The sequence below is a fragment of the Thunnus albacares genome, chromosome 14, assembly GCF_914725855.1.
Source record: "Thunnus albacares chromosome 14, fThuAlb1.1, whole genome shotgun sequence".
NCBI lineage: Eukaryota > Metazoa > Chordata > Actinopteri > Scombriformes > Scombridae > Thunnus > Thunnus albacares.
Window position 1 is genome coordinate 24,477,968 of NC_058119.1, and position 117,228 is coordinate 24,595,195.

At 38.7% G+C, this 117,228-nt stretch overlaps 1 protein-coding gene across 1 annotated transcript; it reads right to left on the bottom strand.

The window, feature by feature from the left end:
- Positions 1-18,974: 18,974 nt before the first annotated feature.
- Positions 18,975-91,132, bottom strand: LOC122997365 (contactin-associated protein-like 4). The gene is made up of 24 exons (XM_044373451.1): positions 90,968-91,132; positions 72,110-72,260; positions 66,080-66,273; positions 61,858-62,005; positions 58,493-58,696; positions 51,068-51,243; positions 50,820-50,966; positions 49,010-49,277; positions 48,056-48,205; positions 47,700-47,871; positions 43,888-43,994; positions 42,327-42,446; positions 41,908-42,108; positions 40,956-41,118; positions 40,405-40,532; positions 40,068-40,238; positions 37,681-37,899; positions 35,106-35,345; positions 30,940-31,161; positions 27,018-27,151; positions 26,239-26,326; positions 23,874-24,089; positions 21,849-21,920; positions 18,975-19,846 (listed from the first exon to the last, which is right to left on the bottom strand). The coding sequence occupies exons 1-24, from the start codon at positions 91,130-91,132 to the stop codon at positions 19,650-19,652; spliced, it is 4,053 nt and encodes a 1,350-aa protein (XP_044229386.1). The 3' UTR covers positions 18,975-19,649.
- Positions 91,133-117,228: the final 26,096 nt, after the last annotated feature.

Genomic DNA, 117,228 nt, shown 5'->3' on the forward strand with positions numbered 1-117,228 from the left:
CGTTTGAAAGGAAATCTGCAAAATGATGAGTTATATCTTATTAATCCATCTCAAAATTTTATTCCATGTATGTTTAGTTTAGCTCATTTACTGTATTAGTTTGTTTCGGGCAGCTTGAGAGACGGCTCATTGGCAAACTTAAAACTTTAAAATAAACCAACATGTTTCCTGTTATTTTATCAACTGTCCTTACTAATAGCTCCAGAGACTGTAAACTGCTCTGTAGTTAACTCCAAATAGTTTATAGATGAGCTTCACACAGAGAGGAAGCAATCTGTTTCCCCAGAGCCTCCAAAACACCACATTACTCCGAACTAATCAGCCGCTCACTTACTAATATCCCCACAGGAGGAACAGCTCACAACTGAGTAATGGAATGAAAAGGATGCTGCTGTGTTAACTTTGTGATGTCTTCTGAAAACGACACAATGGAAACTGATAGAAAATCACAATCTGTCAAAAGACAAAGAAGAATCAATTATTCCCATTAATTAATTACTGCAATAACGTAATAATGCTGATATAGATGTTTATAGCAACACAGAGAAGAAATGCAATCACTCTTTTCTCAAGTTTGGGGAGGAAGGAGCGAGAAAACCAACAGAAACCTGCACATCATTTTCAGCTTCTGCAGGTTTAGGCTGAGTTTTTAGAGCAAGATAGAAATCAGAATGAGAAGCTGAGATATAACTATTATCTAAAAGGTAGCACAATATAAAAAGGTAGATGGGTTTCGCACTGAGATGGAAAAACAAAACCGGGCTGAGTTGCAATGACCTCATAATAAATAAAGTGAGTGGGAGGATGAAGGCTGCGGTTTTATCTGAACCTTGTGACACAACCAGCGTCCATTCTTCTCCTTTTGGCAGTGAAATCACTTTTTCCTCCTCTCCAACAGGAACAGCGCATCAACATGATAACATACTGACAAGATCCGACCCATATAGTGCCAGGAATTCATAATGGAGAGAAGGTTAAGAAATGTTCATGGTGGAAAAAATAGCAGCTAAACTTCTGAGGACCTCTGTGAACCTCAAGGATTATGTACTGAAAGCTTGTTTGAGTACACAAATGCATATAGAAATGTACTTTTGTTGTCCACCTAGTATTGTAAACCGCAATACTAGGTGGATATATTGAACATGACCGGGCTTTAATTATAGTACCAACCCACCACAGTGATTATAATTACATTCTTTCATTATCTGCCAGACAGCAGTAGTTGCAGCAAGCAGATGGTTTACAGTGGAAATGCAAAGGTGTGTCTCATTTTCTTCATCTTCCTTAATGTTGTCTTCAACAATCTCCACAATGCTGATGGAGAATGGGAACACAAGCAGCCCTAGTGGACAAATGGCTCCTTAAAAGATTTTTCTTATTGTCAAATCTCATGTGCAGAGACAAACCAACAATGAACTGATCCTACTTACAAGTATAGTGTGTGATGTATCTTATTCCTCTGTGCTGTAGACCTCCGTTGTTGTCCAAAAACTATTAAAAACACATCACCGTGCCACTCTGTTGCACTGGGTGACATGTTCCTTCACTGTGAAGAGTTTAGGCGCGTTAGTTTGTTTAGAAACGGCTCCAAAAAAAAAATAACAGTGATCATGTTTTCAGTCTCCAGAGAGTAGTTCTGTGTAAGGCAGACGCCACTGAGCATGTGCAGCTGCTTCCATAGCTTCATGTGATCTACGTTGGTGGTGTACGGCACCAAGGAATAAGATATATCAGGCTTTGGATAGACACAAAATACTTGTGAGTAGATCAATTTATTGTTGGTTTGGCTCTGCACATGAGAGTTGTTGACAATAAGGAAATATAGAAAATTGCCAGACTTATCCTTTAACACACCGCTATAAATCCACCTTTAGAAGTGACGAAGGCTACGGTGCATAGGCGTTACAAATGGGAGGAAAACAGAGGAAAGGATCAACAGTGTTTGTCTCTATCTGTCTTGTGTGTGGAATACTCACTGTGTGATGCCTAAAGAATCAAATCAGGGACACCAGATGAAAATTTGCCTTCTTGGATAACTATATAGAGAGTTGCGGATGACTTCATGAGCTGTCAGACTAAAATTTCTCACATGGCATATCGTTTTATTGTTCACACACCCACCACAGCTGTTTCCAGACATGCAGGTAAATATCTATACCTAAATACCTGAAATAGATACGCACCTACACAGTTTTACTATTCAGTGCAGTTTACCATGGTAATTAAAAAGGTAATTAAAACGGGAGGATTAGAGCAACCAGCCATGCAAACTGTAAGAAATCTAGTATTTATATCAGTCTCTTTTTATTGCCAAGCACCAATGCAAATTGATATGCACACCTGTATCCATTTTTAGAGCTTGATGTAAGGAGGACGGGAGAGAAGAGGGAAGGAGAGAAAAGAGGAAAAATGGTGTTAAACTGTTTTTTCAGATGGGATGAAACAAGATATCCTTCAATAATCTGTGAGAGAGATATCGTTTGATCCCAGGAAGGAAAAAAGTTTCACAAACACACACACACAACTGTAAAAAAAAAGAAAAGAAATCAAAACAAAATGACAACAGCTGTGGAAAATTAGGAGCTTGTCCAAACTCGAGTGAGTGTGTACCCACCTATGATTGTTGTGTGTGTGTGTGTGCGCGTCTGTATGTGTGCGTGGATCCGAGCTTGTGTTTCCATCAGGGATTCATAATGTGGTTGATCCCCGTTCTCTCAGAGGGAAGTGAGACGTGTGGAAAGGATAAGAGATGTGAGGAAGCAATGCAGCCAGCTGAGCCGACGCTCAAACACCGCCCGTCCTCAGCTGCCAAATCTATTGATCAATCCAATGTATCCGTTCTGAGAGTTGGATCCGAGTCACGCAGGCTTTACACCATCTCTAACAGCAGAAGATCCCTCTGAGGATGTCTTGTGTTGTCCACTCCCTGCATGTTAAAACAACTAATTGGAACTTACTGGAAGTTTTGTAGGAATTATCAGACATATCAGCTGTGACGTCTCAGCCATATTTCCTCTGGGTTATTAAAACTCCAATTTAAAGTTGTCAACTTAATTGCTATTGACTGAAGGAGATAACAATGCTCATTTCTGCTCATATCTGCTTTCATTTGTTGGTAATTGCAGCATTCTGTATGGACGGTGCTCTGCTCAAAAATACTTGGCTGGTTCATGTCAGGCGTCTCTGGTTCATTTGCAGTCAGAGCAGCAAATTAACAGTCTCTGCTCCTGCAGCTGGAGCAGGCATGCACTGAGGAAAATGGAAAGAGCCGATTTGATCTCCCCACTAATTGTGAATGCAGCTTTTAATATTTGAGATGCTGACATTGAGATAGTTATCCCAAAACAAAAGTCCTTATAATACCATATGCTTTGTGGTTGTCCTTTCCCAGCCTCTGTGGCCATGTGCTTCCTCTCAGCAAAGCGCCACTTCACACTCAGTCACTTCACATATTAATACTCAGGAGACGCTGAGCGTAAAGCCGTTCTAAATGCCTGGTCACACCAGAAAGTGGCAGTAGCAGAATTCATCCACTCATCCTTGAACATCCTTCTCGGTTGTGGTTACTTCCATTTGTGACAAAGCAGATACGAAGAGGAAGGCTTTGTTGGCGTTGGTTCTCTGTTCCCTCAAAGGTCAGCACTGTCTGTATGGTTACAATTGCTCAACAGCAAGAATTTGTCAGAATGGCTCACAAGTTCCCAAAGGTTGAGGTGAATGTGAAAGCGTCACATGAAACAAGTCCACCGGTTGTGGTGATTCCATTTAAAGGGGACACACATGGTGCTTTGTGTGATTTTCTGTAATTTTTATACCATTATGATGTCGGATGTCTACGTTAAACATGGTCAAAGTTCCCTGTAAGTCAAAAGCCAGGGCTTCAGCCTGCTCCGAACGCTTTGTTTGCAATGTTACCTTTACTTCCTCCTGGTGAAGATGTCAGATTGTTTGAGCATGCCCACAAATGGCAGTCCATTCTGTAACTTTTGTTTGCTGCCAGAAGTCTGCAAAGACGCAGCTTCAGGAAACTAGCCAATCAGAACACAGTGGGCTCATCAGGGAGGGGGCCTTAAACAACTTCAGACAGAGGCTATAACTGAGGGGCTGCATTAAGAGCCAGTATAAGATAAGCAAGGAATTTTTTAAACTGTAAATCATGCAAAGATATTCCAGTAGAGCCCCAGAATATAAATATAGACCTGGAAATGTGCATGATACACCCCCTCTAAATTGACTAAATTATGTGTTATAAATTCTGTACACGCAACATCTATTGAATATCTGTCTGCCCTGGAAGCAGCATCCTTCCTCTGTTCCTCTTTCTGAGGTTTCTTCCATCTTTTTTTGTAACAGGGTAGACCTGTATCGGCCTGATTTTGAGTGCAGCGATCAACACTATTATTGTTTGAGCACCTAGTGTGTGTCCTGTGGGTGTGATCTCTTCGTGTGGTGTGGGGTGAATTGCATGGTGATGGGCTGATGGTATAGAGGAGTCAGTCAGTTTGATTGTCTCCTCTTATGTGCAGGTTCAGACTTTAATATTTGTATTTGATGTAATTTTGTGTTTTTCCTTGTGCAAGTATAAAATCCGAGTATTTATGTGGGTTGGTCTCTGTATTCTATTGTGTGCAGAGCTTTGGTAGAAATGATGATGTTTGTAAATTACCGAGTCAGTTTGCTCGTTTCCTTTTGTGTGCAGTATGGGGGGGTGTCTCTGCTGCTGCTGGTTTTCTCTACAGTAAACGGCTGCTGGGTCGATGTCTGGAGAGCTGCATGGTGCAGAGCAGCAGCTGGTTAACAGAGCCACCAGAAAATACAGTGCAACATTGATGCAGCGACCGACCAACAACAGCACAGCGGTCCTCGGTGTGATAGTTTTGGCTTTCACTCAGGGAAGAGAAGTTGAGCACACCCAGACACAGACGTCCTATTTCCCCCCCTATCTAACTGACTCTTAGCTCCCTCGGCTTTGGCTTTGTTTTAGCTTTTATTTATTTATTTATTTTTAAACTGCACGGTCTGTCTTTTGCCCATTTCTTTCTGCATGAGTTGGTCAATTCTGAACTGGGTGTTTTTCTGTTTTTCCTTGTTCAAATTAAGGGTTTAATGATAGAGGATGTGTTACATCTGCTCCTGCGACATCACCTGCCACGCCCTTTACTTCCCATCCCGTGTCTCCCTAACCTGTTGCCACTCTCCCAGATGCTCTCTCCGTCTCTCTCTCTCCCTGTGTATGTGATTGTTTGAGTGGAGACCGGTGTGCCGGAGTCAGAGCAGAGCCCCACCAGCTGCTAATACTCAGTCCTGCCAGATTGTAGCTTCTGCTCAATGTACTCTTCAAGCCATTTTTGCCTGCGTTTATCTAATTATCCTGTTGTGCCTGTTTTTCCCCTAGCCTGATGCCGTTTCTCCTCTCCCCTGCTGCTCTGAGTCCGGTCTCTGTCTCCTGCCCCTTGTCTCGTCAAGCCCTGCTTCCCTGCCCTGGACCCTGCTCTATTTAGCTTCCTCGGGTCCTGCTTTGAACCTGTTTACCTTTGCCCCCAGCTTCCCAGCCACCAGCCCAAGCCTCAGCCTCTGGTTCCCAGCAATCAGCCTGAGCTCCCCCTAGTCTGCAACCCATCTTCAGCCCTGCTTTTTAATAAGATTAAAGCCTTATTCACCATATCCCTGTCTCCTTGCTCTGCCCCACGTAACAGGATGTTGTGTTGCTGTACAGACTGTAAAGCCCCCCGAGACAGATTTGTGATATTGGTCTATGCAAATAAAGTTGACTGGTGCAGCCATAATGCATTTCTCTGGTGTTGATCCATATGTTCAATGTTCCAAACCATCTTTTCTTTGTCGAGCTCTGGAGCACAAAACAGGTGGCATTTCAGTTCTAGTGTGGAAAAACGATCCCATCTTTCACAAAGGAACAAGCTACACACCTTTCAGAGCCACCTTTCAAACTTACAGGGATGAGTGTTTGAAAGTCAAAATAGTTTTTCAGTGGTGTATTTAATTTGGGAGAAATCCACTTACCTTGCACATAATAGGTTGATTTATACCATTATTTAACAGGTCAATTATTTCCTCCTCGAACATTTCTTGACTGCTCCAGGCCTTAATATGTATGAGTCTCAGAAAAATAATTACAGTACCAGCAGTCATCATATAAATGAACATCAGGGTGGCGGAGCTGAGCTGTCACGCAGAGACCGGGGGGGGAGACAAAGTTCGGGGGTTCTGGCTGGTGAGGCTGACAAATCAAAAGTCAGATCGTGACACTTCTGTTTACATTGAGTCAATGGACGGAAGATTACCCATGAGCCTCTGGGATGGGGCTACGGCATGCAGACAGTGTCTGTGGATTTGACAAAGACGGAAGCTCTCAGTCAGCAGCCCCCAGAGAGCAGGAAGCCGCGACGGACTGAATGCTGAGTGGGATTCAGAGACTCAGACACCTCCGGACACTTTAAACACTGATGACTGAACAGCTGCTTGTGTGTCAGTATCACATCACACTGATGACTGCGTGAAGTGTAGTGATTCAGTACTCCTCTTCCTCACCAGGAAAACAGAACCACTGAACTATTCAGACATATTGTATGTTGTGCTGTAGAATAAGAAAAGGAGAAATGATAGTCTGTCAGGAAATTAATCTCATATCATCTTACAGACTTTATGTTCATATTTTTGTATTGTATAGAAATTTGTATTAAAATGAAAAAAAAAGAAATGTTAGGGGAAAAAAACAACATACGACATGCATAAATTAGATGTAGAGAGATGATTTAACATATTTAAGTGGCGCTGGTACTTTCTATTTAAAGGAGTACTCCACTCAAACTTATAAGTGCTTGTCTGGTTTGTTGTTGGGTGAGTAAATAATACAAATAAAGTGATATAAAGAAACATATACCCTTTATTTGTGAGAGTTTGATCAGAAGATTGATGCCACTCTCATGTCTGTGCAAGTATGGAGCTGAAGCTGGGAGGTGATTAGCTTAGCTTAGTGTAAAGACTGAAAGCAGGTGGAAGCAGCTAGCCTGGCTCTTTCTTAATTAAAAAAAATCCACCTGTAAGAACTAATTAACACATTTTATCTAGTTTTTGTATTCAAGCAGAAATGTAAAAGCGACAATTTGTGGTGAATGAATGCATTATAATGGATGATAACACCTGAAAAAAATTGCAGTTCACCTCTGAGCTCAACTGTCTAACAAAGGCAAAAGGAAACTAGAAAGCACTCATTACATCTTGCAGGCGTTAACAGTTGTCTGAGTTTGTTAAAGAAGATTTTGCATCTGCAATCTGTATAAAAACACACATACTAATGATAGACAACACATGTGCCTGATGTTTTATCATTTCAATAAGTCCAATAGTTTATGTGACACTGTTCATAAATGCATCATAGAAATCTTTTAAAAACATTCCTGAATCTGAACCGAAACAAAATCTGCTGAGATCTGTTGTTTCTTGACCTGTAGCTGAACTTTCCAACAAATTTAATTAAAATCTGTTCAGTTCCCAGCTATCGTGCCAACAAACAAATAGACAAACAGAAACAACTGGGAACTGAAAACATTACCTCTTTGGTGGAAGTAATAACTGTTCAGTGTGAAACTGAGAAAATGGCTTTATGGGGATTTTTTGTCTTTCCAGCCAAAAGCAGTGGGTATCTGAAAATGTGTTGACTTGCTCACTGAGCCAACAGAGGTTATTGTTTATCCTTTTTTCCTCCAGAGTCCTAACACACTGATGAACAAACATGACTGAACTAATTTTGGGCTAAAAATGAAACTAATGCTCTTTTTTTTTTTTCTTTCTCCAAAGTAGTGAAATAACCTTTTCATCATGATGGAAAAGTCTGAGATGAATGAGAGTAAACAACCAAATCATGCTCAGATGAACTAACTCAGATCTTGTTGTAGCTGAAGGTGCAATTTTTTTAATTAATTCCCACTAATTAGGATGTCTGTCTAATCTGATTTGGATATACATGATAGTTTTCATTTTCATTTTACTTATTTAGTGGGAAATTGTGTTATTGCTGGATATGAAATGTGTCAATATGGTAGCAAAAAGAGGAAAAGGTATTAATTTATACTGGATTGTATGTATATATGTGCACAATATTTGTCAAGTCATGTAGAGACAATGCTTCCCGTCAAAAGACGCCTTTAAAAACAGCAGAATTCATCTGATGCAGCAGAACTGTAAAATCTTTGCTGAGTGTGACTTTCCTACATCATACCTCTAAGTCTTGTTTTAAAATGAACCTGTTCGCTGATAAATTTGCAGCCTCAGATCTGCAGCACTTTTATGTTCATATCAAGCTGTCTTGATGTTAAGGAAGCCCTGCGGAGCTCTGAGTTATGCTTGGTTAAAGTCATGGAGATTGGATTAAAAAAAAATTAAAAGAAATTAAAAGAAAATCAAGCCGCAGCAAAGTCTGGAAAATATGTGGGATGCTGGTTGTTGGAGTAATTCATTCATTGTACAGTTTTCAGGCTGAACTGTGAATGAATAAAAAAACCCCAAAAAAAGCCTCAAGCAAAAAACAAAGAGTTTTCTTCTCATTGTTCATCCAAAGGGATTTACCTAACTAATGAGGTGGAACGCTTTATTATTTAGATGCGAGGAAATAAAACACAAGCAAGAATCACAGATGAAATGATGCAAATGATGAGGGTCAACACCAAGTGTAACAACCACGGATGAGATGTTTTCACTTTCCAAAACAAGGCGGATGAAATAACGGGTGTGAAATTAATCGAAGCTCTTAACCAGAAGGCAAGTTTACATCTCACATATAGTATTAAATTTCAACACAGTGTAGATGATGCTGAGCTCAGCCAACTTTAACAAAGTAACTTATGTTGAGTGAAACATTACAACAACTTTATGTTCTTGATCTATATGCAGACATATAAAAAGGGGCACAGCACAAACATCTACAAGCCAAACTCAGCCTCTAGTCTTTTCACAATCTGTGTTCTTGCCTATATCTGTGTTCTTGTGGACTCGTGCAACTTCATAAAGTACAGTACACATGACTGGAAGTGTTCTTCCTCCGCCTGTTTTATCAAGGACACTGTGTCAGTCAGCTGACTTGTATGGAGTTGGAGTAGCTCTGAATACATTTCACACCAATTTGTGGCAATGGTACAGATATTAAGGCTAAAAGCTGTTAAAATTTAATCCTAGGAGTGCTATTGTGACTTTAAGTTTTTCCAAAAGTAAAAAAATGCCTATTTGGAAATTTACTCCAATGTTCTCAGAGATGTGAGGACCTGCTGGCCGGTTGAGCTGCAGGCCGCCTCTCTCATGAGATGACTGGACAGTTAATGTCCGTCGTCATTTGAAGGAGAACAGTCTTATCTCTGCAAACCTTTCGGTAATTTACAGCTGGCTCTGGTGTCTCTGCAGCATTTTGTTATATAACACAATTCCTATTGGAAGATACATTTAGATCTCAGAGATGAATATTTGTCACTGCCTGATTAGTTTGTTTGAGCGTAAAGTTAATATATAATCAAATGTGTTGATATGTACATCAATCAATATATTCAAATATATGACCTGGTTCGTTTGGTGACACAGCTCTGCCTAACTTCAACTTCCTCCAGTCAAAAATGTGTTTTTCTTATTGTGACTTCAGTTGGATGTTTGATCTGTGCAGAATGATGAATATGCAGAGTTTGAACCTAGAAAGATGTTTTTATACATTCATTTGCTGAAGGGGCAAATTCCTCTGTGCTCATCTTAAATCTGAATTAAAGAGATGCTTCTACGAGGATGATTTGTGACATCACAGCTAGTTAAGAGCCAATCGAGGGCCAGTATACAATTTACACAAGTGTGATTTGGAAACCTGAAACCTCCAGTGCACTGAAAAATGGACTCTTCAGTAAAGTAGGAGACATCTTATATGCAGTGGCTAAACTTCTGAAATTAAACCTATTTGCATTTTCATATGTTCTGGATTTTTAACATTTTTGTGGAAAAACATATCAGACAGTATTTATTAAGCAGAGGATTTTTATGTCCTAAAATATGTCTGGAAGGAATCTTTAAGCAGAGGTCTAATGCTGCATTCATGTCATATTGGAGTTACCGTAAATATGAGTTTCTGATGTGTAAATAGTGTTTATATGACCCTCCAAGTCATAATTATGACCGGGAAACAGATTTTTCCTGAAAGCTCTGATATATCCGACTTGGCACTTAATGAAGTGTCTGAAAATTAAGCAAACACGGATGCCTCATGTCAGCCAAACTCTGTCTTTTAATGTAATTAAACCCAAATTTAATGGATATAAATGTAATTTTGTGGATGTATAAAGTATATTAAACCCTCAGTGAACAAATTCAGTTATCATACAACCTTCATGAGTTGTCAGATGATGTGAACGCTCGCGAGCACTTCACATGGGAATCTTTCCGATCCATCTTACCTAGTGTGAACTATCAGTAGTAAGAAGTTAATGGATCAGAGCCAGAATGTGCTGACCACTTAGAAAATATATCCTTGACTGTAAAACAATTTTGTGATTATATATGTGAATATTGAGAGGCACTAGGGAAACGCATTAGTGCTGAGTACAGGCAGATGTGTTTACTGCCAAGCAACAACACATTAGATGAAGCAGAGGAGATGAAAGATGAGGGAGGTTGACTGTTGCAGGGAGACCAAAGTTTTCCTTTTAACACACATAGGAAAACTCAGAGGTCATTTTTCCTCCAGGCACTCTGAGGTGTCAATAAAGACTCTTAGAGGTCTTTTCCTTGATTTGCTGAAATCTGTCACTGTCCTGCAGAGTTCAAGGCTCTGGAAAACAGTAATCCATCACTGCCTCTGCTCTCTGGACACTCGGCTCTGACCTTGAGCCATAAACAGCATTACTGATGTATTACAGCAACTGAGACTGAATAATTACACAGAAGAGGAGAGGACCTTTAGCACATGGCCTGCTTGGCTCATGGATGGCTATAAATATGGATAGGGAGGTGTGATTTGATCATGGATACCACTGCAAAACTGATTATATGCTGAGTGGGAACGCGGTGTGGGTGGTGATTGTGATGGAGCTGGAGCTGGTTTCCATGCAGGGCTGTCATTCTGAACCCCCCCCCCCCCCCCATCTGTGTTTAATGAATATGTACATGGCTGCAAATGTGATGTGTAAAACGCACTATGAGCAATGATTATGTGTGACAGAGTAATGGCGGTACAATGCAACGCTGCACAAGATGGTCTATGATCTGTAAATTATGCACAGACTGGGATCTGGGTTTAGTCTTATTTAGTCTTACAGAATTAACATCTAAAAATGTGAAAATCATGTAGTAAGAGGTGAGAAATGGAGGTGATTCAGCACCATGACAGGTTAAGGAGGGGTGTTTGAAACATATAGTTGAATGGCAGAGAAGTGGAGTATGTTGTAAGAGTGGTTCGAAAAAGGTTTTATGTGACTACAGAAACCGTCCTGCAGGAAGACGCAAACTTGTCAGAAGCATCTTTCAGGTGTACATGTGGTGATTATTTGATACTCAAAACAAACTTCTTGGTTATCTTTTGAGTAAAATATTAATATAAACAGAGAAAAAGTGTGAAAAAGAACAATAATTTAACAATGCAGCCTTCTGTCATGGCCATCAGTTTTAATTATTATAACTACAAGTTTGGTATGACAGATGGCTGTAAATGCTATGATACCCATGAGCCTCAGAGCCACCTTTGCTATGGAAAAGAAGCCAGCCAGAGGCGTGCATTGGACCTGCAAACACTTTGTCATGACAGTTGGGAACAAAACACCATGCACGGGTGCTGAATTCATCCAAAACGGACCCAAAATTTGGTGATTGGATGTTCCTTACCAAAAATCCACCATGTGAGTTTGGAGTTGACATCTTAAACTGGATACTTTCTAACATTTGTTCATCTTTTGCACTGATGATTCAACCATGAAAGTTTCATGCTCAAAGCCTTGAGGTGCTGCCAGTCATTGCACTGAATTATCTATGCAGTGTGCAGAAAATGACCCCTGCATGTGTGAAGAATAACCCCTACTTAGCACCTCGCTGTCACATCTTCAGTAAATCCGACCACAGAGTTCAATCTGAACAACGTAAAGAGACGGACATGGTAAGTGAGAAAATCCCCATTCAGATCACATTTGAAAGTCAAGTCCAAGTCAAGTGTAGATACTGAGCAATTTGACTTCATTATACATTATGCAAATTTATATAAATACATTATAAAAGTCAGTTTTTAGAGTAATTCATACTGAGCATGTTTGAAAATCTGGAGCATTTACAGTTGCCTATATAAGCATTCACTCCCTTTGTGAGATTTCATTGAACAAAAGGGCATTAATGTGTGTTTTGACAATATATTTTGTATTTGTGATTAATTTTGATCACTTTGTATATATGTTTGCTCTTCTCTTAGTGTCAAAAAGCCACATAGAATTTACTTTAAGTGAAAACAGAACTAAATTAAGTTTTACAACATGTTGCCACTACAGAACTGATGCAGTCAGTGCAGCTTTTAAACCATAGATTAATTAAATATTATCATTTTCTTGTGTTTTATGATAATGTGATATATGTAGCCAGTCAAATAAAACAGAAGAGAGCAACAATTATTATCAAGTTTCATCTAATAGTCTGAATCTGATTAGTGGCAACTGTGAAAGCTGAACAGATGGCTGAATGGGGCTATTTTTATGGTTCCTCGCTTGATTTTTGGATGACTTTAATTCACTCACCACTGCCTTTGTATTCATTGTTTTTGAAGGTCAGGCTGGTTAGTTACGACACGCTGCTCAGATAATTTAGTCAGAAAAAAAAACACATGAGCTTTTGTTAAGATGGTTTTGTATCCACTTTATGATTTCTTATATCAAAATAGCTCCTTCTCTATTTTTTTGTGATGACAGTTGAATGAGACTCTAATGAAGAAGGTCCACCCTGACAGAGGGGTTTATTTAAGGGATTTGGATCATTAGGTGATGGAAGTCAGGTGTGTCAGCAGGTGAGGCAGGTGAGGGTCATTAGTTGGCTGGTTTGTAAGACTACCTCAGCGAGCTAGGGTTAGGGTTATGGTTAATATAGCTTTTTATTCATTAAACCTCCATGAATTTTAACTACCGACCACCAAATTTACTTCTATGCACAGAGCAAATCCACATTTGATAAATTTGAATAAAACTTATCAGATCATCATCATTACAGTAGAGTAGTAAGCAAGAGTCCTCCAGCTGATACGACCTCTCAAGAAGCATTTCCATGACCTCAGACTAATAACGCTTTTAATAAATACTTAGGAAAATGGTAGAAAAATACTCCAAGAAGAGAGAAATAAAGTGAAACTTATCTTTGTGTGGACACTGATGAGAGACTGTAAATCCAACTTTGTGGATGGAAACAGTAAACACAAAAGAGATGGACTTCATCTAATCTCCAGAGAGTTTGTTATCAAAAGTCGTCCTCTAGAATTGTTATTGTGGCTTTGCAGATTACCCAACATCCCCTGGGTGTGTTCTCCCTCCATCACAGACTTGCTCACGATTATCTCAATTAAGGAGTTTTAAGCAGCTAAGAACCCAGTGTTTTAAGTGAAACTGCATTAATCTCATAAATATTCCCTGCAGACTTGTGGCAGTTTGGAAATGTTTAAACCACTTTGGTTTTTCAGAGAGGCCTTTTTAAATTAACTCTACATAAGTACACTCATTTTAAGATCTGCTTGAAAAACATGTGAGAAAGCCAAGTGAAAAAGGACACAAACTGATGTGAATTAACCTGAAACCAAACCCAGAAAACATCTGTGCAATTGGGTGTTTGAGATTTTCTTGCAGGATTGCTTTTGAGTTGCATGAGTGCTCTCAATGTGGTTGAACTGCACAATGCAGACTGGCGATTTTCTATATTTTTCTTATTGTCAACAAATGTACAGAGCCAAACCAACAATGAACTGATCTATTTACAAGTCTTGTGTGTGTATCTAAAACCTTTATATATCTTAAGTATTAAAAACATGTCAATTGACGTTCTTTGAGAAATTTACAATGTATAATGTGGCAGTGGCATCTGCCTTACACAGAACTACTCTCTGGAGACTGAAAACGTGATCACTCTTATTCGTCTTTGGAGTCGTTTCTAAACAAACAAACGTGCCTAAACTCTTTGTGACGAAGGAACATGTCACCCAGTGCAACTGTGGGGCTCAATGACGTGTTTTTAAAAGTTTTTGGACAACAACAGAGGTCTTACGTAATACTTGTAAGTATCCATAGCCTTTAACTACACTTACAAGAATTTAGAAACTAAATAAAGGAACATAAACCAATCAATCAATAGCAATAATAAAAGTGTTTTTTGGGGCTCATTCATATATGTTACCTACATTTGGGATTTTATTTAATTTGTGGGATGTTGCTGAGAGATGGAAAAAAATAATGATGGTTTTATTAGCTACAGAATCCAACAGCAAAATTATTTTGCTCCTCAGTTATTTGCTAAAGTGCTGAGACCACATAACAGTGCTATTGCTATCATTATTTAATAAGAGTAAACTGTGTGCCAGGTATGATTGGTCCCATTGCTGCTGTGCTGCAAACACCGTATGGAGGAAGTGAGATGAGAGGAAAGAGGAGGAGGGATGGTGGGCTGACTGCCACACTGTGCTCTCTGGCATGTTGTAGGTGGGTACCCATCACAGTGTCGCTCTCTTGCTTTGAATAAAGTTGTAGAAAAAAATAAAGCACTGAGGGATGACAGCTGAAACTGTAGAAACAAGCGACTGTTCCTGTGATGCTGGTGTCCTGTGGTGATTCATGCTACCGCTGTCTCTTTCCCCATCGACAACCGCAGCAAAACAAAATAATAATAATAATAATAAAAAAAAAACAAAACAAAATGTTGCCTTGAGCCAAATTTGACATGGCGGGGTGTTTCGCTTGAGCGGTCCAACCTCTGGCCCGCGTGCTGCTGACCCCTGACGACTGCACTGTCAGTGTGCAAACAGAGGCGGTCCGCATGCTGTCAGCGGGGCTTTTTAACAGCGCTGGCCAGCTGACACCTCGGACAGCAGGATCTTGACTGTGACTTAGCCAGCGGCGGTGTACGGCTGAGAAGTCTTTTAACATCAATAAATGTCACATTCATATTCTGGATGCATTTCCCTGCATGATTATGATGGATGTACAGGCGATGCAGAGCCAGAGGTCTATGCTGTCATTTATATTCAGGTGCTTTTTATGGAGCTGTTTCTGTTTGTGGTCCTGCAGTCCCACGAGATCTCTAATCAGATAGCGGGCGGCTGTTAATTATCCAGGTCGTATAGTGTTTGAAGGAGAACACAAAACCTCTCCTGTCCTTTTCTGTTCATTACCTCTTTATTAAATGCACATATTTTGTTTTTATTTGAAGCTTGACATCTGCGTTGATTAAGCAGAAGGTAAAAGTAAGTAGTGGTTTGGTAGCAGGTTGAGAACAAGTCCACAAACTTTTTAAAGGAGCATTGCTGCCATCTAAGTGCCCTTTTCTAAATCTTTATTTAACCAGGACATGTCTGTGCTTTAACAAGATGTTCCAATGCCCCCCCCCCCCCCCCCCCCCCCCCCCCTTTAGGGCAATGTGACTCCCTGTTTCCCTCTGGTTACATAACTCAAGTGCCACTCTGTTGTGACCTTTGAGTGAGATGAACCCTAAACCCTCAGAACATCACGGTCCTCAAATTTCCATCCAAGTCTGATCTATTCTGGCTCATTCAGGCTTGAACCTGATCCAAAGCCAATATTTTAATGTCAAAATAAACTCTCTCTCTCTCTCTCTCTCTCTCTCTCTCTCTCTCTATCTCTCTCTCTCTCTCTCTCGTACAGACATACAGTAGCTACACAGCCTTACCATCATCAGGCATTATGTAAATTATGAACTGACTTGTTCATCATAAAACAAAACTTTGGTAATATTAATGTAGCTCCTGTCAAGATTCAACCATCACAAACACATGTAGACAAAAACTTTAAATCTCTCCCCACTGATAAAACAAATCCTAAAACAGTCAACAATACAATACAAACAATAAACCAGCGAGCACTGCTAAATCAAACAAAACTAACTGACATCACAGCAAAGCCGTAAGTCGGTATTGTTTTATGAAGCAGTTGTTGATGCCAACAAGCAGGATCACAAAACCTTCACCGAAAGGCACAATCCAGAACAGAAATGCAGAAGATCAAAAGTTCTCTCTCATATTTTACTCTTTATATATCTCATAAATAACCATTAACCTACAAATGGTAACATTAAATGTTTACTAGTAATATTTAGATCATATTTTACCCCAAAAACTAAACATAAACTGACAGTATGCAAAAGAAAATGACCTGAACCTGAACAAAAACCCTTAAGGTGTGGTCAAATCATGTTTCTGTTTTCGAATATTCCCGTCCGACAGTTGAATTCAAGCGTGCGTTTCATCTTTCGGCGTGATTCACAGGTCAGAGTTGACCTTTGTTCAGCCTTGACTGGGCAGATGTGCTCATTCGGCCGATAGAAACACTTCTGCACTTCACCATTTTAGCACATTATCAAACTACCAGACTAACAAACTGTAGCGTCACCGTCTTACACTGTTTACAGTTTGTGATCGCTCTCATCAATATCTATTTATTATTACAAATGTGACATCTCATCCTTCTTCGGGGGCCGAGTGCGAGAACTGTTGGTGTACGGAAATGTCATGTGACTGTATCTTAGACCTCTATGTAGTAGTACTAGTGCCTGTTTTTTCACCACTGCCCCTTAGGGAATCCGTGCGTACTTCTTTTATTGCCTTAAAATTACTGCAATTTCTCAAAATAAATGAAGCTCACATTTTTCATGTCGGCTTTATGATTGTAATCTAATTCTAATAATCTAATTTGTGGCGGCACATTGTCAAAAAATCCAGGTTTTGTTGGAAGAACATAATACTCGTATAATTGTCTTCACTTCTAATAACTGAGATGATGATCATGACTTATGATCTGAATTGTTTTCCCCTCTTGGTGTTGCAGCATGTATATATATATATACATATATAGCACTTTGAGTTTGACTATGAAGTGTGGAACAAATTCCATGTATCATTATTCTTATATATGTGTGTGTGTGTGTGTGTGTGTGTGTGTTAAAGGGGGCGGACAGCAGGCGGTAGGAGGCCTCCATCACATAGCAAAACTGTGTCTGGGTGTTATCGCTCCTGCTTGGAGAGAGGCTCAGTGGGTCTTTGACAAGAATTAGCTTGACATCTCCAGCACCTGAATGCTTCACTAAGCAGCAGGCGGTGAAGTTTATCTCCACTCTGCAGACAGATGCATATTAATAGCCATCAGAAATGTCACAAGGTGAAGAAAAGACCCAACCAACAGCAACTTTTAAAGGGCCAAAACATTCACAGATGTAAATGCGTGTAGTTTCTGCCTCATTTAACAGAGAAATAACTGATTCAGGTTTCTAAGCCTCAATGATGTTGTCTTTTGCAGCTGTTAAAAGGTGTTTATTGATCGAGCTCAGAGTCTCTTGTTCAGTGATTCGGCTCTACTTTGTACTATTTCACAAGACTCGGAGTATATGGTATAATCAATCAAGTTAATAGTCCATTAAAATTGCAAGATTGTTATTCAGCTGACGACAAAGATAAACCCGCCTCAGAAAAAAGCGTTGATGCTTTTATTTTCACTGAACAGAGCTTTTTGTTTGTTACTAAAATATCTGTACAGATTAAAATCTTACAGCAGGTCACTCGCACTCACTGACATCACAATTATTCTCCAGTACTGTAAATGTCATCATGTTGTTTAAGTTCAAAAGCGATTAACTGCCAGAAGAGAAACCAAACCTCTGTCACCCAAAAACGAGAAATTCATTCCTCAAAACAATTTAATGTGACATTCAGTAAACAGTTCACATCGTATAAAGCTGCTTCAAAGTCCTCAGTCTGTGTGTTTGTTAGTTCGAAAGATGACGGTGCTTTATCATAACATACCACCAGACTGATGCTGATGTTATTACAGGTCTTTGCCCTTATTTGTCATTTTAAGTGTTTGATATCTGGGTAAAATCCAGATGTGATTTAATACGCTTTCGTTTACACAGTGCAACAAATATGTATTTAATAATATTATCATGTGATCTAAACATGAGATTGTCATGTGAACATGCTCGGGGTCAGATCGCAAAATCCATGTTTTAATCAGAAATTTTAATATTAATATTGCAATTAATTGATATTTGGGATCATGAGTGTTTCCTTACTGAAGCCAGCTAATGCAGTTTTACAAATAAAACCTAAAACAGCAACAAAACAAAAGCACATAATACTTCATAAGACCACAGGCTCACTGATGGAAATTTCCTGGAAAAATACGTTTTGGATGAATTTTTATGAATGCTTTTAAATCTCTATGAAAAGTGCCTCCGCGGAGACAATTTTGTGCATTTTTCTGGCATCATATTAAACTTTTGCAACAGCAATTTTGACATGAACAACCAAGAGATGTAAAATAATAATAGTTTTTAATTTTTTTCTTTTTTTTTTAAAAAGTGGAAATACATGTATGCAATTTAGAGTTTTTCAGAATCACTATTAAACTTCAGACCTCTGGTTAGCAGAGAGACACAGCAGGTTGATCCACCTCCTCTTGTCTCTTTGTCTGGTTTGTCCCACTGAATAATATTCTATTAATATTTAAATGAGTATAGATGACCGTTTCCCGTCAAGTCCACAGCTCTCCATCAGCTCAATCTGCCTTTCAGACAAGCAACGGTCAGTGTTTACTTTACAAATTTAATGTTTTAGTTGGAATGAGGGTGTGGACACAAAGGCTTGAATTGTTTTGTGGTGTGCAGTAACCGTGTCCTTTTCAGGAAAAAGAAATAAAGAAAATAAATATAAACGGAAAGATAACAGGAAAATAAATATAGAGTAATATAAAGAAAGAGAGGTGAAATGAATAAAATGCAAAGGTGGCTGAGAAAAATGAGAAATGTTCAATGTGAACGGATACATTTTTTGCTTTTCCCACAGTTCACACAGGTGCAAAGAGTCAAAAGGAAAACATAAAAACAAACTGGAAATTGAGCCTATTTGCAGCGTCCCAACAGCTCCTGACATGAATAAAATTGGTTCATTCACTCAAAACAAAACAAAAAAAAAAAAGAAAAAGATTATCCTTGTCGGAAAATGCATTTAAATCATCCCAGACCCTCAGATGTTTTAACTTTCATACCAGCAATTTCATGGAAAATACATTTCAATAGGACAGAGAAATACAGATTGATATAAAGTCATACTTTTAAGATTTACATCATTAGATATTTACAATTGATCCACAGACAGTATTGACGCATTGTAAATTCAACACTTTGTTCTTATGCATCTTTATACAAGTCTTATACAAAAATACAACCACAGAAGCAAAAATCAAACTTAACAAAACAAAAAAAGACAGAAAATGTGTGTATAGTTCTGTTTGTGCCGTCCTGTCTTGTTGAGCCACTGTTGGGTCTCAGTTTGTAGTGTAAAGCACTGAGGCTTGACAAGGCATCTCTGTCTGTGTCCGTCTCCTCGGATCGGAAACTGCCGGGTCAGCAGCGGGTCGAACCTTCGCCTAAATAAAATATTCCTTCTGGTTCTCACTGGGACCATTGCGTGAGTTGGTCTGGCTGCTGAACGGCAGCTCTGGGCTGTCTTCGGGTTTTACTGTTTTTACCTCCTGGCTCTGACACGTCCCTTTCCTCCTGTAGAGGAAGCGGCCCGTTACGGCTAACGCTGACACGGTCACGAAGATCACCACGGCTATCACACCTGCAAATGAGAGAAATGGAAATGTCACTTCAGTTGGATGTTTGAGCTTCGCTGTGCAGAATGATGTATGTAAAGAGTTTGACAATAGAAGAAGTTTTCAAAGAGGGAAAGTTCCTCGAGCAGGATTTGTGACATCACAACTACTTTGGAGCCAATCGAGGGCCGGAATTCAATTTACACAAGCGTGATGTGGAAACTTGAAGCCTCCAGTGCACAAACACTGAGAACGGACTTTTCAGAGAAGTAGGAGACATCTTGTATAATTTTTTAAAAACTTTTTAAATGAAACATATTTGCATATTCAGAGATTCTGGACTTTTCAATGAGGGAGAAGCAGTTGATGCCATTTTTAAGGATTTTTTTGTGGACAAAACATGTCAAACACAATTTATTATTTCAAGCAGAGGATTTTTATATGTTTTAAAATGAGCGGAGGGGATCTTTAAAGAGCAAGTACGGGCCAATAAAACAAATATTACAATGTAGATTTATTACTGTAAAACTAATGACCTCTCTACGGACTTTCCATCTTTTATTGTTTTCCAAATTTGAATCACGGTGGACTCATTATGATTTAAATTGAAAACAAACACAAAGGAGTTAATCGCATAAGTCAGTATTTATCAGATGCACTGTTGGCAGTAATTACAACCTGTCTCGACATTAAAATTTCCCCCCAACTCTTCTTGACAAAAGTCTGTCGAGTGTCATGATGTGGATACTCATGAACCAATGTTGTTTTTAAGCTCTTCCTCCATAGCTTTGGCTTCAGTTTGGGGTCAATTTAATGCTGGAAAACAAGTCCTCTCACACAGATGGCAGTAGGTTTTCCTCCAAGGTTACTTTTTTTTAAAATCTTTTTTAGCTTCACTCATTTTAACCCCGTACTTAAATAAAGTTTCAACCAGAAAGTGCACGGTGTCATAAAGCAAAAGTTTGAAATTCCCATCAGGCAATGTAAAAGTTCAAGACATGTCAAAATGTCATTCAAGGGAACACATCCGTCGGCTGCTGGTGGCTAATAGATGCAGACTGGAAAAACAACAAAATGTGTGTGTGAGTAAAGCCGGATGACTTTTGGCTTTGCATTGCATGTTGAATCTCAGAGCACAATGTCTGCAAAACAAATATTCACCCCATATACAGTGGAGGTCATGTCAACATAATGTATTGTTTGCATGTATTGTGTTAAAATTGGTAACACATTAAAGATGTACATAGTTTGAAAAATCACTGCTTTTGAATTTTAACTTTGATGTTTTAGTTGGACTTGTTTTATAGCTGGACAGATTAGATCTAAAGACAAACATTACAAATGTCTCCTTTAGTAGCTATAGCGTAGAAAATAAAAGTTACATTTAAAAAGCAAGCGGTCAGTGGCCTAACAAGCAGCGAGAAAAGACCGGAGTGCTTTGACTCCATCATTAGTTGTGCAGTCCGCTCATTTTCCACAAGCTCCTCAGGCAATTTCAGCTATTAGAAGGTCTGTGCACCAATGTCAGGAAAAAAAAAACAGTCATTGTACTTGGAAATAAATTCTAATTAGTTGCGGTTTCCTTTGTGTACTCAGACACAGTCATGTTGTTTGAGGGACAACTCAGGGCTTTCATTTCAAACTGTTACACAGCATGCAGATTTCATTAAAAATGACACTACCTATCAACCTATTAGTATTTCAAAACAAAGATTCTTTAAGTGAAGATCTTCACAAAACACAGAAAGCCAAATATTTTGCAGTTGTGTAACATAAATCTTCAGTCGTGAACATCTTTTCATCATCAATTTTCTTTACTGAGGTTTAGACATTGACAGATATCAAAGAAAATAAAATTATCCAAATTTTCAAACAGATCTGGTTGGATCGCAATTTGCAAACTGAGTCTTATCGGAGCCTTTGTACATCACATCATCCTCATCATCCCTGCTTGTTTTGCAAACAGTTTCTGTCTCATGATTGACGAGACTGACGGTGTGACAGTGAAACAAGTTGCGGTTACCGTACCTCCAATTAGAGCTGAGTCACTCCTGATGGCATTGACTAGAGGCTGACCTGTTCCCACTGATCCAGACTGGCCTGCAGCACAGACAGAAGAAACAGACCGTAGAGAGAAAGAGAGAAAATAGAAATGAGGGGAGACAGGAGAGAGAGAAGAGAAGGGGAATCACAGGGGAATACAAGTGTGACGAGAAATGAAGTTGAACAGATGAGGAGAAAAAGTAGAGGAGGGAGAAAGTCATTAGTGCCATGAAAAAAATAGAAATGGAGCTACTGAAGAGAGATGCTCGACAGAGATATATGTCGAGGAGAAACAGGAATCATATATATTAGTATTGTCAGTCGGAGCAGAAAGGTGTATTCTCTGTGTGAGTGACAAGAAAGAAAACTTTCCTCCCAGATCTGAGCTAATTGCCTCAAAGGTCCCATCATAAAGCTTTAGAGGTAGCACCCACACAGAAAGCTGGACAGTATTACTTACAATAGCCTCAATAATATTTATTAATTCCTTGAGAAAGTGGCTGCGTTAGTTGTACACCTTCACCATGGGCGTATAGTGTTTTTGAGGTCAACCACAGATTTTTGAAGGCTGCAGTTTGGGTTTGCTAGTTTCTAGCCACCATCTCACCTATTATATCAGAAACCAAACAAACAACCCCTTCCTTAAGCTGTTCTGCCTCTATGAAGGACTGCATTGATGGCTTTCTGAGCTTTTATCCCATCAAGTACAAATCTGTATATTTTACATCATTGTCAAGCATTCTCCAAAGGATAACATAAGTTTTAGATTGATCTCCTATCATCCAAGGAGCTATTGTTTTCTATGATTTCTGTCCACAGTGAAAATCAATGGGCTGAGACAATGGGCTGAAACTTGCCTGACCTGGGTAATACATCATAGTGGATTCACACAACATCTTTATTTTTTTTGTGTAAGGCACACCGCTGCTTGTTTAAAGGTGCCTTTAGGCTGTGCAACAACAATGATTGTGTAAGGTTATTGCAAGTCACACAGTGCGAGACGCCAATAATAAAAATCATGGTCACAATCTGTGTCGATATAAGTTCGAGGCTGTCACATTGTGCACTGAATGCATGGTGAGCTGTGGCGCTACGATGTAAATACAAGCAGTAGATGAAAGCAATGAAAGCAGAGGCTCATCAGCAGCTTGTCTTCCATCTGTGCTTTCAGTCACAGTTAATTTCACCTCCAGCATCTTGGTTTTTGTGTGGCATGGACGTACAGTATTAAGGTGTCTTTCCCCTAAAATTTATATTAAAAAACTGGACTTATATAACGTCATGCTGGCCAGAGTATTCTGTGTGTATTCTGATTGGTTTGTTTGGATCGTTGCAGCAGTCACATAATGAGAATTCAGTCTTAAATTTCTGTCTCTGTCAGAGTTTGCCTCAGGCTGTCTTTGCTCGCCAAAGCTCCACATTGGTCGTCGGTGGACATGTCTCACGCTCATCTAGGACCACCGTTTTGGAGAGAAAGATTTCTCAGTCAGCCCAAAATTGCACAGGTCGCTTCAGATTTGAGGGTTTGCAAACGAAAAGTGTTGCATTTGCGATGACGCCAATTAAGCTAATGGGCTACACATGCAAAAAAGCCAGTGTGGTCCTTCTAACAATGGATAGTTTTCCATATAACATGCAGTAGAAGACATGTATTTACTCAAAAAAAAGGGAAAAAATTAGGGTGAAGGCTGAGGCTTACAAAAGTACAGCTAAAACTGAAGTCAGCAAGTTTTTTTTCTTCATTTGTTTCATATAGTGGGTCATGAATGAGTGATGATTACTATAATCACCCAGACTGTCTATAGTCACTCTGTCTTGTTTTGATAAGCTTTTTTCACAAAACACATTTGGACGTATCACAGTAAGAAGAGTACAAGTGTAAATAATTAAAACAAAGATGGCTGAATTCTGTTTAGTGTAACAGAGAGTATGCGTAACACCTGTACTTTTCCTACTGTGACGAGTCAAAATGTCATTAACAACAAAGAAACAACAAAAGTTCCCTCTGACCTGATGAGTGGTCTGTGGTTTCTGCTGCGTAGGGATTGGCTGAAGTGGAGCCACAGTCGGACTGAACCAGTGGACCGGTGATGATAACTGGGCTGGTGTCTGAGTGGAGCAGAGCAGCTTTCAGAGGGCTGATGGAGTTAAAGAGGACGGCAGACAGGCAGCCTGTGAAACCTAAAGTGGCAAGCCGAGTCATCTCTGGATCCAACTCACCAGAGTCTGGAGAGAAAGAGAGAAACAGGGCACGGTTTAGTAACAGGCCTTAAAATCTTGGGATTTTCAAGGGATAAACAATCACAGACTTTCCCTGGATATACTATAACATGCATCACATGAAACCCATATTCAAATAGTTAAATCAAAGTGTGCTATAAGGACTAGCATAACTTTGTGTAGTGTGTTTGCAGTGGCAGTGCTACACCTGCGTCAGGAAAGTCTCACAGTCTCTCATCTTATTAACAACCAATTTCTTAGTTTGTCTCTGAAGGCGCCATTCAAAAAGAACTTAACTAGGTCATGACAAAGTAAATTATAGAGCTGCCATGTCTCTGTTACATGTCTAATCTATTTAACAGGCACACCAGGTAGACAAAAAAGAAAAAGTGTTTTGAGGTATTTTGGTAGAATAGTCTTCTATGATAAGAGGTTAAACTGTACAGGATGACTGTGTGGTTAAAACGTATCTAATTAGACCAAATCATCAGTAACTGCTTTTTCTTTCTCCTCCTGTCTTCAAATGTTTTAGGTCAGGGAGAATCAGAGACAAAAACAAAATTGTTCAACGCTGCGATAAATCTCTATGAAAGAATGAGAACACCGTACTGGACTGTTGCAGTCTTCCAGAACAAATAATACTGCAATGTACATGTCATACCCAAGAGGTGCCATGTTATTGGACCAAAGAAAATGCAATAATTATGAGGCGAAACAATCACTGACATTATTGAAACACCTACAATCTCCCAAAAGAACATGCTATGACTTCACACACTGTATACAAACACAGTACAGAAGCAAACAAGAGAGAAAAAAACCTTCTTGTTGTGGTAATAAGGAAACTTTGTTTTCTCTACTTGCATCAAAAGCACTGTTGTTATGTGCTGTATGAAATCCTGCAGTAGCTGCAAAGAAGTTGTGAAATATGGTTTTAAAACCACACAGAGGCCTAAAAGCCTGGCTGTAAGTGAAAGACAGTGTGGACTCGAATACCAGGTAAAAAAGGAGTTGCAACAGGAAGTCTACGGCTGTATTCAGACCACATCAAGTGGTGCGGTGAAAACGCCAGTTCTCTCATTCATTTGAATAGAGGTAGTGTGTTTCGGCTGCGGGCGTTTTGGCCAGCTAACTTTTGGAGAAACGCAACCTGACGTCACTGTGGCTGAAGGCTGCTGTGACCAATCACAGCCGAAGATCTAAACTCTGCTGTGAGGGAGTAAAAAGACGTTACTCTTTGTTTGATAAAGTTAAAAGTAAAGTAAGTGAGAAAGTTAGACTTTGCTGTCGGCTTCCCAACTCATTTTAAAAAAGACGAGAGAGAGAGAGAGAGAGCAGCTGTGGTTGAGCGAGCTGGAGAATGAATAAAGACAGGGAGCGCTGGTAGCGAGAGAGCTGGTGAATCAGATCAATAAAACGCCATTTTCTGATTGTTTCACAGCGGTTAAGTTCTAGAGCACAAATAAACACACCCACACACCTCCGCTCGACCCTGCAGAGGTGGGCCGCACCGCCTGATCTGATCTGAATACGACCATAAAGCTACACTGGCGGGCAGACGAAAGCCAAAATGACAGAATCCTGATGGACAACGGCAATGCTGGTCTGTTACTCACTGCTGTCATTTCAACACTTTGGTCCAGACAAAAGTATATCAACAACTACTGGATGGATTTCCATTACATTACATTTCATACAGATATTCATGGTGATCCCCTAACATTTTCTCTAGTGCCCCCATGATGTTCACATTTGTGGTTTTGAGTAAAATGTCTCAACAACTACTGGATAAATTGCCGTGAAATTTGGTGCACACATTCATGTCCATCTCTGGATGAATTGCAACAACTTTGGTGACGTTATATTTGGTGTCATCATCAGGTTAAAAGTTGTATTTGTGCCCTGACTATGGGTGCAAACTAGCTGTTGAGTTAACCTTAGCTTATTTTTATCGATGCTGTTGAAGTGTATGTGTTATATAAGAGGAGTGTACCACCAATCCAAACCTACAGCTGTTCCAGGGATTCAACCATCATGATGAAAGTTTTGAATACCTCATTGTCTGATGAGGCAAAAACATCTCTGAAATCAGTCTGTCTGAGTGCTCTGCAGCCTGAAAAGGCCTCGTCTGGGTTTTTGTTACTGTCTCACTCACCACTCACTCTGCCAAGAACCAGCGATTTGATGGCATTGAATTCCACATCAGATGTCAGATTGAAGTCTTCTCTGGCGTTCTGGTCAATCTGAAAGAAAATGAAAGATTTCACTTTAAGATTAGTTTTAGAAAAAAAAAAAAAACACCTCAACAGTACAACTGATTCAACAGTCAATTGATTATACGTCCAATGAATGATATTACAACTTGGTGCCAACCAGTCAACACACAGTTTTTAGCACATTAATGCAAGATTATAGGACAATGGATTAAGTTGAGGAAATTCTATCGTACTACCGGGAGCTAGGATGAGAATGAAACATTTCCCCGTATCTAGTTACAGTGCCTTCAGCTCTAAAATTTGATTTTTGAAAGCCATGAAGTCAGACGGAGAGTTTCAACTGTGATTTTGTTACTTGGAAACACAGTTGAAAGTTGTGTATCATCAGGACACGATGTACCACATTATGACAAAGCAAAGATTATGACTTTGAATCAGGTGCCACAATGTTCTACATTATCTTAGAGCCCGCAGAGAACGTCCTGTCTTGTATGTATTAGAGAAAGCACTTTAAGAGCTGTTTCTGAGCTACCAACCACATGTTTGTGTCCATTGTTTGAGTGCAGCTCAGGCTTTATTATCTGTGAGTGTTTCGCTGCAGCCTTCTCATAGTTTCCCCCAGTGATGGCTGACAGAAACTCTGCTGTGAACAACAGGCTGACTCGAGGTTTAGTGCTGACTGTGGAGACGATTGTAGCCTGTTGTGTGTGTGTTTTACCTGCATAGAAACAGCATCTGCTAGTCTGCTGATAGTAACAGTATGTAGCTGTCCGTTGGCGAGGTTTCTCACTTTGCTGCTCAGGATCTCTACATCCTTGCTGCTGTCCAGTCTGTACCTCACCTCCAGCTTGTCTGTACACACACACACACACAAATCAACAAAACAATTCACTAGTATATCCCTTAGTGACTCAAACACACACACAAAAAAGACATCACAAGTAACTTATAAAGCATGTACATTTCTCAAGAGCAACATCTTATTATTTAGGAAAATGTGTCTTGTATTATCTTTGTGTTATGGCCCATACATAAATAAAGAAACAATGTTTTTGTGATCAATAATAAATATATAAACTGGAGTTATACAGACACACAGCAGTGTTTTTAAGAATTATGAACAATATCATTGAGCATTTCTCATTCTTAATTTAAACAAACACTTTCAATATTCAAGAATTCAATTTCTAAAATAATATAATAAACATTTGAGTTTTATTAATTGCTAAAAACCACCCAAACTGTAGGAAAAACTGAACCACTTTGCTAAATCTGTCCTCATCTGTGTCGTCTTGCTTTAATATAAATTTTATTTTAGAGAATATTACTTCAAGAGAGATGTGGACGTTCCAGGGCAACAGCTGCTTAATAATTAACCAAAGAGAATTCAATATTTGGGGAATTAGGGCCAAGTCCTGTCAATAAAAGTATACAGAATCATGTTAATTTATATGATTTTCACATAATTTAAGTTGGATAATTTTATTCCATTCACATGAATAACATTTGATGTCTGCAGGCCAAGTGGATGAGAAGAAGATACAGAGGAAACTAAGGATTTCCTTGAAAGCAGTGCAGTGCAAAAGCACACAGCAGGGGTATATCTGAGTGTTTAACATTTTGACTCTTACTTCATATATGTATATTTTGGATAATAATTGTGAATGTGTATAATCTTGTGATCTGACAAGGAGAGTTTGTGTGGAAAGAGACAAAATTAGAGAAAAAGTTTTTCAAAGTTCTCGATTCCTGAATTATTCACATATTTCAGCTCTAATAATTATTTTAAAACACTTATAATTACCGTTTGTACCACACACGTTACAGGAAAAAAGACAGAGAAAAGTGAGAGGCAGCGTTCACACTATAATGACCTCACAGGAAGTGACTACAGAGCCGACAGACCCAGCTTGTCAGCAAGCTTGTAGGGTTTTTGAAAAGTTGGGGATGGCTGAAATATCAGATTCCCAAATGTCTTTGTTTTTCTGCTGAAAACATTTAGTCATAAGAACAAGAATTTCATCTGATGGGTCAAAAATTTAGCAGAATTATCTCACCAGTTTTCTAGTTTTCTCAGTTTCAGTTTCATGCAGTTTGAGAATCAATTTGGAGAAGTCATTGTAGGTATTATATTCTCTGTCTTCATTTATTGTCAATGTGACTTTATTATCAGGTGACAATGCAAGTTGAAACTATGTGTTTCTTCTTTGTGCGTTCACAGAGGCTCTGAGAGTCAGCTGCTAAAAGCAACCTCTAACCCTCCTTTATCATGCAAGAAACACAGTATTCATGCATATTGTTGCTTTGTTTTTCTGCTGGTTTTGCTTTTCAATAGCGTACAGTAGCTTTTGAATGCAACACTTTTTGGCAGTCAGCTCTTAGGTCTTTGATGTCAGAGGAATACCTCCGTACCTGACGAAGAGCCAATCTGGGCTCGAGACGTACTCTTTTTTAAAATGTAATGAGGAAGAATATTTTTAAGGGAGCGTTTGCAAGTTTTTGAGAGACACAGAGTAAACAACTGGAAAAGAAAGATGTGTGTATTTCTAGAAACAATGATAACCATGATTTATTTAAAGATATCCATGCACATTGTTGTTTTGTTTATCTTCTGGGTTTGATTTTCAATAACGCTGTTTGGCAGTCAGCTCTTAAATCTTTGTTGTCAGAGGAATGCACTAACTCACAGCCGTGTTACGATACAACAACCACGTAACTCTAACAAAAGAAAAAGAGGGACAAAGATCTTCCTGTTCACCATGATTGAGTGGCTAAATCAAGATTCATGTCCCTGGAATTTGACTTTCATACCATCAGTCAGATAAAATGGAAAGCAACATATTTCATACTATAAATCCACAGCCTGTATGTGGCACTCGGCCCCAAGTTCATTGGCTCTTACTGATGTCAATCTTTAAAAATGGGTCATTATTTATACTTTAATTTATAAAAAAATTACAAAAAACTGCTGGACACTGGATGGGATGGTGTATTTGGGATAGAGTCAAATAAACTACAGTGCCCATGTTCATTATAATGAAGGAACATGTCACTCACTGCAGCAGTGTGGCTCACTGATGTGTTTTTAGTGATTTTTGGACAACAATGGAGCTCTATGGCACAGAGGAACAATAAAAATATAAAATATCACCAGACTTATCGTTTTAAATTATGAAAGAAAATACCCAAATAGTTATAAGAACACAATTTGCCTGATTAACACTTTAAGGCGACACTTTAACAGATGAAGGTGCAGTTACACGCTTGCTAACAACACATCAAACAGGCTGCTCACAGTGTTAGCGCCGACTTTTATCACCAAAGAAACCTGTTCCAGAGTTTTAATGAGGTGCTTCAGTTTAAATGCAGCTACCCGCAGACTACCTGATCACCATGGTAACTCTAATGACCTGCTGGCCATCATCTTCCTCCAGTCTGGATTATTAAAGCAGCCTATTTACGGTCTATTTACACCTGTCCTAGGTGGAATATCACACATAATAGGTTTATCAGCTTCTTTTTCCTTTCCAATTGAAATGACACCACTTGCCACTCTTTTGGCTGAACTCAACGACAAGTTGATTAAACACCGCAGTGAACAGCAGGAGAGGAGAACTGGATAAAAGAAAGCAGGATGAAAGAAAAGGAGTTGGAGCAGAAGAAGAGGAGAAGGGTGACAGGGAGACTTGGTTTAGGAGAAGAGAAAGAAGCCTCAAACAGCCACAATGTCTGTGCACATATCAATGCTTTCAGTGTATTGTTGATCAACTGGGACGTAAAGTAGCTGATGCATAATGCAAAAAACTTAAGATGCAGTGAAACGTCCCTTTAACTGCTTTGAAAATGCACTAAAACTGTTTTAAGGTGCTGGATAAGCCTATTTAAATTAGTAATTTGGTATACACATATACATTTTTAACATAAGTTATTATCATACTGAGGAATGAGATGACATCAGTTATTACTTTCTCCTTGTTCTCTTTCATGTTGTCACATTATTATCTTTAAAAAATCTGTCACACGGCTTATGCAATCAGAAATGTCGGTTTATCTCCAATGTGACATCAGTTATTAAACAGTTTTTTTTTTTCCATTAGTGGGATTTTATTACATGTTTTATTTTCATTTCGAGTTGGAGTAATTTCGCTACATTACATTACCAGCAGTAAAGAGGCTTTACATGATCTCTTTCTATAAAACCTCACAACTAAGCAGCACAAACGCAGAGAAAAACAAACTGGGGGTTTTCAAGTTTTCATAAGGGAAAAAAAAATCTGCTTCTTTCATGTTCATTCAGAGCATGTTTCAGATATTAACACATTCATTTATGGGAAATTAAAACCTTAACTGTCACATTTGTATCATATTAGCCATACTGGAACATTCAGGGCCATCCAGTCAAAGCTAAGAGCAAAAATAACAAGTTATAAAAGTTATTGACCTTACGGGGTAAAACAGAGGAAGAAATTAAAGCTTCCTTTATTCAGTGGAGGGACAAAGAAGAAAATAAACCTCATGATGATGCTACATGAGCCAAACCAGGTGCCTAGATACAACAGAGTGAACATCGACAGAGAAAAACACGTATTCCTTCTTAAAGAAATACAATACAGGTGCTATAAGAGGATCTGAGCGCTCACCGTGCTTGTTGAGCAGCAGAGCTAGGTACTCTCTGTAGTAGGAGCCGACGTAGAGGAGCAGAGCTGGACTCAGGCTGGTCCTGAAGCTCAGGGAGATGTTTTCTGCTCTCAGGGTCATGCCAGAGTAGATGGACGGAGGCGGAGCGCTGCTGCTCTTGTTCAGCGTCAGCTCCTTGAAGGTGTAGCTGATGGATGTTCCCGGTTTGAAGCTGGCTGAAACCTCTGCAAGAAGGGAGATAGTGTCAGAGTTTGTTTCTTGAGTTATAGCAGTTGTTTTATTTATAGTTGTATATAATAAGCAGTTTTGTTGTAGATGGGATTTGCATTTTTGAATCTGGCTGAGGTTGACTTGGTTTACACTGTTCTTCTTCGCATTAAAAGTTTTAGTACAAGTATTTTTTTTCAACCATTTTATCTGTATTTTGCTTACACAATAAGCCCCAGTAACTTTTTATCCTGTGCATACTGTACACTCACTTAACATTTCACTTTGCCAAATCAACACTGCTTCCCAGAGACAGCATAACAGTAAGGTTTGCATTTAAATTTTCATATGCCCTCACACTGCATCTAAGTAACAACTAGTCTCACTGGGGGACCTTACAGTAGCAGTTACTCAAATGCTGTATGTAGAGCGCCTCTGCAGCACTGACAGTGCTTAATTAGTGAGCTGGTGAAAACGCACACACACAGAAAACCAGCTGACAGGTGAAAAGAACAATGCAAAATCTGGCTGCTAATTATAACACAGTCATGAGTTGTGACTTCTGTCGCAGATACAGTATACCTGTGGCGCTCCAACAGCCAACACAGCTGGGCTTTTTAATTACTGAATACATATGCAACACATCTCCATAATGAAACGACAGTATAGGTCTAAAATTCAGCAGGAAAGAAACAACCTATAGTTACATTTACGCCATATAGCAGCTGTAGTATTGCACTCCAGAACGACCCATAGGACTGTAATATGCTGCTTTCCAAAACTGTTATAAATCACCGTTAAAAAATAATTATGGTGTGACAACGCTGTGGTGAAGGTCTGGTTAGGTTTAGCCACAAAAACCATTTGGTCAGGGTTAGGGAAAGGTCATGGTTTGGGTTAAAATGATCACTTGAAACTTGGTTTATACTTCCTTAAAGTTATGTAACCTTTGTTGTCACGGCAACACTAAACTAAATGTCCCAATTCGTGGTTGGAAACATGATGCTAGCTTCCCATCACTTCCCTGGGTCATAAGTACTACAGCCACTAGATGGCATAAATGTAACTATAGGTCGTTTTTTGCCAGTCTGAATTTTAGACCTGTACTGTTGTTTTTCTTGTGAAGACGGGCTGTCAGCTGTTACTGTGCTGATGTGATGACTCAATGTTCCTGTGATAACTTAAATAACAAGAACTTGAGGTGTGCAGTCTTAGAAAAAAAACAAAAACGCTTAATGCAATGCATCAGAACACAACAATCTGACAAACTGTCTCCATCAGGATGCCCAGCCAGGCTTACTGCTGCTCCGAGTTTAGTCTTTGCTCAGATGCTGCAGATAAAAATAATTACATTGTATTTTGAAGGAACAAAAGTCTCCACACAGCTCTTTCTTTGCATGTTACTGTAATACAGTTTATAAAAGCCAAAATATTATTTAAAGATGCATGCCCATTTCCAGGTCTATATTTATATTCTGGGGCTCCACCGGAATATCTTTGCATGATTTAAAGTTTTAAAACATTCCTTATTTATCTTAAACTGGCCCTTTATGCAGCTCCTCAGTTCAGTCTCTGTCTGAAACAGTTTTAGCTCCTGTCTCTCCTGATGAGCCCACTCTGTTCTGATTGGCTGCCCCTTTGCAGACTTCTGGCACCTGCGGAGGCTACGTAAACAAACAGTAGTGGTTGGGTTTCACTTCTTTTTCCCATTCGTGAATCGAAATGTAAACATCTCAAATATATCTGTATGAGCCAAAATCCGATCCGAAATGTTGCGAGCGGGCAACATAAACAACCCGTAGAACAACCTTAGCAACAAAGGCTACAGAGCGGCCATCCAATTGTGGGCATGTGCACGGGCAACTTTGCAAACAGAGTGTTGGAACAGGATGAAGTTCTGGCTTTTGACTCGAAGGCAACATTTTTAACTTTGACCATGTTCAACACAGTCATCCAACATTATAACAGTAAATAACTGACAAAATGAAAACACAAAGAGCATGTTATGTCCACTTTAAGACATTTTATCTGTTGTGTTGTTTGTTGCACTAAATAGGCAGTGTACAACCTCTTAAATACTGAGGATTTTAGAAAAACATTAATGCAGTAAATTAACCTTAGTTAGAAAGACACCTTAAGCACACATTAGTATTGTATTTACAAAGGTTTACAGCACAGTGTTAGTAGAGTGTACTATAGTATACAGTACATTAATTGTACAGACATTTTGCAACAACGTGTATTAGAGAGATTTTGCAACATTCAGGCAAAAACCAGAAATGTGGGAGACAAAGGTCAAAACAAGATAAATTATCAGCCAACCATAAACTTCTGCCTCAGGATATACTGTGCATCAAATCTCCCACAGGATCAAGATTATTAGCAGCTGCATATGGGCTATTCAGCTGAATCGGTTTTCCATCCCTAGGACATTCCATGCATAAATATGTATGTAAAGTGTCTGTATAATGCATTATTTTATCCAGCAAAGTGTCCTCCACTTTGTTGTAATTGCAATTTGAAGATACATCATGTAAAACCTTAATAAAAAACTACCTCGAACACTGAAAAAATAGGATTTTAGCCCCACTCTCTAACACTACACTTCACCATGAAATATAATGATTAGAATCCTTCAGAAATCTTTTTATTTTTGTATTTTTGTATTTTTTGTATAATTGGAAATTGATAATTTGTTAGTTAAAATAAACAATTTAGTTGTGTCCCAATTTAGTTGGGAATATACCCCCGGAATATTCCGCAAGTCACATGATCAACAGGAAGTAGCATCAGTTCTGTCTCCTGAAGGCCATGGGAAGACCAAAAGTAAGTTCTCTCACTCTGTTTTCTGTATTTTTGATACAGATTTCATATTGTAAGTATGACTGAGAATGTCAATCTCAATGTTCAGTCCTGTTACCTAAATTATTTCTTAGATGTTATTATGTTTTTGTTTTGTTTTTTTAAAGATAGTTTTGGTAAACCACCAAGTGTTCTCATGTTCTCATGCTATTAGCATTGATGCCATGTTGCTACATTTCATGTATTTGCTAATGCTATGCTGAAAACTCAGTCCTGTTACTCATATGAAGTATTTGTCATTTGGAAACCTTGAGATCGACCATTACAGTGCTGAAAAAAAGATTTTAATTTTCAACTGTTACAACATCCAAATGGCATTGATTCGGCTGAATGGCTCGTATAACAAGGATGTGAGTGTACAGTGGTGGGATATGCACCTGTATGACCGTAGGGCTCCTGTGTATATATAGTACATGTGTGTTTAATTATTCATGTTTGTCTGTGTGACCTCTTCTAATGTGCATGGCCTCTCCTTGTATCTCCAAGTGTGTATTTTTATTTCTAGACCACTTTCAGGTGCTGAACTGTAACATATTCAGGTAACATTTCAATACATGTCAACACTTATTGTTGAGTTGTGTGTTGCTTTTGAATGGGAACTGATTATTTAACCTCTGATACACCTAAAGGAAGCTGTGTTTAGATAAAGTCAGCTTGTTAGTTTTCTAAAGGTATGTAGTCGACTTTATCATACACACCTTGTAAAGTTTAAAATTCAACTATTAACTGTGTCGAGCTGCAGAAAACTACAGCTGGGAATAGAGTTGGCTATTTGGAAGCACTACGTGGAGTTAAAACAAAACAAGTGTGTTTGTATCTAACTGAAGTTACAGCTGCATGTGAACACTGCTTTCTGCTGTCATATCTTTCCTAATTAGCTAACTATGCTAAAAATTGAGTTCTCAAATGTCAATTCACACAGCTTTCTTGTAGAATATAAAAAGCCAACTAAAAACTAAATCTGTTCACAGTAACCTACATTTATAAACTGGAAATTTAAGTAGGCTACTCTATGTCTCTTTTTAGTCTTCTTGTTAGTGATTTACACTCTGTGATGTCTCCACACACTGCTGGGAGACTGGTGACAAAGCCTCCCTACCTCTTTCGCAGAAGGCTCCAGTGTAAGCAGAGGGGCCACAGTCGCAGGAAAAGCTGTTGGATCTCTCCACACAGCGACCCCGGTTCTGGCAGAGGGAGCCGTAGCTGCTGCAGTGGCCTGGACATCCCGCCTGAACTCCGGGGGTGATCTTGGCCCTCTCCTCCAGATCCAGGGTGACACCATTCAGCTGCAGAGCACGAATACAACCCTGAAAGCCCTTCTGTCTGGATGCTGTGCCTCCTGAAGACACACAAAGGAAGCACTTAAAAATGTTCTCTCTATGCCTCTGTGCAGACTACATAGCTGCAACTGATGATTATTTTCACTTTCATATCATCTCTGGATATTTTTTTGATTAAGTGGGTAACCTTTTAGTCTATAAAATGTCAGAAAATAGTTAGAAAGTACCAATCACAGTTTCCCAAAGCCCAGAATGAAATTGATATTTAATCTACATGGTGCATTATATAAAATAAACAAGTTAAAATGTCCGAAAAATGTTGGACCAGAGAATGTTTGGACCAGAGAATGTCTGGCCTACTTGGCTGATAAATGAGATAAGCAATTAATCAATTATCTGAATGTTATTGATTAACTTTCTGTTAATTCATAATCAATAAATTCAACACTATGAATCACTCCTCTTTTCCCCCTTTTTAATTGCAGAGGATCTTGCACAACTTGTGATTTTTTTTTACTATTAATTGACATTTTATGAATGACTGAATGGTTAATTGATTAATTGGTTGATTGATTAATTGAGAAAATAATCATAAAACAATTAAAATAGTTGTTAGTTGCTAGTTTCCTCCAAAATTCTATTGATAAGTTGGTGGAAAAGAGTTTGAAACATTGTGATCTTTGTTAAAATAACACAAATACTAATGTTCTTACATGTGGGTTATAGCAGGTCATTATAGGACCATACAGGGTTTTTGGAAGGTTTATATTCTTTAATGTGTCTTTTTGAAGGTTTACATTCACATGGTATGAAAACCAACGTTACTGTATCCATCACAGTGAACATCAAGTTTACATGATTTTCTATTTCCAAATTCCGTCATTGTTTCAAGCTAATGCAGCGTAAGTATTGATTTATTTGAAAGGCCTGCAGTTCTTCACATCATAACAGTAATATAACTTTAGACATGATGTTCTCAGATAGATTATGCAACCTAAGCAGGTCTGTACATACCGTACAGAGGTGAATGGAAAGCAAATCGCATCATCTCTGTGATCAAATCTGGGATTGACACTGACTGATATTCTGATTTTATTATTAACAGCTAAACTCACTTGGCGCCTCCGGAAACAAAGATTTGTCACCAGGCTCACACTGAATTTTTTAAAATGATGAGGTGATGAAACACAGTGAAACACAAACTAGCAGGTGAAAAATTCAAGGAGTTGACTTTTTATTGGCTGTCTGTCAGCTCGCCCGGCACCATGCTGATTCTTGCTATCTTAAAAGTTGGCGAGCTGTCAATCTCTCTGACAGTCTCCTTGTCCTGCCTGGCTGCCTGAGTGTGACAGGAAAACATTTTTTTTTTTTTTCAGGACAGAATTTAAACTCCAAAAGTTATTGTTTTCCCGACTTCTCGCATTACAACCTCTAACTGCTCAGAGTTCAGCCCTGCAACATTATAATTGTCACAGAGTGCCAAACTGGCAACCTCAAGACTTTTATAATGAGATAAACAGCTTTCCAGGACTGCAGAGTTGATGAGGTTCATATCATGGCCCGGTAGTTTCATCAGGAGCTGTCAGAAAGAGGAATACCATAACTAATGGACTGGGTTCGAACACTGTTTCAAGGTTACTGCAAGGAAACTGACCACTACAAACATCACCACTACATCACATCACATTCACTGCATCATCCTGAGGATATTTCTAACAATTTGTTACAATTTACTCTCAGTCTCTTAAGTGTATATAGAGGTATTGCTTCTATAAACTGGTCTTAACATAGTTGAGGAAGGATTCTTATAGGCTGATTGAAACCGTTTGAAGCTGTCAGTTCCAATGTGGATCAATAAGTAACCACACCAGACACAGACACAGCGTTGCAATATTGTTACTGTACAGCATCAACAAGGATAGGAAGCAGAGCTTTAATCTGCAGTTTTGCTGAAGGGTATAGTTTCTCTGACTATCTGTTTTCCTCAGGAGGAGCAGAAGAGACAAAGATGTAAAGTTGCCAGCCTCCCTCGGGTCAACAAAACATACCGTAGAGTCACTGTGTATTTGATGTGCAACAGAGAGAAGAATATAAAGAGAGTTAAAGAAAGAAAAAGACAAAGAATATTGTAACAATTCAAGAGGTTCAAAGAAACAAACAGCCTCTGATGCCAATGCTTGATAATGACAGATATCACATGGTTCTGACAGAAGGTGGAAATGTGTCCGGAACAGCTGAGACTAACATGTCTTCCAGAGAGAAATCATGACTGTGCAGACAAAGAGATCGCATGATTATTCTATTGTTGTTTTTCCTCGTTGGGGGCTTTAAAAGGCTGCTTTGAATTGCATCTCAAATGTCCAAACCAGCCCTGACACAGCCATGTACACGCACCTATAAATAACTGGCTGTTCAGCTGCAGGTGGATGTGCCCATCAGCGGGAGCCTCCTGTGTGGCAGCAGGGAGCTCGTCAAGACGAAGCGATGCCTCTTTAACATTCCGCTCAGCGCGGATGCGATGCCACCTATTGTCATTCAGCGGGAAGCCAGCCTCCACGTGAACCGCCAGCGGCCCGTTACCCACGTCAAAGGAAAAGAGGACCTCAGTGGAGGCTGCGTCAGGGAATAGAGAAGCAGAGAGTCAAGACTTACTGTGAATATTCAAGAAAGTTGATTTTTACCACCCATTCATCTCACGTCATCATGTCTTCTGTATATTCACTTGTTCCATCTGTAGACAGACCAGGTGTATCAACACACACATACACACATGCTCAGGCATAAATACACATGCACAAGCTCCTGTTCCGTTTCTTGCATGATTCAATTGTTCAAACATTTGTTCTTGTTATACCCTAATTAATGACTTGGTTTATCTGAATTTGCAAAGCACAACATACACTATTTTCCAAACAGAACAAGACAGACATATAAGGAAGAAAAATAAAGACACAAGGGAAAACTGAGTGCAGTGATTTCTAGCTAATTCAAATCACAGACAATATTGCTCTATTTGCATGACAGATAATGTTGCCAACAAGCCATATTTTCCAGTTTTGAACACACTGAGCCGGCGCACATTTCTCATTGATTTACTTGAATATAAAAGGCCCACTTTCTCTTATTGCCCCTTTTATCTTGTTACCCTTTTACCAAGAACCAGGCTCATTTTGAATCCCTTATTCCCAGTAAAGGTAACACCATCTGTGAAGGCAAGAAGATGAAGTTATTTTTGCAGCGGGAGTGCAGACCCAGTTGACACGTTGACACATAAGCTCCACTGGAACTTTGATAAGGAAAAAATATATTCAGACTGAAGTAATGTATCACTAAAGTGATGCAAACACAAACTGTCGCCAAACAGCTCACAAGGATGTCATGCTAAAGAGCAGCTGTTGTTATGACAACCAGCTACAAAGACAAAGAGCTACTTAAGGTGGTTTTACAGCAGCCAGCTACAAGGATGCAAAGCTCTTAGATGTAATGACCAGTGACATTTAGTGTGTATAAATGGGATTAAAACCCCTAAAACTTGACTTCAAATCCAAAGTATTTCTATAGTATATAAGATTATATATTAATGACTAGCGGAGCAACAATCAAAGTAAAAGAAACATCTTAAGATGTTATTTATTAAGAGTTCAACACTCAGCGTGTCCACTACATCAGGACTGTGTGGGTGTAGTTCGATCATATTTGATTGACAGTGACCAAACAACCCGCCAACTGTCATTAAATTCTTATTCAAATATTGCTGAATCCTGATTGACCAGGGAGAAGAAAAATACTGAAAAGAAAAGAAATATCTAATGGGAAACAACCAGAACTGTTCTCATGTTGGTAGAAAACAGTGTTCATGTAGGACATGATCACTCATTCTAAGAAGCTGATTGAGAAAATACGTTTTCAGGGCCTTTAGGCAGGAACCTGACTTTTTCACCTTCACAGCTACATTTCTGCAGGGGTAACTTGATTTCTTTGCAATTTATATTTTTAACCAGGTCTCTGACTGGCTTCTTCCATGTATGCATATCCAAACACAAAGATTTGAGACATGAGAAGCATCACAGTGGCAGGAGTGTGACAGGAAGTCTAAAATTCAGACATACGCCTTGCATGCAGTGAGAAAAACTGTATTTCCTCACTACTTAGCCTGTTCTTCTTCTGTGGTGTCAGTACAAAATTCAAGCTGCAGCTACATATATTATAAACAAACTTCAAATATGCCAGCATTGGATCAAGTGGAGAAATCTGATGATACGCTGCAGCCTTAATCTGATTTCTTGTAGTAATCTGGTTTCTTGTGTGCATGTAAACATAGTTTATCATAAAGAGCTACCTGTATATCTTTTTCTTTCAAGATCAGCTACAATCTTTGACACTTAATCAAGAGGTGTTGTAATAAACGGCGGCTACAACAGCATACATTATGTGAACTGCCATAAAGTGTCACGGTGCGATGATATTTTAACACCAACATGCTACGATGATACAGAGAACTCTAAACTCTGGTGGTTATAAGGGAAATGCATTGCAGCAGGCTGGAGCAATGACACTGCAGTGATTTCCCACTGGAGGAAAAACAAATGGTGGTGTTGCTGGAAAAGTACATTTCTTTCTTTGCGAGGAACTGAGACGGAGTTCCATGAAAGGCTTGTCACCTCCAGCTGAGTTCAATCCAGATGAGACTTCCAACTTTCAGGATGATCCTTCTTGCTTAGGTTGTACTCATAGCTAAGCGCGGTTTGGATTAGACATCTAACCTGAGAGGTTTTACTTACAGCTGAGTTCGATCCGAATAAAGTCTTTGATGCCCAAGTTTTCCAGGAAGACACCGGAGGATGAAGTGGTTTTAAACAGGAAGGAGATGTCTGCGCTCAGCTCTCCATGGAATGTGGGAAAGTGGAGGTATGACGTCTCTGTGTCAAAAAATGCAGCGTTCCAGACGTTTTCTGCAAAATAAATGAGAAACATATTAGTCATAGTCTTGAATACATGAACGTTTTTGCAATTTAGCTGATTGTTTGGTGTGTCAAGTTTGGTGAGTACTGTACCACACACACACATAATTTCAAAAACATATACAAGGTGACATTGAGGGCTCTTGATTAGACTTACTGTCTCCATGGCAACGGAGAGGTCCTACCCTGTAGGCGCTTTCCGAGCCAGGCCTCTGGACATCGCCCAGCACCAGGGACCTGACAGGGAGGGTCTCCTTATGGGTCAGGAGGCCCGAGTCATTAGCCCTGGAAGGTAGTGAAAGGGTGGAGTGGAGGAAGAAGGAGAGCAAGAAGCAGAATTTAAAGAAGAAACCGAAGACTAGAGGGGAAAGAAGACAGACTTTTATAGCAAGCAGCACAAGTAGATAGACAGGAAAGAGGGGGGAAGTTTGATTATCATTATCATCAGTGGCAGGAGATGAAGGAAGAAACAAGAAGGGAAAATCACCATGAGCAATAAAGTGTAAAAGATAAAGAGAAGAGGGATCAATCGTATTTTTAAGTAGATACGCACAAAATTTCCCCCTTTACTTGGCATGTTGACATTAATATCACAATATATTAACCTACCAACAGTACTCGTATACATTAATTTGTGAGACTACTAAGGCTGAATTCTTATTTCGGCATGCTTCATCTTCAGTTTTGATAATAATCAAAGAACAGTACCATTCGGTGCGGTCTGCGTCGCAGTTGCAGCGGTGTTTGGGGTCCACACAGTTCTTCTGCAGGCCGCAGGCACACTGCTGGGTACCTGGAGGAGCCCCACCCCAATAAGTCTGCACCTGTCCTTCACCTGGACCTCCCACCCACCAGCTGAGCAGTGAGCCGTCTACAACACAAACAATACTTGTCTTAGTCACTTGTGATGAATTAACACATGGAGGCTTTCCCCAAAGGTTGTCATAACTGCCAAAACCCAACCTTAACACTTCAAACTCCTGTTTCAAATAAAAAAAAACAAAATATGGGTGCCAGGCAGCACCATGATGTTGGTTGTATGTGGTGTGACAGAATATAAGCAAGCCTTAGACTGAATTCAAATGTCCAGACTTCACTTCAGTTGCAGATTCATGGACTTCACAGGAGCATTCCTGGGAATTCTGCAAATGCCGAGGGCTGTCCAAATCCATTTTTTATCAAGTCCACCAGGGGCCTACAGCGGACTTTCTGCAGACTTCCAGAGAAGTCGTTGTATATGTTTATTGCTGCAGTGAGGTTTGATTATGCACATACAGAATATTCATAGACCTACAGGCTGAACAAGGTGGATTGTTATAATTTGTGAAACTGGATAGGCAAAGGTCTGTTTTTGACCATGTAAAGCAAAAATATCTAGTATTTTCCGACCATATTTGTTGTAGCTGCTGTTTAAAGCAGCAGACCTTGCAGTTGCCAATATCAAAACCATTAAAAACCATTTAGAAAAACACTTTGAAATGAGTTGCAGGGCCAGGAATTTACATTAATCTCCATGGATACACTTGAGGTCTTAAGTCTCCTCTTACAGAGCATTTTATTCTCTCACGGGCAGCGCCTTCGCAGGCTCGATGTGATGACAGTGAACACATCACAGTACGTGTGACAAAAGTCTGTGATGACTTAGTCTGCAAGTCCTTACCTGGCATTTTAAGGAGGCGTGACTTCCTGCAATGGTAGGTCAGTTCCTGTTCGCAGTGATCTGATTGGCTGATGATGGCGGCTAACTGCGCCTCCTCAGACATGTATTCAAAGTGAGCTGAGTGCTGATTTTTACCCAGCGAGGGTCGGACTCTAGTTAGCTCTGTGTTATTGTGCTGGATCACCATCCACGTCTTGTCCTCTGGTGGAGAGAGAGACAGAAAGAAAGAGAAAAAGATTTTAAACAAAGCATATGTTCTTAACTTTTTATTTTATGTGTGTGTGTATTCGGGAAATCCACCCAGTCAGCAGGACTGACAGACAGAAATAGAGGCTGGATGAGAGCGAGAGAGAGAGAGGGAGAGGCTAGACATGAGGGTGTCTGCGTGGTGTGTTTGTGTGTGTGTGTGTGTCAGCTACCTGTCATGTTGCAGTATATTAGCTGTGGTCTGATGGGTCCGCTGCCATCCACATCAATGTAATAATACCCCGACGTGTTCCCTTTGTGTTTGTACGCCTCACAGGACTGCTCGTATATGGCTGAGGACAGAGAGAGAGCGAGAAATGTTTTTGTTAGCTCTTCACCAGGTGAGAATTCTACTCTCTCTTTTCATCCTTTGTTAGTGATCAAAACCATGGAGTCCGATTAATTAAAAGACAGAGTATAATGCAATGGTTCCCTGGGCACAGACAAATAAAAATACCCAGCTCAATACAAAGCACGTGCTCTGATTGCAGTTATTTTGTTTCTCTTTCAGAATTTTAAGTTGCTTTCTCAATTTGCAGGTTAACTATAACTGCAAAGTGCTGCTATTGGTTAAAAACTGGTCGCAACTACAGCATTTTGTTCATGATGGACAGGAGGAGAGACTCTTTTCCAAAGCTTCCTGCCACAACAGATTCATACTAACACTTATTTCCACAAATATTATGCAGAACATGTATATCGGGCACTGAACAAAAATACTTTAGGGAACCATTAAAAGGAGACCTGTGATGGAGGCTATTTTTTTTTAAAAGCAGGTGTTTTCTCATATCAAACATATTTAAATTACTTCTGTGAATTCAATGTTGGCACACTGTGGCCACTTGGCAAACAAGATATAACATTAATTAATCAGCTTTAGAGGTGCTGGTAGGTGGATTTTGTTACCTTTGGACAGAGCCAGGGTAGCTGTTTCCAGTCTGTATGCTAAGCTAAGCTAACCATCTCTTGGATGTAGCCTCACACTCAATGGACATCTAACTCTTGGAAAGTAAGCAAATAAGCATGAGATCATGGAGCAATAAAGATTAAGAAACCAAGAATTAAAGTATTAGTTGCTGTGCTGACTGTTGTGGGAACCAGAAACAAAGTTATTGATCTTTCTTGCTTCACCTTTGATTCATGTCTCATATATATTGGCTAGATTGAAGAAAACCTTTCAGCCTTGACACCTCTGCTTAAGTGTTGGGGAAACATCTTCATTGTAATTTTTACCTTTGGCAGAGAATCACCACAACAGCACTTTTCTTGGGTCTTCATAACAATATACTGTATTTGGTTTGGTCTGCTTTTGCAAAGTAAAATCCTTTATATTTTCTTAAAGCATATGTACAAAGGTTTCAACCAAAAGGATTGGATGGTGAACAGGCGAGGAACTAATATCTTCCTCTAAAGAATCTGCCTGTTGGTTGAAATTGAACTGAAATTGTAGCCATCGAACGTTCTTTCTCACTTCTTCCTCTGTTTTTTAACCTTGCTAGCTCTCTTTCTCTCTTTGTTTTGACTGGTTTCCTCTGGGCTGAGCGCTTACACAACGATTATTGCGGGAGAAACGTCACATCTCAGCCTGACCTTCTGCCACAACAACGTCTGCAGGGACGTGACGTTTAAAAGCGGCAGGTTGTCTCATTATAGGAAAAACAAGTGCAAACATACACACAGAACCACAGACTCCATATGTGTGACCTTTCGCGCAACAAAGCATCAGGCTCTTACAGCTGTGGCAGGTGGCTCCACTGTAGCCGGTGCTGGAGCAGTTACAGTGGAAAGTGCTCCACGACTGACTGCAGCTGCCTCCATGTTCACAGTGACTGGCAGAACACCTGAGAGAGAGAGAGAGAGAGCACGCATTTAGACTTTATCCCCATTACTTTTCCCCTTGTTGTAGAGGAACCGTCACTTTGCACAGTTATGCAGTGTTCTGGTAAAATATCTCCGAGATGACAGCACACGGCAGAACAGAGTGTAAGACAACCGACACAGAGAATGTAGAGGAGATAATATTTGTCAGTTTTCCTCTGTTAACTTTATATTCCAAATGTTCTTCCTGTTTGAGATGTTCACAGGGTTTTATGGGTAGACTTTGATAGCAAATATGGTGGCGACAGCTCTCTCAGACGTCTCAGAAATGTTTGTAAAAAAGAGCACAAACTCTAAAACAAAGATTGCATGCTTTGGACAAAAATACAGTAAAGATTAAATTTGTAAAAAGAAATAATAGCATTATTATAATAGCATTAGAAGTCATCATCAAGTGTTTGCCAAAGGTTAGCTAACAATTCAGCTGTTTAAAATTAGGTTAGCATTGGATGTAGCCTCTTAACATCCACCCTTTATATATAATATAACCCTATAATGAGTTATATTTGAATAACAATAACTAGGACACGCTTTATGCCAGAGCTATGCAAATCACCACATACCTACATCTTGTCAACCACACCTTTATAAACGTTCCAGACCTCTAGGCCTAACCTTAGGGGAGCAAGTTTTTAGTTTGTCCCCGAACCTTTCCAAAACGTCTCCAAGTGGCCAAATTGTGCCAATTACTTTTACTCATTACTGTGTGATGTTAATCCGCTTACAACTGGCTTAAGCGGGTCGCCAGCAACCTGATGGATGTTAAGAGGTTAAAGATAAGGAGGTAAAATAATTATTTTAAGGTTAGGGTAGGTCTTCCAGATGATAATAATATGACAAAAACTACAACTGGAACTTGCAAGGTCCACTAAAGATAAATAAAATTAATAATCCACTGCCCCAACCTGAACACCTTTACTTTTCACTGGATTCAATATCTAACCACAGCTCATTTCTGGCTGTGCCACTTCATTTATCATCATAATGTGAGGATATGTTGCCCATTGCAACAGTATGGCTCTCAACAAAGTTATATGGCACAACAGCATGAGCTATATCAGGCTTTGGCTCGACAGACCTTTCGTTCATTGTTGGCTTGATCTAAAATGCTCTTTCATTCCTCCTAACCACAATAGTTGTCATGGTGTCTGTAGCATGGCTTCGTGTCTGCAGAGGTGAAGAGGTGTAACTACATGTGTGTGTGCTCAGTCATGAATCCCTACAACAATGACAGCTGAGGCGAAAGCGCTCGCCTTAGAGATTTTTCTGCCACCAGCTCTGGAAGCAATGCTTAAATACACAGGTGGGTGTTTATATGTGTCTTTTCTACTGTGGATATGACCTGAGAGTCAGTAGCTGTCTTCCTGTTGACTGGAAAATAACCCTAGTGTTTCTACTTTGCTCTCAAACTTCATGTAGGTTTTTTTTTTTAGCACAGACTGGTTGAAACTGCAGCATCCAACATACACACAATTAAACACGTTTGACCAAACTCTGCTGCAGTTTTTTTTTTCTTCTTCTCTTTCAGTGTCAGCCCAATGTCGGGAGGGAGGAGTAAGAGGAGAGAAAGAAAAAAAAAAAGGGTTTGAACATGGGAAACAATGAGTAGAAAGACACGAAATGATGGAGATAGAGGGAAAGAAATCCAGGAAAGGGAGTGAGGGAGCAACAAAGGGGATGAAGGCTGGGGTGAATGGAGCTCAGCAGCGACTGGGTAAACATATTTGAAGGGAGAAATGAGGTCAGTGAATTGCGGCTGCAGAGAGACTGAATGAAAAAGAGAGAGGGAGAGAGGCATATATATTTTTAATCTTTTAGTCGGGAAATTCGCTGTTATAGAAAGTCTTACTCAGCAGGCTTGTCTGATGGTAAAGTTTGGGTTTTGGCACCAATTTCACCACTTTCCTTTTATTTATAAGACACCACTTAAAACCACTATGTGCTTTTAAATAGCATAACGCATTATAAATTCTGTCAATCCATTGTTGCCTCACTTATCTGCAAACATATCTAGCAAAACATATGTCAAGACTTTTTCCTGAGCCACACAGTCCCCCGATAATTTTGGTGTACATATGATCAGTCAAGCGGCACTTATTTGGGGAAAAGCACGCTGTAGGTTGGAGGTGAGGGGTTCGAATAGTGTGAATCAATTTTTCAACTTGACATTTTATTGAAACTAACGCTGCTCGGTGGATAATATGTATGCCATTTACCAGTAGGCTCTAATGATTTGGAAAAAGGTCTAATGTTGTGTTCTGAGAGCGATGTGTTCACGCACAACAAAACATTAAACTGATACAATGGAGTTTGACTTGACATTTTCTGCAATATAGAAAAAAGAAAAGACATTTTCGAGGCCATAGTTTCTTCAGTATTTGATGATACAGAAATGTTGAGAATATTGATTCTATCCAGTGGCTGTAAGAGATCTTTCAGTGTGCAAATCTCTGTTGGTTCAACAGAGTTTCAGTCCCCAGCACTATGCGCTACTATTATCTAATATTTTTATAAGGACATTTTATAAGGATATCTAATATCCTTATAAAATGTAATATTGTTCATGAAGAGGAAGGCACTGTGATGTTTTTGGAAGCACTTTCAAAAATCCACAGCTGTAAACTGTGTTAAACTTTACTTTAAGCTGCAACTGTAATCCACCTGCACTTTACTTTCCATGTTCGTTTTAAAATGCGCAAACTAATTGTAAGCAGATGCAGAAGTGCAGTTAAGAACAGATGTATGATGCAGCAGTTTTGTTGAAGTGTTTTAAATTAAATGTTCACTATTAGGACATTTGGTGTTTTTGACTTGAGTTTTCTTTACATTCTGCTTCACCCACAGCAGTAAAATCCTTTATTCACAATCTTTTAAAAGGTTCCTCATGAGCACAGTCTCTGTCTCTCAGAGCATACAAACAATCACCATAATAATTATAATGATGATCATCATCATCTGGCAACAGTGTGAACAGCAGAGCGAGAAAGCAAACTGGGAAAATAAAAAATCTTTTTTGAACCAGCCAAACCATCTATCCACAAACTTTGAAGCACAATATCCCCAAATTTTTCCAAACTCAATCACACGCTAAGCCAAAGAGCCAATCAGTGCCAAGCGCATTAAAAAAAAATGGGTGTATAATGGTGACTTGGCAGCAACCAGCAGAAAAGGAAAAAATAGTTTTGTCACTGTGGTTATTTCACTCTGATCTCAATTGAACAATAACTCTAAATGTGTGTGTGTGTGTGTGTGTCATACTCTTTCTGTTAGAGACCATAGTGTTCCACTGATCCTGGCAAATAAATCACATTTTCAAGATACAAAGAAAGCAAAACCATATTGTAGCCCAGAGGGAAGAAGCTGCACCTCATATAAACAATAACAGGATTGTTTTCCCAGCAAGGAAACATTTTGGGAAACATTGAGACTGGAGTATTGCAGCCATAATTCCCTTTTCATCCAACCTACTGCTGCTGAAAAATCCATGTGTAACACCATTTCACAGGAAACCACTCACAGAACCTCCAGTGGGAGATTAACAGGGGTTACAAAGAAAGAATAGCAACAAAATGTGCCAAACAAACAAAACTAACAGCCGATTTAGCATAGCATTTGCTATTCCATTTCTGTATGAAGTTTATCAAACAAAGGATGCTTTTAGGTCTGACCTGTCAATGATGCCGCACATATCGATCTGCAGGTGACTGTAGTTTCCTAGCAGCCTCTGCTGCACCATGATCAAGTCCACCGGTTGGCTGTCCACAGTCAGCTGACGCATGCAGCCCTGGAAAGCCTTGAAGGGGTTCCTACACTCCTGGTGGCTCCCTTCAGCAGGACAACCTGCACAGCAGAGGAAACAACATCCATCAGCTGATGAAACAACACAGAGGATCCTCACTCATACGTCACAAATTACTGTAGTGATGACATTCAAGTTTAGAACAGTTAAACTTGACAGTTGACATGATTGAAAGACATGCACTCAGACATGCAAGCTTTTAGAAACAGTCCAACAGTCTCTTACCACCAAAAAAAAGTTGACCCTCGGTAGCGATAAGAAACGAGGGACTGGCATGTGCAGTGGCTCCTTCATCTCTGTCCACTGCGACAGTCAGACGTCCTCGTCTGGAGATCAGCTCCACAGAGTGCCACTGGCCGTCATCCAGAGCTGAACCTGAGGACACACACAGATATACTGCACATACCTTTGACTGTCTTCATTTTCATCCCATCTTTTAATGTCGTGCTCTTAAACTTTGCTTTACTGTTTATATCTGCAATGAATCTAGGACAGAAACTAGACTCGATATGTGCTGGTTATAGCAAGATGTACAGCCTTTGGTCGGGTGTTAAAGTAAGTTATAAGTTGTCGTGAATGAGAAAACGTATATGATCCCTGGAGGGAAATTATCTATGATTGCTGTACTCGATGTGGACATCAGAGATCGGACTCAGTTACTTGACAGTGCTGCTGAAGCTGGTTGGGATTCAGTATGTTGTTCAAGGACTCTTTACCGAGATGGATGAATGAAAAAAGAAAGATTTGAACCAAAATCCACTGGTTTAAGGATTCTCTCTCTAAAGACAGTAGATGCATTTTTTCTGGCTTTTAGATGTGTTGGAACTGACATCAAGGCATTTTATTTAATTTTTTTTCTGTCCTGTTAGCTCTATGTGTGATAATGAATATGCAGTATAAACCTTTACATTGTGAAAATGGTCAGTTTCCAGCAAAAAGCCACTAAAAGAACCAAATACCAATTACATAATTAGAGAAAAGGGGTTTCCTGTTCATGCTGGGTTACGTTACTAAAAACTCAAGTCAGTTCCTGATCTGTAGCATCTGTGCTGTAAATTTTTAATTGTTAATCTGGAACTTGATAGGATGTAACTGGACACAAAATGGAGAGATTTTGCCACACAAGGGATCACAGATGACGGAAAACCATTAAAGTTGTGAGTTACGGGTCAGACTGACCTGCGCTGAGCTCCAGCGGCGCCCTGCCCGACTTGTGGACCTGTAGATGGAGCCTGGCTTTGCTCAGGTACAGCCACACCGCCCCCCCTTGTTCCGGCAGGTCAAAGGTCAAGAGCAGCCCCGCCTTGTTCCACGTCCGAAACTGAAGCCCCACTGACATGCCCGTCGATGACAGTTCTGTCACCCCTGGCAACCACAGGAAACTCTGGGGGCTGGTGAACGTCATGGCAACAAAAACGGGCTCAGCACAAGAAAAGGTCACATTGCCCTGAGATAGATGGAGAGGAGGAGAGGAGAGAGGACGCGGAGAGAAAGAGAGAGAGAGAGAGAGAGAGAGAGAAATTATTACAGCGAAAGAGGGAAAACACGGTAATGCATGAATATGAATTAATTTGAGAGGCTGCATGGCGGTGCCCTGATGCACAGAGATCTCATCAGCAAGTCTCCTTAAAGAGCATGAGACTATTACCATAATGATAATAGCCAAGCTTAGAATAAGCACCAGCAGATCAAACTTAAAGCACCAATGTCACACGACAGCTCTCTAAGGTCATAGGGGTAGTATGGGGGAGCAGAAATTGAGAGCGAGAAATAAGACGGCGATTAGGCGACTGGAAGCACTCGGTCAACTCTGTATGCAGGCTCATAGTTTTGAGAAGTGGTAATTACAGTAAGTCCCCTGCCGAAGCAGCAAAACTGATATATTACATCCCAGGTTCTCTACTGGGAACACTGGGTTTCTATTTTCAGTGGAGTATGCAGCACACAGACACTTGATCAAATCAAAAAGCTCTTTGTGGTGCAGTTAAAGTGATATACATTAATGCAGACTGAGGAGGAGAGAGCCGCAGAGATTCAGCAGTGATGCACATTAGCTTGACACAATCCAATAAACACACACACACAAACACACACAGGCAGATATATAAACTTGCTCTCTCTCATTATGGGCATTTACAGTAAATTGGAAGTAAGTGAGGAGATTTTTTCCTTCTTCTAACATTCAGAAATGTATGTGCACTTAATTTAGTCTTCTGCATTTCCCAGTTTCCGATTATTTGATTTATCTTGACTGTGGCACTGCACAACAACAGGAATACATAGAGGTCAATATCTATTCCGTAAATATCTGGTATGTAAGCAATAATATATTCGATGTCCTGTTATATAAAGATAACAAACTATAAGGCAAAAGCAAAAACACCCTGTCGTGAAATGGATTGTGTTTCCTCTGCCAAGCTCATTATTTTTTTAATCAATGACTCAGAGTGTGTTATGTAGCTTTTGCTTTGGCCACTTACCAAAGCAAAACAAGACAGGCTGTGTTCAAGTCATTATCCATTTTCAAAGCTTGTTTGAAGTCAGTTTAACGCATGGTTAAGTCAATTGGATTATTATTATCTATCATTATGTATTAATGCAGCATCAAGTAGAAGCATTGTTGCTATAGTTACCAACAACTTTATATACAGTTCTTGTGGTTACCTGACTGGATGTTTGTATTTTTTTAGTGTTTTTGATGGACATTGTATAATAATTGTGTTTTATAAGCATACATGTGTTAAAATAAAATCTATGAATGTGCTAATGGATTCAAAATGTTGGATCCAAATCTATATGATGCTAATTTCTGGTCAAAATGTCAATCAATCAATCCAGTAGTTCAGATATATCAGTGGATCCAACTGGAGGCCTGTGTGGCATCCACTAAAAGGCAAACTGCACATGTTTTGTGTGTCTACAGTGTCTTAATACAACACAAACACACACACCCACACGCTTTTCATTCGAACATTGTGAGCCAGTTTACCTTCATAGTAACCCGCTGGTCTTTCTGTTTAGCGAGATCTACCAGGTTCAGGCTGTTGTAAACAAGGTTTTCCATACAGCCGTGAAAGTCCCTGTTTGAGTCGCCTGACCTCCGAGAACCAGGGCCTTGGTCTGCTCCCACACTCATCTGTGAAGGGGAAAACATGAGCATAGAGACAAACATACAAAAAAATATAAAAAATAAAGCTGAGCAGGTGTGAATGTAAGTAGTTTTATATATACACACACCTGATCATGGTCCCAGTGAGTGAATCTCGACGGGATCTGCACCCACAGCGTGCTTTTGTCCACAGTGAGGTTGAGGTGAGAGCTGTGATGCTCGACTGCGACGTGGTGCCAGTGTTGGTCGTCTAACAGGCTGCCCAGGGACATGAGATGCCGGCCGTCGGGAGAAGAGCTCCTGCCTGGAGCGTGGGAGCAAGACGAAGAGGAGGAGAAAGAAAGATGAAGAGAGGGAGGAAGATGTAGCGATGATGGTAGATAAAGGAGAGTGAGATGATGACAGAATTTAAAGGAGACAGTTGATATTTTGAATTTTATTTATGAATTAAATAAATAAAATTTGCACAATAAGGGATATATTTCCTATAAATCACCAAATAAATTCTGCAATGTAGCACACAATTAAGTACTCAAAGATCACAAAAACGGGTGAATTGTTTTCAATAAACACAAATGAATGTTGATGCATGAAAACAGATATTCAGATAAACTAATTTTCTGTCATAGCCGGATAAAATATGGAGTTTTTTTTTCCTAATGTTTATTCACGGAAAGAATTTAACTCTGAAATCTTTGTATTTTCACCAGCATATTAGGAGATGTAGCCTTTCATCTGTCTTTGTGAACAAAATAAGCAAAGTATTCCTGTTTACACCTTATTGTTTACACTGGCAGTGACTGGTGTTTAAATGTGTTTGAACTGGTACCGTAGTGTCACGGTTTTCAGATAATCTCAGAACCAGATCCACAACTGAGAAAGAACCAGAAAAAAAAGATAGGTGATAACACATAATTAGTACTAAAGGGAGTAGAAAAAAAAAAAGGTAGAAAGACATAAATAAATGACATAGGAAATGCTGCACTCCCTAAAGTGTTGGCAGAGAACAGAGTTTTCTGCTGAGAGAGGGAGGTGAAGCCAGAGCTAAATGCACTCGGTCATTAAATATGAATTAGATACCGTTTGAACCAGACAAAGTTGTCTGTGTGGCAAAAGAAAGAAAGAGATATGGGGAGGAGGAGGGGATAGACAGAGACCAAGTTAAATGTGTTCAGTTATCAATCACCATTGATCTATCAGATGGATACTTGGCATAGCTGAGGGAGAGACTAGAGAGGGGAAAGGAGACAGACAGAGACAGAAAGGGAAAAGATGCAGTGTACTTAATCATCATTGATCAGCAGACTGATGTTTGTACATGCCACACGGAGAGAAAAATAAGGAAATGAAGGTCAGTTTAGTCAATACTGAATGATACAGACTGAAATTATGTACAAGGCTAGACTATAGTTAGATATACTGTATATTCCAGTTTTTAAAATTAAGTGCTTTCACGTAGAGTTAAACTTTTTTGAATTGTTTGACAGTGCTGCCGACCTTTGAGGGAACTAGAGTCCGAAATGCAGGAAGCTACTTTATTTGCTCCGTCTCATCATCACATTTTATACATTCTCCCACTGCCGAAAGGGACAGAACACCGAAAAGAGTTTTTTTTTTCTCTTCATATCTATTATACCGTGAAAGAAACTAGCCACATCCAATGCATCACCAAGCTTTCAGCACAACTTATTTTATGAGGCTGCGTGGCTGAATTTAATTTAGCCTTTTCCTGGTGTGATTAAGCACTGAACAGTCTAGCAGTCAAGTGAACAGAAAAAATGCCTGATGTTGTATTACTTTCATGTATTCTAACATTATCTCCCTGTTATCCATATGCAGTATGTATAAAAATGTTCCAAAGCTAGTTAAATATTTAGGAGGGCCAAGGTATGACTATTAAAAAAAAATGTTTTAATAAGGAGCAGAGCATTCCTTCACAACCTGAAGATAAGCAAAAAGTTTAAACCCTTAAGTTATATGTTTTTAGTTGTCCTTAAGTGTTGTTTAAATTCCTGTTAGCTTCATCAATGTAGGAGATCCGTCTGAGTGATGATGTTTGTTCTGTAAGTGCTCTTCATGTCTGCATTACTTCAAGAATCTCTCTGTGTGACCTCCAGAATCACTAATGGTTCACTGAGGTCGTCTATATTTTCAGCGTGCATCCTCTGGATTCACGTAACCTTCTTGAAGGGATTCTTAAACTTTCTGAATCCTTTATTTTCACAACCCAAGAAGCTGCTAAAAGTTCCTCAAAGCCTTTTTATTTTTTTACAGTGCACGTTCCCTTGTATGTTAATTCCAGACGGCTCCCTAAGGCAATATCGCCTAATCATCTGCTGTCTGCTTCTGCATTACGGCTCTACGCTGTGACTCTAAATCAAATTGTGTTGGAAGACATTGACAGGTCTTATAAGATGACAGACTGCTGTAACTGTTTCAGCGTTTTCAATTTATTCCGTTCAGCTTAAATGATTGAGACGGTACACACAACCAGACAACACAAGAATAATGTGCAACCACTTGAACCTGCTCACAGGAGAAAGATTTTTTAAAGAAGCTTGGCCAAAAGAATAAATTAAAAGGAAAAAGTCTGATAGTCAATTGGCAGGAAAAAAAAAAGATGTTGCTAGAATTAAGTAATCATTGTAATTGCTTCTTTCCTGTCCTTCCCGGCTGTCCGGTCAATAAAATCAGCAATTTTTAAACTTTAGCGTCAGTCAGCAGTCTCTAAACATATCCATAGCAGTAACTCCAGATGGAAACTGTAAAATAAAGTTTGAAGTGAAACGTGTTTGAAGAAGCCATGTTTCAAAACATTAAAACACTGAACAAGTGACTAAACTGCGGGACCACCGGAGCCTCGTAGGCCACGCAGCCAATCATCTTGTCCTTGTGTGTGACTGGATCAGGTCAGCTGTGGGCTGTAAAATTAAGCACAGCTGGCTTTTTCTGACATGAGTGTGTTGCTTCTTGGATGAAGGCTAAGCTGTTTATTTACAACCCTGCAAGACTCAACACAACTGAAAGACCTTCCTATATATCAGTGGATAGAGTGTGTAGAATAACAAGGTAAGCCAGTACTGCAGTATTGAACACGACACACAGCCCACTATTCACTGTGACAGCTGAGCTGACAGACTGTATCCAGAATGAGTCATTGCCCGTGTGCGCCAGGCATCTTCAGTATATAGCTACAGTATGGGACAACAACTACATGACAGGAATAATTAAGATGTTTTTCACAGATTATATATATATACATATATACAGTATATATAATTATTGCTAAAACAAAGCCCTCTGTGTTGCTAATAATGTGCAAGATCTCAGTTTTCTACTGAGAGGGAACAAAGAACAAAATAATATCAACCTGACAAGACACATTTCAGGCATTCAGCTGTTCTGTCGTATAGTTCCTGCAGCCTGTTAACACACAGAGGCTCCAAAAGGGATTGAAAGCCCGGCCCGAGCAGCTTTAATATGACCACAAATCAATCATCTCCATTTCAACAGCTTCTACCTGAAACTCTGAGCCTCACAAGGCAGCCTCTGACAGCTCCTCTGGGAAGAATTTGAGCCTTCGCCTTCAGGTCATGAGTTAACCGCACGGATAAACCCATCAGATCCATCTTTCACTTTAACCCTTTACGCCACACACTTGCACAAAATGAAACATGACCTCTCTACCCTGCATGCCCACTTACTTGGCACTTTTTAAGTTTTAGGCACTTTAGATGTTTAGATTCTTATCCATTATGCAGTACTATCAGGGAGGCGTCGATCGGTCCCAAATTGATTCTGCAGCATGACAACGACCCCAAACATGCAGCCAGAGTCATAAAGAACTATCTTCAGCAACAAGAAGAAGAAGGAGTCTTGTAACAGATGGTTTGGCCCCCACAGAGCCCTGATCTCAACATCATGGAGCCAGTCTGGGATTGACATGAAGAGACAGAAGCAGTTTGTATGAAGTTAATTGATAAGTAAAAATATTCTTGTTTTTGAAAGCATCCTCACTTTACTTTTAGTGCTTAAAATCTTTGCACAGTACTGTATGTACACGTTTATTAACTGTATTCTATGCCTTTGTGTAAACAAATTCAGATTAAAAGTCCCATTTGTGAGATTAAAACTCACAAACTGGGATTTTTAATCAAACTGCAGTTTAAGGACTTCATTGGTTTACATAATTTATGTCTAGAAATCTGCTTTCTTCCCTTATTTTATAGAAGGGAAAGATTTCATATATTTCTGACACCTTCTTCGTTATACAAAGAAAAGCTCAAGCAGAAGGCACAAGATCAGTGCGGTCCCTGTTGGTATATTTACTTTCACAAAATATTCCAGAGGGGAAAAAAAAAAGAACTGAGCTTAATTATAAGCCAGTGAGCTACAGAACTATAAACAGACATTTTGATGAATGTATAGCAGAGAGGAAATGAGATGCTTTTGGAGAGAGTGCATACATTTTAATGAGCCAGTGTATTTATTCAAACAGTTTGGACAGCTCTAGACAAACAGAGTGGAACTAAGTGTCTCCTGTTAAATGCTGCTGAAGGCTGCTAAGGGTACACAGGGGAACAAAACTCCCCTAATGGGTTGTTACAGTGGGGGGGCCAGACCAGCAAACACTAATGAAAATCTATCGCAGGTAAAGGTGCAAATCAGTTAATTACCTCTGTTATAATTTACAAAGTTAATGTTTTTAAACTTTTAAAGGGGTGCACAATCAGCTAGAATTACAGTAGACAGGCTGGTATTACATCTTTAGTGCCAGCAAGGCACTGAACCAACAAAACTGCTTATGGCATGCTGCACTGTGGTTGACCCCTCTGAAAAAATGCACTAAGGACTACAATAAGAGTTTATATGAGTGCTGTAGGACACATTAGTCAGTTCAAATAGCAGAATAAAATCATTATGATTTGAAAAGTAACGGTAGAGAGGATTGGTTTTGTGATATGTGTCTTAACCAGTAGGCTACTGGGATGTGCCGGCATGAAGCAGTATTTTTGCTGTGTGTCTAAGTGCTGCCGTCTAGCTGTCTGGTTTAAATTTTGCCGATTTTCATATTCATAGAAATGTAAGTTTCTCAGTTGTTTCAGAAAGATTCATGACCTTTGGTGCTAATGATGTTCTTTCAAAACCCTTTACAAAAACTAGAAAATAAAGAGAAGAGTGGTGGGCGAGCTTGTTTGCTTACTTGCTGAAAATGTGACATTTTTGTTCATTTTCACTTCTGCAGCAGTGTTCTGTTGTTGGAGGAAGCTGCATCTCGCATCCGTGTCAATCATGAACAGCGTGTGTTTTGTTCTTGCTGAAGATTGTTTTTATTGCCAAATGTTATATGTACATGCACATTTAAGTCACCAGACATGTTCCTGTACAATGACAGCTTTACAACTGAGGATTCAAGGCAGACACACTGCTGGCCTGTACATTTTTTAGAGTAATAGAGTACGAAATGGAAGGAATAACCCCATCTGAAAATGAAACATGAAAAGGAAGTCAGACAAAGAACTGTAATGATATATTCAAAGGGTGGTGAACTCTAAAAGGCAGAAGGAAGAAGGAGAGCAGAGGGCAAAGAGGTGGAGAAATGTGACCGAAGCAGCGAATCGGTCACTTATGACTCAAAAAAAAATATTAAGTGATAAATGAAATGGTGAAATGGTGAAAAATAACAACAGAAAGGCAGAGAATGGTGCAAAAAAAAAAAAAAAAAAAAAAAATCAGTCCAGCCAACTCATGGATTATGAAGTGAATACACACTATTTACAGATTTGTTGTCAACACCAAACTCAGCACAGCAGAGATGAGTGACAGTAAAGACTTTTACCCTTCAGCCACATGGCTGTTCTCCAGCTAGACCACAAAGGGAATATACGGTACTGTCTAATGAATTGGAAGGACAAATCTAATGCATCAACTGCACCGGGAGGTTAAGACCTTTAATTACACATGCTGAAATCATAAAAGTAATATAGTAGTCTGCTAGGAGGACAATCACTTATGAAGTGTTTCTGTGCAGCTGAGTGTAGAAGCTGGTCTCAGCAGTTTAGATGCAACTGACATGAAGAATAGTAAGCAAGGTCCCACATGAACACAGTGCCTTTGAGTTGAAATATTTCTCCAATGCTTATCAGAACAGTAAGTATTCCACCTCTATATAAATCAACAGCATGAAAAATATGCATGAAAAATACGCACAACAACAACAACAACCAAAAGAAAATGAGCACAGCGACAAAAAGAGCACTCCAGCGATTTGGTGTTGCATGTCCATGAAGTTGGGGGAACTCACAAGGAAAAGAAACACAAACAAACACTCTGCAGAGGCTGATTATATCTTCACTTTTAGTTTCTAGTATGAGCTAAGCTCCAAAAACACTATATCCTACATTTACAGTGATGCAACTTTATAGCGTTTTTCATTAAACCCTCCTAAATGCTGACGTCTTTCAGTCTCCACAGCTTCAGTTTGTAATGCAAGGCTTTAAATTTTTAAAGAATAAGGCTGGCAATTCTGTATTTTTCTTATTGTCAACAAATCTCATATGCAGAGCCAAACCAACAATGAATTTATCTGCTTACAAGTATTGTGTGTGTGTATCTATAACCTAATATATCTTATTCCTCTGTGCTGTAGACCTCCGTTGTTGTCCAAAAAACTATTAAAAACATGTCAGTGAGCCGCACTGGTGCACTGGCTGACATGTTCTTTCCTTCCTTAATAGTTTTTGAACAACAGAGAAACAACACAGGCACAGAGAAATAACATATATCAGGCTTTAGATACACACTCAATACTTGTAAGTAGATCAATTAATTGTTGGGTTGCCTCTGCACATGAGATTTGCTGACCTTAAGAAAAATATAGAAAAATCGACAACTTTATCCTTTAAGTCTCAAGCCCAATTCAAGACAAGTCTGATGGCATAATCTGAGTTGTTTTTGCAGACTTTGGGAAGCTGCCTCCAGAGTAAGCCAAGACATTATACAACTGTTACGGCTGGCTGAGTGGAAGTGCTTGTGACGAGTAAACTGAACTTCATGAAATCAGAGGAGTTTAATCCACAGTACCAAAGCAAATACTGAGCATAAGTAGACGACACAAGTATAAGAACGGAAACCAGTGGTCAGCAAACTCCATGTTATTGTCCGCCAGTAGATCTGTGGGAGAGCAATAAAACTGCCAGGAAGGTTCAGCGACCTCATAGCTTACTGATATTGCCAAGAAAAACAATCACAGGCTAATCAGAGCAAAGAAAGTTGCTTGATATGCATGGCTTGGTGGCACAATCCATTAAAGAGTTGGTTCACAGGAATGAGCGTTAATGGCTTCTAATACACAAGATTCCCAAGATAATTGTATCACTTGGAAACTTTTCTTTAAAGCAGTACACACTTGACAATATTTCAAAGTGAATTAAGTTCACTTAGTTTGTTTGATAATGTGATGCAGCACCAGCATGACTTTAAGTAATCTTGACACTGTGTGTGTGTGTGTGTGTGTGTGTGTATGTGTGTGTGTGTGGAGGTCAGAGTTGTACCTTTTTGGAGGAGCAGAAGAAGCTTCCCTTTCTCTAACTCTAGGGTGAGGCTGTGCTCGCTCTGTCCCTCTGCGTGAAGCAATATCCCAGAGTTCCTCAGGGTTTTAAATTTCAGAGAGATGCTCTCTCTGGTCATCTGTCTCGGCCGGGGACTCAACCTGTAGAAAAGGCTGCTGCGACCGTCGAAGCTCACCACGTCAGAGTCTGAAAAAACAACACGACCACATCTTACTCAGTCCTCTGTACCCGTGTAAGAAACAGGAATCATCTGGGAAATATTGTTAAGGTAGGGGGTACAATCGTTACTGTAAACACATCACAGGAGGCCTATGGTTATGCACAATGTGACAAAGGTACCGAACTTTATATTGTTCTTTTGAAGATCTGCAAAAGTTATTTCTCTCACAATTGAGGCTATTTCTCAAAACATATCTATTTAAATCTCATCCCTAATCCATCTCTTTCCAGCAGAGTTGGCAAGATATTGTTCATAGAGGACAACAAACTGATTTCATCATAAATCATTTCTCTACACCTTCACCATATGATAAAAAAAGAATTAAATATTCAGAAAATGTTCTGAAAACTTGTAGGAAATACATTTTAAATGATTTACATATATACCCTCATATATAATTGAATAATTGGACTTATATATGGAAAAATAAATCCTTTTTCTGTCTCTAATCATCATCAGAAAACCTTAATTCTGTAAATAATTCTTTCTCACAGATCATAGATTGTATTTCTAACTTTGCTTGGTGATATTATCCAGTTTTCATGCTTACATAATTCAATAACACAAACATCTGTTTAATGAACTGAAGGGAGTTCTAAAAAAAAAAACCCTGAAAAAAAACTATATTTTAACATTCAAGACATTCAGTATTTTATATATTGCCTCATATAGTGTGTCTTTAGCATGTTTTTTCTTCACTGGAGGCGTTAAGTGAAGACTGAAATCATTCTGACATACCTGCCATACCTTTGACATACCTTTGAAGAACACTTTCAAAGATAGTACAGGTAGTAGTACAAATATATTCTGCACGGTATTAATCCACATCCTCATCTCTGTTTTTATTCAGATTATGTATCAAGAAAGACAAAATATTTGTTTAGTTTGCAACCTGCAGTTTGGATTTTCATCTAATTTCTGCTCAGAGCCATGATTGAAATGCAGAAACTCCCAGAGGAAAGAAAGCCGAGTGAGTGATTAATCACAAACAAAATGTTAGACACTCGGAGAAGCTGGTCTTTTTAGCTTGTCTCTGAATATGACAAGCAGATTGATTACAGACCATGGTGCATCTTTCACGTTATTCAAAAAGAAAATAATACACTAACATTGCCCGTCTTTTCTGTTGCTGTGCTGATGCTACAAATCTGCTGCCTACAGAGTCACCATTGAAGCATCAAATTAGAAATGTCAGCTGAGATGCTTCAATTATTGAATTCAGTGGATTTTGGCATTTATTGCTGAAAGCAGTACAAACCCAAAAACTTAAATTATTCAAAAGTCAAAGCCCCAGAAGTGTTTTTCTTCTTCTTTACCTTTTGGATGAAATGAAGAAAACTTGCCAGCAGCCTCAGAGTCTAATTAAAGCCCATTTCTTTAAGTTGAAAGCAACCATTAAATCAAACTGAACCAACAGACAAGCGCACTAATGTGCTATAATGCTATTTTTTTTTTTACCAATCACACTCTTGATTTACTTGCACCACAGTTACAGAGAACATTTTATTTAAAGCTGTTTAGTTTCTATTGTTTTGATATCACCATGTCATTTTATTTAAAAAAAAAAAAAGTAAACACTCTCTGTCTCTCTGTCTGTTGCCGGGGGCAACAAAGTTATAATTAACTTTTCGTGCTGACTCGACCTCTCATAGACATATTACCTCTGCCTGTATTCATGTAACATAATGAAACTTTGTCTAGAAACCAGCAGAAATAGCAGGAGGTAAGTCTGCTATTACTGTCATTGCCACAGCTGTCGTGTCCTCTTCTGCCTCCTCCTCTGTCCTTACTTCTCTTCTCATGCTGTTTCGGGTTTTCCTGCCCATTAGTCACCTGTCTAGAAGGTACCAGTCGGGCCCCCACTGTCCATCACATCCAGTTAGTGTTGTGTATGTATTGTACACATATATAAGGCATGTTTCCATCCATCTTTAAATTCATATTTTTAATTTACACACTGCAATCTGATATGCCAGAAGTGTGAAAAAACAGACCCCAAATATTACAAAAAGCTTCTGTGTCGATAAATATAAGATGCAATAAAAGCAGATGGAGATTTCTGAATGAACAATGACATTGTTGTACCTTCTTGTTCTGTAGACAAAGTGTCTACATGTCTCACTGTTGTATCCCTCCACTCAACCAGAAAAAAATTAAAGAATAGAAAAGGAGGGGTGTCTGGTAATCTGGTACCATGTTGCATGTCTTCTTCTTTTTTCAGCCTGATAAAAATGTCAAAAGGATGCAGGTGGATGAGAGAAGACAAATTCATTCATTCAAACAAAACACTGTGAATGCCATGTTAGATTATGGAAATGCCATGATGTCTCAGAGAGTTACCAGTGGTGGAGTCTAAATTACTTAACATAAACATAAGACAGTTGAAAATGTCATTGTGGGATATAAAAAAAATATGAAATATAAAAAGACTGAAATGAAAGTAAGATATGTAATTCCTTTTTAATATTCCAGCAAATCAAGACAAAATATACTCTATTCAAAAGTCCCCTTACAGACATCTTTTAATGCTCTTTGAATAATAATTTGTGTCAATTATGTTTTTTTCCATCACAGAGTTTGATTACATAGTCAAAATTACTTAAAATTACTTCTCCAGATCACACACACTGAGGAAGGACTTTAAGAAGGAAACTTCTTGCATCTAGCATTTAAACTTTTAAAATTAAAAATATTTGCATATTACTAATTATTCTCCCTCAACTGCTAGAAACAAACAATCTAATTCAAGCAGTTTCCGTTCTGTGTATACTGGCTTCAAGTTTCCACATAAGAAACTTGATGACAGCCTTTTAGTTTCAAACTCTGCACATGCATCATTTTTGCACAGCGAAGGTCAAACTAACAATGAGCAAAACACATTTTTTGAGAGGAGGAGGATTATAAAGATTTGTAAGAACTGTTTCCCCCCAAATTTGGCATAAAGGGCTGGTTGCTGAAAACAAACCCTTGGGTTTATTGTTTAATGCATGGCTAAAAAGCTGATTAGTAACTGGCTAAGAATGTCTAGTGGCTAGAATTCGAACACTCTAATGTCCTATTTTATGATGTGAAACAAGTAATCTCAGTTTACGCTTGTAAGTGAAAGGTACAAAAACCCGAGACTGACTGTAAAGACATCCGTAGGTCTCCAGTCTGAGTCCAATCCGACCATTGGGATTCCAGTCCAGGGGGATCAGGCGGACGTAGCGAGCGATCACTGGATGCTGGAGCTTGTGCTGGACCACGCTGTCTGCGTTACTGTTACCTGGAAAAGCCTGGAAAAAAAAAAACAACCCATCAGCGGTAGCTAAATTAGTTTTCTGGCTCTCCGTCAATACACCTGTCCATCTTTCGCTTGTGAGACACCATAAAGATAATTGTATTAAAAAAAAAAAAAAAATCCCTCTGGATCTTGAGCTTACTACTAAATAAGTGAACATGTTCTCTTTCATCTTTTTATTGAAGTTGAACTGCAGTCCCTAGGGCTTCTGTGAGAAGTGATACGTTTGATTTTCCTCTTAATGAAGGGAATATTGTGGAGATAGGGCCACGTTCCTGGTGAATGGGTTCTCAATCAGGTAGAAAATTAGATTTGCGAAGCACTAGATGTAGTTTTATATGTATTAGACGCCTTGGTAAACACTTGGTCCATAGAGAATAACATTTATTAACCTCCTTGATCCTAGAGCACTCTTTCTGGGATTTTTTAAAAACCTTTTTAAGCTTCAGTTTGGACTTGATATTAAACCATTTTTAGCATCTTTCCTTATAAACCTTAAACCCAGTCTCTCTGCTTTTACTCTCTATTCTTTCCAGGTAGTTCTGTTTCTAGTAGAATAAACTTTTTTGCTTGATTATACCCCAGTATGAATCTTGATATCTTTGAGACTCAGTGCCCGTTCCTAGATTACCTCTATTTCAGTTTTTTGATTTTCTTCTCCGTTGGCCCCGTCACATTTCAATGTTTCCTTTTTTTTCTGTATACTGCTCTGATCCCCTTTATTTATTTGTTTTTCAATTTGTGCAAATATACCCCGCCCTCCAATTAAACTTTCAGCACTGTGAGGACATAAAGGCGCTACAGGATGGCTCAGTGAATTATGCTCTTCCTCAAATGGAGGATGTTTACTCAGCTGAAATGTCCTTGAACAAACCACCGAATCCCTACTAGCTCCAGGCTGTTGCAGCAGATCCTGACCTCTGACCTCCTCGTGAAGGTGAGGGGAACAAGGATAAATATGTATGCCATTAAAATTCGTATCTGGTCTGGACGATTCCTATGAAACACTGAGTCGTCTGAGTAAATTGTCACAATCTGGACAATTGTAACACAGTTCCCACAGCTTTGAACAGCCGAGTCTGTCAGAAAACAAAGTCCCAATCTCCACAAATGACCGTTTCCTGCTGAGGAGGCAGAGGAGAACAGCGCCTCATTTAGTTGAGGTATTGTCTTTTGAAATATGACCTGAGTTGAGAAGGGAAAATCCTCCAAAGGGAGACTTTAATTGCAGAGAGAGAGAGAGAGAGAGAGAGAAGGAAAGTAAAACAGAGGCGCCGGGTTGGAGGGAGAGTCTGAGAATAAAGCAGAGAAAGAATTTGGTAACATAACATATGAGAGAAAATGAGGGTCAGATCCTAAGAAAACTTTACATAACCAAACTCCTCATTAACTAGCACCAAAATCAGGAGAAAATTTTATTAACTCTACTTCACTCACCCTACTATCTAATACACAAACTCAGATGTACTCCTAGCGGATTCTGTGACTTCAAAGCATCGTTTTAAGCTACAAAATGATGATTACACGTTGAAAAAATGTAAGTAAGAAAAACTTGATCTATAATACAGTTTTTAAAGATCATGTAAATGGCATCAATTGCTTTGTGTCCAGTTTAAATCCCCTAAACACGCTTCTCAAATCTTAAGTATTATAAATAAGCAACAAGCAAAGTTTAGCTCTTAGTAGTCTGTCAATCTGCTTTATCAGGACTGTGTTGATTTTTTTTAATCAGATTTGATTGAATATGTGACTCCTAACTTTCTCCATCTGAGCTGCGCCTCCTTCAAACCGTTGAAAGATCTCAGACAGAAACAGAAATACAGAAATCTTATCTGTTAAATAACCAAAACAGTTCAAACTTTGGCAGAAAAATACTGGTCTAGACCCCATCGCTCAAAGTAAGAGGCTGATTGAATATAATTTCCTTTAAAAAAAACAAAGAGAAATGAAAACAAATGATCTATTTAAAACACTCTTGGTAAAGGTTCATGCAACTAAATCAATAAAGGTAAATGTCCCACATCCATTACCTCAGGCTCCGCACCTTCACCTACTGCATGTTTCTAGCCTTTTTCACTTTTGGCTCATATTTTCCTTTCAGTAGGACGTTCATTTAACAGAATCTGCGTCTTCACCTGTCCTAAAAAGAAATCTATGATGTATTTCCAGTCCCTTTAGGTCCATTAACAGTTAAGGATGCTATCGTCCCTGATTAGGAGAATATATACGACCGACACCATCTGCTCATTCACACCTTTGTAGCAGCTGCGAGGAGAGAAAGAACAGAGAAGATGAGAGAGGAGGGAAAAATTAGAGAACGAGAGAACATTACTCAGCCTCGCAAACTCTGGCCTCCGAGTTTAAAGGAGAGAGAGGTCCTGGAGGAATTGTGACTGATGAAACAGCTCAGCAGTCAACTCTGTTCCCCGAAAGCTATAATAAACTAGGCTGACTAATATGTGGAGCTTTAGAAGGACTTTTGAGACATGCTGCGGATTTATGCCAAGTGTGAAATCAACAAGCTTTTAAGCTGTGAGAAGCCCTTTTCTGTTCTCTCTCTGAAGGAGTCTTAGCCTGACATTAGTTTTACCCTCACTGTGAGAGTCTTAACTCTCATCAACTTTAAAGTGAAGCTGTTCGTCACAGCATCGCTGTAATAGGGAGAATTTTCTGTCTGTAACAAGAGCCGCGAGGAAAGGCTCGACTGCCTCTACCTACTGTCTAAGGGTAAAATGCTTCACACATTCAAGCATGGGCAAAAAATATTCAAATTTGAGAACTGTTATGTGAGTAAATGAGATGCTAATTCCTCCGTATTTGATAAATTTGAATAAACTGGAGGTTTGTCCTTGACATGCAGCTTGATTTGTTGGCTAACTGAAAACTGATTTTTCAATTAATCGTGCCACCTTAGTGAGCAGCGCTTGTTCTTCTCATAGTTCATAGGGGTTCGTTAGCACATCTAATAAACTTAACTCATCATTAATAAAGAGGAAAGGCCAATGATGGCTGGTGAACGGCAGATTCATGCTCTTACTTCTCTCCAAATGGTCTTCTGCTGTCTGCAGGATGATGCTTCAAGCCATTTTATGGATATGTTTTAAAACAATACTCTTTGCAGTGCCTTTTTTAAATAATACTGTTTAATACTGTCTATCCAACAGTATTGTTTCAAGTAGTCTTACTCTTAGTGGTGTGTGTGTGTTGCAATACTGATTTTTTTCACGTTTTTTTCTGATTTTTTTAAAGTAGCCCTATTAAGACAAAACAAACAACGAAACGAAACACTCAAATAACTTTTAACATAGAGAAACATTGTAATGTCACTAGTTACATTTTAATGTAAGTAGCAAGAAATGGGGAAAGTACCATGAGTAGTAAACGATATCTTTGCTGTTTTTGCACTACACAGTCTTATTTTTTACAACTGTGTTAGATCTATATTACATACATATACAACAATTGGCAACAATGAGATAAATGCATCTTTTTTTGGTTTTTGGCCAGAAAATGGTAAAAATAAAAAATCCAACACATTTTATACATGTATTTTATCCTGAGGTCAGTATTTTCATTGTATATATGATGTTATCATATATGGTGAGAACATTGGCTGAGGATGTTGAACATCACATAACATCACTTGAAAGCAAATTACATGCAAAATTATTCATATCAGCCTTTAAAGGAATATTATAGGTGTAATAGCTGCATTTTTCGCACCCAATAAATTTTGCCATTAGAAAAAGTACAGGTGTAAATAATAAAATTATTGATGGCTGGATTACATTTAGCTGCTCCAGTTTCAATGCATGCTGGCTCACTGTCACATTGTCATGGCATACTGGGACACTTGAATAGAGTGAAGCCATCATTAATGTTATCAGTAACACCTTCGCTTTTCCCTTGATGAAAAGTCAAAATATCTGCTGTGAAAATTGTCTCCTGTAGCTCTGTTTTGACAGCACACTTTCAGACTCACTGTTCTCCCACATACTGCTGTTAAATCAAGTTCTATTATTACACTAACTGCAGAGCTGTCAGTAGAGTTTTATTATAACACACTCACCCCTATACTGTCTTCCTGTCGATACTGTTTCCAGTTGTGTCCCGTGTCGCTGAACATCAGCAGGTAGGCCGTCAGCCAATCAGAGCTGCCGTAGCGGCCTTGCGTAGCAACGGCAGTGATTTGGGTCCGCCCACCCAGGTCGACCTCCAACCACTGATATCTGTCTGAACTGTGAGGAGACCAGCCTCCAGCTCCTGGACAGAGAGAGAGAGGAGCGAGAGAGAAATGCCTCTGTAGCATCTAAAGAGTTAAGTACTGACTTATTTTTTTTGGGCGAAAAGTCATATTAAGAGTTCTTTAAAAAAGTAGAATGAACAAACACTGATAAAACCATTAATTGTAAGACACTTTTCTCAAGAAAATTAGTTAAGGATGCTGGAAAATCAAAAGGGAATAATCACTTGTTAATCATTGCATTAGAAAGGCCAAAGACATTTTCAGACAAATGCAAATCCGAGTTTTCAGTTGTCTCTTAAAAGAAGACGAATCTTACTCAACTTATTTCATCAGACACAAACTTTTCCATACTTTAAAGGCCCTGAGCGGAAATGATTTATCAAATTCTTTCTTTGATGTTTAATTTGGAAGTTAAAAGAGTTTAATCTGTTGCTTAAGGACTGTTCCGTGCATAATATGAGCTGCAGCCGAGGCATTTATGGCGAAAACCACAAGCCTTATACAATATTAAAAAGTGGGCAGTTCATAGCAGACCTTCATATAATCTGAGTAGCAGCGCAGAGACCCATAAGATGAAGACACGTTAAATAATGAAAATACCAAAAAGTGTGTGTGTGTGTGTTTGTGTGCAGAAGTGAAAGTGCTGAATCATAACAAAGGGACATTTTGCAGCCAGGACACCATACGCACTCATTTTAAAGGGAGATACGCCTCTTTTTCTTATTTATTTATTTAACAGTCAACACAATGGACATTCATTGACTGTCCCAGAGTTCGCTAGATAGCTAAATTTCATCAGCAGGCCCTGGACAGGCAAAATAATTATATAGTAATTATACATAATATTATATATATATATATATATATATATATATATATATATATATATAATTCATACAGGGGTATAGTAAATAAACATTGCATCATACAAAACTAAAAGCAAGCCTCTGTTTAGTATCTATGTGGTTAATGGTCACATGATTGGTTCTGTTTCAGCCATGATTTCAACTGTGATTTAAAACTAATGAAGGCAGAGCAATGTCTGATAGTGTTAGGTATTGTGTTCCAAGTTTGCTGCTCTAATGGAGAAAGCTGACCAGCCATATTCACCAGCTGCACCACACAGCTGCCTCTGGTAGATGCTCTTGTTTGCCTAATGTTATCTGAGCACTCTATCATTGGGTCGGGGCGGGGGGCGATGCATTCCCTACACTCTAAACTCTAACCCTTTCCCTGAGGATGATCAGTACTTTTGCTTCTTCCTTTCCTGAGACGTTAATTTTTTTTCCATTTCCTGGCACCTTTGGCCTCAACCAAACTAACAATCTTTTTTTTCAAACCAATCCTGGAACATCCTCTGAGCACCCAGTTGACCAATGGTTTGTCCTGGTCTCAAGTGATTCTACTTAATCGCCGAAAGGTCGATTGATGTACGATCAGAACCATGTTGTCCGACCACCTCATAAATCAACTGTGTTAATTGGTTCGCTCAAAGGTGGAGTGAAAAGCTGACTATCATAGAAAGGGGAGGGGGGAGACGTGACATTGTTTAAATATGAGGATAACAGTGAATGTTTTCAGACAGGCAATCATGTGTTGCACTTGGTTGTGCACTTGGTTAGGGGGGAAGGAGCTTCCGAAGCCACACAACCACAACTGGACTTTTAGTTCCAATTTTAGGTACTGAGATTAGTTTATAGGTTCCAAAGTACCTGGAAGTTTTGGTCAAAAAGGGGCTTATCTTCTCTCATCTCTGGATCTCATCCCCATGACCTCCAGCCTGCCCTCACCTGCACCATCTCATCCCAGTGGTTTACACTGGGAACACCCTTAAAACTATCACCTAACACCTAACGTTAAGTCGACCGTACAACACTGCTTCATCATTATAATACCAATAAGCCGTAACACGCCATAATTCACACTGATGTTAGAGAAGTTGAGATGTGTTTTTAGTTCTAACAAAACTTTTCTCCATATTTCAAAAAGACAACTTATGGTTGACTTTGAAGACAAATCTCTAATTAATACCGGCAGCCATAGACTGTAATCAGTGTCATTCTTTTGTCACTGCAATTTCCTTTGTAGTGACAGTCATAGATTGTAGAAAAAATAATGATGCAGTATCAGTAGCAAAGTTGTTTTAGAAAGAACTTTTGTGTCTGGGCTCTCTGCCAGTTGAGTCATTTGGTATCAGTAGTGTTGGATGTTGAGGAAGAGCCTTCAGGTATAATGAAAGGAAAATCACTTGGTTCTTACTTGGTGCTTAAGCCTTTGTATCGTCTCATAGAAGCAAGATTTTTTCACCAAAATTTCCACAGAAGCACATCAGAGGAATGAGAATTAAGTCTTGAGACCCCAGTTTCATGTGGAAAAACTTCCCATTTCCAAAGAATAATTGTTTTTTTTCCACACAGCCAAGGTTTTTTTTGGAGCCAGGAATCTCATAGACATAGAGGAGTCACTTCCTCTCCCAAGGCAGATTAATATAATTTTGGTTCCAACTTGGATGATTTATAACAGCACTGCCAGAGATTAGCGTTTTGAACCCAGCCTCAGTGTTGGACCCAAGCATCTGCCTACCCAGAATAAAATGTGATATAAAGCTGCAATGTTTTGAACAGAGAGAAGCTGGCAGTTGAGATGTCTGTGATATCATGCCTGGATATCAACTGTTGCAGGGGGAGACAGAACTAAGCCATACTGTAATACAATGTTGGCTAAGCTGATGGCTTCACCACATGCAACAGATGACAAACAAAGTCCCTTCGGCCATCAATAATGCACTGCTACTCTGACAGACAGACAAGAAAAGAGACAAAAGACAGACAAAACCTGTCTGCAGCATCACAAAGCAAGAAAAATGTACAAATAGAGCTGTATTTTCTTTATTATATACTAGAGAGCTTTTCATTTCAAGTTCTTGGAGAATATATATTTGCATGGGGATGTTAATTATTTGATTGTATTTCGATTACAGTGTTTTGACTATTTACTTACTAGGTAGGTATTGTTAGTCCGAGGCTTGTGCGTATTTGATAAGAATTTGTGAGCAAGAGCACTTTTCACTAGTACAAGAAAACATTAGGCTTTGTTTTCAGAGCCCTCCCTGTTCAGTCTCATCCAATTTATGTTTTCCTGAGAAGCCTATAATTTGCACAGAATTACTAGGTTTAATCATTTGAATTCTGTTTGGCTGTTTTTAAATAACAGTCGGCAGTACTGGAGCTGAAGCAGCAATTTTAATCACTTACATTTAACTCTATTTAAAAGCGCTATGATCGCATTTTACACGTGATTATGACATTTTTCCAAATCGTTGTGAATGGTAGAGGCTTTTGTGGAAAAAACAAAGGAATCCTGGTGCATTTATGTGTTGTTTTCAGCAAATTCACTCTCAGTGCACCAGCATTGGAGTAATGTCACAGTGAGGCTTTTTGTTATTCAGAGGTGCAAAAGTCAGAAATTTTTAACTCCCACACAATCCCACAAGTTTAAAAAAAAAAATGGAGTGATTGATCATTGCCCGGCAACTAATTAAAGGACCAGTGTGTAGGATTTAGTGTCATCTAGCTCTCTGGAGTCAGTGTTTGGTTCGTCTGCTCTGGGCTACTGTAGAAACATGGTGGTGCAACATGGCGGGCTCTGTTGAAGAAAGGGCTCATTCTAAGTTAACGAAAACACAACAATTCTTATTTTCAGCTGATTATACACTATATTCCATTTCTGCCATCCGTTCCGTTAGATGCCAATAATTTCTACACACTGCATCTTTAAGGAACATGAGTAAAACATGCATTTCTAATTTTGTGTTTGCAATGCTCTCACGTAGGTTAATCCACGGGTTAATAAGACAACTGATCGGGAGAAGCAAAAATAGCTTGGTGTTTCTCTTAAACAGAACTGTGTGCCTCTGAGAGTCTCTGCTTATTTTACTGGTAAATTAACTCAGAATGAGGTGGTTCCTCAAAGGACGACTATAGAAGATGAGGAGTGTTAGCAGCAGCTGGAGGAGAAGTAAATGAGCAGGAGCCGTTAATTTATACACTGATTTGTAAACAGAACCGATGGGATACTAAAATTAAAGCCGTTTTTATTTTTACATCAGTGAAGCATTTTGTTATGTTGTGGATTCCCTCTGAAGTGCATGTTGTCGCTTTGAAAACTGAATTTGATTTATTAATCAATCTAATTCAGTTCTATACTCTAATTCAATACAGCAAGAAATCATTGGCAAGGAGCAATACAAGAGCTAATGGGCTAAACTCTCACCAATATAACACAGAAGAGATGTTATCTGGCTCTATATATTACCTATGTTTGCGCATTTAATGCACACATTGCTTACACAGCTGCATCTTTAAGAGACTGTGTGTACATAATGGCACGTATGCATGAATCCATACCATGAAACAGGTGTTTTTTAAATTATCTGGTGAATGTTACTTATGTTTTCAGTGTGCTACTCAGGACAGTTTGCGTCTTGTTTCACTATTTCTTCATCTCTTTGCTTCTCTGTTTTTTCTGTGCAGGTAAACTAACGTATGTTTTGCCATGCAGATGCATCTGATCCTCCTTTAGCAGCATCCGATCCTTCTTTACCCAGATGAAACACAGATCGGTAAAGAGACAGAGCAGATTGACTGAAGTGAAGGAACACAGCGGTTGTGTTCGCTCACTGCTTTTGCCATCAAACACAGAAGGAAACAGCAACCTGCAGGCTGTGTTTCCTGCAGTCTCCCAGGTGGTGAGAATCACTCAGATCCTCTGCTGTGTTGAAGACAAAGACATCACAGCGTTTTCATCTGATTCTTGTCTCTGGTCCGACAGTAAACCAGCAAACCCTTCCTGCCAGAACGCGCCAAAAAGAAAGATGTGTTTTCTGAAGCCCCGTATCAGCACAGAAGTTTTTTTTTTTTTTACAATGTTTGTCAACTCCCATCAATTCTTCTTAAGACAATCGCCAAACTCTTGCAGAGTCTGTGAAGCATTTATCTAATACACCTGTAATATGTGTATCTAGAAACACAGCAGGTAAGGAGGCAATAACCACTACTCTCTGGCTTTATCTGTCCGTCCATCTATCTTATTATCAGTTTGTGTGAATCCAACTCAGACTTGTCTTTGATCTTGATTGCTGTGTGTCCTGCAGGGAAGTGAATCATGAGGTGAGCAGCACTGCTGCAACACATCAGAGCAGAAACAGAGGGGAGCTTCCTTTCACCGCTTATTTTATCTGCACAACCACTGAAAACATGAGAGGGAAGAGAAAAGAAAAGAAGACAAGAATGCGGCTATCATTTATTGATGTTAAACTGCTACATTTTATATGTGAATACCGGGGAGTATAGCTGAGGGAGAGATGGAATAGCTGACATGCACAGGCCCGAGGGAACTCCTGTTTCTCATGAGCAGTAACATCCAGTCCTTTGATGATCAGTCACATATTACGATGTCAGGCTGATTCTTAATTAACCTTAATCTAGAAAACCTTGAGTTTAAACGTATATTCTCTTTAAACAGATATGTCAACATCCTGGTATATAGATAAGGAAACATCAGATTTAAGGGCAGCGACCACTGAGGTGTGTTTGAGCAATGCATGTGCAGAACTCCCAGCTGCTCCAGTGCAATGTCAAGGTTGTTTTGGGCAGCTGACAGGTGTGAATGTGTAAATGTAGTTGCTATTGTCAGCTAAGAAAGACGCAACGCATCAACATTTCAGTGTTGTACAGTCTGGGAAGAGTCTCCAACTATAGTGAGTATGCTGCTTTGTGTTGCACAATACACCACCTAACACATTTATTAACCAAAACACATAAGAGATATCAGCCTCGAGGTATTGTTACTCACCTTCCCTCCGGTTCAGCTTAGCGAAGCCTGGCCCGTGGCTGCTGGACAACTGGGAGGAGCTTCTGAAGGATGATGGGAGTAGATGGGATACCAGCGAACTGTGACACACCTCTGTGAATGACAGCGCAGAGGGTGCAAACCATTTAAAATCCTGACATAATACACAAGTCAAGAGTCAAGATACTGCTGAAAATTGTTTGACTGTCAGCTCAATAGTGCCTTCATTGATTTCAGTGCTGAATGTATTAAAAAAGCGCATAATCCTTATTTATTAGGCCTAATAATAGTCTTGTGAAAACAGCTTCTTTTTTTTTTTTACTACAGTGAGACCCTGTTGGATAAATAATGCATGGTGCCCTAACTAACTGACAGAGCAGACTCATTAATTAGATAAACTGGCCATTTTTGCATTCCAGCAAGTACTCGTTGCAATTTTTAATTTGTTTCTCTTATTTTATACATTGAATTTGCATTGCTGAACAACGGTGTGTGCTTAAAAAATAGATAACTTTTGAAAAAGCTCATAATTAAAGGCCACCCAGAAAACATTTTATACATTTATGAGTAAACTATTATCATTTTTCTTGTAATACACCGCACTGCAGACTTACAGTAAATGACCCAGCAAAGGCTTCAGCTGAATCCCCTGTGTTAATGGATGCATCTTTGCTGCCGGGAGCCAAATATCTCTGAGAGCTCAGATATCTTTTGGTGAGATTATATTAATGAAGCATCTTGAGTTGTCTTTACTTTGTTTAGTCGAGATTTAATCAGACTTGGCCTCACTGCTTTGATATTGGATTTCTGCCTGTTACGGGAACTTACACAGAAGGTTTGACTTTGGTCTCTCTTTCATGGGACTTTGATGTTATCTATCTTTTGTTATGTGTTGCTTGCACGGTGCTACAGCACCTTAGCCATACACTATTCTAATGTGTTAAAACATTATTCATTGAGTCTATGAAACCCTGATGTAGTAGTCAGTTATAGAGGTTTAAAATGTGAAATTTATTATTATTTATTTGTTGTTTAACCAATAATTATTTGCTGGGCATGTACAGTCTTTATTACTGATTTATTTTGACACAGTCAAAATGTAAATTTATGCTTCACCAAATGTAAAATTATTTAAAGTAGTAGGAGTTAGCAGTAGCCAAATATAAACAAAACTGTTTCAATGATAAATAAATATTTAAACATTTATGGATATTAAGAATATTAAGTTTATGTAGATAGATAGATAGATAGATTGATAGATAGATACATATGTAGATGTTTAAGTAAAAGTAAGTGAATGCAGAGAAACATCCTTCAGAGTTGGAATTTCGTGTGTGCGTTTCATTTAGATCAGGTCTCTGTGCCAGTGACAGTTGTTCTGCATTAAACCTATAAATTTTTAAAATGAAGTATCATGAGCTAAGGTGCCATCTAACACAATTATATATGAGCTGCAAGAACACATACAGTCCAGACTCAATGAACTGGGAAAGGTTTGAACATATAAGAGGACCTGAGCACTTATCATCTCTTTAGAAACTTTAGAAAATGCAGTATTTTTTTTTGAAACTCATAGTTTTTATTCAAGTTAACTAAAACATGTTTGAGGTTTGTATTGTCATTCAATCCCATGCTGCTGTGAACAGACTAGTAAATTAATAATGAAATAATTCTGTGATAATTACTGCTGTGACATTACTTTTGTCCATATCACTACATGCAAGCAATGTTCTGGACATCTTTTGAGTTCCACATCGGGAACCCAAAGAGCAAATTTATTTACATCCTCATTTTGCTCAGGTTATCACATGAAAAATCCAGCTGTCAGGTGCTCCTCTCTATACTCTACAGAGGTAAAATAAAAACATTACAGCACTAAATAAAATATTACAGTGCTGTAAAATATGTAATATTTTTTTAGTTGTAAGTCTCTGTAGAGTCTCACGGATGGGAGGAACCAGTGAAAATTATGTTTTCATGCATCAGAAAATCAATTTCCTGTTAAAGTAAGTAATGTGTGTAACTGTGTGACATCCTGTGAGTGGAATTTTATACGATTATAAACCTCGATAGATTTTAAACCCACCACTGAAACCACTTGACCTTTACAGCTATCAATGGGTGACTGACCTTTCTCTCTCTTCTAGGGGTTAGGGTTGCCTCATTTATTAATACAAGAAGTGTAAGAGCAGCAAACATTACTTCACAAGGATAAAAAAACATCTTTATCACTTATCTTTTGACCCAGAAAAAAATTTACAACCCTGAAGGGCAAGACCTCCTTCTGGCCCTCAGACACAGATGATATATGGGGGACGAATAAAAGAAGTGGAATTATTGTAGCTCATGTGGGAGATAAAAAAAAACTTCCAAATCACAAAACTAATTTTCTTCACTTACGTTTGGGTTGTTTACTGAAACAGGTGGGGCACAAAAATCCCCTGACACATTAGCAGGAAGTGGAGATAAATGTTAAGCACAAGCTGGACTCCCAACGGCAAACACTGACCATGAACATAGTGGAGGAAATACTGCGGAACATTAAAATACTAAATCTTGCTTGTCCCAGGTGCTTTGCTGAGGTCTTCCTCCTGAGGGTCTCAATCTCGAATGTTCTGAGATGAGAAATGAACATTTACTCCTAACAGTTTAAAGAGATCTGGCCTGTGGGAGTGGGACAGTTATTTCTCCATTAGCTAGTATTAAAATACAGGATATCGACCCATTTGAGTTCACCTTTCCACACTTAGTATATGTCCTTTTTTTGTTTTGGAGTTTGACAAGAACAAAAAGGGAGTCTGACCACAAAGAAAAATGTAATATACAGCATAAAGGTCTATACCAGATGACAAAATTTGGTTTACAACCACTTACAACCTTATAAAGCACTTATAAAAGATTATGGTTAATAGCTTCTAATTCATAAGAAATTACATCTTTGAAAATACATCTATTAACTGAGAATCAACTAAGAAAATCACTGTGAAAAGCTGCTTTTCCTCTACTAGCTTTAGCATTAGCTCTGAACTCACTAAAGCTCTGGAAAACTAAACCACGATAAAGCTCTGATAGATCTATTTTTAGCCACTAAGAGACGCTAGTAAAGTTAGCAACCACATAGCTAAACACAGAAAATTACATAGGTCTAATTACATTGTGGACTGTACAACATTTACTCGATACAGTCAGCTGCTGTTCTTACAGTAGCTCTGCACGTTTCTTATGTTGTAGTGAGTCTTTAAAGACAGTTTCAGGTCCTGTTTCCAAATCACACAGTCAATTGTGCTGTTGGTTAGCGCTGTCGGCTAAATACAGGTGAATCCTTTCTCAGACTTTGGGTTTTTTAAAACCACCATTCCAGTTTTAGTGCACTTTTAGAAATCTCTCACTGACACACGGAGGATTCAGTGTCGAGGCTGCTGTAGAGTTTTAGTCTGACAGCCTCTGGCCTTAACAGAGATACACCAACACAAATTGAATCATTAGTCTTTCCTTTTCAGCTCTCACATTCAAAGCTCTGTGAGCCTGAAAACACTATAAACTGAAAAACCCTCCCTGGACACCCATGACATGTGTTAAATCATCATTTATTCAGCAGAGTGAGCTTCACTAGTGAGCTTCACTCCTCTCATCCACCTATCTCTCCATCTGCTATATAGCATCCACTTTACCATTTCGCTGAAATAGCAAAGTCCCAGCAGAAGTCGAGATTGCATCAAGCCAGTGAGCATCTTCCTCCACTTCAATAAGCAATAGACACACAATATTTACAGGTTCAGAGCTCTTTAAGGGTCTTGGACACAGTGCGGCTCAATATGCATCTCTTACACGGATGTTAATGTTAATTCATGCATCACTGGGCACAGTAATCACACTGAGTCCTATTTACGCCCTGAAACATGAACCACCGTCTTCAAACAGAAAATTGTGGTGATCTCTTTGCAAATCTGCACAACCTCTATCTATAACTTGGCCAAGGAGAGCTGAGGCTGCTCCTCCTTCACATTAAACAATAAATTTGTATATATGCTATGGAAATGTGAATAACTGACTTCATCTGAACCTGTTTCAAACTTTCAATCTGAAGTGAAGATGCTCTACAGTATGTCTGAAATCATGCCTTTTTCCCTGCTGCTACTGTATTCATTAAAATTTTAATGTAATGTTTGGAAATACTGAGAAAGAGAGCGGCATAAATAGTGCATGCGATGTACATTTACATGACATTTTACATTTTTGATATGTACATATAGATGTGATTTTTATCCACTGTGACTTACACTCTGAGTGCCTGAAAGCCCCCCTTGCTTTGCACAGAGGAAGATACTAAATTTCCAGATATTGCATGTAGTCATCTATTGCAGAAATATTAGCAATATAAATACAAAAATCTTAGGATCTTTAATTAAGATCTTGAAAGCTGTGTGAGCTCTGTCATGGGTGGAAAAACTGTGACTGAAATAATGAAGCTGTGAATGAATTCTCCCACTCTTCAATGCCTTTGCAATCTCAGGAGAATATATGTACATCTTGCACTGTGATGTGTTATGTTTGAATTTCATTTCTTCACATTTTTTTCTGAATAAAACGGTAGCAGGTTAGAGACCCGTTTTGTCTGAAATGTCAGCGGTATTTATTTAATTTTGAATTAATAAAGAGACAACTTCTAAGTCAGAGAAAAGTTTTCTCCTCCACATTCACTGACTTGACCTTGAGACATCAACTGGCTGACAATGATCGCACTTGTTTGGCTCGATGTGATTTTTTTGAAGCTGTCTAACAGCTATTGAGCTGTGAAGATCAGCACATCCACGATCTGGATGCTGAAAAACAACTTGAGTTTTTTTTTGTTTCCAGTCCTTCATCTGCCAATCAAAAACACACCTAGCATGCTGGTATTTCTTTATGACTTTATAGCCTTCTGAAACTTATCCAGTTAGAAAATGTCAACAGCTGTTTAAGTGCTGCTGGTGTGTAAGATATACATGCAGTTGCATATACAAGCTGTTCTTGGTATATTAAAGGACATGGTGGCAATTTTCAATATTTATCTTATTTACAACAAATTTCATGTGCCAAACCAACAATGAATTGATCCTATTTACAAGTATTGTGTGTGTGTATCCAAAGCCCGATCTATATATTAATATCTTATTCCTCTGTGCCGTAGACCAAAATCTATTAACCTCTTGTATTGAAGTTCTTTGAGAAATTTAAATATAGTACAAAGTCAAGAGGTTGTGATATGAAGCACAACAACCAAGCAAAGCTCTGTAAACAGAAACATGTTCCCACTCATGCGTAGTGGCTTCTGCCTTACAAGGAACTACTCTCCGGAGACTGAAAACGTGATCGCTGTTATTATTCTTTTGAAACCGTGTCTAAACAAACAAATGTGACAGTAACCTTTGTGGCGAAGGGACGTGTCACCCAGTGCAATGGTGTGGCTCATTGATGTGTTTTTAATAGTTTTTGGACAACAACAGAGCTCTACAGCAAAGAGGAATAAGATATATCAGGCTTTGGATACACAAACAATACTTAGATTAATTCATTTTTGGTTTGGCTCTGCACGTGATATTTCTTGACAATAAGAAAAATATAGAAAATCGCCAGCCATATCCTTCAAATCAATTAAACTTACTTACTTTTTAGGCTGAATATTGTGTTGGACTGCATTATATTGTCAGTGTTGTTTTCATGACAGCCTACTGACACAATAACAGTATTTATCGCACAAGTATTGTATTGAATTGCATTATACTGCACAGATCCCTCTATTCTGAGGGGAACAGCTGGTTTACTCTGTATACACAAAGTAAACACGTTCTTGCTTTTAAACATAGATTGCATAAATCAACAGAAGTGCACATAGAGCATTAGACAAATATAAAAATGTCTATAATCTGATTTTGAAAGTTCCTGGTTACAAACAGACAAAAGTACATAGGAGATACAAAGTAGATCAAAATTAAAAAAAAACAAACAAACATACAAGCTCAAGTTCTTGATTCTGTACCTCTAGGTATGTGGGACTCAGTTTAAACATCTACTGGGTTTCTGCTGGGAGCAGAAAACTGTTTGTAGTCTCCTCCCCTGGTGAGAGAGCCTGACCCGCTGCGTGGTGGAGAATTTTAACGCTGTGAAAGTGTTCACACTCCATGTAGGAAATTGTAAGCAACAGGGAAGGTAGAGGTCCTTCCTGTTGGTGCTGCTCTTGTGCTCTACCTGTACCCACTGTCTCATACACATACAATTTAGGACAAGGGCACTGAAAAGCATAATATAGCAACATGGGGAGCATGTGTAGTGAGGGATTGTTGCTCAATATAGATTCACTGAGTTTTTGGCAGCATGTCAAGAGTGCTTTGAACATTTCTCTGTTTACAGGAAATGATTCTTTTCATTTTCCTAAGCTTGTAAGCAAGAAGCTTTCAACTATTTAATTTATATTGCACTCAAAGCCACTTCAGAAACTAATTTCCTGCAGTTTTCTAATATCAACACATACTATATGGTACAGATCATTATTCTCTTTTGATTACTAATGGAGTAGCACTTTGCTGCAAATTCTTTTTACTCTCAATTTCCCAAGTTTAACCGACTTTAACTGCCAACCTGGCAGGAAAAACACTGCTGTCATTAGTGCCCTTGAGCAAGGCATTTGACTCCCACCTGCTCCAGTGAAGTGGTGTGGGAGTAAATGGAGCAAAACAATAAAACATCAAAAAATCATCAGTGCGCTGATGGAAGAGTTTGTTAATGGTCCCTGTTTAATATTCATTATTTTTTAAACGCATTAAAACATTGAGTCTAACACATTATTTCTTGTCCTAGAAATAGCTGGTAGCTACTAGTTAATGATATGAAAAAGAACATTATTTTTCTTTGTCGCAGCAGGAGATGTTTTACTTGTTTGTAATACCAACAAAAACGGCACAGCAAGGCAAGTTTATTTTTTACAATAAAAAGCAGCGGCAAACAGAAAAGTCTTCAGCCATGATTTAAAAGTACCGAAAGTTGGAGCAGACCTCAAATTTTCTGGGAGTTGTTCCAGATATGTAGTTCATAAAAACTGAAGGCTGCTTCTCCATGTTTAGTTTTGACTCTGGGGAAAAAGAGTCAAAACTAAACAGGAAAAAGTCATCAGGCGCTTCCTTTACTGTATGTCCAAACATGCATAAAACAACATTCACCACTCAGAGTATGTGTCTTAAAACAAGAACACTTCACCAATAAATTCAACAGGAAACACTGCAACACGCATTACAACAGCAGAAGAACTTGCACGACACAATATTCGCATGAAAACAACAGCGATGACTACACTTTGTTAGCCGCGCAGTTGCCATCCTGAGACCAGCTCATCTCTGTACCATCCAGGCTTTGTAGAACACATACCACATGTACTCATTTAGACTTCACCAGCACTGCAGTAGCCTAAATTATACATAAACATCAAAGGTGTGTGTGTGTGTGTGTGTGGGTGTGCGTGTGGTGCAGGTCAGTGGCACATGACTGCCTCAGTTCACTGCAAGCACCGGTGCTGTAGTCATACTTCATTATGGCTTCCTGTTACAGCCTCTGCTTTGAGGAGACGTTAAAACAAAATCACCTGTTGAAACATTTTGCACTTTAACATCTCCCTCTTCTGTGTTACTCTATTGATTCCTGAAGTAATAATTCACAGGTGGATCAGTGTGCGGACTAAGCTACTGATCAGCACTTCTGGAGTTGGCAGGAGTTCAGCATCACACACAGGACTGACTCTTAAACTGCAACCGGCTGCCTTTCATTTACACCCAGATTTGGCATTTGCGAACATTCATCGCCCACTGCAACATAGGAACATGTTCTTTAATGGGAACGCATCACGCACACTTAAAAGTCTATATTTATATTCTGGGGCTCTACTGGAATATCTTTGCATGATTTACAGTACAAAAAAAGTCTGGAACAGGCCCTTCTAACTCCCGTCTCTTTAAGACCCCTCAGCAGACTTCAGGCAGCACCGGAGGCTACATATACAAAGAGTAGCAGCAGGATTTCACTTCTTTTTCTCATTCTTTACTCAAAATGGATAATACCTCCGTACATGTTTGATGGTGCAATGATCTGACGTCATCAGGAGAAGGACATAGGGGCGACATTGCAGATGAAGCAGAGCAGACTGAAGCTCTGGCTTTTAACTTGCAGGGAGCATTTTCCATACGTTCACCTCAAGTTTTGGAAGTTTGGAACTTGATCATAACATAACATAACATAGACATCTGACATCATAACAGTAAAATAATATAAACAATAAGCAGAACATAATAAAAAGCATGATATGTCCCCTTTAAGCAAATATGCTTTGTTGATATCCAACCTTAAAAAAGTACAACTGGTACAGTCCCTGATGGTGGATGCTATTACCCTCGGAGAATGCTGGATCAGCATCAATGATCACATAGTTTATTATTCTATTTATTAGGAATCATGACACTTCTCTTAGAGGCAGATTAATATCTTAATTAGTACATAAGCTCTTTTGCAAGATTCTGTGTAGGTTGTATTTACAGTTGGTTTGAGTTCAGCATAACATTTTTATAGATATGCAAAGCTTTGCTTATGCATAATACACAACATTTCCCTCTGTGGAGCAGCAAGAGATTTACATGAGTGCATTTCTGGTGGCACAGACACTTTTCTTGAAATAGTTATGAAGTACACTTCAGTATTTGCAGAAGTATTTTAGTATAATGTTGTTGGGAAAACCACTTAGCGGAGCATTTTCACCACATTAAACTGAATTAGGTTCTACTGTACCACTCAACGCAGATGATCTGGCTGTGTAACACAATCTGATTTGTCCTCATTGTGTTTCTCACATGCATGATGTGAAAAATTTAATTAAGCCAGGCAGATATTTTTCTCAATATTGCAGGATGGGTGGGGAACCTTTGATGCTTAATCATCTCAGCGAGTGCAATCACAGCCATGGCTGTCAGCGTTTTGACAGATTTTATGATCATTACAAACTATTCTCTCATGGTTGAGAGAGGTGTGAGAGGTAGTTAGTATGCGCGGAGATAAGGAGAAAGTTGAGAATCCCGGCGAAAAACGACGAAAATGAGATGAGTCGAGATTTTAATGAGGTTTCAATTGAAAATATTTACATGACACCACCTTATGATTCAGCGTCAAAAAAATTGATACCACAAATTCCCACAAGGAGTAAGAGAGTTTTCCTGGTTGTGACCTAAAGATTTCTGATTGAATCCCTGCCAGCTGCAGGGCTGCTCTTCTGTAGCTGACCCTGACCTGAAGTACTATTAAAATGAGATCAATTCTCTGCCACTGGTGGACCAGCTCTTCATTCTCCTCCACCTCATGAACTGAGTCATTACATTGCTGGTCAGATACCTTATCTATGTTACTTCATAAAGTTTCGGCTTCGACTCGGATTTGTCCTGCAGTGTTCAATGTCAGCTACCGTCCGTAATACCAACGACATGTCTTCTGCACTCACATTTCCTAAGACATCACATCTGATCTAATTATCCCTTGAGGCAGCCTGGAGTGTAAGAGGGAACAGATGGTGATTTACAGTCTAAAGGATTCTGGAGTCGGCTCCTGTATGTAGATGTTTTGTTAAATTATGCCCAAGACTCCTCCAGAAGCCTCAGAAGTCTATTCTGGCAACTACAGAATATCAGATTAGTTGTCTGCAGAGTTCTGATTGCACTATATTGGTTCTGTCATTGTAAAAAAAATGTATGTTAGAGAGACAATTCAAATCCTGTCAGCATCTATTTGAGCTACATTAAGTTAATATATTAGACCAAAGAAAGTGGTAATGTATGACAAGATGGAAATATATGAACACCAACCACAAAGAGAACGGTGAAGGTAATAAACTGATTTTATTTTGCTTCAGGGGACAATCACAAGTTAAAAAGGTCAATGAGCGACTGAAGGGTTGCTGGTTCAGTTCCTGGCAGCTGCCCAACATCTGTACTAGCAAGACAATTAAACCCCAAAGCTTCAATGAGTGAAGTCGAGAACTATGTAACCAGTAAATGATATACAGAGGGATAAACTTCTACTATGTTCTCCTTCATCATCATTCTCATCATTAACTTTTTCTTCTTCTTCATAATCTTCATCATCATCATCATCATCATCATCATCATCATCATCATCATTCTCATCGTTAACTTTTTCTTCTTCTTCATAATCTTAATCTTAATCATCATCATCATCATCATCATCATCATCATCATCATCATCATCATCATTCTCATCGTTAACTTTTTCTTCTTCTTCGTCTTCTTCATCATCATCATCATCATCATCATCATCATGATCAGAATTTCATCATCATCAGCATCAACTTCATCGTCATCATCATCATCATCATCATCATCATCATCATCATCATCATCATCATCAACTTTTTCTTCTTCTTCTGCATCATCATTATTTTCTTCATCATCATGATCAGAATTTAATCATCATCAGCATCAACTTCATCGTCATCATCATCATCATCATCATCATCATCATCATCATCATCATCATCATCTTTTTCTTCTTCTTCTGCATCATCATCATTTTCTTCATCATCATGATCAGAATTTCATCATCAGCATCAACTTCATCGTCATCATCATCATCATCATCATCATCATCATCATCATCATCATCATCATCAGCAACTTTTTCTTCTTCTTCTGCATCATCATCATTTTCTTCATCATCATGATCAGAATTTCATCATCAGCATCAACTTCATCGTCATCATCATCATCATCATCATCATCATCATCATCAACTTTTTCTTCTTCTTCTGCATCATCATTATTTTCTTCATCATCATGATCAGAATTTAATCATCATCAGCATCAACTTCATCGTCATCATCATCATCATCATCATCATCATCATCATCATCAACTTTTTCTTCTTCTTCTGCATCATCATCATTTTCTTCATCATCATGATCAGAATTTAATCATCATCAGCATCAACTTCATCATCATCATCATCATCAACTTTTTTGTCTTCTTCTGCATCATCATCATTTTCTTCATCATCATGATCAGAATTTCATCATCATCAGCATCAACTTCATCATCATCATCATCATCATCATCATCATCATCAACTTTTTCTTCTTCTTCTGCATCATCATTATTTTCTTCATCATCATGATCAGAATTTAATCATCATCAGCATCAACTTCATCGTCATCATCATCATCATCATCATCATCATCATCATCAACTTTTTCTTCTTCTTCTGCATCATCATCATTTTCTTCATCATCATGATCAGAATTTCATCATCATCATCATCATCATCAACTTTTTCTTCTTCTTCTGCATCATCATCATTTTCTTCATCATCATGATCAGAATTTCATCATCATCATCATCATCATCAACTTTTTGTTCTTCTCCTGCATCATCATCATTTTCTTCATCATCATGATCAGAATTTCATCATCATCAACTTTCTCTTCTTTGACCAGCTTCATCATCATCATCATCACCACCATCATCATCATCAACAACTTTTTCTTCTTCTTCTGCATCATCATCATCATTTTCTTCATCATCATGATCAGAATTTCATCATCATCATCACCATCAATTTTTCCTTCCTCCGCATCATCATTTTCTTCATCATCATGATCAGAATTTCATCAGCAGCAGCATCAGCTTCATCATCATCAACTTTCTCTTCTTCTTCTTTGATCATTATCATCATCATTTTATTTTTTTTACTGTCACTTTGATACTAATCATCTCACTTGCAGCCATCATTAGAGGGTCAAAGGTCAGGCATGCTCAAGCTCATTACAGTTGAAGTCTCGTTTCTCTCCTCACTGCTGCACTTACAGGCAGTGGGTCTTGTTTTTAGTACAAACCAGGACCCTCTACAATGCCCAGCGACTGAGCGCTCTTCTTAGACCAACTACGCGTCATCGTAGGTGATGACAGTACCATGTGATTAATGAATGTGTGTTTAAGGAAGCAGAGCTCCAGCGGGACTGGCCTTGAGCCAATATCAATGTGTGTCAAAGTCAGATGGATAGACTGCAGGCCTCTGTCAGTTTTATCACTTAACTGCTTGTCCCTGGGTTAATAAATCTAGATTCCTGAATGACATCTCCACGTTTACCTGTGGCCACAGCTGCCATAATGTAGCCTTGACTTCATCAGATCGCATTCATGGCCCCCCCCTTCTCTGAACACACATTTTCATAAATGACACTAAAGAAGAAATATGAGAGGGGGCTTCTCCTCAGCTTCCTCTCACTTTTCCCATCTCCACTGTCACAAACTCCAGAGTCTCATGAATCATAAAGGACAGTGGGCTTCTGCAGGGAGGTGCGCGGCTCATTCACGCTAATTGGATTATATCCACAGGTTTACATTCCTCTCAATACAGACATCCAGTTCATCGGAAAGAAGTAAATTCTGATGTTTTGGTTGAGATGGGCGGCATTGTGAATTTTTCCTTTAGCTCTATCCTCAGAATTGTTAATAAAAATATATCTCAGTATGACCCTGGAATAGAAGAGCAGGACACATTTACTGACCGTAAACATCATTAAACAGCCAGTGCAGTCTACCAAATGAACCACATTATTAGCCTGCAGTGATCATTACAAACCTGGAGGAAATCAAGCAGGAAACAACATCTTGTCATTAATAACCCACTTCTGATCTCTGAATCACTGCATAATGCAGGCAAAAATCTACATTATTTAAACATTAACTTCAGGGCCACAACTAACGATTATTTTCTCAATTAATCCATCAATCATTTTGTCTACAAAATGTCAGAAAATAGTAAAAAATGCTAGTTATACCTTCCTAGAGCTCACCCTGACTTTAAATTACATCTTCAAATGTCTTGTTTTATCTGTTAAAAGTCCAAATCCAAAGATATTCTGCTTCAAATCCTCACATTTGAGGAGCTAAAACCAGCAATTGTTTGGCATTTTTGCTTAAAAAAATGAAAAAAATAATTATCAAATTATCAAAATAGTTGCTGATTGATTTCCTGTCGATCGACTAATCGATTAAGTGGCTAATCACTGCAGCTCCAATGAACTTTGTGTTAATGATTTTTAAAATATTAACTAAGTGGTGTCAAACTGAACCTGAAGAACATGACATAAAAACACTGAACTCAACTGAAGCACAGCAAGTGTAAAACAAACCAAAATTAAAGCTTCATGATGACAGCGATCGATTTCCTTTCGGAGTTTTCCTCAAAACTTTTTTTCCAAACTGAACATGTGTGAATAACAGATCATCTTCTGAGGGGAGTATAACAAACCCTGATATACAGTATGCAGCTCTTCTGGCTGTGTGCAGACACCATGAGAGGGACAACATCTGGATTGTCTGATTGACAAAGACCTTTAATAGATCCTTTAATAGATTCCCTAACAGTGTCATCTATCTGATGAAAGCTTATTTTTTACAAGTTAAAATTAGTTATAACGGAATTATGTTATTTGCGTGATAGTGATAGTTGATCAGTGCCCTCTTACAAAAGGCACAGATTACTGAGCTGCAGGACAGAAACGTTGGAGCTGGTGGGGATTCAGAGTTTCGCTCAAGAAAACTTCAGCAGGTAAAAGCTCGACCCTGAATTTCTTCTCATGCTTTCCCTTCTGGTTGGAAAATATGAGTGGAGGGAACAGATGAGATCTCTGCTCCCTCAGCGGTTAGGTGCTCTTGACCAGGCCACAAAATGACTCAGTCAGCTGATGTCAAGAAATTTTTATAAAAAAATCAGAGAATGATGACTTGAAATGCACCCCGAGAAAAGTGAGTTTCCACCTTTTCACCTTGATGGAAAGACAAGAGACAGTCAGAGACGAGACATGACAAGAAAAAGGCAAAAGTTTCATGTTGAACTGGGAGACCATTTTTCTTCCACTTCAGTGATCAATGTTCAACTCATGCAAGGAATTTTATCCACATGACCAAGGTTTTAGTTTTGAGCAAAAATTGTTCTTCTATAAACATTTTACATAAACTACATTCTTTTGTTGCTTAACATTATGTAATCTAGTAATTTAAAGTACTTATCTATACTGTGCACCTGTTCTTGTACTTCTGCTGCTCTGACTTTCAATATCTCTGTATGGGATCAATAAAGATTATCGTATCAACTTAAATTAAATATATTTTAGCCGCTGTATCTGGACTCTTACCATAATCCTGACTTTAACCACAGTCAGTTTATTAGCCTAAACCTAATCAATAACCTCAACATTTGAGTTTTTGTCCCATGTCTCTTTGTGCTTTTTGTGATGAAGTAACATAACTTTCATATTCCTGTTAACAGCATCACATGTAAACCATTAGTTAACTTATCAGCAGCACACAGCTTAGCAATATGCTTGCACAGAGTAGCTTTCAAGCTCTGATTGTTGCCAAATAGGAGAATATGCTTACAAACTGTAGGAGTACCTCAAATTAGCACAAGTCACTTCCTAAATAATCTAACACACCTGAATTTACAGCTCAGCATCCATCATCAGCCAATACTTCCCACCTTGAAACAGATTTGGAACAAAATCATCTGACTCTGAACTGAGAGAAGACAACACTTTCACCGCCTCTTCTCTTTGTAGATGAAACACTTAGTGACATTAGTTTTAAACTGAGAACATCTCTCAGTGGAGACTGGTGACTGTGAGTGGTGAGTCATTCATTATCTGAACAAAACGTGTGCATGCACAGGTACATAAACCACATTTATCTGCATTATGTGCACACACACACACACCTGATGAGCAGGTTGGCACCTTGCATGGTAGCCTGTGCCATCAGTGTATGAATGTGTGTGTGAATGGGTGAATGTTGGCATGTAGTGTGAAACGCTTTGATTGAGTGGTCAGAGGCCTAGAAAGGCAAAATATAAATGCAGTCCATTTACCATTTACACACACACACACACACACACACTCTCTCTCTCTATCTGCTGCTTAGCATTCCCTTGCTCTCCTCATGTTCACACATGGCTATTTGCTTCTTATCTGAGGAGGCACACACTCACACTGACACATAAACATGCACACAGACACGTGCACACACACAGGCACATATGCACGGACAGACAGAGTAGGAGTGCAGCGGTATTATCTGTCATTAGGCTGCGATTAGAACACACACTCCCCTGACTCCAAATCAGCCGAGAGAAGAGATAACAATCCCATGGAGGACATATGCAACAACACTGGAGAGACACAGAGAGGGAGAAAGAGATTTTTATGATGCCTCATGTGTCTCCTTTGTGTACCTAAAGCTGTGTGTATGTGCGTGTGTGTTTTGTCTCACGGGCACAGCAGCCTGTAAGCGCACTTTGGCTCATCGGAAGCACTGTGTGCATGGCAGCAGTGCCTCCCCTTATGCATACAGTCAGCATTTGAGGGAGCATTGGGCAGATAACTGGAGGAGATACCATCAGCTGGACTAATAATGTTCACACAATTATTGAGGGCTTTGCATGGAAAATTGTGCACCACTTAAGACCAGAAAGGACTAAACTTTTTAATTTAATGACCACCACAAAAACTAATTGGTTTAAAGTCCCTATGATCCTGAAAATTTCTGACATTGCCCCCCCCTAGTGGTGGTATAAAAAGCTATGTGGCATAAAAAGCATACAGCATCCAATCAGAATAACTTGAAACATGCTGTGGTTCAACTCCACAGGTGTTTCCCTATACAGTAAAATGAATTATATAAAGTTAAATAGTCTTAACAAGTAATCAACAAAATGTGTTAATTATACAATATTTTAAAACACCAAAGAAGAATAGTTGACTTGCGCTTTTGTGCTCAGTTAAATTAACATTAACTTGACTATTGCATTGCATCTTGATAAGATGTTTACAGTTTGCATTTGGCTGCATCAACCTCAGTGTGCTGGTGAGACATCAGCCATATCAAAACCATCTCCTGCCTCCACCTGCCCTGCTCGGAGCCGCTGCACTCGCTGCATCTCGTTCTCTCTGCGCTGCCGCCACAACCGTAACTTCATTAGAGAGCATTTCTATGCAGCATATCATTTCTTTTCTGAGCTTGGTGAACTCAGACAAATCTCACCTCTAAACCGCATCTCTACTGAGCTCTCCTATGCTCCCAGAATGCACCTGAGGGCAGTCACCTGTCTGAATGAGCTGCTATGTTTGTATATGAGGTGCAAATTACACACAGATTGCGAATACAAATTGTGTTAATTTTGCTCATAATATTTTGGTAATAAATCTGTGCATGATAGACAGATACATACAGATATATACTTAGTAACTACTGTATGACTGAATCAGAATGACTATTTTTAGATTGATAATACTGCAAAAAATTGTGCGTCATTTAGTCTAATAAAGTATTTGTTGGAACTTGGCAGTAAAGCTTCAATAAACAGAAAACCCTTGTAGCAGTAACTGTTTCTACTCCAGGCCTACAGGTAAGTTAGAGACATTTCCATCCTCTTCAAATTAGCTTCTGACCCCTTTCCAAGTCTGTGTCTACTGCAGGAACAGCAACTCTTTTTATAGTTAGAATACATGTACATAACAGTGTTATTGTTCAACTTTAATGACTTGACAACAGCTTGTGACGAAGGTTCTGGCTTGAAGCTCAACTGTAGCTGCAGTATTCATTTTACATGACTTTGTTTTGTGGTATATTACCTCCTCTCCAGATGTTTTTTGTTGAATGTCTGCTTTAATTATCAAGTGTAATTGTCTCTAGTGTGAAAATAGAAGCATTCCCTTGTGATTCCTTAGTTCACAACAAAGCTAACAGTAGACAGATTTTTGATTTTATGTTTTATTTAGCTTTTTCTACAAATTTCATCTAATCTTCATCAAAGTTACTACATATTTGGATGATGTGACTATAGTTGGTCGCCAAATTCTGCACAAATTTGCATATTTTCTGATCAAAATGAATCAAAATTTGATGTCATTCAGTATAAAGGTGGTTCACTGACAAACAGCATGCATGTCAGTGGGTTTAACTAAGTGGTCATGAGTCTGAATCACTTATAAGTTTGTACAATACATCATTGCACAAAGAGCTCCAGTATACCCAGACTCTTTCTTTTTCTCTGAGCACTTCATGGATAAACAGGGCTGCTGATGACAGATTTATCAGCCATCAGAGGGATGAAACCTGTGCACCTGTCACTGCTCCATACACTTCCTTACCCTAAATATTTACGCTGCAGCTTCAGCGGAGAGAAGAGTCACTCTGACTGGTTTCAGAAACACGAACATCTGCCCTCTCACAACGGTTTCACCTCCTTTGTTCACTGTGACAAATAGCTTGAGTCAAACCTTGCCTATGGCACTGGCTCAACACTAATACAAAGTCAAATAAAATGTAGAGAGATGGCCGGTGTATGGGAGATTATTAAGCGGATGATGTACTGTATGTTTGCTCTCGACGAGGGCAAAAAAAAGGGTTTCAAGCTTTACTTATTGATTTTAGAGTGACAGCTACATTTTCTTTTGATTATGGTTTGTGATAGGCACTCTGCTGAGTCCACACCATTTCCTCCGGGGCAAAGAGATCTCTTTATCTCTTTGTTTCATTTTTTTTTTTTATTTTACTCTTTCAAAGCCCATAATGTCGGTGCGTCTTTCTCCAGCAATTGTTGTCTGTCAAGGGGAATATAAACCTGACGTGGTAATATTTATCATTTATCTGTCTGTCCCCGCTCTGCTCAGCCTGAATCCTTTAGTGGCATTTTATTTTTTCAAATGTATAACAAATATTGTTTCCCCAGGCATGTTGACTCAGACTACCATTTAATACAGCATCAGCACTATGATAGAGAAACATTTACCCTCTTTATTAGTCTGTCTTAGCAGTATTGTTTGGCATATGCACACATCTCCTATGTAAAATTATTCCCCTGCTGACATTTCCATCAACACAGTGGATCCCAAATGGACTATCAATGATGTACAGGAGGAGTCTTATGAGGCTTTTTTGAATAACTATGCTTTTTTATTACTTTTTGTGGTCTTAATAGTGCCTCTTAACTATGTTGTCCCCCCCCAAAAAATACAGGAGAAATCCAGAGGGCTATGAAACATCCCACTACAAAAGAGAATGACAAGTAGACAGAATAAAAGATGATGATAATATAACAAAAAATGCTCACAACTAACACTCATACAGTAGAGCAGAAACAAATGAATTCTCCACTTGCTGGTCATTTTCTTCTCTATGAGCACTGAATGCATTTCCATCCAAACCTCTGACAAGAAATGAATAACGTATTACTGAAATATGAAACTACTACAAACCTCTCTAATAACGGCGATTCACATTTATGCAGCCATACTTTCAAAGTGCAACCGCAAACTTCTTCAGCCTCTGCAGGAGCAGGTGAGGCTTGAGTGCCTTGCTCAAGGGCAACTGTTTAAATGTGCTGAGAGAGAGGAAAGTGTTTCTCATTCACTTTCCCCCACCCACACGCTTCCTGCGCTGCCCCATTGAAGAGCTTTGCATGGGAAGCCGTGCGTGAAATATAAAAATAAATCAATGAAGTGATATTGCTGAGCATGTTATAAATCTCTAACTCGGATGTCTTTCAAAAGGACTCATTTGCAACTAAAAACTATATTAGTTTTTACCTTTATTATCTCAGGAACTACACTTTTTCAAACATTTGAGATGAATGTAAACTGAATGGCAGCAGCAAACACACAACCCTACATCAAATCTCCTCTAAGATAAAAAATGTCACTGTGCTCACCTCCTCTCGTTGCCCCGTACGAGCTGGAAAGTATTAGGGCGACCTGTACAATAATTCCCCAGACTTTTTTACTCCAGAGATCCATGATGAAGTGGAAGGATGCTGCAGAAGAGCCCGGCGGGTGAAGAAAGGAGACAAGCTGCCTCTCTTCTCCTCTTCACTCCACTCCTCCTCCTCCACACTCTCCAGATCCCTGATGAATTTTTCACTTCTGCGTCCACAGCGCTCAACCAACATCCGCCTGCACCTCCACCGCGATGACAGCAGAGGCAAGAAGCTGCTTTCTGTTCAGCTGCACTGTGCAGAATGAGGGGATAGAAGAGGGTGAGGGAGAGAGACACACATAGAGAAGGAGAGAGAGAGAGAGAGAGAGAGAGAGAGAGAGAGAGCTTTCACTACTGTCACAGCTCCGGATACTTTAGTCATTAACAGGACTTGAAGACCCTGTGCTCTGCCAAAATCCTTATGCAGAAAACCCACTGCAGGCTACTCTATTCTGCTCTGACAATGTTTGAGAAAGAGTCATCTCAGGTCCCATTAGGCTCCTGGATGCTGCTCACGGTCTGTTTGTCATCATGTAATGCAGCAGTTCAGGTCCGGTGGCTACGGAAGGAATTCCCAGCAGTGACTCAGTCACTGTAAATCAATTGTGAAAGTATCCCACTGAGAGAGGATACAGGAATAAAAATCACTATACTATTTCTAATTATTGCATTTATTCTCCATATGGTTATTGTATATAATCTCATACATAGATGTACAGATAAAATACCAATTGATCAAGATTTTTACTGCTTTCTGGGAAAGAAAGCTAGTGCATTCAGCTGTTTCTGTCTTTTTCTTTCATTTATTTAACCAGGTAAAATTGAGATTTACATCTTTTTTTTTTTTTTTTACAGACAACATAAACAGGCTAACACAAGTGCCAAACACTGCACAAAAGAGCATAAACAATAGGCCCTCAAGATGTGGATTGAAGTGTTTGAATTTTCAAAAAACATCCAATTAACTTTTTTCCAGGTCCTTTAAAACTGACTTCATTTCACAATAAATAATAAGTAATACCTGCTGACAATTTCAGGTTCTTCTGTACATTGTTTCAAGTGGAAAGTGCAGTATATTTAAAAGCTTTTTGACCCGAGAAACTCAGCAAACTGACATCTAAACATTATGAGAGCGCAGAACATAGTGGTTTTGCATAAATGTACACATATGTGAAGGACAAAGCCCAGGGAAGAATATCACCTTCATAATAAGAAAATATTAAGAACCATGAATGTAATATAACATGCAGAATATCAATATGTGCTTTTTATTTTGCACTGAAATTACGTTTTAGTGACAGACGCCATCTAGCAGCCGTAGTAATTATGATCCGGGGAAGTGACGCAGTTCAGACGATGTTTATATATGGTGACAGATGTTCATATTCAGAGTTGGTGGGTTGGGTGGATGGCTAGATAGATGCCAAAAAGTGGACTTAGCTGCAGGAGACTGCTGTTTGCGTCCTGTTTCCAACTATCACGTTTCCAACTGTGAGTCGGGAAAGTTTTTTGAAAACCATAAATTTGATTGTCGTTGTGTTTTCTGTTGCCATGACAACTTTAAGGAAGTTACCACGTTTTAAGTGATCATTTTAACCCAAACCATGATCTTTCACTAACCCTAACCAAGTGGTTTTTGTGCCTAAACCTACTACTGCCGACAGAGGCGGCATATTAGAAAATGCTCCTATGGGTCCTTCTGGAGTGCAGGTACAATCAGCCTATGTGGTCGTTTCATCGTGAGGATGTGCTGCTTTTAACACCCTGATGAAGGCTTTCAGCTGAAACCAGTTCAGCCATGCAATATTAAAATAAAGATTTCTTATCATATTCAAGACACAGAGTGTGGATTTTTCTTTCTTCCTTTCAACTGTTGTGACCCTTCATTCCAAAATGCACCTTTGTTAGCCAAGTCTGACTTTTTAAAAAACACTTTTTTACCTTTGTCTGTGTCCTTGGGGTGCTTTAGTGGCTCAGTGGCATGACCATATATGCAACAACCTCGATTGGCAGCATTCAACATTATTGAGAATTTAGGTCCAAAATCTCATCTCAAATCTCATCTCAGTCTATTTTTTTAGAAAAACTTTCAGAAAGTTTTTTTTTTCCAAACTTGCAGGCTTTGTGATTAAACAAAAACACACAGTAAAGAAGACTGATGATATTTCTCCTGTCTGAAGAACAGATGTTTCTTTTTTTTTTTCATTTGAAAAGTCTGACACAATCATTTCACAGTCATCTATCATTTGATAACCACCACACAATGGGATAGAGAGAGAAGTCATTTCTCCGTCTAAATTGGGTTTTCACGCTCATATTTGAATACTAAGTAAATATCTCAGTTCCGCATGAAGACAGAGATTATGCTGCAGTCTTTTTAGGCATTATCGCAGTTAATATGACTGTTCCTGGATCACGTCACTGTCCTTGTTTTATCTGCCGCGATAACTTACCATACACACAGGGATGTCAGAGAGGCTTTTCAGGAGCAGAGAGGCGGGCGGCATGTGAATGAGGCAGGCTTGTGTGTGGCGAGAGGAGCAGAGATAGAAACAGTGTGCCTGTGTGAAACCGTGAACTGAAGATTTTGTGTTAAAAAGAGAGAAGCAAAGAGAAACTTGTTTGTGTTTTTGTGCACATGAGAGGTGGACACAAAACACACAGAAAGTGAAACTGAGTTTTCACACATACAGTATGCTAATTGCTCCTTTCATGTCTGGATTTTGTACCTACATTTGGATGGATAGTTAACATCTTAAATATGTTTCTGCTCAGTTTAGCTTTATCTAAGCGATGAGAAGATTCGCCGCTACTGTAGATTTATGCCAAAGCTGAGAGTGAATATTTGCACGGGAAACATTTACTCAGCATTTGCAAATAATTCTGTGTATCATCAGATGATTCGTTGTTTGATGTGGAAGTGAAACGGGCCAGCGGATTCATTTCATTGCAGTGTTGTGATTTTTGGAGGAGTTTATTTGATCTTCTTTGTCTAAGAAGAAAACACCATCTTGCTATGATGTTAAAGTATAGGTTCACAACTGGTGGTGGCCATATCAACACTGAAACAGGTTTTGCTTGCTGTAATCATTCTTCATGTTCATACCGACCATTAAAAGAAGAACGAAATCCACAGTCGTTTTGTGAAAAAGGGTGCATTTCAAAGTTTATCTGAAGTTAATATGAGGCTTCAGCTGTCACTTGAATATTGTATGGGTAATATTATAAGACAGACTTGAAAAAAAAGTGAACCTATCCTTTAAGCATGGGCTTTTTTTATGCCCTACAGCAATTCAGTTAGCTTTTTTACATCAATCTTCTTTAAAATGCATATAATGTTACTATACCTGTTGCTCTTATCTTCTCTCTACATGTACATCAAGTGACAGACCCTCCAGGAATTTCTAATCATGATATATAAAAAGCACTTTTTTTTTCTTCCTGCATTTTTTCAACAACAAAAAAAGGTCGAACTGGAAGAATTCTTAGAGAAGCACATCCAGCTTCTTGGCTTGCTTGCTGCAAAGAATGCCCAGTTCGTGTTCCCAGAGTGCCCATGCCGTCCTGAGATCCAAAGCAATTCCTCAAGTCAGAAAACAGAAACAGTCACAAAGTTTTACAGCTGCCTTGCAATTTTCAGTGTAATTGAGTACAACTTTTAACTCAAAGTTTATGAAGACCGACTGCAAATTCAGTCATTATGTGCCACAATAATCATGAAAAGACTCCTGGAGGGACTGATGTGATATAAACTTCCTTTGAGGTCTGAGATTAAGTCCTCAGATAATATAGATTTAAGTATAAAACAGAATTCTGTAGGAGTTGAATATGTTGATAATAATGTAACATTTATTGTAAAAACTTTGGTTTTCCCTAATTCATTTTGCATTGAATTAGATTGTTTACATCTGAAACAGCTGATGCACTAATTTGGTTTGTTTTTAAGTGAAAAAGATGACTTTCCTTTGACATTGTGTTTTCTTTCTCTCTTTATTTTTGTGTAAATTACTGCTTGTTTTGCATTGACTTTTTCACTTTGCTTTGTAGCTGTGTTTGAGCCCTTCCGCAGCCTCCTGCCAGGCCTCGTTTTGTGTAACTCATTTTTATTTTGCATACCAAATGAAGCCGGCCAATGACTGATGCACTCCCACTCTACTTTATATTCACAACACCTGCTGCAGCCTGTGGAGGGCTTTTGGTTCAGAGTTTGTTTAAGAGGTGAGCAGGGATGATTTAAACTTGGTGAAAGGGAGAAAAAGTAAATACAGAGTTTATCTCTATGCACCATAAGTATAGGAGCACTTTGTCAGTGATGATAGCTTGAGACAATTACAGCAGTGTGTTGCTTTGGGGTGGGGGGTTTTGTTGGGGGTTTTTTTTGTTTTTTTTGTGACTTAAAGTTTATTGAATTTTAAATTTTCAGTAATACAAAAGTATATTCTAGAAAACCCAAAAACAATACAATACTTGAACAAAGAAGAATAGAAGAGCAAAAAAATAATAAAATAATAAAAGGTAAATAAAAACAAATATTTAATAATACAATAAAGTAAATTAAAATAACAGTATTGAATGATGTGTTATGTAAATTTGTCAGATGTCAACAGTAACACTGTTAGGTGTCTACTCACAGTCCTTAAGAAACAAATGTTTAAATAGTGTCCATGTAATTTTGTCCAACCTCCTGCAATCATAATGGTCTCAACAAAGACCTGTATATGCTACAGAGAAAATGTCTCTGTAGCATATACAGGTCTGTATATGTTTACGAATACAGATAACAACATGTTGTAAAAAACAAATATCAATACAAGCATAGTCTGTGTGTTTTATGAGCCCAGCCCTTAATGACATCAGTCAACCTAATACTCAGAAAGGCGTGTTCACTGGTACCTCTGTAGTGAGTGAAGCCACAGAAACATTCCCCATTTATTATTGTATTTTTCTACCTCATTTATTCGGCTATAAGACATTCTCTCAAAAGCTGCCACCTTACCCAGTTCTCAGATCCATTCCTGAAATAATGGACCTTCTACAGCTTTCCACTTTCTCATTATTATCTGTTTACCAATCATAGTACTTGTCTGAATCCAGTGTGCTGAGGGTTTTACAGTTTGGTCAGTGGGTTGAGGATTTCCATGTATTTACACACCAAAACCAAAGGCGTCACTAGAGATTTATGGTTAGGGGGGCTGAGCTTTTACCAGGGGGGACTGGGGGGAGGATTTTTTTTTTTTAAATGGCTTAAATGCTATCCATCCACTTACAACAGGCACAGATCAAGCAAAGGTTTTGAAGCCAAGGAATGCTGTCTCCTCTCTCTTAGATATGTTGGAGGTCCTAAGTCTGTTATTGATACGCAGACTGATGTTTGATGTTTGAATCGTTTAAGCTAGTCTATGCCTAGTATGAGTAAATTCAGTATTAATTTTAACTGAAAGCTTAAACAAATCCCACTTGCTTTCTTCTTGATCACTAACGTCCATCAGACCTGCTCTTTCAGCCCTGTCAGTCTCCATCTTCCTCCTCTCCCTCTCCTCGCCTGTTTTCAGTAACATGTTATTTTATTAAACTCAGATTTACAATAATTCAAGGCTTAATGAGTGGTCAACCAGTTTAAATTTGTATTTGTCTGAACTGGCAAAATCTTCTCACCTGACCGGCCTTCGGTGCAGCTGCCACCTTTTTGAAGAAATGTCGTATATCCATCTACATGTTGAGGAAATGAGGGATATAAAATTAGGTTATCATCAACACAATGTGACCTTTTCACTGACATTGACTGATTATAAACAATAATCTATGCCTATTGATATGATTGTTTTGAAATACTTAAGAGGCATATAAAAGTAAAGTATTTAAAGAGCTGTCAATAACATTTATAACTCTTTTGCTCCCTCACACTTTGGCTGGCTCATCAGCTAGTTTGAAGTACATTGGAAACCACTTATAGTGATCACGTTTGTCTGGGTCAAATTAATCACTATAAGCGGATGATTATTATATAATTATAATAATTATTAATAATAATAATAATTTTTTTCTTTTTCTTTATTTCTCACGCAGATTACCATCTAATTGACATTTGTATATTTATTACATTATTTTAAAAAGTAATGAAATGGCCAGCTTCACTATTTACTGTAGCTGTTTCAAATTATAGTACAGCTGTTTCGCTGCTGAAGCCTTACTGACTTATTTTAAAATGAGAGAAAGAGAGAGAGAGAGAGAGAGAGAGAGAAAAGCAGTGGTCAAGCGAGCTAGAGAGTGGATGAGGAGAGCGAGTAGTGGTAGCCTGAAAGCTGGTGAATGAGAGGAAGAAAACGTTATTTTCTGATTGTTTCACAGTGGTTACAAATAAACACACCCACACCCCACACCTCCGCACCCCTGATAATGGTGCCACAGCCGCTAATTACAATATCATATGTGTATCATTGGAGTAAGGTAAAAAAAAATAAAAATAGTGTTACTGTAATTTTATTTTTCCCCCATGTTTTCATGTATGTAAAGACCCAAAATGAACACTGTAAGTGGACTATTGATTACTATAAGCAAATTATTTAAACAGCATTTGTGTAGGAATGATTCTGTCCTGAGCTTTTTGATCCATATAAGCGGTTGATTACTGTAACTGTGATTATATAAGCAGTTTCCACTGTATAATGTTGGTGTTATATAGCCCATCCTCTTGTCTTTTCCTCACTTAAACCTAAAGTTAGCTAACGTTAAGCAAGAAACAAACAAGTAACAACTTGATAGCTCACTACATTGACCATCATTTACCACAAATTCATATTGGAGCTTGGTATCTTCACTCTGTTACTACTTACTATTTCACTCTGTATATTATGTTTATGTTGGTAAAGTCTTAGCCAACATCTTGTCACAACTTCAGTAGTTTCTGACTACCCTTACAGTCTCTACTGTGGGCTCTGAGAGAGCAGCAGAGCCAATGGAAACACTGGATTAGAGCAGCAGCAGCCTCTCCCAGGTCCTAGTGCCTGGCGTTTTAGGTACATCGTGAATTTGGAGATGCAATGGTTCGATCGACTTTAATGAAAACTGAATGAGAAAAAACTATTATGATTTAAACTAAAATGTACATTTATTTGGGGGGGGGGGGGGGGGCTTACAGGCTCTCAAGGGGCCCCGTCAAGGCCCCTGGGCCAGGGTCCGCAGCTGTGCCCCCTCGAGCCTTCATTATAAAATATTGCTAGAACCTTAGACAAATCAAACAAATTAACCATTAAAGTTATCTTGAAAACTTTAGGCTTTAATTGTATGTGATTATCTTATCTATTTACAGTAAATTCCTGGTAAAAATTGATTTTATACTGTACAAAAAATAGGATCATGTGAAAATGGCTTACAAAAACATAATTTTAATAATCATCACGTGATATAAACATTATTTGAAAGTAATAACAAGCAACTATCCAATATATCTACAGATTTTTCCAAGTTATATATGAGATTTACTGTATACAAACAGTATCTGACGTAATTACAGGCAACTATCCAATATATCCGTCTGACACTCTTCTTCAGAGGGATATTTTTTATATATTGTGTGTAAACTGCCATCATTCTTCAGAACCTGCCACTTATAGGCTATTTGAGGCTAAAGAGAGCTATTGTATTTAGGTCTTGACGCACAACATACTGGTGTTGGGGCTACATATCAAAACCAAATGGTCATAAAATGTATGTTTGTTGTATCCTATGTTCCATCCTAATGCTGAGGAAAGCCTAGGGCTGAAACCTGTCTGTTTTTTTGCTGCTGTGCATCATTAAAAAAGTGATATACACTTATTTGTGAGTGCTGACGGCTTCATTTGTTATTGATGTGAGATGCTGCCCTGACAATGTTTTTTTGTTATCATACATATTGACATGTGCAACACATGCTTACTTTAAAAAAGATAAATAATTTCATTTCAAAAACTGAAGGTAGCTATAATAAAGGCTGTAAATCCACTTTTAAAATGTTGGAAGCTGTCTCCCAATACTTTATGTTAGACCACAACTTGAAATTGCATATGTAGCATCCATGTGTTTTTTCCTTGTGAAGATGTCATTTGTAGATCTAATTTTTCTTCTCTAAATATTAAGACCCAAAGTGAGCTTGTGTTATATATATATATATATATATATATATATATATATATATATATGTGTGTGTGTGTGTGTGTGTGTGTGTGTGTATATATGTATATATACTTTGTGTATTATATGTTCTTGTGTATATGATGGTTTTGTGGTGCACTATGAGCTCACCAAGTTTGTTGTAATGACAATTAAATTAACTCAACTCATTAAGAGTGTTGTTGTATCACAAAAAATAAATAAGAGGAGTTAGCCTTAATGAAAAACTAATTGCAATTTATTTATGAGCGGCTCGTGAGCCACAACAACAGAGGGGGATGAACGCCAAACATAGCAGTAACAAACTGAAGTTTATTAAAGTAAATTACAACGATAATTGCGATGGGGAGTGAAAGTCAAGATCAGTGATGTATGAGAGTGCATGACTGCAGTGGCTGATATGAAGTGCATGTTGTCAGTGTCCAAACATCCCGAGTTCAGTGAAGGGTGAAGGGACTGACACACTAGCATCTGGGCAGGCGGGATTAAGCAACTTGGGGACACTGGCCAGGTGTTCCCAGTTAGCTCAATGACACCTCGGCTCCACCCAGCCAAGGACCTGCGAGACACACAAAGCACACACAGTACACACAATACACAGGACCAAGGCGACAGACTCTGGGGCCGTCACACTCTTCCACAGACTTTTAAACATTTTTTTATCGCCTCTTATGTTAAGAAAACAAAGGAAATGAAATGCTAATGCTCAGTCTTTGGTCACCTTGAATATGAAAGAAAGATTATCTGACTTATGAACGAGGACACTGTGCAGCACAAGGATTCTTTGTTTACTGAGCCACCTGAAGCTTTTCCCTCCTAGAAAAATTCCTCTTTGTGCAATTGTGTGGAAGCAGGTGTGTGTGTGTGTGTGTGTGTGTGTGTGTGTTTTGTTGTTTTTTCCATTTAATTGCGCAGCCCTCGCTTAAACATTATGACAAACAACAGAGCTCCCCTGCATTAAGACCTCTGGTTTATGTGCAGGATGATACTGCTCATTTCAAAGAAGTGGCTTCATTTCCATTATTGATGCCAAGTTGGTTTCCATTATTGACCACAAGAAATGTTTGTTTTCTTTGTGCTACAGCTGTCCTCCAAACAGCTACCTTGGATACGATCTCCTCATGAATAATGTTAAGAAACATCAATGAAAAAGAGCGACTCAGACTCAGGCTCTCTAGCTTTGAAAAATCCATGCCTGAAAACTCAGTAAATTATCAGTTTGTGAAATTCAGAGTGTTGTAGGAATTAGTTTACAGTATGATGAACTGTTGCATTTTAGTTTCCCCTCAACCAGCTTTGAAAAGTGGAAAAAAAATGTATAGCATGTGTGCATTTGAGGTTAAAGAGAACAGACAGCGGCAGTGTTGTGGGTTGGGCTGAGTTAATCAAAATACACTAAAGTCTTAGAAGCAGTGGATGGATTTCACGCTGCCAACAAGAGTTCCTCTGGGACGTACGAAAGCTGTGGCTGAGTTACTTTCACATCTATTAAGGCTGCTGCCAGAGGAGAAATTTCCTTTATCTTTGTTTCTCTATGACTTTAAAAGGCATTGCATATATAAAAATAGCAAAATATATAACTGAGATCAGTGGATGAGGCTATTTTCCAGTTTCAGCTATAGTGACCAGGCCTGACTTTTTCTTTTTCTCTATAAAGCAACATGACTTATAAACAGTCTTTTACAATAAAGCTTCTGCAAATACTTCAAACATTACTCGTGATTTTACATTTCCACTCCACCCATTTTAAGTACAACACAAATAAAGTTATCTTATTATTGATTTTCCTCTGTGATTGATTCTTATCATTGTTGAATGTGGGTGCAAAATGATCGCTCTATTCATTTTGACAAACAGACCTGTTTACTTTTTATGTTTTTAAGCCACTGTTACACAAAGCTTTTTAAGACTTGGTAACTTGTATGCAGCTAAATATCAGAGTTGCTCCGTGTATCACCTTCATAATCGACTGAAATGTATTGCGTGCAGAACAGTCGCGTTGCAAGTGGGTTCATGCAACAGCTGATTAAAATGCAGATATCATGACTTTTGTTTGGGTAAAACTATAGCTAGATCCAGCCAGTCACACCTGATTAATAGCATAAACAACAATGGTTTGTGACACTGACACAACAAAACTCTCTCTGGCTGGCTGGATATCTGACTGCTTTGCTTGCTGACTGACTGACTGCACTTACATTTCCCTCCAGACAGAAGACAGCTGATTTCACCTCAGCGGCTTTGACCTCAGTGGGCAGCGGGGTGGATGAATGTGTGTCCATTGGTGTTCTGGGAGTGTTTAGGCTGAGCTTGGCTTTTTCACAGTGCTGCAGGGTATTGACGGGGTTGTGAAGCGTGATATTAGGTGCAGGTCTTCGCGCTGGGACACCTCAGAGCCTTAACGATCTCAAAGCATTGCTGACCTGTCAACAGTGACTGACAGGAGCTGTTCAGCTGGAAGAAAACACTGCTTTGGGCTGAGACTTTCACTAGTTAGACAACAGGAGGAGAGTCAGAGGGTGAAACTGCTGTCAGATCACTAAACGACACAGGACATACATGCAAAACCACATAGACACATGGATCTCAGTGTCCTTTAGTGCCACACAGTTTAAATGCTGTTTCAAGATGTCTTCAATATGTGATTTATCTGGTTTATAGATTTTACTTCATGTACACATTTTCATTTCTTTTCACTAACATATTTCTTGAAAATGGAACAGTGTGAATCAATTTGATTCAACTCGATTTGATTTAATATGTCGATATGACAGATAACTTTGACTACATACTGTATAATTTGTACTTGACCGTTAACATTTCTGAAGGGAAACAACATAAAACACACCTAGACATGATAATTTTGTATAAAATACAGTGTCAGTCAGTTCTTATATTAATATTTTCTGCTCATTAGTATAATATTTAGGGTTCAAATGTGCATGTCTGTGCATTAGATTCCTGTGAGAGGAAAACTAATAATTTAATGCATTTGTGTTTCAGCTTTTCCATTTTTCATTTACAGTTCAAACTAGAACAGAATTGAAATGTTTTTCTTCTTCTTCTTCCTATAGATGAATGTTTGAGCACTGTACAGAATCATGTATGTGCAGAGTTTGATACTGGGAGGCTGTTTTCACGTTTGTCTGCTGAAAGTCAGGAGGGAATCTTTAAATATGCGGCTGTTACTTTTGCTTTTCATATTGTATTATTTATTTGTACAAATTAACGAGCAGAGTGATGATTTTACTTATTAAAACTATTTTCAGATCTGCTTTCGAGCCAGTGAAATCCAGAATGCTTTTAGCAGCATATTGGTATTTACTACTATTCTAGCCTTTATTCTCTTTACTCTGCTTGTGTTGTGTGCCGGTGACACATCCTGGTTAAGATTTTACAATATACACGTCAAACAGATGTGATCACTTTCCACAAACACAAACATAACACTGTCCAGTGAAATTGGTTTAAAGATTGATATTGCTCTGTCTTGACCTGCATTTCTGTTAACACCATTACATCCAGTCAGTAAATCAGTCACAGTGGTGACCTCTGACCTCTGCGGTGGGTTTGTTCTGTGTATAATCATTGGGTGAAGTTGACCCACTGCTTTCTTCTTCTCTCTTTCACATTGTCCGGTACAGCAGTGCTATAAATATCCCACACCTCCAGCCATTATTTCATTTCTCTGTGAGTGCTGCACTAAATTTATGAAGCCAGTAAAAATCTCTCTGCGGTTGCTCTGCAGATTTCTCCGTACAGCACGTATCTCTGCTGCCCAGCTCAGGACGCTGTGATCAGGAACAGGCGAATTTATAACAGCGACAGAGATAACCTCTGCTCTTCAACCCACTCACCATCCATATCCAGGCTAACGACTCTCTCTCTCTCTGTCTCCCTCAATCCTTTCAGTGTCATCTCTTGTGTGTCTCTTTCTTGTTTGTTTCCTTAACGTTTCCTCTTTGTGTCTCTCAACATTGACCAGTTTCCTCTGAGCCAATCTTCTGCTGACGTGAGCAGTCTTAATCAGAACAAATTGATTGTCCTCTTTTACAGGAAGTAAAACACAGCTGGGTTTTCTCTGTGTAACCTTTGTTCTCATGTTGTGATATTTTATTGTAATTCCCCGGCAAATAAACACAAAGTGAATATTCAAGGTTAACATGCAATACAAATATAGACAAAACAAATCAGTATCATTATTTTGATTAATTCTTTGATTAATTGTGCAGTTAGAAAATGTCATTCATATTGCTTGAATAAACTGAAACCAAAGAGATCTTATAAAGAGAGAGAGAGCATTTATAATAATCAACAATCAAAATAGTTGTTTATTCGTTTTCTGGAGATTGACTAATTGATTAATTAATCAATTCCTTCAGCCCTAAAATCTTGTAAAGGTGTAAAAGGTGTAAAACATGTAATGAAGCTACATGTAGTGATTATAATGGGCTATATGCAAACTTCCTGGCAGAAGTTGCTGAAGTTCCCCCATAAAATCTTTTTTTTTTTTTTTTTTTTTAAATCTCATCACATTCCCATTAAGAAAAAAAAAAAAAAAGCAAAACATCAAACGTGTGCTCGGATGAAGCACAGAAACACATTAAACACCTTAAATTCAGCATTTTGATGGTCCATAAAGCTGCACAGCTTCTTCAAGCTTGCATCTGCCGCCGAGCCCGACGTTGGAGGGCACTGAATCCGTCCTCTGGAACGAGATCCGTCTCAATCACCAAAGATGTGCACATTTAATCACTTGGCTGTTTGAAATGCCTACTGCTGGCAGCTTATTGTGGTAAACCAGCAGAGTATGGAGGTGATGAATTAATGGAGAGCCTAACGACTGTACAGGATGGTAATGGAGCTCTTTGTGCATCAGTGGCTTCCGGGTTCACAGGGTTAATGGGGTATTACTCATCTAGGACCGTGATGGCAAGTAATCTGCTATGGAGGGCTGAGAGCAATGTAGGGAGGAAAGAGAGGAGCATGTTATGGAGGAGAGGAGAGTAAAGAAGAGGAGAGGAGAGGAGAGGAGAGGAGAGGAGAGGAGAGGAGAGGAGAGGAGAGGAACTGTAGGAGGAGCAATGTGAGAGGAGGATTTGAAAACACAGGACACAGGAGGAAATCATTTGATCGTTTGTCTTTGTGATGGCGTTTTGAAAAGTTGTCCAAAGTTGTGACATATAAGTGATGTAAACTGCAAACTAGACAGGAAGAGAAACCAATATTTTTCCTTTATTATTCCTCTCTTTCATCCTCTTCTTCTCTTCATCTCTCTCTTTTTCTCACTTTTCTACATTATTCATCCGAAATATACAAACTATATATTTGATAATCTGATTAAAACACTTATATTGTTGTTTTTTGTTTTTGACCAGCAACTCCGCAGTGTAATTCAAACAGTAATAGTCCTATACATTATATTTTGGAAAAGCCTTTGCGAGATAGAAAACAGCATATGTTAGTAGTTTGCTAATGATGGTATTAATATTTCATTATGCCATTATCAAAGCACTATTTCAATAGGGTCAAATATAGTATTCAAAAAAACTTATTTTTTAAATATATTAGTTATACACTGAAGCTTTCCACTGACTGCTCAGAGATTCTTTCTCTGCCTCCCTCAGTGCTTTGTTGTTGCTCTGTGTCTCTCTGTATTGTTGTCTGTCACCACCTACACCTGTTTCCTCTCTGCCAATCTTCTGCTGATTGAGTTACATCAGCAGAGATGTTTGGCTTAAACTGAATAATAGCAAAATATTATTTGTTTTATAATGTGTGGCAATGAACTACTGACAGGCTATATAGTCTACTAAGGTAGCAACAGGTTCATGTATTTCAAAATCAGCAGTTTGGTTCCTTTGTTCAGACCAAAGAAGCTGAATGTTATTGTGAAATGAAACAGTCAGAGCTGTTTCATGTGAACACATTCAAACGCCGCCACAATGAATGAATGAGACTGTATGTGGAAAGGTGGAAAAGATAAGAGTGAAACCGCACAATGTTCAGCAACCTCTTCCTTCACTACAGACGGCACTGTGCTCTTCTGCAGTCTCATACCTGCCTTGTATTTATACACATGTCTATGGATGTGTGGCGGTTTGTATTGTCTCACTGTGGTGTTTCTGCTCCCTGTTGCACTGAAGGTCGACATGTGGGCAATTTTTCATCTGAGCTGAAATTCATTTTGGCTGCCTGCCTCTATCTCTGTCTCTCTCTGCGTCTGTTTGGAGGAAGAGGATGATAAATCAGATTAACTTAACTTTTCCTTTTGTCTGCGGGGGCAAAGAGGTCTGAGGAAAAGAAGTGAGAATAAAAACTTTATTTTTGCTGATTTCAGACAGTGACACATCTTATTACTGCTCCGTCATCTGTAACCTACACAGCTAAGTGTTGTGGAAGAGTTTAGATTGTTTTGTTAATTAGATTTGGTGTTAGGATCTTACTAATGGTCCTAGTTGTGTGTGAAAGATTTGTATTGATGCATTTATCTATTTTGACTCTGATGTTTTAGTCATTTTCCAATTATAAATACAGGATAAATGCATAGGGAAGATATTTTAGATCATATTACTTCGAAATGGGTTAGCCTGTCCCAGTTTGCTATATTGCTTTTGCACCTGGAGGCATGTAATGAATGGTTTTATGTGTGTGTGTGTGTGTGTCTGTAGTCATGTCCTTCAACTTGTTAACACAGACTCGATCTCTCCACACTTCTTCCCAAAAACCGACACGTGATTGAAACACTTAGGAGACAAACACAAACAACTGAAAATTGGCTCTGAACAGTGCTGGCATTTAAGTATTAAATCAACAAACAGCCAAAATTGGGTCCTTCATGTCCATTTAATGATAATCAAGAAGTGGTGACAAAGCCCGGGCTGATGAAAGGACTGCATTCAGACCGGGCCACGCAGCGAGCAGTCTGTCTAATGTATTCCTGTTCCTTTGTAAATTTGTCATTTGTTGCATTTTCAGTTTGTCGCTTGCAAGCTCTGATAAGGGAAATGGAAAAGAGAGGCTTGGATCCCCTCCAAGTTTTTAAAAATGATTTTTTTCCCTCTTGTCGTCCTTCATTTCGGAAGGTCTCACAAGCTCTAAGAATTTTGAGCTTCATCGGAGGTTCTTTAAAGGATGGTGCTTTTGGATGTTTAAGCCTATTAACTGGCAGTATTTTTTTCTCCCTGGCAGCCATTGGTTTCTTTTCATTTCGGTATAAAATTTCACAGGAGCGTGATGCCTAATATTTTTAATTGAACATTTAGTCACCCATTTTCTTGTCCAAAGTTAGTTTCTTGCCATATCATGAAGTTGTGTGAGGACTGTTTTGTCTTTGTTGATGCGTTCATGAACACTCGACACTGAAAAAGCTTTTCATCTGGGAGCTACTTTGTCAGGAAACCTCATGAAAGTATTAAAAAGAAGAATGTTGATTTGATATTATCTTAAAGCGCTTTTGCTATTTATCACCTGACAACATGGAGCAAGATTTTATCCAAAAGGTCCCCTCCAGCAAATGCAATAATGTAATTCTGTCCAACAAGTAAAGTGGAATAAATATTTACTCTGTTTGATAACCTACATGCCAAGCAAGCTTCAAATGCAGGTTGATTTTAACATGGTGAGTAGAAATGCATTTTCTGCGTGAATGTTCCTCAGCCTTGGCACTGATTCGACAAGTTACTGGACTCTTCTGGAGGGATGAACACCATTCTTCAAAAAGATATTCCTTCATTTGGTATTTTAATGATGATGATGGAGAGTGCTGTCTAACATGTCAGTCCAAAATCTCCCCATAGGTGTTCAATTGGGTTCTGGTGACTGTGAAGGTCATAGCATATGATTCACATCATTTTCATACTCATCAAACCATTCAGTGACCCCTTGTGCCCTGTGAATGGGGGTATTATCATCCTAGAAGAGACCACTCCCATCAGGATAGAAATGTTTCACCATAGGATAAAGGTGATCACTCAGAACAACTTTGTACTGATTAGCATGCCAGCAAAATGCCCCCCACAGCATGACAGAGCCATCAGATCCCCTCACTGTAGGGGTCAAGCATTCAGACCTGTACTGGTTTTTCCTTTAATTTGTCACCTGTCTGTCTGTCTGTCTGTATGTACGTATGTACGTAGGTATGTAGGTAGGTATGTACAGTATGAGGACCACTGTGCATATGTGAGTCTGTATGTGTTTCATTTGCTCCCATTTATTTACATTGTAAAAACAATGTTGAAAAAAGCTTAATATCTTAAAAAGTATAAAAGTTATAAAAATAAAAAGTAACAACATAAATGTCCCTAAAGAACTGAATATATTGATATATGAATGGATTCTGTAAATGAAAGTATGCAGAAGTAGTTAGCCAGCAAAAAACATACAGAAGAAAAAGAATAATAAAGCTTTGGATAACAATAATGTGCTTTCAGCAATCACACAATTAAATGAAGTGATGCCTTCCTGCAAGGTTGTAAATTAATCTAAGAAACACGATTTCAAAAATGATAAGAAGTAGAGTAAAGTATTATACTGTAGCAACATACAACTGGTTCGGTCTCGTAATGTTTTTCAAGCTCAGATATTCTTAAAGGTTTTCTTCAAGAACTCTATTATTGAACCATTAAAGTCACTGAAGAGTGAAGGCTTGAAAGGAAGTTTAAGGGATTTCTTTTATAAGAAAAAAAAAATCCCTAAATGTTCTTCAAAGTCTTTTTACTTTGAGAGTGCAGCTGCTCCATGCTGCCATTTGGTATTCTGTTTATGACTGTGGAAACACAAACTGTGTCGTTTTGGCTGCTCTGCACAATCAAAGCCCATCCAGGAGCTTTGATTACATTTTAAAAACAGAAATTACAGTTTTTGTCAGGCTGGTGCTGGCAGAGGAGCCGCCCTGCATGCTTCATCGTGATTTAGCTTCTTTTGTTTGCTCAAAGGAATATGTGATTGTGAAGTTTACCTGTTATCAGCTCCTCACACACACACACACACACACACACACACACACACACACACACTTCAGACCAATCAGTAGTCTAAAAGACTGTCTGCACTGCTCCATTAGTGGACTATGAAATGAAAGTTAACAGATTTGCACCATGAAATGTGGCCTGCAAAGGCCAAGTGTGATAGGACTGGGCTGAATCACAATGCTCCTAAAACTACTCAGTCAAACTAACCAAGTCACAACTATTCCTGACTCGCTGCCATATCTGCACTAATTTGCTCCTTCCTGCTGTACATATCCTGACCTTTATTGACCTGTATGCATTTCAGCAACACGTACGTACTCCGACTCCGTAATTTGTCTTTCAACTTCTGGTCTACATCAGAAGTTGGTAAATGTTGTGTTCTGTACGTTGACATCTACTCCTTGTGATTGCCTTGTGCCTACATTTTAGCAAATAACTGACTCATTTAATAATGGACAGGGCAAAGTACTGCGTTAATGGCAACTGTAACCTTGCGCCGAAGATCTTTTTAACGTGATATCCGTGCTGGATGTGATCATGTCAGGTCATATGACTGCCTCAGATATGTGGTCCAAAATTTAAGAAATGTATAGCAGGCTGTGTGAACCAATCAGGGCCACAACTTTTTACTTGTATTTACTTTAGCCAGTCGTACTGACTGGAAGTTGAGAGACAAATCCAGAAATTGGACAAGCAAAAAAAAAAAGGGGGGGCGGGCTGCATTAGTTCAATAGGAAAAATTAGAATAAGTAAACAGTAGCAGTATTGTGATCCAGCTGCAGCCAGCCTGGAGAACTGTTTTACCTTATGATATTTGGCTATTAAATTACATGATCTGTAAATATTTGTGTGTACATACAAATGGCTTTTGCTGTCTGTTCTGTGCATGTCATACCATTTTGTGGTCGCCGGAGAGGTCAAACCAAGAAAAATCAACAGTGGACTTTGTTGAAGCAACAAGCTAAATGTTGAGAATGCAGCAGTTGTTCAAAAACACTGTGAGCATAATCCTTCCTCTATTATAACTGCAGATTGCCTGTATTCATTGTCTGTTTTCTCCTCTGGTGCTTTTACAGACACTACCGTCGCTTCAGGACTGATGTTATTCAGAGGCAGACAGCTCATCAAGATGATTGACAGGATGTGACGTCCGCTGAGGTCAAGTATAACTGGAGTCGTGTAATTCGATGGTTCAAGGCAAAGAGTTACATTCAGTAGCTTTAATCATTTCAATGAGCTTTACTCCCCTCTGTAGAGAATCTCTCTTTTCACTTGTCGTCCTCCGGGGAGTTCAAAGGCCAGGACCAGCTGCTGAACGACACCAGGAGGGGAAACAGTGTCTTGCTCAAAGACATTACAGCAGTGTTTATGTTTTCCAAAGCGTGAGGCTCGAGACTCCCTGCTCAACAAACCTCTCTGCTGCTCTGACTGTTTCCCGGTGGCCTCCAACTGAATCTGGTTATCTGTAAGTTTTCTAGCCTAAGCTGCTGAATAAATAAGTGGCTTTTCCCCGGTGTGTTGCAGGACTTTCATCATCCTTAGATCTATATTCAAAGCTCCTTCACATAAATCGAGTGTGGAAAAGGTGATACAGCATCTGTTTCAAGGGGCTTCTGCCTTATTAGTGCGTATGCAGTAACTTCTACGCACAGTTTACTAAGAAAAGGGCTTGATTTCATAAACCCTTTTCATCATTCATCACAGCTCTTGATCAAACTGTTTACCATTTAGTATTCAAGTTTGCACTGGTGTGATTTTTAACATTCACTGGCCTGTATGTCAAAAATAAGACATGCAGTGCAACGCTGATCTCAAACCAGCAAACCTGGCAAACATTGTTAGCATCTTCAGTCCATTTCAACAGCGGCATGGTCACATGGTAAGTAATTTTGGAGCTTTTGGAGAGATTTAATTGCCTTTTGGTCCATTTATTATAATGAGATTCACTATTGCATAGAGAGGTCTCATACTTTGTTCAAATGGAGCCAAGAACATTTCATTTATTTTATTTCTTTTTCAGTTATTTTAAGAAAGTCATGTTTCCAGAGAGGAGCAGGACCTCAGAGATCTGCTCCAAAAATATCAATTCAATCCTACTGTCATCATTTTTTGTTTGTTTTTATTATTTAACTTTTGTTAATTTCCATCATACATATTTATCAGTGAAATTTCTATCTCGTAGCCCAGTATCACCTCGAAATCTGCGAAGGTCAAGTCTTATTTTTTTCATTTTCTTGTTTGTGCTCTTCAGTGTTTTTATACATCTTCGTATTTTAGCTGCTCTGCCTCTTCACACACCTTTGTAACGGTGTTAAGGACGGTCTATAAATAAAACGCTCTGAAATCTGAAAATGTTTCCTTGTTCTCAACTGTCATCCTTTTTCCTCTCATCTTAAGTAGCTCACAAATAGTGAAAAGTGAAACTGGCTTATGTTTTAAATCCTACAGACCTGCAATAATTATTTTTTGTTTCAGTTACAACATAAAATGATGAATATAAGAACAATAAATAACAATCAGAGGGTCAGTATGCAAAGAAGGCATTAAAACATTAAATTATTGAATAAGTTAGATACAAAAATGGGAAAAAACAACATAATACAAATTAAAAAGTGAGCTTCTACCTGTAGCAGTATAATCATGAATATCAGTATGAGTGTTAATATTTTCCTTATAATTGTATCAACATGTTGGAAGCTGGCTGGATTGTGTTTGATGTCTGCTGCTTCTCCCTCACTGAGCCCCTGGAGATCTGATGCAGTTTAATTAATGATTTGATAACTGTTGATGTGTTAAGAGGAGCGGAGGCATGAAATATGTCTGAGCGGAAGCAGAACTAAGCAGGATTTCTTTCCACCTGGTTCTCCATATGCTTTGTGTCTGGTTGTGTTTTCTCTCCGTCCTGCTTTCTCTGTTTTTTTCTATGTTTCTAATTCAGTGTATCTCCTCTTCCCTTGCTTTGGCTGACACACACAAACATACACACAAACACACACATGCACACACACACACAAACAAGCTTGAAGCAGCAGGAGACATGAAAATGCGTATGTGTTAAGAGCTTTGCAGACACTTTACCATTGGGGCTAGAGGGATGTGTGGAGAAGAGTGCTATTTTGTTTCATTAAAAACCAGCAGCGGTTCCACTTGTATCAGGACGGTGTCAACAGAGTGTCAGCGATACTATCTGTGAGTCAACTTGGATGAATAAACAGCTCTGCACAGTCAGAAGAACAGATGATTGCAAACTGTGGGGCTGAATCTGTTGTATCAGACCTTATCAGTGTGCAGGTGTGGAGTATCAAAGAGGAGCCACGCATGGCTTTCACTGCTGGAGGTGATAACAGCGTCTGACGAAGGCCAAAGCATGCAGATGTGGTGTAATATCACACATTGTTAGTGCAGATTAAATTGATCTTCCCGCTCTTTAAGATATATTTCAAAAACAACATTTTATCAGCATTAAATTCATTAAAACAAAAAGAAATGCACTTCACATGAGTTGTACAGAGCCTCTGAGGTCCTGAAAGATGACACAATATATTATCTTGTGTGCACAAGATAAAAAAAACATTATCTTTTGGGGCTCCATAGAGTTGAGGTGGATGATGAAAAACTAATGTTTTTTGTTTCTCAAATGATATGAATAAAAAAAAATACAAACCCCCTTTAGTCTGTTGATTATAAACATTAATGTGAAAGGTTTGTGTTGTACAGATTGCACCTTCAATTGGTGTCATATGAAATACAATGTTTTGGGGGATGTCTTTATTCAAAGTACCTCAGTGCAATCAGTGCTTAGATTTTGGGCCATGCTTGCAGTATGCGGTAGGAATAGTAATGTCAGTCTGTCACTGTCAGTCTACCACTTTGGTCTAGATTGAAATATGTCAGTAACTATTAGATGGATTGCCATGAAGTTTTGTAAAGATATTCATGGTACCCTGATAATGAATTATATTGACTTTGGTGATCCTCTGAGCTCTCCTCTAGTGCCGCCATAAGGTTCACATTTGTGAGTGAAACATCTTGACAGTTTTCAGATGGATTACCATGAAATTTGGTCCAGACATTCAAGTCTCCAACAGGATGAACTGCAATAACTTTTGTGATCCCGTAACTTTTCACCTACTGTGACATCATCATTAGGACATTTCAATTTGTCCTGTTGGCTACCTGGGTTTATGACTCATACAATGATGTTCCCATCAGTCCTGGCTATACTTTGTGTTTAGTTTTAATTAGCAAATTAGTTAGTTAGCTAAAATAAGATCGTGGTGGTGAATATGGTAAACATTACCTGCCAAATACCAGCTGTTAACATGTTAGTGTTGTCATTGTGAGTATGTTAGCATGCTGATGTTGTCATTTAGCTCAAAGTACAGCCTCAAGGTGTGTTCAGACAGAATGCGAAATTTGAACATAATGACCAATTGTGTTTATTCAGCCCATAGACTCAATGTACTAATTGTACATTAGCTGTAAGCTAGCTAGGAACAGACACACCATCCATGTCTGAGTGTTTTTGTGTGTTTGTGTTCAGTTCAGCTTCTAATTGAACGCAGAACTCACCAAAAATGTTTTCTTTTTAGCGTGGATGTGGATATCACTTTCACAGTCACTCTCTGGGTGTCATCCTGCCCAACCAGCAGTACCAGAGAGGTAAAGGAGTCAGCTGGTTTCTTCTTGACCAAATACATTCATTTGCTTTTCCTTATCCGGCTCAATGTGTGCACATCACATTTCTCTTGGACATGTTCTTGAGCCATTTCATATTATGTCAAATGCAGCTTGGTAGGACGGACACACAGACATTAATGACACAATATTGTTATTCCTTCACATTATCTGGTGTTCTATGATAGAAGCAGGTTTGGTGAATGTGAAGCAGGTTTAAATGCATTAATAAAACACAACATTTATTCATGACATATGACTGCAGCAAGAAGCAGTGGAAATATAAACAGCCAGCAACAACAAGAGGGACAGAGAGAGAGCGATGGCATCACTGCAGAATGCAAGAAATAAAAACATTAAACAGCCAGCAACAACAAGAGGGACAGAGAGAGAGCGATGGCATCACTGCAGAATGCAAGAAATAAAAACATTAGGAAGAGAAAAAAAACAACAACAAATCCAGGTCAGAATGATAAGTTATTAAAAACACTGAATTCATGTACAAAATGTAATTTGCACTCTGCATCCCTGAACTAAGTGGGCTGCCCACAGAGAGCCTCTCTTTTCAGTCCTGGTTTAGTTTCCTTATTATATTAAATATTTCATATTCTATTTAATTATATAGTCTCTTAAAAGCTGCTCAGCTTTGCACTCACTGATTTTGATATTCTATCTTATAGTATTCATTACTTGCTTTTATTGGACAAGTATACACTTGTGATGTGCTATTGTGTGTAGATTTTTATTGTGCATCTTGGTTGTTCTTTTTGTATAACTTTGTATGTTGTTTTTTACTCTGTACTGTTTGTTATTGTGTTGTTTCTTTGCTCTGAACTGCCAAGGGACTGCAGATGCGAATTAGCTTGGAGCTATAATCTGGTACGGTATATCAAATGGTGACATTTATGTTTGAGCTGCACACTGTCCCTTTTTAAATGAAATAAATAAATAAATATATGCATTGGAAAGGGTTTACTGTAGCATGTTTCCAGCTCAGCATTTTTTAAGTGGCTGCGCGCCAGGTGCTGAGTAGATATTTCAGACTGAATAGATTAAGAAGATGACACACACATACAGATTTGTACACTCTTTCACACACATAGAACAAATACACAAAAATGCTAACCCTACAAGTGTCAGCCTTGCTGCTGGACACTTTGGACTGGATCTCTCCCTACTTCGCCCTCGCCTGCCTCTGTGTGTTTGGCTGGCAGTGTGTGAAGAGCAGCCATCTGTTTTTGGATGAGAGCTTGTCCTTTCGTTGGCCCTTTTTTTGTTATAAATAAAGCATCTCCGGCTTTTTTCCCTCTTTTGTTTCAGAGGGAAAAAAAACATTGAAATGTCATTAAAAGGGCCCAAATTTCCACTAAGAGTATAATTTGACCACTACTTTTTAGAGTGCAGGATAGGTAATGTGTTTATACACCATTTATCGGTTGTATTTATCTGGCTGTGTAACCTCTTGAGCGGGGGCGTCCTGTTGAACCAATGATCTTACATGTGTTTACCATGTAACCGTGACAACCAGAGTTTCGTCCAGCAGGAGACTATTGTATCATGTCATACTCCTCTCTATCCACTATTTGCTATTGTTCTTCCTTTTAACCATCCAATTAAAGGTGAAATAAATAAAAACATTCAAAGCTATTCTGAAATTTTTTTATTGGTTATATTGTGTGATAAAAACAGGGTCACAAACCTCATCACCAGACAACAACTATTCAAACTATTAGATGACAACAGTCTTAAAATTCTCACTTACAATCTGTACACATCAACTATGATATAGTTAAGGTTAGGAAAATCATTTAAATGGCAAATAAACTGGGGTTTAGGGTTTGGGAACAAAAATAATTGGCTAAAGATTGTGGTATGTTTAATAAAAAGGTGAACATTAACTTCAGATCTGTGACAGGATGTCAATGCACAGACTGTCAATCACTGCTGTCAATCAACCCCCACACAGCAGACATCAAAGTCTTCAAATCTTATTAATGGAGCAATAATTTCCAACATACCACCAGCATACTTATTAGAGTGCCCGAAATTAGCAATTGAGACCATAATGACATGAAAAAGCTATTTGATTTAGTATTTCTAGAGAGAAGTTGACACTTTTTGAATGGGAGTCAGTTGGAGCCAGGGATTGTTTTGAAACCAGCACCTAGCAGCTGTTAGTAGCATTTAAGCTACTTCTGCATTGGCTTCAACCTCAAGCTGTTTTAGTTACCACTTCCCTTGGACAGACAGCTACATATTTACCACTCAAACATAAAAGTGTTATCAATATTGTGATCGAACTCACTACAAAAAAGGGAATTCATTTATTTCCCAAAATGTCAAAATATTGCTGTATTATTTTACAGCCCAGAACAGCGAGAGAGCTGCAGTTGCAGACCAAAGCTGACATTGTCTTTTCAAGAGGGAATAATGATGCTTATGCAAATGTCCCCAACTATGGTCGTATTTGTTTACAGTAATTACACCGATGTATCACGGCTAATTTGACAATGATTCTGTATATCGGTGTTAAAAATGGCACATTTAGCAATTTAGCAATGATTTGACGTCCAGCGTCCAAAAACACATTTGGTCGGAGTATTACATCATCTCTGCTCAGACACCTTCCACACGAAGGTCTCCGAGGCTCAGGGAGGAATTAGGATGCTTATATGCAAATTAATTATCTTCACTTTATTTAGTTGAGAATGTTTTTTAAAAAAGTGTGTGCATAAAGTCGGGCAGAAACTTGATCTTAATTCAGAAATACCAACATAGTCCATGTAAAAAGAAGCTTGTATTACCTGCAAGTGCATCAACCTAAAATCAAATTACTGACATAATGTTTCATATGTCGGCATTTCTGGCTCTGTGGTTGGTATGGAGCTGACGGTGGTAGAGAGAAGGACCCTATGCAAACTGCTGTCTATCATGGACAATGACTGTCACCCACTGCATACCACCGTAATGAAGCAGAGGAGTACGTTCAGTGGCAGGTTGCTGTCAAAGATCCTTTGTCCCCCAGAGCCATTAAGCTCAGGGGGACATCGAGAGTTGAGTACTGGACCTGATGCCCTGCACCTCTGCTTACTATGATAGTCACTTTAATTACTGTCATAGTAAGTTTATGGACTGTTGGGCACTTTATCATTTTATTTACTATCATTGCACATTCTTTTTGCAACAATCTCCATACGTACAGGACAGTTTCTTATTGTTAAAGCTAATGTTTTATTGTTACAGGCCAACTTTTATTGTGTGTGTGTCTATCTATCTATCATATACTGTACCTTTGCAGGGATTTGTAATGTTACGAATAACTTTTTATAGCAAAACTATCTGCTGCTTCTGGAGATGTTAGGCTTTGCTTTTAATATATTTTAATTTCTTTTCATGTGTAAATTATTTGACGAGAAGAATTGGAATCAGGATTTGATAAGAAGTGGACTCAAAATCTACTCAAAAAACCCAAAAAGATACCCAACTCAACTTTAATGAGTAGACATAACATGTACAGTAACCTTAAAATAATTAATACCTCAATCTCAGTCATTTCACTAGATCTTGAATGTTCCAACACCTTCTCATCGCAGGTCGTCAAATACCGACGCTTTGTCAACACACCTAACTGTGTTGGATTTTCTCTCTATCGCTGTCTTAGATGTTGCACTTTAACGGAGAAGCTTGCTGTTGCACCCTGGGAACTCCACAGGTTCCTGTTTGCTGAACCTTTAAAACACTGTGTAGATTATTCAGCATTTAAGTGCCACTGTGGCTTCATTAGCTGCCATTAATTTCCTTAATTATAGTTTTAACAGGCCCTCCATTATTCCACCCTGTATTTTGAAGAAGTGCCGGGTTTTAACTAATCATCTCTCCCTCAACCTGAACAGTTACTCTACAAAAGGTTATTGTGCTTCGGGTCATTGAAAACCTTTTTCCACAGCCCTTAGAAGTAATTATGAATTCTTTATTCTGAGCAGATTAAAGTCACTAAGGCATGAAGCCGCTCTGTCCTCTGCACTAAACCTGAACAATCTGAATGGAGGCTATTTAGTGTGGAGGATGTTCCTGTTAAATCCCACTGATGAAGGTGTATTTTATTAAAAGGATTTAAAGCCCACAAGGCAGCGGAGGAGGCGGACATAAGGACTCCGAGGTGAGACCGTGGTTCTTTTTTCTCAGTTACTGTTTGTAGAATAAGGATGCCAATTTCTAAATCAGGTATTCATCATTTTAATTAAAAAATGGTACCCTACGAATTATGAGGCCCCTAAGTACAAAGCACATACAAGCGTGAAAGCACAAACATTAATGGAGATGAGCTCCAAATCCAGAAATGAAACAAAAACCACAACACGTACAAAAGTGAAAGTGCAACTTCAACAGGTGTTGATAGTCTGTTTTAACTACTTGAACCCAGATTTTCCTTTAAATATCTTCTCAAGTCATTTTAAAATTACCAAAAAAATAATTTTCTAACCTGTAAAAT

Coding starts and splice junctions, on each gene's coding strand:
- LOC122997365 (XM_044373451.1), bottom strand. CDS start 91,132: ATGTTGGTTGAGCGCTGTGGACGCAGAAGTGAAAAATTCATCAGGGAT. Junction 41,119..41,907: donor ACGCCTCCTTAAAATGCCAG/GTAAGGACTTGC, acceptor TTTGTGTTGTAG/ACGGCTCACTGCTCAGCTGG. Junction 31,162..35,105: donor TGGAGCCTTCTGCGAAAGAG/GTAGGGAGGCTT, acceptor CCCTTCTTGCAG/AGGTTTCAGCCAGCTTCAAA.